We start from the raw sequence: 144,179 nt of genomic DNA, 5'->3' as shown, positions 1-144,179 counted from the left end.
AGAACCAGGCGTTAGACCTCAAGACTGTAGCTGATGACATTCTTATTGTAGGAGAAGCAGATGTCAAGGAAGAGGCCACCCAGGACCAGGTTACCAAGCTGCGGCACCTCCTAAAGAGGTGCTGGGAGCATCACATTAGGCTGAATACAGATGAGCTGACGCCAGCGCCGTAATTGGCTCGGGCACAGAAAGCCGAGGGGCACAGGGCAGCTGCTGGCTTTATGGCAACCAGAGACGCTGGCCAGCAGAGGGCTGAGGGCGAGCAGGCACACTCGTGCTTCACAGCCCTCCCTCCCCCGGCACCCACCTGGAGGAGATGCCGAGGGGGCTTCCGGTGGGAGACAGGATCATCGGCAGAGGATCTCATTCACCTGAGCAGCTGCTGGGTCTTCGGTGAGTGTTTGACCCTGTGATCCGCCCCACCCCAGCCACCACTCCTGCAAACTGGGCTAGGGGCAGCCCCATCCCCCACCCCCAGTGAAGCTATGGCAAGGGGCAGCAGGGAAGGAAGGAAGCCACATGTGATGGCAGTCCCCTCCCCCCCAGCACCCACCACCCCCTCTCAGAACCCACACACCCTCTCCGTCCCCCCAACTCTGTCCCAGAGCCTGTACCCAGCCCTCGGCCCTCCCTCCCAGAGCCTGCATCCCTCCACCCATCCTGCACTCCCACCCTGTGCCCCAGCCCAGAGCCTGCACCCAGCACCCAAACTCCATCCCAGAGCATGTACCCCTTCCCCCACACCCTCTCCTGCACCCAAACTCTGTCTCAGAGCCTGCACCCCTCACCCCCTCCTGCACCCAGAGGCCCTGCCCCACCCCAGAGCCTGCAACCAGCACCCAAACTCCATCCCAGAGCCTGCACCCCCACTTCTTCCCACACACCCTCTCCTGCCCCAAAACTCCCTCCTAGAGCCTGCACCCCAGACTCCATCCCAGAGCCCAATCTCTCAATCGTTCTACACCCCAATCCCCTGCCCCAACCCAGGGCCTGCACCCCAGATCTCCTCTCCCCAACCAAACTCCCTCGCAGAGCCTTAGGCAGGTGAGGGGGCAGAGTTCAGAGGGAGAGGAGGGTCTGAGTGTTCTGTGCACCACCAAAATTTCTACAAACCTGCTGCCCCTGATACTTGGAGGGGGGTGAGGAGGTGAGTGGTGAGTCGATGGATGGAGGTGGGCATCCATTTTCAGTATTTTAATTTTTGGTACTGCACTGATTGACTGCTGTGTACATTAATATAGTGATCTCCTGGGTCTTTGAATGAGGCTTTATACTTGTGGGGGGCGGTGAAGAGGCAAGCGGCGAGTCGGTGCCTGGAGTGGGGCAAATCTCCCAGATTCAAAATTGGGGACTGTGTCCGTTGGTCCTTTTTGCTGCTTTTCTCTGGGCTGGGGGTTGTCCCAATGCTGCAAAGGGGTGTTCCCAAAGGAAGGGGCTTGCTTCTAACCCCCGAGGCCAGCCCACTTGACAAGTTTGATTGTCCTTGGTCTGGCTCCCAGCCCCTCTCCAAAGGTTGCAGCTGTCTGGAGGTGCCTGTCTTCCATGCCTTCCTCATTCACACCTCATTCATTCAACGGGGCAATTGATTACAAAGTAGGGGAAAGATTTATTCTACTTCTAGCAAAAAGACATTTTTCTTTTACCTTAATTACACTACCTCAGGGGCTCGCTATAACATATCACCAAGGTTCAATACAAAGTCATATAAAAGTTATACAGAAATGCATAATGCAGAGATTTATCTACAAGTGCATTGATTGACTGCTGTGTGCAGTAATATAGTGACCCCTGGGTCTCTGAATGAGGCTTTATACTGGCGGGGGGGGCAAGTGGCGAGTCGGGGGCGAGCGGGTGGGCAAGTGGTGGTTGGGCAAAGAGGCGAGCAGTGAGCCAGCAGCAGGGCCGGCGCTACCATTTAGGCAGCCTAGGTAATTGCCTAGGGCGCTAGAATAATTGGTGGGCGCCGTTTTGCCAGAGGGAGCGGCAGGCGGCTCCAGTGGAGCTGCCGCAGTGGTGCCTGCGGAGGGTCCGCTGGTCCGCGGCTCCGATGGAGCTGCCGCAGTCGTGCCTGCGGACAGCCAGCTGCTCGCACGGCTCCGGTGGACCGCCCCGCAGGCACCACTGTGACAGCTCCACTGGAGCCGCGGAGCACCGGACCCTCCGCAGGCACCACTGCGGCAGCTCCACCGGAGCCATGGGACCAGCGCGCGGGGAGGCGAAATTGCCGTGCACCTAGGGCGCTCAAACCCCTAGCGCCGGTCCTGGCCAGCAGGGGTTCTAGGGGCTGGCATGAGGGTTTCTGGCAGGGGAGGGAGAAGGTGAAAGGAGGTGAGTGGTGGGTGGGGGACTGACTAGGAGGGACGCAGCAAGCCAGCAGGGGCCTGGTGGGGGTGAAGAGGGGTGTGATGGTGGGGCCGAGCGGGGACGGGGCAAGTCCTATTTTACTGCTGTGACCTGGTCACCTTATGAGTGCTGTTTCTCCCCTCCCCATCCCCAACCTTCCTTTTCGACCCACAGCTGTTTCGGTGGGGCAGCGCTGGGGAAGGAGGGTTTGTTTCCACTAGGGTTTGTTTCCATGAGGCGGGTGGTGCTGGAGGTTGTGGTGTTTCTGCGGGGCTGGGCAGTGCTGGGGGAGGTTTGGGGGTGCTGGGTGGTGCCTGGGTGGGGAGAGGGTGCAATTTTATATTCTTGTCTTGGGTGCAAAAATAGCTAGTTATGGCTCTGGCTGACGCTGAGCCCCCTACCTGGGACTTCTGTTGACTTCCGAGGGACTGCAGCTGAACCCGGAACACCAGAGAGCACTTAAGGAAATGCCCAGAGCAAAGGACTTACAGGGAGTCCAGTGATTTATAAGGGGGACAACTCTCTTTCCAGGTTCTGCACACATCTCTCAGAAGCCTATGAGCCCTTGCGGCAGTTAACGCACAATGGCGCAGGGTGGGAATGGTCAGAGACCCCAGGACAGGCATTGGAAAAACTAAAGCAAGTGCCAAGCAAGGCACGAGCCCACAGTTCTCCAACTCCATGGAGCAGCTAAAGTTCTAGTGGGCTGCCTCCGAAGGAGGCCCAGGGGCCACACTGATGCAAAGCCAGCCACACACATTTGCTAGCAGAGCCCTGCCAGACATGGGGGGAGGCATGTTCAGACAGATGAGGAGCTCCTGGCTGCTCTCTGTGGACTGGACCAATCCCATCAATTCCCCTCTGGGCACCAGGCAGACATGCAGTCTGAGCACAAGCCATTAGAAAGCATCATGGAGAAGCCAAGGCTGAGTTCACCCCTATGACTACAACACGTGGTATTTACATTGCAGTGCTGTGAGGTGAGGCTAAGGTACTGCCTAGGAAAGTCACTCCTGCTGGCAGATACACTGAGCCGGGCAGACAATCCAGAGTCCAGCATGGATGGCTCTGTGGGACAGGAGACAGTCTATCCACATGCTATATCACCTTCGCATCTCCCTGGAAGGCTCCAGGCAATCAAACCAAGCACCAAGCAGGATGTGAGCACAGGCAGGAAAACAATTCATACTCCAGGGCTAGCCAGGTCACAAGGAGCAGGTGCCCCAGGACGCTCCCCCTGCTCACAGCTAAGGGAATAGGTGTGTGCACAAGGTGGGATTTGTGCAAAGGGCCCTGAGCAGTGATCCCAGCAGATTTACAAGCTAGCATCCTGAGATGGACACACACTTCACACCTGGGGACAGGGACATGCCTAAGACGAGCCAGGGAGTGTATCTAATGGCCAGGCATGAACACTCTCTGAGGGGTGTACAAGGAACTGTGTGAGATGTGAATGACAACAGAAGGGGTCTCTACAGCCTCATGAAATCCCAACCCAACCCAGGGAACATGTCATAACACACCTGGTCACTTTTAATGACAGGAAGTTGGTCGATCTGGAGGACACTGAGGCAAGGCCTGTGATGAGGAAACTGAAGGTGCAAGGTCCAGCATCCCTGACTTGTGATGCTCAGACAATGGCCACAGCACACTGCAGCAGAATACAACTGATTCAGCCCCAAATAGGTTGAGCACAAGACTTCCCTTGGGGACCCACAAAGCAAAGGGAGGCAGAGTTGGCACTACAGACATTCAGGAGACTGATGGCAAAAGCCAAACAGATGGGAAGGGGTCCCTATCTGGCCATGATGGACCATTGTAATTCTCCTTCCCAGGGCCCAGATGAGAACCCAGCACAGGGACTGATGGGCCAGAGAACCAAAACTCTGCTTCCCATGAGGGGGTCGTCTGTGGCAACCCAGTGGTGGAAATACAGATACGACAGACAGGACACAGACACAGTTAAGAGAAAACCAAGCTAAGCAAGCAGCCCACCACAACAAAGGAGCCAAGGACCTGAAGCCACTATGTACAGGTGAGTAGACTTGGGTCCAAACATCAAATAGCCACACAAAGCAACGGCAAAGGGCAAGTGTCCCAGCTGCAGCAGGACATAAGCCATGTGAGGTCACTACAGAGTCACAAGAGCAGTGGAGATAAAAGCAGAGACAACTACAGAATAGCGAGACAGACGGGGCCAAGGTCAGTACCAGGAGGACTATAAAGAGCCTCAGCCATCATCTGGCCTGACATAGGAGATCAGAAAGAACGAGCAACACAGAGGACTAACAGAAGGAGGGCAGCACCTGGTTGGAGACAAGTTCCCACTAACAGTGATAACACATACAAGAAGTGAGAGACTGGTTCAAAGACCAGCACACTTGAAGGCATTTAGGCCTAACAGACATCAATAGGAGGCCACTAAAGGCCATGTCCCAAGGATGGGATATATGACTAGCAACCTCTGGCCCCAGCAAGTCAGCAAACATTGACACAAAGATACAACAACAGCCGGAAATATTAAAGAGAAAGCTGTAGCAATGTGCATGAAATCTGCAGGGAGCAGCACAGATTGCAGCAGGGAAGTGATTGAAGGAGGCCCCAGGAAGTCAGTCTATGTGCAAATGTCTGGAAGGCTCACTCCTGCTGCAGCCTTTCTGGAAATAATGCTCTTCATAAAGAGCTTGTGTAGTGTTAGAAACAGGGAGTCCTGGCCTGCTGTTAACATGGCTCACAGCATGTGAAATAGGTCGCTTGAACCTCCATTTTATTTGATCACGCTGGAAAAACCAAATCACTTGAATTATAAATAACTCAACTTCCATTCTTCAGTCTAATTGTATCAGGCAGATGTTACCAAATGAATCAGTCACTGGGTATAGAAAGTTGTCCTTTAAGAAAGATGGGGCCAAAGATTTGAATGCGTAAGAAGACAAGGAGTCCAAGGAAGTCTCCCTGGTGACTAAACACAGACTGCAGCTAAAAGTTGTGTTGTTCAGACATCGTTACTGGCATTAGCATGTGCTCAGAAAGCTGCGCTATGTATCAAAGCGAATGTATAGGTAACAAGATCAACCTTTTAGAAACTGGTGTGAAACAGGATTTTTGAAAATTTGAAGCCAAACTTCTGACCTTTGGAGTTAAATTTCTAGAAAGGCTGAAACCTGGCTTCTGTCTCTGTACTGATATTTATTTGCATTAAATACTCATCAAATATAGAAATGAGGATCAATTAATGAATGACCCAATCAGCAAAAAGGCCAAATTCATCAGCTACACTGTTCATAATGAATTACTGGACCAGTTCCAGCTTTGAGTAATTAAGAAACTGGATAGAACTGCCCTGTTAAGAGAAGAACAGATTGGTCTTCTGAACTTCCCATGTACTTATGAGTCTAACTGTTCAATGCCCCCCCATGACCAAATGCCCTGATTCGCACATACATATTTGTAGAACAGACCCAGTAACAGGCATTATGAAATGCCATCACAAATAAATGGCAGCATATGCCACATATCACAAGAACAAAAGTAATTTATGAAAATAAAACTAGCTACCAATTCAGTACCACTCCAGACTGAAATTCCCTTCATTTACCGGAGCTCATTCTCCTCTGTAAGCAAATCACAATTAGGCCCATGACCAAGACTTTAAAAAATTAGTCCCTAAAAGTTGGGCTTTGAGGGGCCAGATTTTATAAAGTGTTTAGGTGCCTAAAGATGCAGGTAGGGACCTACTAGGATTTTCAAAAGCACCTAACTCCTAAACTTGGTTGCAGCTGAGAGAGAACTGTGACAGGCCTGCTAGGGAGACAGGGAACATAGCGATGAGACAGAGCACAGAATGCGGCCATCATAGCCACGTCCATGCCTGGCTACAGCAGCCTGATGCCCTCAGCAAGTAGATTCAGGGCAGTTTTCGTGTGGTCTGAACAGACCTTCAGTCATCTTGGACTCTGTACAAAACTGGCATCAGGGAGGTGACGAGGATTTTACAGCTTGCAAATCAAACAAGGAAGTTTGCATGCCTTCCATCTGTGTCAGCATGACAGGACTGCCCCCAGGCTGGATGGGTTGCCAGCCGCTGACAATTACAGCACAGGGTTCCAAGCAAGATGAGGCAGTCAGGTAAAAATAGCATGTGGGTCAGGGAGAGGTTAGCACAACACTTGGGGATTATTCAGGTAGCTTTAAGGAAGGGTTTAAACACATAAGTGAGAGATCAAATGTGCCACTGAAACAATAAATGACTGGTGTAGGCTGTACATTACGGTAAACTGCCTACCCTGACTAGCCATCCTTGAGTGAACAAGGCAAACTGACCCACTTTGCAAAGGCAAATAGCTGCAAATGGGGCAGCAAAACAATAATATGCAAAGTCAACTTGCATCCCGCACAATCCGAGAGCAAACTGGGATTAAGTCCAAGTGCAGCGAGTCTGACGGTCTCAACAAAGTCACTATCACATCCCTGTGCCCTGCCCCTCACACCTACTCTGTTCCCCATGCACGCACATGCACACACACACACATACACAATTGAAGGCGCTGACAAAGATACTGAGGTTGGAATAGCAGGGCCTGCTGCAGCTCAGGACTGAGGTGTGTTTGGCAGAGTTGGGGAGAGACAGCAAGGACCAGAACAGCTGAAAATGTTATGGCTCTGTCTTGTGCCCCACAGTCAATGCACCATGTGCCCTGTAGCAAGCCCCAAGCAAAGGTGAACTGAGTGTGAACTAATGCATAGCTGTCGGCCTAAATTCTGCAGCAAAGTCTCTGGCTAATGTGGTGCACGGGTGCAGCAGACTAGGAATTCAGCTTTATTTAGATTTAAAGTGGCAGTTTCCAGTCTGGGATTGGGAAGAGCCCCTGTGGTGATTATCTGGCTGTTTCATCTCAAGCACCCAGCAGCCAACAATGCTGACATTTAAACTGTCTTCTGTATGTTTCAGAGTCAACACCACACTGAAATAGACAACTCCAAGAACTATTGTTTCAGGCTATCTGCAGAATCAGGCCGACAGCAATGCATTAGTTCACACTCAGTTCATCTTTTCAAGGTGTTCTTCACTTCCACAAGGGCTACAGACATAATTTTTTACAAGTGAAGCAGATTTAGCAGCACAATTCCATGGCAAATTCTCTGGCCTCAGAAATACAGGGTATTACTAACTATAGTTTGTTCTTCCCTTGAAATCAGGGCTGGCTCTACTATTTTTGCCACCCCAAGCAAAAAATGAAAAAAAAGGCAGCTTGGACCATCGCCTTAACTGCTGAAGCAAAAAAAAAAAAAAAAGCCACCCGGACTGTGCCACCCCGCGAATGGCTGGAATGCCGCCCCTTAGCATGTGCCGCCCCAGGCACGTGCTTCCTCCGCTGGTGCCTGGAGCTGGCCATGCTTGAAGTCATCCTGTTTGTGACATCATAGGCATTTCCAGAGGGAGCACTTATTGAGTTATGATGTCATAAACTCAAGGCCATAGACCAGACACTGATAACAGTTATACTGCACAAGTTAGTGGAATTACTCTTGGCTTCTGGTAGACCAGAGTCTGATTTCAGGAGTTGATGTAATCTGAAGAAAAATCTTATTTTGTGTGTCCCTTCTCATCAAGACTGAGAGAAGGGAGAGACAGAAAATAGAGGTTATATAAATAGCATTTCCATGAACCATTAGCTGGTCTTCTTACCTTCATTTCTCAGCCACCTTAATTTTTTACTTAATGAAGAATAATCCTTTAAGCGCCGAGTGTCATGGGGAAGGAATCGTCTGTAAACTCTATTAGATTAAAAACAACCTAAAACAGATGAGACCACAACTCTGTTTTTTCCTCCCTTCTAAGATTAAAAAAGAATGAGTATTTTTACACAAGTGTGCATAACTTAAAAAAACAAGAAAGAAAGAAACACAACACTAGAAGCCAGCACGGACTGAGGCCCACCTACAGCTGCCCCCAATTACAGGGGAAGGAAATCAGTCAGTCAGTCTGTCCTGGGAACACTTGTGTGCTGAACAACAAGCTGAGAATCAAGGGGTCAATGTAGCAAAAACCAGGAGTGAGGCTCCTGGTTGATCCTGAATCAGTTCTGTTAAGGGCTGGGATTTTAAGGGGTTCCAAGGCCCCACAGAAAATGAAGTGGTGTTGAGCCCCTAACTCCCTTGGCCTGCTTTGAAAATCCCAGCTCAGATGTATTATCAGTCCCAACCAGGTGCCCTGGCAGGAAGCTAAGGAGTGCTATACTGCTGGAAAGGCCAGTGTTTGGAACAGACAGAAAACAAAGGCCCTAGATCCCAATACACCAGCAGTCTCCAACTTTTTTGTGACCAGTAGCATATTCATGTTTTCAGAAGAATGTGGCAGGCGCCAACAATTTTACAAGGCTTATTTTGTATTTGTACATTAAATAATAAAAAAAAACCAGATTTAATATTACATAATATATGAATCCAGAGAGAAGAGAGAAGCCAGAGAAAAGCCACGAGGACAGAGAACACTGGTGCCCGCAGCCCTGGAGTACTCTGTCCCCAGCAGGTGCGGGGCCCCAGATTCTCTTCTCTTCTGGGCACTAGGTGGGCCTTGCACCTGCTGGGCATCGAGAACACCAGCGCCTGCAGCTCCAGAATTCTCTGTCCCCAGCAGGCGTGGGGCCGCGGCTTCTCTCCGGTTTAAGCCGTGGCCCCGCACCTGCCATGGACCGAGAACACCGGTGCCCGCAGCCTGCAGCTTCACAGTTCTCTGTCCCTGGCAGGCGTGGGGCCACAGTTTCTCTCCCCTGCTGGGAATTAGGCAGGCCCTGCACTTGCCAGGAACAGAGAACACCGCGCTCACAGCCCGAGTTCTCTGTCCCTGGCAAGTCCCCTGCTGGGCACTAGGCGGGAACACATAAATGCCCTGGCTGGTGCCATGGCTCCTGCGGGCACCATGTTGGGACCACTGCAATACACTTTTCACAAGAGCAGGGAAAAGGGGGACACTGGGGGCAGGATTGTCCCCTCTCTCCTGGGTAAATGCCTATCAAACGTACGTCTGCCTCACCTGTGTATGAGTATTGCTAACGTTGGTATTAGACTTTCACCAGTGTGTTTAGAGTCTAGAGGTTATGAAATGCTTGTACGTTGCTGCACGCGTTCATCTCACGTACAATATCTGTAACCCAGGCTATACGGTAACACTTAAGTGCTTGTTCTGTAACTGTAAAAATATTTGCTCAGAAACTGTAAATCCAGTCAGGAAAGAAACATCAGCAAGTGTGAAAGCCTGGTTTGCACCCGTGAGGAGGGGCTCCCTCCAGCTCATCAAGAAGGCCTATTGACAGCAAATGGGCCATTGTAAACCACCGAATAACAAGGACTTTGTTGATTGCTCCCAGCAGCCAATGAAGAGGAGGATGTGTAGAAAAACTTGTCCCATCAGTTTGAACTCTAGGGAGATGGGGATAAAAATCCCTGCCCAGAAGGAATTAGGGTCTTTTTATGCTGTTGGACTATAAGGGGCAAAGATTCCTAAACATATGCAAGAGATCCCCAGGATTACCCTAGGTTAGCCCTAAAAGACTTATAGAGCTGACATTTCAGCAGCTCTATCACCATCTAAAGCCTAACTGCAACTCATTTGTAAGTGTATGTTTATCTGCTTTAATTTTTGTAAATAACTCTCATTTCTTTTTCTTAGTTAATAAATCCTTAGTTAGTGCACTGTTGGATTGGCTACAAGTGTTATTTTTGGTTTGTGACCTGGGGTAAGTGACTGGTCCTTTGGGACTGGGAGTAACCTAAATATTTTGTGATCTTTGGTGTAAAGCGACCAGCTATCAGGGTCAGGTTTGCCTGGGTGGCAAGATAGATCGGAATGTCCAGGGGGATGGTCTGTGACTCTATAGTAAGGCTGTTATCAAGCCTGAGGAGTTCACACTTGTTACTTGGTTGGTCAAATCTAAGTATAGAGCTCACAGCCAGCTTGGGGCTTGTGCCCTGCTTCTGCACAGTCTGCCCTGAGATTGGTGTTTTCACTCATGAGCCTCTCCAGCCAGCGTGACAGTGACAATAAAGTTTTGCAGCATTTCTAAGCGGGTGGAGTGGACGTGTGAGTGAAGATGGGGACACCAGCCCTACAGACCTGATCCAAAGCTCATTGAAGTTAATTAAAAGACTCTTATTGGTATTAATGGGATATATTAACCCTTTGGAGCAGACACAAGGCATTTAGACCCAAATCCTCAAAGGTACTTAGGCACTCAATGAGAGTTAGGAACCTAAATATTTTTGAGGTTCTGGGCCTTTGTCCTGAATTTCCCATTGTTGCTAGCACTGATTCAATGGTAGGAGTGCGCGTGTAGTTAGGGGTCCATGTGGTAGCTAGCGTATTAATCCCCATGTTGCCTGACCCTGCTCAGAGTAAGTCTGGAAAATACCTTGGTAATAATGCCAGCAGCTGCTTGGAGCCACACGTGCAGCAAAATTCCCACAACTTTAACAATGGTAGGAAATTTGGAGCAATATATCCAAGTGCTGACAAGGCTCCAGTGTCTGCGAGTGATGTATGTGCATGTTGGAATACCCCATGTATACACGTGTGAGTGCACGTATGTGCCTCCATATAGGTGCCTATATTCCTGTGTATGTGCAGGTATTATGTGTGTCTACGGGTGTCTGTGTGTGTTATGTGTTGGCACAGGCAAGTGATATAGGTGTATGTATATCTGCATATGTGAAAATATTTGCTGGTGTGTAATATATGTGTCTGTACATGTTTGTGTTTACACATGGGGGGAGGGAGCAGGAAGGTTTATTTGTCTAGATCTTTACACAGCATTTAGTGCCTCTTTCATCTAGCAGCTTAATTTTTATTAAATTTGCAACCAAATGCTGTTCACACATTGCAAACAATGTTCAGGAATGTCAGTGGTGTGGGACGAGCCTGTAAAACAAAGGAAATTCACCAGGAGGGGCAAAAATGCTGTTAACAAGAAATCAGAAAGTGTTTGTCATTGTCTCCGATGATGTCCATGCTCCATGGAGTTTCAGGGGGTGTGTGTCAAACCCTTTTTTTCCTGACAGAGATTCTTTGGGCAACATTTGCGTCTACATTTGAATATATCATTGGGATCTGCTGTTTACAGTTTAATCTTTGTTACGCTCTTATTATTTGCTCTTATTATTATTTATTATTTGTGCTGCACCTAAGGTGTGCCACTCCGAGCAGAATTACCCCGAGGAGCTTACAGTCTAGAGTTCAGACTTGACGAGACAAGAGCGAGTGAGAACAAACCTGAGGGGAACGGGGTGGGGTTGAACAGAGCGATTTGGAAAAGATTATGCAGGCTCCAGTCACATACACATCGTAGCAAACAAGCTGGGTTCTCTTGTACGGGGAAGGTGTAGATTAATATACTAATTAGTTCACTTCTTGCTCTGTCTCAGGATCTGCTTCTCTTCTCCCCCAACCTAGGCAACGATTGACATTTGATTATCAGAAATGCATAACCTTCCTTTCATTGTTGGTGCTTTTATTTTCAAGATCTTTCTTTGAAAGGCTTTGGCAAATAAAACTAAGCAAGGAGAGGAGAGATGGTGTTTTGCTCCAGGCACAGTCCTGAGAGTCAGAAGTTCTAGCTTCTACTTCCTGTATGAGTTAACTCTGAGCTCTCCTTACCCAACTGTATGGGGATCATGCCACTGACCCAGGTCACAGGTGTCATTAAGGTTTCTGAAGTACCTGAGACCTGCTACTGGAAAGTGCCAGAGAAGGAAAACATACTGGAGGAGGATAAACAAAAGGCTAAAATCTGCCTTGCCCTCACAGGTAGCCCCCACGCTCAGTGACCCAAACACTGTCTTTGCAGACTGTTAACCTACTTCCTCCAGAGTGCTGGACAGGGGTTGTACCCAGCAGCATTCCATAATCCCAAGGAGGTGTGACCATCTGGATAAGGGGCGTGGCATCCCATAGCGGACCCTGGGTATCAAACATAGAATATCATTGGAAGGGACCTCAGGAGATCATCTAGTCCAACCCTCTGCTCAAAGCAGGACCAATCCCCAACTAAATCATCCCAGCCAGGACTTTGTCAAGCTGGGCCTTAAAAATCTCTAAGGAAGAAGATTCCACCATGTCCCTAGGGAACCCACAGTGCACATTGCTTCTTTCTGAAGTGGCACTAAAGTCTCTGCCATGGAGTCTAAGTCCTGCTGCTTGCACAGACTCAGGAGACCTCTTCTCAGGCTCAGTGTACCTCCTACCATGGCCAGCTAAAGGAGAAACACGAGTCCCTGCCCCCGAGGTCTGCGATGCTATGTGGAGGAGGAGCTGCTTCACAAATAATTTGTTTTTTAAACTGTATTTGGTTGTGTGTTTATCATTCCTAAATGTACTCAAGGATTCTGTCCCAGATTTGGGACTCAACCACAGGCAGTTTTTGTCTTATAAATCAAGCTTTGCAGGACACCTTTAAAGATCAGCCCTCCATTGCTCTATTTCCCTGCATCTATGTCTACACGTACGGCGGCATGGAGAATGGAATGCACGCCCTGCATGCTGCTGATCACGGACATCAATAGCAGTGTATACAATGAGGCACTCCTTAGGCTACTGGCATGCCCAGCACGCAAGCCCAGTAGGGTGTATTCTCTACACAGCTCTCGACTCACCCAACCATTGCCTCCACATCTACACTGGTATTTTTAGCAGTGCAATGTCCCACTGCCTCTCTGCTGTCAGAGCCTTTCCCTGCTGCCGCGGCACTGCCAGAGCCTTTCACTGTCACAGGGTACTACATACCTCAGTGAGTGGTGGCTCAGCCTGCTTTTCACTGCCGCATATGTACCCTATACACCACCCCAAGTGTAGCCAAGGGATAATTCTTCTATTGTGTCAGACTTGAATTATATATATTACATAATTCAGCTAAACATCCATATGTTTATATTCACAGACCTATAACAACACAGAATACATGGTTCCCAAGGCCAGAAGGGAGCAATGTGGCCATCTAGTCTGACGTCCTGCAAATTATATCCTAATATATAATCATTTGAACGTGAAGTCTCATTGTAATGCCTTTATTGTACCATCTTCACTACGCATACTGGGCAGACCGAAGAGGAAATTTGAAAGCAGGATTGGTTTGTGTTGTTACTTTTTTCCCCTCCCCCTGAATGCCAAAAGCCAATCCAAGTAGTCTGGAGATGATAATGACCTACATATGTAGCAACTTACTTCCCAAAGGACTCAGTGTTCTTTACAGTCTCATATGCAATGGAATCACTTCACTCACTAGTGAAATGCAGCCGTCTCTGCTATGAAAAGCCAAGTGTTTAACAGCACACAGCTAGACTATGCAAGAACTGAATAATTAAATCAACCACAATCTTATGCTGTAGCAGGTAAGAGCAGAGGCAGTATAGCCTGGAGGAATATGTACCCAATTGTGAGTTGAAAAAGTCTGACTTCTAATTCATGCTCTTCTACTGATTTGTAGTCTGATATTAGGTGATGCTCTTCACCTCTGTGCCTCACTTTCCCCATCTGTAAAATGGAAGTGATAATGCTTCCTTGGTGAAGGAAAGGCCTCCATATGAAGTCACCCTGGCTGTGTGAGCCTTTGGAAAGTGGGAGGTCCTGAAGTCTCAGATTAATCATGCCATAACAGATTTGTCTCCTTTTTCTCTCTATCTAAACAACATCCAGTACTTTGCCCAGCCATAGCAGTGGCTGAGAACGCTCACATCTGCTTAACTAGCCTGGAACGCAGGATATTATGGTACCTGTAGCCTCAACACTTATTCTGGCACCAGCTGCCACTGAATGTGATTCTCCTGGCTTCAGTGGAATCACTCCTGACTTACACTAGTGTATCTGAGAGCAGGACCAGATCCTGTAGACCTCATCATCTTACGAGTGGAGAAAATATCATATGAAGTAATGACATAGCCACTCTCCTCTGTGTGTGTGTGTGTGTGTGTGTGTGTGTGTGTGTGTGTGTGTGTGTGTGTGTGTGTGTGTGTGTGTAATTCTTTAAAAAGTTCTTTTTTCAATGGAATAAAATTAGATGAGACAAAAACTTGGGCACACAGGATTATCCACATGATAATTTCACTGCTGTCTTGACTATTGCATATGCTAGAGGCATCTTTCATACCAACCCTCAAGCAGCACAAGTGTTAGCTGTTATTTAACCCGGAATATGGAACATTGCAGTGAGCCTAATTCTGCTCTTACATATAAGTCTCATACTTCCATGGAGCTACTTCAAGTTTACACCAGTGTGACATCACACATAGCCCTGCGTGGTTTTCTAAATTGCGGAACTTAGATCCACTGAGGGGACGTGTAGGTGTGGGAAGAGGAAGGGGTGTGTGTGAGGAGAGCAAAGAGGACATTTCAATGTTATTTAGAAAGCCACGGGACCAGAATCTTCCCTGATGTAATTCTGCTAAAGCTGATTGTGTTGCACCAGGGATAAACTTGGCCCACAACGTTTAATCTTCATGGTAATTTCTATGACATGGCCTTAATGCCACCCACCCTCCATGCTGCTCTCAGGCCAATTCCTTCCGCCACCTGCAGGGTGACAAGTGGCCAAGGCCTGAATTTCAAAAACCTGGTTGCTCTATAACAGTGGTAGGCAACCTATGGCATGTGTGCCGAAGGCAGCACGTGAGCTGATTTTCAGTGGCACTCACACTGCCCAGGTCCTGGCCACCGGACTGGGGACTCTGATTTTAATTTAATTTTATATGAAGCTTCTTAAATATTTTTAAAACCTTATTTACTTTACATACAACAATAGTTTAGTTCTATATTATAGACTTACAGAAAGAGACCTTCTAAAAACAATAAAATGTATGACTGGCACACGAAACCTTAAATTAGAGTGAATAAATTAAGACTCTGCACATCACTTCTGAAAGGCTGCTGACCCCTGCTCTATAATTACCTAAGTTTGCTTTGAGTATTTGGTCCCCATTAGCCGTAATAGCAGTTAGGCTGGGGATTATTTTTTCCAAGGAACAGCGCTTACTTTGCTTTCTTCTGATTTTCTGCCTAGGCATAGGTGGTCTAGGCATTTCCAGTGAGCCACCACCACGGTTCTAGTGCCACCAGGAACAAATGCCATGAGGTCTCCGTTGCCTGGGAATTTGCAGTCATGTTGCAGTCAGCTCATGCCATTGTGTAGGAATCAAACACAGATGCCCTTGCAGGACACTCAGGGTATGACATTCCTACTGTGTGAGCTGAAGTAATAGGTCCAGCTATCAGGGACCATTTCTGGAAGGCGCTTGTGACCTTAGTTGTCAATGGAAGTCCAGGGTGCACAGTACCTCCTAGGAGTCTCTCAGCACTATGTAAGATCAGCCCTTAAAGGACCAGAACAAGTCCTGTACAGAACCATCTTTATTTTGCATTTCAGATCCATGGGGCTGAACCCTGTACGGTGCAAGGTGTTGTCACGTGCAAGCAGAATGCAAAGCTCACAGGTCCTGGCCTGATGAGAGCCCAGCAATGCAGCTGTCAACGAACAGGAGCCTAAGAGCGGGAGTAAGTCCTAAGGTGGGAGTGTGTAGGAAAGGAGTGATTGCCACTACTTGCTTCCATTGAAGTCAGTGGAAATTTTGCCAGTGACTTCAATGGAACCAAGCTATAGCACTATATAAATATTGCATATTAGTAAATTGCATTAAAAGAACATTATCCAAGTTGCAAAGTCAAACACTCAAAAGTTAGGAAATGCCTGAACTGAGGTTGGCCCCCTTGTGCCTGTGCATCATGACAAGTCTGTAATTACATGATCACATACTATTATTTCCACAGGGCTCCTCATTCATTAGTGCACAAACTGAATGGTTCTCCCACACTGAGCAGCTTGTCAATATTTTGTTGTTTTCTTATTCCTCAGTGTGTGGCCCCAGGCCTCATTTGTTGCACACTATTCCAACCCTCTTCTGAAGACAGCACTACGGCTTTCCTCATGGGTTCTTCTATGGTGCTCACCACTGCAATATCTGAACGCTTCACAAGTGTTAATGAATTTATTTGCACATCATCCCTGTGAGATGTGAGGGTCCTACTGTCCCCATTTTACAGATGGGAAACTGAGCCACAGAGAGATCAAGGTCAAAACTATCCACTAATTTTGGGTGCCCAATTTAAGACACCTAGGTCCTGATTTTTCAGAGTATCATTATATAGCATAGTGCCTGTGAGAGCTCAGCCCTTCTGCAAATCACATACCATGAGTCTTAAGTCAGGCACCCAGAAAATGAGGATCACACAGGCAGTGACCACCTGTGAAAAGTTTGGTTTAAGTGACTAGTTTGGCATCACTTAAGAACTCTGTGGCAGAGGCAGGGATAGAACCTAAATTCCCCAGGACACATACTTACCTGCCTTAATCATAAGACTGTTCTCTGTCTTTTTGCAAGCCTTTGCCTCATTCACTACACCAGGACCAGTGCAAGAATACTTTAAGCCCTAGGCCCTACGTTGGCTGAAGACAGGGGGTGTGGGGCTGGCTGTGGGCAGGACAGGAGGTGTGGGGTTGGCTGGAGACAGGGGGTGTTGGGCTGGCTGCAGGCAGGGCAGGGGGTGTGGGGTTGGCTGGAGACAGGGCAGGGGGTGCAGCAGGGGCTGGCTGGAGACAGGGATGTGGGGCTGGCTGCAGGCAGGGCAGGGAGTGTGAGGTTGACTGGAGACACGGCAGCGGGGTGCAGCAGGAGCTGGCTGGAGACAGGGATGTGGGGCTGGCTGCAGGCAGGGCAGGGGGTGTGGGGTTGGCTGGAAACAGGCGGTGTGGGGCTGCCTGCAGGCAGCGCAGGGGGTGTGGGGTTAGCTGGAGACAGGGCAGGGGGTGTGGGGTTGGCTGGAGACAGGGGGTGTGGGGCTGGCTGTGGGCAGGGCAGGGGGGTGCAGCAGGGGCTGGCTGGAGACAGGGATGTGGAGCTGGCTGCGGACAGGACAGGGGGTGTGCGGTTGGCTGGAGACAGGGGATGCAGGGCTGGCTGCGGGCAGGGCAGGGGGTGTGGGGCTGGCTGTGGGCAGGACAGGGGTGCAGCAGGGGCTGGCTGTGAGCAGGGCAGGAGGTGTGGGGTTGGCTGGAGACGGGGGTGCGGGGCTGGCTGTAAGCAGGACAGGGAGTGTGGGTTGGCTGGAGACAAAGGGTGTGGGGCTGGCTGTGAGCAGGACAGGGGGCGTGGGTTGGCTGGAAACAAAGGGTGTGGGGCTGGCTGCGGGCAAGGCATGGGGTGTGGGGTTGGCTGGAGACAGGGCAGGGGGTGTGAGGTTGGCTGGAGACAAGGGATGCAGGGCTGGCTGCGGGCAGGGCAGGGGATGTGGGGCTGGCTGTGGGCAGGACGGGTGCAGCAGGGGCTGGCTGTGAGCAGGACAGGGGATGTGGGGCTGGCTAGAAACAGGGGATGCAGGGCTGGCTGCGGGCAGGGCAGGGGATGTGGGGCTGGCTGTGGGCAGGACAGGGGGTGCAGCAGGGGCTGGCTGCAGGCAGGGTGGCAGGTACCAGGGTCGTCCCTAGATATTCTGGGGCCCTACGCAATGGTGCCCCCGGCCTTTGTGGGGGGAGGGTCCTCGGGGGGGCAAGGGTGCCCCCAGGCTTCCGTGGGGGGGCAGGCCTCTGGGGGGGCAGGGCTGGCTTGGGGGGCTGGGGGGGGAACCACCACCAGCGCTCCCTGGTGGTGCGGCTGGAGCCGGGTCTCTGCACTTCCCCTCCCTGGTGAGTGCAGGCCCAGCCCTGCTGCAGAGCTCAGGGGAGGGGGCAGGGGCCCTGGGGCAGAGCCAGAGCAACAGGGAGCAGCGCAGTGCCCACGGCGGCCGAAGGAGGAATGACATCACTTCCCGGCCTGCGGGACAGAGCTGATCAAAGTTGCAGTGCCCCCTCGCACAGCGGCAGGAAGACGGTTACACTTTTAGCCAGTGCTGGGTGAGCATCCCAGACATTTTGAGCACCGCTTTTTGGTGTCCTCAAATCTTGGCACCCTAGGCGGCCGCCTAGTTTGCCTAATGGTTGCACCGGCCCTGCACTACACGCCGTCCAACTCCTGCAACAAACAAGGCAGACGTCCTACGGGCAATAGTCTCTTTCCCTGTGCAACACTGCTTCTTGTCCCCTCTTGCTTGTAATTGGGAGCCTCGCTAAGAAGTTTCCCTCCTCAACCTTTGCCTTGATTAAATCTTGCCAGAAAACAAGACCATGAAGCAGCTTGATGGGATCTCCAGGTCTGTTCCTCCCTTTTGCTAATTCAGAAAATGCTGGTGTGCAGGGTCCCTGAGTTCTGCTCCCAGCTCTGTCCTTGACTTGCTCTGTAGCTGTCACTTTATGTTTCTGGATCTCAGTTTCCCCACTTATAAAGGGAGATGAGAATATTTACCCACCTCACCAGGGGAAGTGCCTTGTGAAAATTGGTCATTAACATATAAGAAAGATTAACAAACTAAAAACTAATATATACAGAAATACAATATTATATGTATATCCAAGGGAGTTATTTAGATGTTGTCCAACCAGCTATGCAAAATTTTTAAATAGTTTTTACTAAGCAATTAGGGCTGTGAATGCAAATAAAAGTTAGAATTAAAGTAAAAATGTACTAGTTGACTAAATAAGGCAAGGTCGTACACTCAGCTCAATATTATTTCTCTGTGCCAGGCAATAACTTTTGAAAACTGCATCCAATTAATTAAAAAATGTCATGGAATGTTGTACTGATTTTTGGTGAAAATCAAAAAACAAGACCCATTTTCAGCTAAAATCAAGCCCACAGAGTGCCCATTTGGTGCAGCAGCAGAAGAAACTCTGGCACCCTCTCCTGCTGCCTACACACACTAGAGGACTGCATGCTTCATTGCTCATGTAGACCTTGCTCTTTAGATTTGTCAATTTTTTTTTAAGTGCAAATGGAGGCTCTGTCTTTCCCTGCCATGCCCCTTGAAATATTTTTCTTCTCACAAGATTGAGAAGGAAGGTGTGGACAACTTGTGCTGTCTTTGAGGAGGTAGAACATTAGGGAGAAGGAAAGAAGGAATGAAGCGTTCTCTCTCCTTTCCCTCTGGCTGTCCCTGAGCAGAGGTATTGTTATGCTGCAAACTGTTAATGGATGCCATCAACAGATGGTAGCAACTTTGTCCTCCATTTTCCTGCCATTCAGTGTTCAAATTATCCCCCAAAATAAAAAGTTTCTGGCCATTGACATCTAGAACATTCTCGGAAATTTTGGAATTGATCAGATGTGGCATTCAAAAGTTATTGCTAAGTATCAGAGGGTAGCCGTGTTAGTCTGGATCTGTCAAAGCAGCAAAGAGTCCTGTGGCACCTTATAGACTAACAGACGTTTTGGAGTATGAGCTTTCGTGGGTGAATACCCACTTCCTCAGATGCATGTAATGGAAATATCCAGGGGCAGGTAAATATATGTGTGCTAGCAAGCAAGCTAGAGATAACGAGGTCAGTTCAATCAGGGGGGATGAGGCCCTGTTCTAGCAGTTGAGGTGTGAAAACCAAGAGAGGAGAAACTGGTTCTGTAATTGGCAAGCCATTCACAGTCTTTGTTCAATCCTGAGCTGATGGTGTCAAATTTGCAGATGAACTGAAGCTCAGCAGTTTCTCTTTGAAGTCTGGTCCTGAAGTTTTTTTGCTGCAGGATGGCCACCTTAAGGTCTGCTATAGTGTGGCCAGGGAGGTTGAAGTGCTCTCCTACAGGTTTTTGTATATTGCCATTCCTAATGTCTGATTTGTGTCCATTTATCCTTTTCCGTAGAGACTGTCCAGTTTGGCCGATGTACATAGCAGAGGGGCATTGCTGGCATATGATGGCATATATTACATTGGTGGATGTGCAGGTGAATGAACCAGTGATGGTGTGGCTGATCTGGTTAGGTCCTGTGATGGTGTCGCTGGTGTAGATATGTGGGCAGAGTTGGCATCGAGGTTTGTTGCATGGATTGGTTCCTGAGCTAGAGTTATTATGGTGTGGTGTGCAGTTACTGGTGAGAATATGTTTCAGGTTGGCAGGTTGTCTGTGGGCAAGGATTGGCCTGCCACCCAAGGCCTGTGAAAGTGTGGGATCATTGTCCAGGATGGGTTGTAGATCCTTGATGATGCGTTGGAGGGGCTTTAGCTGGGGGCTGTATGTGATGGCCAGTGGAGTCCTGTTGGTTTCTCTCTTGGGTTTGTCTTGCAGTAGGAGGCTTCTGGGTACACGTCTGGCTCTGTTCATCAAGTTGAATGTAAGGCCTCACATGGGAGAGATTAATAAAAATGCCATCAAGTTGAATGTAAGGCCTCACATGGGAGAGATTAATAAAGCTTGGACTTTTCAGCTTGGAAAAGAGACAACTAAGTCAGGGGAATATTATAGAGGTCTATCAAATCCATGACTGGTGTGGAGAAAGTAAATAAGGAAGTGTTATTTACTCCTCATAACACAAGAACTAGGGGTCACCAAATGAAATTAATAGGCAGCAGGTTTAAAACAAACAAAAGGAAGTATTTCTTCACGTAACACACAGTGAACCTGTAGAACTGTTTGCCACAGGATGTTGTGTATAACCGGTTTTTAAAAAGAACTAGATAAGTTCAGGTCCATCAATGGCTATTAGCCAGGATGAGCAGGGATGGTGTCTCTAGCCTCTGTTTGCCATAACTGAGAATGAGTGACAGGGGATGGATCACTCGATGATTATCTGTTCTATTCATTCCCTCTGAAGCACCTGGATTTGGCCACTGTCAGAAGACAAGATACTAGGCTGGATGGACCAGTGGTCTGATCCAGTATGGCCATTCTTATGCTCTTATTGCTACCGTCATGTTTCTAATGCTTTTTGAGCTCCTCAGATAAATGACAAGAAAAAGGATGTAACTCTGGTTAAGATTTTTAACCAGACTCAAATCAGTCTGGAGCGCTAAGATGAAGGGAGAAAATGTGCTGGCTTGTGATTTACTCACTGCTTTCCTTTGACTTCAAGGGCAGGGCTTCTGGCCACTGCCTGGCAAGAAGGAGCCAGCAAACAGAGCTGAAAATGGGAGTTTGAGTGGGAGTTCAGCTGGAGGAGAAGGGAAAAGACTCCTTAGTGGTAATGAGTGAGTTTGTGCGTTTTTCAGTGCGTTGTACCTATAAAAGCAGCCAGCCAGCAGGACAAGAGCCAGCAAACAGAGCTGAAAACAGGGGAGTTTGAGTGGGAGTTTTTCAGGGGAGTTGGTGGGGGCTGATGTGTATTGTTCTGGTTTTGTTTTAAGGTTTGGCTTTGGGTTTTTTTTTCTCCTTGGCAGACATTTAGGTGGGAGGCTGTGACAGTGCTAGAGGCAGCAGTGGCAGTGACCCAAGGAAGGGAAGAGACAATGAAGCTGATCGGATGTGGATGCTGTGGGATGTACATTACCCTGGAGCACACACCTGAAAAGACCTTTATTTGTATGAGGTGCCACCTGATAGAGCTGTTAGAAGATCCAAGGTTTGGATGCAGGTGGAAACTATGGTTGAGGTTTGAAGGGGATTTTAGCATATGGATGGGGAGAAGGAGAGAGGAGGCTGAAGGGAGAAGTGAAGTCTCGCAGATACAAGCTGGACTGGAGAACTCTGAGGGGAGGCTGCTGGGTGAGGAAAGTGGACAGTGGAAGCATGTGACTATGAGAACCAGACAGAGGACAAGACCGGCTAGGGAAGGGGAAATAAAGCTCAGGAACAGGTTTGCTGAGTTGGATAATGAAGAAGGGGCACAACAGGCAGTAACTGAAGGTGGGAGGGCCAGGAAGACAAGAAGAGCAGCTAGTCCAAAAGAAAAGGGGAAGAGTCAATCAAGACAATCAGAGTTCCCTCCATTTGCTACCAGCTTTAGAAAACCTACCAGTGGAGAGCAGCTCCATTGTACGCCTGCAGAGGGCAGTGGTGCCCACAGGCACAAGACCATCAATCACTGCGACACCGTTAATATTTATGACTATACACATGTGTTTCTGTGGCACCAGTTCCTGTAGTATCCAGGTTCTCGGGTGCCACCTGTTTCCTAGTGCACATGCCCAGCCTCTGAGCAGAGCCTCAGGGGCTCTCAGACATTATTCAGTCCAAGTCTTGGGCACGGAGAATACTCTTCAGATAGTCCCACCCACAGAAGTATGAGCTCAATGGGGTTTAGACCCAAGTTCTTCAACCTCATTTCACTCCAGGCCTTCCTTTGTAGCAGCTCCACTACCACCAACACAACAGGTTCCCCAACACCTTCTCAAATGCTGCTTTCTCCTTCTCCCTCACGAAAACAAGCCAACCCTTTCCCATTTCCCTAACCCTCCCACAACTGCACTCCAACCTGGCCCCTATCTCCACAACAGATCCTATCCTGCTGCTGCCCTCCAGACTCCCCAGCTACTGTCAGCCACAATCCCTTGCTAATTCTGTCCATCAACCTTGTGTTCCCAGGCAGTTTACCTCCCCTGCTGGTTCTTGGATGGCTCAGTGGTGGAGGCACGTGTTGCACCAGGAGCAAGTGCTAGCGAGCAGTTAGAATGTCCACCATCAGGAAGCACTAGACAAGAGTTCTGCCCCACCTCCATCCCTTCCCAGAACCTGGATTGGTATCACCTCTGTTGTCCCTGCTGCAGAAGAGCCACTTCCCAGGCGTAAGGGGTCACTCATGAGCAACAGCTATATCCTCTTCCATTAAGGGGCAGTGTTGCACATCAACACAATCTCCACTGAGAGATCTTGGTAATGGCTGGGCAGCATGATGGAGGGTGGAGCAGAGGGAATGTGATAAGGATGAACTGAGTGGTGTTCTGTAGAAATGACTAGAGAATGCAATCTTCTTCTTCGAGATGAGCATCTCTGTGGGTGCTCCACTCTAGGTGTCGGTGCGCCCCTGCGCCCTTGATCGGAGATTTCTGCAGCAGTACTCGTACCGGCCACGCATGCCCAGAGCCTGGCCCCAGCTCTGAGTATGCCTCTAGTGAGCATGCGCGGCCGGTTCCCTCAGTTCCTTCTCTACCGTCCCCGGCTTGAGACGGAGCTCAGCAGACTCCTTAAAGAATTTCTTTCCTCATTTTAAAATAACTTGTAGTTAGACAATTTCTTGTTAGTTAGTTGTTAGTTAGTGTTACCTATCTTCTTTTCTACTGTTAAAAAATAATAATAAAATTTGTTCTCTCAGCCGCTTCAGATATGCCTGGTTCCACAGGCTTGAAGCGCTGCTCCTCCTGTAAGGACGCTATCCCTCTCTCCGATGGATATTCACAGTGCATAAAATGTTTAGGGGAGAGCCATATTCCCTAAAAATGTGCTCACTGCACTAAACTAAGCTCCAGAGCGAGAAAGGACAGGGAGCTAAAACTTAAACTTATTTTACTTCAGAAATCCCTAGGGTCCGCCTCAGACCCTGGCGCGGAGTCTGCCTCTGCACACCGACACAGCTCTCCCACTTCTAAAAAGCAGAAGAAAGCAGCAAAACGAGGACACCTTCTGTCAAATTCAAAAGAAGCCCTTAGACACAAACCTTCTCCGGTCAGATCCACAGTCTCCTTACCGGTGCTCCCTCGCCGGAGCACTTTTGACAAGCTGGGCTCCTCCAGCACCGGGTTAAACCCGCATGTGCTTTCGGCGGCAGCGCGAGGCTCTGGTGCCAAGCAACAGGCTTTCAGTTGCCTGCCTCGATTATGGCACCTATCGGCACCGCGATGAACGTGGTGCCGACAAATCAGGCCCCCCTGAGGCACCGCAGCCTGCTATTAATAGCACAGCACCAACTATGGCACCAGCATTAACAGCGCTACTTGGCACAGAGCCAAGACTAAGAACTCCGGTGCAAGCCCGGGTTCCCTCACAGCAATTCTATCAGCCTTCACCTTCAGCTGCCTCAGTGCTGCTGTTTACCCAGTCAAGTGACCTCCTAGTGTCACCTATGCTGCAATCATCCTTCCTTAAAGACTGCTTCTCCCTTACGAATGATTCAGGGTCTGAACAGCCTTCCTCCAGTGAGGAGGAGTCTGAACAACAGGGTGATGTTTCAATACAATCGGAATTCCATCCTCGGAGTCCTGTCACCCGCGGGCACAGGAAAATTGTCTCAGACTACCCTCGAGACCCTGCCTCCTGGTATGTTAACCCCTGGATGGCACCACCTATGCCTTTTCCACCACCATGGCAGTATTGGGCCCCATGGGCACCTTTCCCTCGGCAGCACACCCCTATTCCAATCCGACGAGACGCGAATGTCCAAATCATATGGCTCACTTGGCGGCACCCTCCCAGTCTCAGGATCAATTAACTCCTGCTCCTGACCCAGTACTAACTGAAGTACCAACTGAAGCAATGCCTGAAGAAGCTTTACTTCCCTCCCCTCTACCACCCTCAGACGATTTTTCGAAATTCCAGGATCTCTTTAAAAGGGTTGCCAGCGAGCTTAGAATCAATCTAGAGGAAGTATCAGACCAACAACATGAGTTAACGGACATCCTGCAACCCTCTTCTTCATCCAGACTGGCATTACCAATTAATGCAGCCCTTCTGGAACCTGCTGAGTCCATCTGGCAGGCTCCAGCCACAAGCCAGTCTACCTGCAAACAAGCGGATCGTAAATACTTCATTCCCTCTAAGGGCTCTGAATTCCATTTTTCACATCCTGTGCCAAACTCACTGGTAGTGGTCGCAGCCAATCAAAGGAACAAACAACAGTATTTCCGCCATACCCCAGCCAACAAGGAAGGCAAACACTTAGACCTGCTGAGTCGCAAAGTGTATTCCTCTTCAACCTTACAATTTCGAATTGCCAATTATACCGCAATTCTGGCAAAGTACGACCATAGAAACTATAACAAGTTCATGGACTTTATTGAACACATTCCAGACTACAAGAAACAACAGTTTACAGCTTTAGTTTCCGAGGGCCAAATCATATTACGCACGGCTCTTCAAGCTGCTCTGGATTCAGCCAATACTGCAGCAAGATCCACTGCTACAGCGGTGGTCATGCTCCTGAGGTTCATGGCTCTCCTCTTCCCTCTTTCCTCTCGAGGTTCAGAGCACCATAGAGGATCTCCCTTTTGATGGTGATAAACTCTTTCCTTCCACCACTAATGAGGTGCTCCACTCAATGAAGAACTCAAGGGCAACTCTTCGATCCTTAGGCATCCAAACCCCTACAACCAGAAGGCGACAGTACAGATATCAACCTTATCACCGTCCATGCTACCCCCCATATACTCAGCATTTCCCAAGATCTCAGGATCAACAACAACAACACCAACACCAGAGATCCAGATACCAGCGGCGTCGCCTCAATTCTTCCGGGATGCCCCAACTTCCTCCAACTAATAAGCAGATTTGAACCTTTGGTGGAGGGTCTCATAAGCATCGTCCCAACTTCAGCGTTTGCACTGCCTACAACTATCTTTGGACACCGCCTACAGCCATTTTTGCACCAATGGCAGAATATTACCACTGACAAGTGGGTTCTAGAGGTCATCACAACTGGGTATTCTATCCCTTTTCTCTCCTTACCTCCCACCCACCCACCCACCCTCCCTGTCCCTCTTCAGGGACACCTCTCATGAGCCACATCTCCAGCAAGAAGTACAACATCTCCTTCACCTGGGTGCTATCGAATTTGTGCCAGAATGCCACAAGGGGAAAGGGTTCTACTCCCCTTATTTCTTAACAGAAAAGAAAACTAGAGGATGGCGACCGATCCTCGACCTCAGGAGGCTCAACAAATTTGTCAAAAAGCAAAAGTTTAAGATGGTTACTCTCACCACCATAATTCCAGCCCTGGAGCAGGGCGATATGTTTTCAGCCCTTGATCTACAAGACGCCTAATTTCACGTCACTATCCACCTGGCCCACAGACGTTTTCTTCATTTCACCCTCAGCTCAATGCATTTCCAATACAGAGTTCTACCATTCGGCCTTTCCACTGCCCCTCGAGTTTTCTCCAAGCTCCTAGCGGTAGTCACTGCCTACCTCAGGAAAAAAGGAGTCATAATATTCCCTTACCTTGATGATTGCCTCCTGAAGGCCTCCACATTCGACGAGGCCCTCCGTTTCACACAAATCACCATTGAGTGCTTCCAATCTCTGGGCCTGCAAATAAACGAAAGCAAATCCACATTAAGTCCTACCCAGCACCTGGAGTTTATAGGAGCGAGCCTCGACTCCACAACCGGACTGGCATCTCTCCCTCCCGACTGATTCGAAACCATAAAACTGCTGGCTACAAGACTTTACAACAGCCCCCGGGTCACTGCCCGAGACTGCCTCCAACTACTAGGGCACATGTCCTCGTGCACTTTCGTGGTCCAGAATGCACGTCTCTACATGAGGTGCTTCCAAGCTTGGCTGGCCATGGTTTACAAACCAAACGTACACTCACTAAACAAACAACTGGCCATACCCTTCCGAGTCAAAGACTCTCTCATATGGTGGACTGTTCCCTACAACCTCTGCTCTGGAGTCCCCTTCCTCCAGACCCCCCCAACTCTGATGATGGCGACCGACGCATCCCTCACGGGCTGGAGGGCCCACACCTCTCACCAAACAGTCCATGGGCTATGGTCTCATTCCGAGACCTCCCTGCACATAAACATTCTAGAACTCCGAGCTATACGGAATGCCTGCCGCTGCTTCCTTCCACTAATCAAGAATCAGCATGTACGCATAATGACAGACAACATTGCCTGCATGTTCTATGTAAACAGACAAGGAGGGGCCTATTCCCACTCTCTTTGCTCAGAGGCCATAAAACTCTGGAATTGGTGCCTTGCGAACCACATCCGCATATCAGCTGCTTATCTCCCAGGGGTAATGAACACCACTGCCAACGAGTTAAGCAGACGTTTCCCTTCAGAGCAAGAATGGGAGATAGACGAGGGAATCATTTACAACATATTTCGAACTTGGGGTCACCCAACCATAGATCTCTTCGCAACCGCGAAAAACACGAATGCCTCAATTTTTGCTCCAGGGCAGGACTGGGCAAACACTCCCTCGGAGATGCATTCATGATCTCATGGCACCAGGACTTAGCTTATGCATTCCCCCCAATACCATTGCTCAACAGGGTCCTCATAAAGATACAAACGGATCTTGCCAGGGTGATCTTGATCACACCTTCATAGCCGAGACAACCATGATTCCCTTTCCTCACCAGAATGTCAATTCGACGACCAATCTCCCTGCCTCTCATCCCGAACCCCTTATCACAGCAACATGGCTGGCTTCTTCACCCCAATCTCTCCATGCTTCATCTCAAAGCCTGGTACCTGCATGGTTCTCCCAACGAGAACTAGACTGCTCCAACCAAGTTCAGAGGGTACTTCTACACAGCAGAACACAATCCACCCATACCACCCATCTCCGAAAGTGGAAACGATTCACAACACGGTGCTCAACTAAACAACTTTCTCCTACCTCGGCACCTCTTCCCTGCATACTCGACTATCTATTGGACATTAAGCAATCCGGCCTTTCCTTCAGCTCCATCAGAGTCCACTTAGCTGCCATCACAACCTTTCATGGTACAGTTGACAATACCTTGGTCTTCGCTCATCCCATCACCAAGCGTTTCCTGAAGGGACTCCAAACCCTATATCCAGACATTAAGCCACCTACCCCTCCATGGGATCTTCACCTAATATTGTCCTGTTTAACTCATCAACCCTTTGAGCCCTTAGCCACCTGCTCCCTCTTGCACATCTCGATGAAAAGACCCTTTTTGGTGGCCATTACCTCCGCCAGACGGGCAGGCGAGATAGCAGCCCTTATGGCAGATCCACCATATACGCTCTTCTTCAAGGACAAAGTTACTCTACGCCTACACTCAAAATTCCTTCCAAAAGTTCACGCTTCATTTCACATCAATGAACCAATACATCTACCAACTTTCTTTCCGAAACCACATGCAAACTCCTTCGAAGCCACAATGCACACACTTGATGTGCGCAGGGCCTTATCCTTCTATTTGGACAGAACCAAACCCTTCAGAAACTCTCCTACACTCTTTGTCTCCATCATGGACGCTCCAAAGGCATGGCTATCTCTACCCAGAGACTTTCGAACTGGATCTCCGATTGCATACGACTCTGCTATCAGATAAAAAACGTTACACCTCCAGCATTGATCAGAACACATTCCACTAGATCTGTATCTACCTCTGTAGCCTTCTTACGTAAAGTACCATTGTCTGACATTTGTAGAGCAGCCACTTGCTCCTCTGAGCACACATTTGTCAAACACTATGCCCTTACTCAGGGCCCTCTCTCTGACACTCGATTAGGCAAGGCAGTATTATCTACTGCATTCCTGCCAGACCCGAAGTCCCTACCTCCTTGAGATACACTGCTTTGAAGTAACCTAGAGTGGAGCACCAACAAGGACATCTCTCGAAGAAGAAGAGGAGGTTACTCACCTTTGCAGTAACTGACGTTCTTCGAGATGAGTGTCCCTGTGGGTGCTCCACTACCCACCCTCCTCCCCTCTACTTCAGAGTTGGGGTAGCCTCCGTTGTAGAGAAGGAACTGAGGGAACCGGCCGCGCATGCTCACTAGAGGTATACTCAGAGCGGGGGCCAGGCTCTGAGCATGCATGGCCTCTACAAGTACTGCTGCAGAAATCTCCGATCAAAGGCAGCAGGGCGCACCGACACCTAGAGTGGAGCACCCACAGGGACACTCATCTCGAAGAACGTCAGTTACTGCACAAGGTGAGTAACCTCCTCTTCTCTGCGGGTTGCTTGAAGTCTGGAGCAGGGATATAATTCTGTACGACACTGTATAGAACAGTTCCGAAATTAGTATATAAAATAACCCCCTGTCTTTAAATTCTTCAGGCCTTTTCCAGAAAGGAGCTCCTGAAGGACTCTGCTTGCTACTCTTTGGGTAGCATTTCCCCTGCAGGACTAGATTTACCTCTGCTAAGGTTTAACCTGAGCGGACGCTAGGGTCACACCGACTTTCAGACGAGCTCAGTTAACAGTTAGGCTCCTAATAAGGGGTCAGAGTGTCAAAAGACCTCAGCATGTTTTGTGCTCAGAACTTAAGAAAATCTGACAGTGAGAACTGCTGGGTGCTGAGCAAACTGAACAAAAGGCACTAAATGTGTTTGAGAATCCAGCCCCCTGCAAATTCAAAATGAGACAGGAAGCAGCATCCCATCTGGCTACACCTTTGGGGTCCCAGTCCCAATAGCAAGTCTTCTAGCTTCTAGTACCTGCTCCATTTAGCAGCACTTTGGGGAGAAAACATATTTCCCACTATAGAAATGGGCAGAGGTCAAGAAGATGTCACTCCAGGGCAAAGTGAAGAGGGTCCCAAGCAGCAGCATTCTGGCTCAGTGGTTAGGGTTTTACCTGTTGCAGTGGTTATGGTATCTTTGCCCCATATAAAGGAGCAGGTGGTAAAAATGATATGGCACACATTAGAATAGCTGGTGAGATCTGACACTGTGACAGCCAGAAGAGTATAAAGTGATCTAGCGCCTTCCATCCCAAATGATCCCAAAGCACTTTACAAGCATGAGTCACGTCCCCCACCACTGAAAGGCAGCCAGCTCTGGAGTGGAACATGGCAGCTATGTAAAAATCCACAACAGGGGTTAATATCCTACTATTAGAGAAACTGACATGCCATTCAGAATGGCCACATGCAGTGAGAGCACCTCCAGCACCACACTGCAACAATATCATAGAATATCAGGGTTGCAAGGGACCTCAGGAGGTCATTTAGTCCAATCACCTGCTCAAAGCAGGACCAGTCCCCAACTAAATCATCCCAGCCAGGGCTTTGTCAAGTCTGACCTTAAAAACCTCCAAGGATGGAGATTTGATTCCTTGAGGACTTGCTCCATGATTTTTCCAGGCAATGAGGTGAGGCTGACTGGCCTGTAGTTCCCCAGATCCTCCTCCTTCCCTTTTTTAAAGATGGGCACTACATTAGTCTTTTTCCAGTCATCCGGGACCTTCCACGATTGCCATGAGTTTTCAAAGATAATGGCCAATGGCTCTGCAATCACATCCGCCAACAACTTTAGCACCCTTGGATGCAGGACATCCGGCCCCATGGACTTGCACTCGTCCAGCTTTTCTAAATAGTCCCAAACCACTTCTTTCTCCACAGACAGCTGGTCACCTCCTTCCCATGCTGCGCTGCCCAGTCCAGCAGTCTGGGAGCTGACCTTGTTCATGAAGACAGGGGCAAAAAAAATCATTGAGTTCATTAGCTTTTTCCACATCCTCTGTCACTAGGTATTCCAGTCAGAAGAAAGTCTTGTCCACTTCATCCCCTTAGTCTGGTGGTCTATAGCATGAGTTCCTTTTGTGTGTACACCATACCATGACTCCTACAGTACTTCTTTTCCCCTCATGTTATTCTCCCAGAGGATCCTACCTATCAGTTCCCAGTTCAGTCTGCTTTTGAGTTCATTAGCTTTTTCCACATCCTCTGTCACTAGGTTGCCTCCCTCACTCAGTAAGGGGCCCACACTTTATTTGACCACCTTCTTGTTGCTAACATACCTGAATAAACCCTTCTTGCATGCCTGAGCAATATTTTTATATTCCTCCCTCGTCATTTGTCCAATCTTCCACTTATAAGTTTCTTTTTCATGTTTAAGATCAGCAAGGGCTTCAAGGTTAAGCCAAGCTGGTCACCTGCCATATTTACTATTCTTTCCACACATCAGGATGGTTTGTTCCTGCAACCTCAAACGAAAGACCAAGTGAGGAATACATCCAGGTCTTTATTTTAAAGGTCAGGCCAGAATAGGGGGCCCGAGGGTTGCCACTGTCTAGGTTTTCCCAGGTTCATCCCGTTCTTGAGGTAGTTGTCCTGGGATATGTAGTGCACTCGGCCAGCTGTCCAGTTTTATTGGCTCAGGATCCTCCCAGATGTCCCAGTTGTTTTGCACCTCAGAAGTGACAACCCTAATGGCCCATCGCAAAGAAGGGAAATCCCAAATTCAAACACTGAGACAGAAGAGCATAGCTGAAGTGCAAGAAGTTTTTATTGGCTCTGCCTTGGGGTGATAAAGAGAAGGACCCATGCATTCAGAGAGCTCTTTGTACCATTTGAACTGAGCACTCTTTTCAGCACTGGTGAACTGACCTTCATTTAACCTTGATCTTCTTTTCATCTTTTTCTGGGCAGGTCAGTGCTGCAAACACTCCAAAGCTAGAACTGCCACTGGGCATTGGACACATGAGGGCGACACTCATCCCTTATTGAGGCAGTGCAGCCTGACAGAGAGAGCACCAGGCCACACCAGGACTTTGGGAAAATCACTTTCCTTTTCTGCCTTAGTTTCCTAGTTGTAAATACTAAGCCACCTTTGTAAAGTGATGCAAGGTCTATGGAAGTTAAGCGGTAGGAAGTGCTCACATGGTTTAGAGTCTTGGGGAATAGCCACAGAGACATGCGGAGTTGGACCCTTCCCATGGAGGTTTCTGCTATGTGGCACTAGCATACAAAGGGGGCTGGCACCACTTTGAGGAAAGAAGTGTCCAGCCATTGCTCTCTTGCCACAAACTTGCTGTCTCTGAAGCTGGGGATGGAAGCCAGCCATTAGCAGCTCCCCCTGCCCAGAGCAGAGTCTGGATAGGGGTCATCCTTGGAGTATTCGGTGTGTTGCCATATTGCACGTCTCATGATGACAAACCACAGGATGAAGAAACAGAGCAATGCCAGACCTTGCCAAGGCACTGAGAGGCAGTGTGGTCCAATGGCTAGCAGTCAAGAGACCTGAGGTCTGTTCCCAGCTCTGTCACTGGCCCGTTGGGAGACCAAAGTGAAATTACTTCCCTGCTGAATGCCTCAGTTCCCCAGCTGTCTGATGGGGTAGCAGTCCTGACCCATGTCTGTAAGGTGCATTGATATCTACGGCTGGGCAATGCTATGGAAGAGCTTGGTGTTATTATCAATATTACTGTGTCTATTCCCATCTAGCGGTGATGAGCCAGATACCCCCAAGCAATGTCTCAGTGTAGCTGTAAGGGAGTGAACTCACCCCGTGTGGCGCCTCCTGCTGGTTGTCTCCAGGAATTAGCTCTTCTCCAGCCATCAGAGCGCCCTCTGCAGGCCAGTGTCCCACTTTCACAGGACCCTGTGTCCCTCCCAGGACCCCGGGTGCCCCTTTAACTGGGTGCTGCCACCTGGAAGTACCCCCACAGTCTGGGTCTCCTCCTCCCAGGGGAATCCCCACCCACTATCCCCACTTCACCTCAGTCTTGGCTACTGCACAGTCTCCATCTAGCCCCTGTTCACCGGGGCACTCTGCAGTATCAGCCACTCATCACAGGCAAAGGGGTTTGGACCTGGCTACCCGTGGGCTGCCTCTGCAACCCGGTACCTAATAGGCCTTACCGGGCCTGCAGCCTGGGGCTCTTAGGCTGGAGCTCCTTGGCTCCCTTGGCCTTTCCCCAGCCCTGCTCCACTCCAGATACCTGGTTAAGCTCCCTGAAGCCAGGCCCTTCTCTCCCTGAACGTGGAGCGAGACTGTCTGCTTGAGCTCCTGGCTCACGCCTTTATAGGGCCAGCTGGGCCCTGACTGGGGTGTGGCCCCAGCTGAGCCTGCTTCCCACTCAGCCTGGGCTGCTCTCCCTGCCCTCCAGCCCTCTCCCAGGGCTGGTTTTAGTCCTGTCAGGGCTGGAGCGGGTAACCACCCCGCTACAGAGGCCCTTTAGAAATACCCACTAGGCCCTGCAGGCCAGCACTGACCCTGGCCCATCCAGCGGTGGGCAGCAACATGCAGCATGCACGGCTGGTCATGTAACTTATTTGCCTTTATTTTTTAAGAGGCCCTGAAGGCACTGGTGCTAATGGAAAACGGAGGGAGTGGGAGGGCAGGGAGGGGCAGACAGATGGCCCGCTCTCCAGCAGGGAGGCATTTCTTTGCCTACTATGAGATCATTCTAGGAAAAACAATGTCAACCAAACGGAAACAACCTCAGATTTTGCTAATTCAATTGAGTTTATTTTCATTCGATTCCTCTGTTTTTTCCTTCTATAAATCTCCCTCTCTCTTCCCCTCACACTCAAACACACACATTCTCCCTCACGCTCTGACCTACGGGCCCCATCTCTCAGCACTCCACACCCCAGTACTGCACATTCCGTTTCGGGCACAATTTCTACGTGACGCCACCCATCAGTGCACCTCTGCCCATAAGTAGGGGATGGGACCCACCCCCCTCGTGTGGCACTAGAGTTGGGGCTCCAGCCTGAGCCCGAACGTCTACACTGAAATTATAGAGCCTGAGTCAGCTGCCTCGGGCCGGCCGTGGGGGGTGTATTGCAGTACAGGGTCTGTCCATTAGCTGGGAATTGCCAGCGTTCATCGTGCTCTGGCCACTCCTCCGCCTCACCCTGCCTGCCCCTACCACACCCTCTGCATAGGAGTGAGCTATGCTGGCTCTGTACCTGCTGCGAGTGGTCCCCAGCAGGGGGGGTCTGGCCCATCTCTGACTGGCACAAAGGGGGCAAAACTAAAACCTACATAACCATGTACAGCGGACAATAGATTTCCCAGAACCCCCAAGGTTATAGCAAAGCCCATCTCACAGCATATGGAACAGACCAATGGGTCCATTTCGCCCACCATATTAAATGCTTTGGGATTCTTCTGCATGGAAGGTGCTTTATAAATATATATCCACTTCCTCTGCCAGTTTAAAGTGTGTCCCACATCAGTCAGGACTGTGCAGATACATTACTTGTTTTATCCCAAAGGCTATTTATATTTTTGAGGTACTAAAGATTAACAACAAAAATGGCAAAACAAACACTTGACACTTATAATATTCAGAAGCTATAAATATTGCTGGGAAAAAACCCTCTGTTGAACAAACAAAAGGAATTGTTATACTCATAAATTATTGTCTTTCCCTTATATATATCTACAGTCTGTGACGACGTGCTGAAAAGTGCATTGTGTGTCCCAGGGTGCAATTATAGACCTTGTTTTGATAGTTTTCCAAAACACCAAAGTGATTTAGAAGCAACGTGTTGGGTTCCTAAATCACTTAGGTGTTTTGAAAATCCTACCAGTGGACCTTTGTTAAAGGTTATTCTATTCCTTATTATTATTCCACCAACCTCTTCAGATGTTAAACCATGTTTACTGATTTTTGCCAGATGTTTATGGGGTTAGTTGATAAAAATCTTTCTACTAAAGGCTTTTACTCTGGCATCATCCCACCAGGTCTCTGTGATGCCAACTATGTCATAGATGTGTTTATTTACTAGCATTTTGGGTTCTTCCTGCTTATTTCCCATACTTCTTGCATTAGTATCCAGCAGAGGTGGGCAAACTAGGGCCCGCAGGGCCCTTCTGCCTGGCCCCTGAGCTCCTGACCTGAGAGGCTAGCCCCCGGCCCCTCCCCCGATATCCCCCCACTCCCACAGACTCAGTTCACTGAGCCACTGGTGCAGTGCTCTTGGCTGTGGGGCTTTTCAGAGCTGCAGCCTGACCCAGTGCTTGGTGCTGCATGGTGGCATGGCTGGCTCCAGCCAGGTGTTGCGACTGCCTGTCCTGCTGCTCTGGACGGGCACGGCTGTAGAGCCGCCAGCCACTGGTGCTCCAGGCAGCGCGCTGAGGGTGCAGGGAGAGGGGGGGTTGGATAACGGGCAGGGGAGTTTGCGGTGGTGGTTGGGGGTGGGGAGGTGGATAGGGGTCAATGTGGTCAGAGTGAGGGGAACAGGGGTATTGAATGGGGGCAGGGGTCCCGGGGGAGCAGTCGGGAAGGAGAGGGGGGGTTCGATGGGGCAGCTGGGGGCAGTCAGGGGCAGGGGTTCCGGGGGCAGTCAGGGAGAAGGGGTGGTTGGATGGGGCAGGGGTCCCAGGATGGGCAGTCAGGAATGAGAGGAGGGGTTGGATGGGGCAGTGGGGGGCAAACGGGTTGAGGGTCCGGGGGTAGTCTGGGAACAGAGAGGGGCGGATGGGATAGGAGTCCCGGGGAGGCTGTCAGGGGGCCAGAAGCAGGGAGGATCAGATAGGAGGTGGGGGCTGGGCCATGCCTTGCTGTTTGCAGAGACATAGCCTCCCCTAACCAGCCATCCGTACAATTTCGGTAACCCAGTGTGGCCCTCAGGCCAAAAAGTTTGCCCGCACCTGGTATACAGACTGGCATACAGACATCTAAGATACTGATTTGATCCCCCCATTTCTCTCTTGTCTCTCCCTTGTCCCTGCTATAACAGCCTATGCTCCCCCCAAATTCCAAACCTTCTCCCAGGTCTCCATGTTCTTCACTTATTTGTGGGCTTTGGTCACCTGCCCCTTTCGAACCTAGTTTAAAGCCCTCCTCACTAGGTTAGCCAGTCTGGATCCAAATATGCTGTTCCCCTTCCTCACTAGGTGGGCCACATCTCTGCTTAGCAGTCCTTCCTCCTGGAACAGCATCCCATGGTCGAGAAAGCCAAAGCCCTCCTAGTGACACCATCTTCACAGCCAGGCATTCACCCCCAGGATGCATCTGTCTCTGCCTGGGCCCCTACCCTTGACCGGAAGGATCGAAAAGAACACCACCTGCGCTCTGAACTCTTTCACCTGTACTCCCAGAGCCCTGTAGTCTCTTCTGATCTTTTCAGTGTTCCTGAAATATACTAAAACTGCGGATGGTCTAAGTCAACAGCTCACCTCCATTCCTGGGCCTTTGCTCCTTTTAACAATTAAACTCAACCCTACCCCCTTTCCGCACACACAAGTTGGTCACTACAGCAGTTCCAGATTCTGATTGAGGTCAGAAGGGCCCAGCACAAGAAGCTGTTTGGAAATACCACAAGAACCAGCTACAACAGGAAATAGAAGAGCCAGAAGTCTTATTTTAAAGGCCTGTTTGCCTGAGACATCCAGCCCAATTTTGTGACATCCAGGTTCAAGTCATTCAAGACATCTTCAGCACCCAAACCTAATTGGCTGCCATTGTTTGAGGTTTGGCCCAATAGTAACTGCAAGACATTTGGGAAATGTCAGGAATGCTTTAATTTCTGGCAATAATACTTTGAAGGTTGAAAAAATGAGACCAGAACCATGCTTCCTTCCAGCAGGCTTTTCTCAGGTGATCTAAGGTTAAACAAAGCCAGAGATTTCAGGTTTTAGCACCTCACTACTTTCAGCTATCAGTATTAGCAATGCACTCAAACGGCACCATTTTGGATCAGGATCCAGATCCCAAACCCTCCAATGTTTGGAAGTTTCTGGACTTTGAGTTTCAGTTCAACCCATTACAGATAAAGGCCAGGATTTTCAGCACCTGCAGTTGAGGCCAGAGATCAGACTGATTTTCAGAAGAACTCGGTGCCTGGAAGTCTCTGTGAATATGATCACTGATTTGGTTATCTAAATAGGGGTTGGATACTTTTAATAATCTGATCTATAGGGTCTGGGCCCAAAGAATGTAGCCAAGTCTAGTTCTGGACTCAAATCTGCATCTGGATTTATTTCCAAATGTCCCCAAAGTTCAACCATGTTTGGACTCATTGTGCAGTCAACAATTCCTTTCTGGGGGATTTAGATAGATCTTGTATGATGATACTAGGCAGCAGAGGTTGTGCTAATTAGTCTGGGAACCAGCGCTCCAGAGAAAACCACAGAGTCCGGCTATGCCCAGCTGTCTCAGTGAAGACTTCCTTTTATTCCTAGATTATAAGGCCAGAAGGACCACAGGGATCATCTGGTTTAACCTCCTGTATAACACAGGCCATAGGACTGCCCTGAATTCCTGTTTGAACTAGAGCAGATCTTTGAAACAAAACATCCAATCTCGATTTTAAAATTGCCAGTGATGGGGAATCTGCTGCTACCCTTGGTTCATTGTCCCAGTGGTTAATTACCCTCACTACTGAAAACTGGCATTTTATTTTCAGTTTGAATTTATTTGGCTCCAGCTTCCAGCCACTGGATTGTGTTATACCTCTGTCTGCTTGAATTGAGGAGCCTAATATCAAATTTTTGATCCCTATGTAATACTTATCCACTGTTACCCCTTAGCCTGCCCTTTGTTATTCATTACAGCCTTGTCTTCCCCCTTCTCTGCCGTGAGTGGCCTCAGCAGCCTGTGGTTTGGTGATTTGGTTGCTTGTGAATACTTTCCTGACTCTGCCTGTGAGGAATTAGACATTTCCTGCTCTGTGTAATTAAGGTAAAATCCCTCCCAGGTGACTTTGTTCCCATGGATCAGAGGCACTTTACGCACGTACAAAACAGAAGGTAGTTTTGTGGGTGTGAGTTACAAGCACCCCACTGATCAATGTGACTGGAAAACACTAAAGAAGGGGGCGATAATCGACCACAAGCAGCTGGGAGGTTGGTGATGTGCATTAGCCTGCTCTGTCAGAACTGATTTTCATGAGCAGTGGCAACTTTTGATGTGGTTATTTGACTAGGCTCCCATTCCTCAAACTACATAAAACCAAGACCATGAATCCTCCTTATCCAGAGATTATATAGCAATTACCAGCTGGTTTGCTGGGAGAAGTGGGACAGAGGGATTTAAAGCCAGAGGTCCTGCTCTAAGGAATGGCTAATCTCTGCTTCTGCCAAGGGAACATTTTACCTTTGACTCCCCCCTTTGCCCACATGCTTGCTGAGTACAGTCAAAGAGCACATTGATGTGGGATGCGAAAGCCACCCACCACATACAGGAATTCATAATGATTCCCCTTTAACATCCACCTATCAGTACAAAGATCCAATGAAGTCGCTCAATAGGGGAAAGTAATCTCCCTCTCCAAGCCGACTCTTGTATGTGTCACATTTCTTACTCAGTGCTAAAGCATCCTCGTTGAATTGTCCGATCTGTTTCAAAGCGTTTCACCCCCTCTCGGGTCTTATTTATCATGAGGGGCCCCAGAATAAATTAGATTCTCCCTTTGAGGTAAAGGACAAGATTGACACAAGATACAGAGCAGCAATTCCTCCTCTGCATACTCTGCACAGCGGTGCCTCTGCCTCTCATTCCCTCAATTTTCTAATCCCCTCCGTTTATTAACATCAGTTGAGTGAGCTGTACAATCCCAGAGAACGCTGTTCGTGCTTAAGAAACTTCATTGCGAGTTAACATCCAGCATCTCAGGTGCAGTCTGTTTGCAGATTATTATATAACATACAAAGGTTTGGAGACTTTTCCTACTGCAATTTTGTTGTCTTAGGGTATGTCTGCACTGCATCTGGCAGCACGCTTCCGTGCTCGGGTAGACAGAGACATGCCAGCACTTCTCAAGCTAGCATGCTAAAAATAGCTATGTAGACATGGTAGCCTATGTGGCAGGTTGGGCTAACTGCCCAAGTATGTACCCAGGGATCCAGGGGGTTATTGGCTTGACTAGTTGCCAAAATACACCCCCAATGCTATCCCCAGCGTGCTGCTATATTTAGTGCAAAGCTCAGGCAAAGCGTGCATGTGTCTCCTAGCCGAGATGGGAAGCATGCTCCCGGCTGCAGTGTAGACATACCATTAGAGGTATTTACACAAAGCGTCCTCCAGGATAGGACCCTGCTGTCTCAGAGACCCTCTCCATGCACCATCATGATAGCTGAGATTAGCTGGGGCACTCTTGCTAAGAGTATCCTGCTTTAAGTTAAGATTTTAAAAAGCAACTTGTGATTCTTGATGCTCCCATTTTTGGGTACCAACTAGAGACACTTTTTAAGGGGAACTGATTTTCAGAGGCGAGTGCTCAGCACTTCTTGGGATCAGGCCCCTTTAAGGTATCTCATGTTAGGTGCCAAAAATCACTCCGCATTTGTGTAAATCTTGGCCTTAAATTCTAGCAGGCTGGAGCAGGACATTTTCAGTGTTGGCAATGGCGCTGGCTGACCTAGTCTAGTAGCCCATGGAGCAGAGAGACAATTCTGTCTGTACCGGAATTGAACAACTCAGGACACAGGCTGGGGCCTGTCCGGTCCCTCGGGCTCTTACCCCAGGGTGGCTGGGGTGCAGCAGTTGAGTTTATGAAGCATTGTTGGTCAATGGGCACCAACGCTGTGGTCTAAAGGGCTTCACGAGGCTGGGAACAAAACTCAAGAGCTTGGTGTGACCATCCCTGGACATGTAGCTCTTCCGCACACACCACAGGCTACGTGCTGAGACTCTGAACTGATGGAAATACACATCTGAAACGATCAAGGCCCCTTCAGGTCTTGGTGACTGGTTCAAGTCTGCCCCCCAGCTCCGTAGTGAATGCAAGAAAGTGGTTAGCAGTTCAGTGGCCTAAACAGAACACGCTGGGAGTCTCAGTCCACATCCTAAGAGGGAGATGACCCCACCCTCGCAATTGGCTCCAAATAGACCCATCACCTGTCTCTACAGAAAGGTCATTTAAAGGTGCCAGATCCTCAGCGGGTGTCAAACTGCAAAGCTCAGTTGAAGTCAATAGAGCTAGGCCAGCACAACCCAGCTGGGAATCTAGCCCCTAGGTGTGTGCAATGGCCTTTCCTCTTCCCATGAGCAGGAAACAGTGGCTGGACAGCATATGGGAAGCTTGGCACTCAACACAGCATGGTAGGCACCCATATTAGTGGCCACATTTTGCAAAGTCCTGAGAGCCCAGCACCCACTACTGCCTGAACATGGCCTGAGCAGGCTAAACATTTGCACTCATCTCTGGAAATCATGGCCAACATCCACTTGATTGAGTGGCTAGGGAGACAGGCTGGTCCAACAGTACCCCACCTTGTGAGTTATTTGTGAAATTCTTAGCGAACACTCACAAGTCAGAGCTGCAGAGCCAGGTAAGTAGTGTGTTGTAATATATTTAGCAAATGACACTATAAAATGGAGCCAGTGGGCAGATGGGAATGCCCCTGTATTTGGCAACACATTCCAGTGGCTAGGGGATGAGAGTAGAACTCCTAGAATATCAGGGTTGGAAGGGACCTCAGAAAGTCATCTAGGCCAACCACCTACTCAAATCAGAACTGATCCCCAGACAGATTTTTACCCCAATTCCCTAAATGGCACCCTCAAGAACTGAACTTACAACCCTGGGTTTAGCAAGCCAATGCTCAAACCACTGAGCTATCCCTCCTCCCCAGATGACCTTGGTGCTGAGAGATGGAGAATGAACCATATGGAATCAGCAAATTGCCTAAACAGTGTCCCCTTTGCCTGGGGTCCAGCAGTTGCTAACAAGGTGTAGCATGTGGGGCACACACTATGTATTTGGGCATCATTAATCCTCTGAAACCCATGCCACAGGGATCCTGCAAATGGCAGCTACAGCATTCCTGGCCAGCCTGCCCCCTCCCCCAGCCAGCCCAGCAGGAAAAAGCAACTGGTGAACCAAAGCTTGGAGGAAGCAAGCTCCCCTCATTAGAGCCAGCCTGACACAGAGGATGGGGCTTTCCCCTCTGATGTCCATCTGTGCATCAATAACTCAGGAGAGGCTGCCAGGTGGATTTCATGCTGTTCTGGTGAAGTCAATGCATGGGGAAAGACTGTAGGAAGCAAAGATCAGATCCTCAGCCCTGCTACAGTGTCCTGTGCTCCACTCCAGCAGTGGAAAGGGGCTGAGGATGCCCCCAGCACAGGCAGAAAGTCACCACAAGGAGTGAGGAAGGGTAAGAGGCAGCTCTTGACGCACAGCAGCAATCCCAGGCTGATGGAATGGTACCCAGGGTCCCCCACCAGACTGAGTCTCTGGCCAGTATACCATCACGATCAGAGGAAGAAGTCACCTTTGCCTGCTTCCTTCAGCACATTCAGTCTAGCTGGGGATCCAACCCCTCTCACCACAATCGCCCTAACTCAGTCACCTGTCGCATGCAGCCATTCACTGACACTCTGAAACCTGAAGCCAGAGGCAGCCAAGGAGTTTGTAGCCAGGTTCCAGGCCCAGGCTGACACCAAGAGCCAGAGCCCACATTAGGTTTCAGGGTCCAAGTCAGGAGGCAAAGTCCAAATCAAGCCAAGGTCAAAGCCAGGAATTCAAGCTCAAGGGGCAGGAACAGTCATGACATTGTTGCCTGGACACTTCATGGAACACCCCTTGGGTTTATACAATAGAGCCAATCAGAAGCAGGAGGCTGCTGTCTGTCAAACCTCTGAGGCAGAACTTCCCATGTGTGTCCACAGCTGATCATGGGAAGTGAAGCACAAAGTGGGTGCAGCTGGTGCTGGGTGCTAGTCTGGTAGCTTTGGGTTCTAGACCCATGGGGATCTTTTGTTTTCTCCAAAGCTGCAGTAGGACTCTGGAGGTGGCACTGATGTTCCTCTTGCTTTCATACAGGGCAATCAGAAGTCACTCTGGTCACATACAAGGGGTGAGAGGGAGATCAGACTGACAGGTGCGCCTCTGCCTGCTGTGTACTCTGCTTCACCTTTTCCCCCCATGTAATGTGGGTGTCAAAGACCCTGACGCCAGCCTGACATGGTGCAGAGCAGTGGAGAACCTGGGCTGCAAATCCCCTTCGCTCTTATGGCAATCCCCTCCTCATTCCTTTTAGTCCATGCGCCTCTCCCTTGCAAGAGCCAGTTATTTCACAGCCACCTAGCTGCAGCACAGGCAGGCAGACAGGAATCCTGCACTAGGGTTCTGGTAGGTAAATAAAGGCCAAATATATTTTCTCCCTGATGGACTACTGGCTTTGCCATAGCGAAGTGAGCATTGCAGCCACCTCCTCAGCGGAGCAATGCTGATTTACACCGGCTGAGGATCTGACCCCAAATGTTCTTTGGGAGCCCAAGGACCATGCTAATTAATTCACTTCAGACCTCTGTTGTTTGCCTTTAAGGCATCATCACTGTCTGAAGATTGGGGTTCCAGATCAGAGTCACTACTGGCTCGCCAGTCAAGGCCAGACCCTCAGTGGTATAAATAGGCTGCACTGACTTCCCTGAAGTTGTTCTGGATTCCCCCTGAGGTAACTGAGACCTGTTGCTTTACTCTAAGTTGCTCAGAGTGTATCTGTGTATTCAAGAGAGCATCAGGAAGAAGCATATTCCTCTGTGTGGGGCCGTGAAAAGTTCCCCCTTATGCACAAACATGCTATTTGCACAGACAGACTCTCCCCCTCCTTCACACAAAGAGAAACAGGTGCCTAAGTGACCACAAAAAGCTGATCAAAAAGAGGCAGGAATGTGGTCACTCTGAGCCATGAGTTGGATTTAGGGGCCATAGGAGGGAGTATATTTCCCCAGCCTTTGCCCAGCTCAACTAGCAAAATCAGGAAAGGCTTTTATTGAATGTAGTCCTGGAACCACGATACCACACCCACCTTTGTGACAAAAACTCAGTGGCGCTCAGCAGGACTCACCCTGCAGGGCAGGAAAGGCCCTCGAGGGGTAGGACCGATCTGAGAGCTCCAGGTCTGTGTATGACTTTCATCTCTACAGTGTAGCTTTAAAATCCCTGCCTTATGAGTCTATTGAGGGTGCTGTCAAAGAAAAGGGAGTTCAAGTTGCTGTCAGACAGAAAAACTGCTCAGGGATTAAGGCTCTGAAAAAGAGGCACGTACTTGTTCATTCTGGCTTTTTGATGGCAAGAAATTTATCTTGAGCTGAAAGCAGAGAAGGGTTTGAGTGACAGGAGCAAATCGGTTTTGTTGCCTGAGCTGTTTGTTCTTTGGTATTGTGTTACTTCTAGAACATGCCCAGCTGCTGTCTGGTACGTGCACCAGGCCTAACCCCATGCCAGCAAAATTCTACCCTAAAGCAAAAGCACTGGCGGAGAACTGAAAGCACAATACGGAATGGCTTGAACATGAGCCTTTCTAAAGGAATAGTTTGAGCACTCGTATGTTACACGTGCCTATTCAGTGCTGGTGGTGCCATGTCCTGCCTTGCTCCTTGTGGTCCAAAACAGAAGCACTGGAAAAGGTCCCAGGAATGTCAGTCCGCTGGAGCTTTAATAGCTAAAATTGGCTTCACAGGTTGGAAAATAAAAGTCTCACCCCACTTCAGAAATGCTCATGAGGGTCCCATACAACATATACCAATCAGCTAGTCTGGATAATCCCACACTCTGTGCTATTAAGGAATGAACTTCCCAGACCACTGATCATTATTTCTGAAAAATTATGAAAAACTTCAGACTACGGGAAATCAGATTAGAGCCTGTAGTGAGGAGGCATGGCCTGCCTTGGAGATTGACAGGGATGGACAGTCACCCAGTCCTACACAAAGCAATCCTGTTTGGTGCTGCACTGACTCCAGTGAGAGGTCAGGGTGCTCAGCACCACAAAGGACGAGTTCGGCCCCTTGTGGAGTACATGCCCAGATATCTGATCATCAAAAGCAAGGGGGGGAATAAATTATAAAAAACAAATGTGGAGTCTAGTGGAGTGGGGAGCGACAAGTGGAGAAAGAGGAGGGAACTGAACTGCACATTAAAGGAACACACATCAATGTTAGCTAGAAATCCAGCTGATGTCCACAAATGGGTTTAGAGGAGTAACACACAAGGTCATCAGTAAGGAACAGCCCTTCTCCATGCAAGTAAGGGGAGACTGTGACTTCCCCTGGTGTTATCTGGACCAGTGATCTGCTAAGTCACTCCAGTCCTCGACTCTCGGAGTCAGCTTTACCTTGCTCTGCTGTGAGAACCCCCACTCCCAGGCTGTTCACACACAGCCTCTCGTATGTAAATTGCTCTGAATTATGTGATTGAGCATTTTGGCCAGCCGCTACTTGGATTGTGCAGCCAAATGACACTAGCCAATATCTCCGGTCCCAGACGCAACCTTAGGAACCTCCATCTTACAGTGTCCAGTTATGCCTGATGGATGCTGCAAGCTTATATGCGTTCGTCAATTTAATAAATAAATTGATGTGCACCGGGCTTGTTATCCCAAGGGGAGTCTCTCACATGCTTCAAACCAAACATACTGCTTCAGGTAGAATAAACAAACACATTTATTAACTACAAAAGATAGATTTTAAGTGATTGTAAGTCAAAGCACAAGAAGTCAGATTTGGTCAAATGAAATAAAAAGAAAACACCCTTACAAACTTCGATGCTTCCCACCACAGGCTGGCTGGTTGGTTGCCCTGGAGCCAGGTTCTTCCCTTTGATCAGTGCTTCAGTTGCTTGGTGGTGATGACTGTAGACGGAGGTGGAAGAGAGACGAAGAGCCTGGCAAACGTCTCTCTCTTTTATCATGTTCTTTCTTCCCTCTTGGCTTTGCCCCCCCCCCTTTAGAGTCAGGTGAGCATTACCTCATTGCAGTCTCAAACTGACCAAAGGAAGGGGGATGACTCACTCAAGAGTCCAACAGATCCTATGTTGCTGCCTAGGCCAGCGTCCTTTGTTCCTGTGACTCTGGGCTGGGTTTGTCCCATACATGCCCCGATGAGTTTTACCTGGGCTTGTTTTAAGCCATGGGGACGCATTTTCAACTCATAACTATATACATTAAATTACAACCTATAACATTACTATAACAACAATGCTCAGTGTGTCATGAGCCTTCCAAAGACACCCAACATGACGAACTTTGCATTGGGTACCACACAATCATATTATAAGGATGAACATGGGGGTTCAGGAGGTTCCCCTGAGGTACAGAGTATCACAGAGACCTAGAGCTGACTGAAATTTTTCTGTCAGAACATAATTTTGATGTCAAATGGCTTTAATTAAACAACAAAAATTTGTGGAAAAATTTACTTTTTAACTAAATTTTCCAAACCTGAAAACAATAATAAAATAAGAAAATATTTTACCAAAATCCTGAAATTTTACTGAAAACATTTTTTTACATATAACAGTTTTCAAAAACTGATTTTTTTCAGATTTTGTTTTCAGTTTTTCATCAGAAAAATGAACAACTGAAATTTTGACAAAAATAATACTTTTTAAAAAAAAATTCCCATAAACAATAATTGCCATTTTTGTACCAGCTCTAATGACCTCACAGCTGAAATATTGTATTCAGTTCAGGGCACAGTGTTGCCATAAAGATATTTGACTGAGCTAAGATAAGAGCAACAGAAATGATGAGGAGAAGTGGAATGATTATTTCATGAGGAAAAATTCCAATTGCTAAATATGTTTAGTTTGGCTAAGTGACAGCTCCAGGGTGGGGATTTAATAACCGTATAGCTGAAGAGTGTTAATCCCCAGGTAGAACAAGGAGTTAGGATTGAATGTAGAAAGGACACTAAAAACAACTCTTTCGGGAAGTGAGTTCTGTTAGTGGAGTTATGTCCTGAGAAAGGTGGGACACGCTCTATTGTTTGGCTTTAGAGCTAGGCTGGATAAATGAATGAAAATTGAACTGTGGGGAAGAACTCTGGAGTGGCCAGTGATTTAGATGATCAGCTAGTTTTCTCCATCCCTAACATCCTTGAGTCTGGGTAACAGCTCAGGTCTGTTAATTGGGAATTGTCTACAGTTCCTTGTAAAGCCAACTGGTTCTGAGGGACAGGCCTTAGAGACAGAGACAGTCCTGGTTTTCTAGGACACAGGATCATGTTAGCCATGTGGGCTGGAGCCCACAGCATCTCCTAGCTGGGGGCTTTTACTGGGCCCTGCTTCCTTGTGGAAGGAGGGGCTCAGCAACCTGGGCTTCCAGGAGCAATGAGACTGGGAAAGGAAAACAGTTGAGCCCTCTCCTGCTCTCACCCACTGTGGATCCAGGATTCTGGGGACACACGGCTGTTCATTACTCCTTATTTTCTATTTGTCATTTGTTATTTTCTGTTTGTCTTCTGCTAAGTTTCTGTCACCCAGTCAGGGAGCAGAAACAATACTGTGTGACTGAGGTAACCAATCGCGCACCACTGAATAGCAAAATAATCAAACTCAGTGGTTTGTGAACACCCCATAAGCTGAATTTGCTTGTCATAGTCTATCCAGCGAACACTGATACACAACAGATACATGCAAAAGAAACAGAATTGGAGCACAGAGACAAACATTGGGCTCACTGGGAATTTGCAAGGACTTCTAGCAACTAATTTCCTTTTGGCCCCTGGAGAAGAATGTAGGCCATGGTTCGAGTGCTGGAAATGAACAAAGATTCCAGAATTGCCATACAAGATGAGAGCATCAGACCTCCTAGCCCTTGCACTGCGAGGCAGTAAGTCTCAACTCTTTTTGTGACCTGCTTCCTTGCTCTTGGTAGCATAAATTAAGAGGGATAGTGGTAGGCAGAGAATAAATTGTCTGAGGATGTTTGGTCTTAGCTAGAGCTGATTGAAAACTTTTCGATTAAACTTTTTTTCCATCAAAACAGTTTCTTAGGGCCAGGGTGGAATTTGTGGGGGACAGGTGCATGTGAAAGAGAGAGAAATACCTACTCTAGAATTTTGGGGAGGGGGCAGGAAGGAAGTGGGAAAAAGAGACCCACACTGGACTAGCCAATAGCCTGGTGGACAGAGCCACCAAGTCAATCGAGTTACAGGAGATCTAGGCTCATGTATTTTCTAGGAATCATGCAGATTAGGGCCTTGAATCTGGAGTGATTTTAGTCTAGGTGAGTGTCCTAACCACTTGGCTATTGGCTATCCTAGGCTCTTGCTTTCTGCCAGAAAAAGTCAAAGGGCCCCGGTTTCACTCTGCCTCAGATCAAAAACAGATTCTGAAACCTTGATATTTTTTGTGAGACAGAATTGTTATTTTCTAGCCAGAGTCTTAACCTCTAGCACTTCACCATGCTAATCAGGCACTTAGCTCCATACCCCTCTCTGAAGCCTCATCTTAGTAGAATCAGGGTCCCCTCTCTCCCCATCCCACTCAGGACTGTCTACATCATAGAATCATAGAATATCAGGATTGGAAGGGACCTCAGGAGGTCATCTAATCCAACCCCCTGCTCAAAGCAGGACCAATTTCCAACTAAATCATCCCAGCCAGGGCTTTGTCAAGCCTGACCTTAAAAACCTCTAAGGAAGGAGATTCCACCATCTCCCTAGGTAACCCAGTCCAGTGTTTCACCACCTTCCTAGTGAAAAGGCTTTTCCTAATATCCAACCTAAACCTCCCACACTGCAACTTGAGACCATTACTCCTTGTTCTGTCATCTGCTACCGCTGAGAACAGTCTAGATCCATCCTCTTTGGAACCCCCTTTCAGGTAGTTGAAAGCAGCTATTAAATCCCCCCTCATTCTTCTCTTCTGCAGACTAAACAATCCAGTTCCGTCAGCCTCTCCTCATAAGTCATGTGGTCCAGCCCCATAACCGTTTCTGTTGCTCTCTGCTGGACTTTTTCCAATTTTTCCACATCCTTCTTGTAGTGTGAGGCCCAAAACTGGACACAGTACTCCAGATGAGACCTCATCAATGTTGAATAGAGGGGAATTATCATGTCCTTCAATCTGAGCAAATTAAAAAACACAATAAAAGAACTAAAAAGGAGCCACCGTGGCTTAACAACCATGTAAAAGAAGCAGTGGGAGATAAAAAGGCATCTTTTTAAAAGTGGAAGTCAAATCCTAGTGAGGTAAATAGAAAGGCGCATAAACACTGCCAAATTAAATGTAAGCATGTAATAAGAAAAGCCAAAAAGGAGTTTGAAGAACAGCTAGCCAAAAACTCAGAAGATAATAACATTTTAAGTACATCAGAAGCAGGAAGCCTGCTAAACAACCAGTGGAGCCCCTGGACGATTGAGATACAAAAGGAGCACTTAAAGACAATAAAGTCATTGTGGAGAAACTAAATGAATTCTTTGCTTCAGTCTTCACGGCTGAGGATGTTAGGTAGATTCCCATACCTGAGCCGGCTTTTGTAGATGACAAATCTGAGGAACTGTCACAGATTGAGGTGTCACTAGAGGAGGCTCTGGAATTAACTGATAAATTTAACAGTAATAAGTCACCAGGACCAGATGGCATTCACCCAAGAGTTCTGAAAGAAATCAAAAGTGAAAAATGCGGAACTACTAACTATGGTTTGCAATATGTCCTTTAAATCGGATTCTGTACCCAATGACTGGAAGATAGCTAATGTAACCCCAATATTTAAAAAGGGCTCTAGAGGTGATCTCGGCAATTACAGACTGGAAAGTCTAACGACAGTATCGGGCAAATTAGTTGAAACAATCGTAAAGAATAAAATTGTCAGACACATAGAAGAACATAATTTAGTGGGCAAAAGTCAACATGGTTTCTGTAAAGGGAAATCATGTCTTACTAATCTATTAGAGTTCTTTGAAGGAGTCAACAAACATGTGGACAAGGGGGATCCAGTAGACATGGTGTACTTAGATTTCCAGAAAGCCTTTGACAAGGTCCCTCACCAAAAGCTCTTAGGTAAATTAAGTTGTCATGGGGCAAGAGGGAAGATCCTTTCATGGATTGAGAACTAGTTAAAAGACAGGGAACAAAGGGAAGGAATAAATGGTAAATTTTCAGAATGGAGAGGGGTAACTAGTGGTGTTCCCCAAGGGTCAGTCCTAGGACCAGTCCTATTCAACTTATTCATAAATGATCTGGAGAAAGGGGTAAACAGTGAGGTGGCAAAGTTTGCAGATGATACTAAACTGCTCAAGATAGTTAAGACCAAAGCAGACTGTGAAGAACTTCAAAAAGATCTCACAAAACTAAGTGATTGGGCAACAAAATGGCAAATAAAATGTAATGTGGATAAATGTAAAGTAATTCACATTGGAAAAAATAACCCCAACTATACATACAATATGATGGGGGCCAATTTAGCTACAACTAATCAGGAAAGAGAGTCATAGTGGACAGTTCTCTGAAGATGTCCATGCAGTGTGCAGCAGCAGTTAAAAAAGCAAACAGGATGTTAGGAATCATTAAAAAGGGGATAGAGAATATGACGGAGAATATCTTATTGCCCTTACATAAATCCATGGTACTCTCACATCTTGAATACAGTGTATAGACGTGGTCTCCTCATCTCAAAAAAGATATACTAGCATTAGAAAAGGTTCAGAGAAGGGCAACTAAAATGATTAGGAGTTTGGAACGGGTCCCATATGAGGAGAGATTAAAGAAGCTAGGACTTTTCAGCTTGGAAAAGAGGAGACTAAGGGGGGATATGATAGAGATATATAAAATCACGAGTGATGTGATGAAAGTTAATAAGGAAAAGTTATTTATTAGTTCCCATAATATAAGAACGAGGGGCCACCAAATGAAATTAATGGGCAGCAGGTTTAAAACAAATAAAAGGAAGTTCTTCTTCACACAGCGCACAGTCAACTTGTGGAACTCCTTAACTGAGGAGGTTGTGAAGACTAGGACTATAACAAGGTTTAAAAGAGAACTGGATAAATACATGGAGGTTAAGTCCATTAATGGTTATTAGCCAGGATGGGTAGGGAATGGTGTCTCTAGCCTCTGTTTGTCAGAGGGTGGAGATGGATGGCAGGAGAGAGATCATTTGATCATTACCTGTTAGGTTCACTCCCTCTGGGGCACCTGGCATTGGCCACTGTCGTTAAACATGATACTGAGCTGGACTGACTTTTGGTCTGAGCCAGTATGGCCGTTCTTATGTTCTTACGTTCACTGTGCTAGGCACTGTGTAAACACAGAGCAAAATGATGGCCCCTGCTCCAACAATCCTACAATCTAAGTAACTTGTAGTCTTCCTGAGTCTGCAGTCATCCTGAAACAATAACTCCAAAAGGCAGGTGGACTGCCCTATTGATCTCAACTCTGTAATGTGCTGCCACTCCAAGGAGCAGCAGGACCAGGACAAAGGAGCAAACCCATACTAACCTCCCATAAAAGGTTAAGAACATAAAATCAGCCATACTAGGCTAGACCAATGGTCCATCTAGCCCAGTATCCTGTCTTCTGACAGTGGCCAATGCTAGATGCTTCAGAGAGAATGAACAGAACAGTCAATCATCAAGTGATACAACCCTGTTGTTCACTCCCAGCTTCTGGCAAACAGATGCTAGCAACACTCAGAGTATGGACTTACATCCCTGACCATACTGGCTAATAGCCACTGATGGACCTCCATTAACTTATCTAGTTCTTTTTTGAAACCTATTATAGTTTTGGCCTTCAAAAATCCCAAATCTTTTCCAAGGTGAAAAGTCCCAGTCTCTTTAATCTTCATACAGAAGCCATTCCATACCTCTAAGCATTTTTGTTGCCCTGCTCTGTACCTTTCCAATTCCAATATATCTTTCCTGAGACGGGGTGACCAGAGCTGCATGCAGTTTTCAAGGTGTGGACATACTGTGGATTTATATAGATTTATATAGAGGCAATATATTTTCTGTCTTATCATCTCTATCTCTTTCCTATTAGTTTCTAACAGTCTGTTAGTGTTTTTGACTGACGCTGCACTTTGAGCGGATGTTTACAGAGAACTATCCACAGTAACTCCTAGGTCTTTTTCTTCAGTGGTAACGGCTACTTCAGACCCCAACATTTTGTAGGTATAGTTGGGATTATGTTTTCCAGTGTGTATTCCTTTCCATTTATCAACATTGAAACTTGCTTCAGACATCAGAGCCCAGATTCCTTCATTTGGCCATGAGGCCATCTTCTCCCAGTGGATTCCTCCTTTTTGTTTCTCTTCTTCCCATCTGTCCCAGCAGAGTGAAGCTCCTTGGAAAGGGACAGATCTCTGGTGGCTGGAATCTAAAAAAACAAAAATCAAAACCATGTTGCAATCAGCAGCAAAACACTGTATTGTGTCAAACCTGGAAATGATACATTGCCAAAGAAATGGGAGAGAGATGAATAAAGTCAGATGCTGTCATGCAATCACTGACTATGATCCGCCGATTCCCAGGCCCCTCCCAGGTGATCATGCAGCAGGACAGGCCATTAGGCCCAGCGGGAGAGACTCACCACAGCGGCACTAAAGCAGGGACCTAATGAAGTGGAACGCAGAGGCCTCAGCAGGATTTCATTAAGCAAATGAGCCTTGGAACATCAAATCTTGTGGAGCGAGGCAGAGAAGCAGGGCAGGTAACTTGCATGGCCTCGTTAGTGCCCGTCCTCCAGCTGCAGCTTGCCAACTGCTCAGGCTTTCCTGTAAGCCTCCCAGTGGGAACCAGCAGGGCTGGATTTGTGCACCCACAGGCCCTGCACGGGTGAGCATCTCCTACCCATGGGCTGGACCCATTAGAGACACGCCTCCAAAAGGGCTCAGTATACCAGGTGCACGTTGGGTGCTGAGCTCTTGAGTACCTGGCCCCAAGGCCCACTGAAAATGTTGCCCTTGGTCTTTGGAGACCTCAGCGTTCCCAGTGCCCTAAAACATTTCCTTAGCGCACAGCTGGTTCTCCTTGGCTCTCTGTGCAGCTCCCTGCCAGCTCACTTCCCCCTCCCCCTTGTTGGCTGGCATGCGGCTGCCACTGTGACCAAAGGCAGCAGGCACAGCTTCTGTGGCTCTCTTCACCCCCCCATGGATCTCCTTGCCCACTCCCTGCCCCCACCAGGCCCCCTGACCCCTGCAGCTGTCACCCAGCTTCTCCTTCAGGAGACCCCAGCTACCACAGATGCCGTTCCCCCTTCACCTGAGTGTTACTAATTAATGCAGGAGTGACAGGATTCTGGGTGGGGGAGCAGGAAACCCCTATGGGGCGTTTCTCCCTGGGCTGGCTCCTGGTGTTGCTGGGGGCACCACTGATACAGATAAAGGTGCTGTTCTATTTCTGACTATGGTATTCAACATCCCACATCCCCACAAACACCCCACATCCCCACCCCCAGCCACTGCCAGGCTGGGGCTTAGATAGAGACAGGCGAGGAGGCATCCAGGATGCTCTTCCCAGCCCTATGATACTCCACGTAGCACCTGCCACTCCTGTCATGTCTGTATCAAAATCCCTGCTCACCCCAGACCTCTGGCTGCACGAGAGAGTCCAGGGCCCAGGGCTTCAGGTTCCCCACTCCTGCTTCCCCAGGGGCAGGCTCTGTCCTTCGGGCCTTAGGAGGCCTGCTGAGGTGCAGGGTTGCCCCCTTGGCTGTTCTCCCTGCCCCATACTGCCACCCTCGTCCCCACTCCTAGACTTTGCTAAGTTCTGTGGGTAAGCAGCCAGTGAAGAAGGGACTTGCCCCATTTTACACCATGTCAGTCCCTCCTGTGAGTTCCCTGCCTCCCCCCATGACAAGCCAATGACAGTCACATGCAGCCAACACCCACCATGTATATGCCACCCACAACAGCCCCCCTCCCTGAGACCTGTCCTGCACATCAGACAGGAGGCCGCAGCACCCAACGTTGCTCTGGGAGTTTGAGGCCTGGTTAGAGGTTGTGGCTCTGCATCCTCAGCCCAACCCAAACCACTGGGGCTGGAGCCAGGCTGTGTCCAGCCTGGGCCCTCCCTGTGGCTTGCTAGCGACTGCTCTGTTTTCTGCCACCCCACCGCCCCCATGCTAGTGGGAGCTGCTGCACCCAAGGGGGAGTCCCACCCAGAGGAGGGCTGGTGCTGTTGGCAGAACTGTTCTATTTCAGTGTTTCCACCCGAGAAGCTAGTGTTATGCTGCAGACAGGACTCTGTCGCAGCCCCACTCAGGGACGGTTCTCGGGATGGATGAGCAGGGACAGGCAGTCGCCCCGGGGGGCCAGCATCTCGGGGGCACTGATGTCCCACTTGGCTTTTTATTTTCTCAGCTGCTGTGGGGGAGGCATCAAAAACATTTTCTACCGCAGCTAGCAAAATGTCTACGGCTGCTCTTGGTCCCTGGTGGGAAGGCCCTGGGAATGTGACGTATGAATGTGTCCCTAGGCTTCTGGGGCCATTTCCCTGACCTGGCCAGCATACGCATTTATGGAGGCTGCACCAGCCAGCTGTGGGCTTCCAATGTAGCAGGGACCTCACATGCAATGCACCACCTAACATTCAGACAGGTGGACCTTACGACCCCTAGAAGAGCCACGTATCTTCTCTTTCGGGAGCTGCAATGAATGTCCCCAGCATAGCTACAACCTGGGCCTGACTCTCCTTTCACCTCTACTGGTGTAAATCTGGTACCAGGGGAGCCAGGCCGGTGTGAGTGAGTGCAGAGTCAAGCCCCCAGGAGCTGGCTGTCCTTTGGAATGCACTGTGCATGGCTGGAGGCGAGTCCCCCACAGTGCCTGGAGTTCTGCTGCACTTCACTGACCAGAGATTTGCTGGAGCAGCACAGCAGATGAGCAAGGGAGTCCTTCCTGGGAAACAGGGTGTACAAGCATTCTGCCATTCTTTCCAGTACACCGCATTCCCTGTGCACCGCTTACGGGAAGAGAGAAGGCCAATTTCCCCGTCCCTCCCACACCCCACCACCCCCAGCATTCTTTCACTTCCATAAGGGCAGCAGTAATGCTCCCTGCTGTAGGTGTCATCAGCCTGAAATATTTGGAACAATAGACTGAGGTCTTTAAAACACCAAAGGACACAAAAGAATTCATAGCATGTATATTAAGTGGCACCTCACGGGGCACCGTAAAGCCATGGTTCAAAGGAGACAGGCCCTGCTCCAGGGTGCTCACACCCTGCATAGCAAACAGGACACAACAGGAGGACAAACTTGGGAAATGGAGCCATGTGAGAGGCTGAGGTAACAAAATGTCCAGAAGTGAGCAGAGAAGCAGAAGCCACAGCTCCTCGTTTGCCTGGTGGTCTATTCACTGAATGGAGCCTTGTTTTGGGACCACAGCCACCTTTTTCGGAAATATCAGATGTCTATTGATCTCTTCGAACAGAAGAGCTGTTTTAACCCTGGCATATAAGTCCATTGGTCTCAGTGCTGAGTCTTCAGAACCATCAGACCACATTGTTTGTACAGCACCTAGCACAATGGTATCCTGGTCTATGACTTGGGCTTCTAGGCACTGCTGTAACACAAGTAATTATCACATACACTGCAGCATGTTTCATCCAAAGATCTCCAGTGCTTCCGAGACACCCTGGGTAGTGGGTAAACTGAGGCACAGTTTCAAATGTGGGTGTCAAAAGTTAGGATCCTTACTCTACATTTGGGCACATGCTTCTCTCTCCTTTCTGGCAGCAGTGCCATTGCCAGTAGCTTCAGCAGAACTTTGGCTTGTCAAAGGCAGAGGCGGCATCGCATCATTAGCCAGATAATTTGCAGCAGCACACTGGTTCTCAGGTGCCAGTGAGGGGGCTCAGAAGTATAACTCCTCCCTGCCACCACTCTGCCCAGCACCTGAGATGTCCTTAGCCATGATGGCTGCAGTTTCACCCTTCTGAGGGAGTCTGTGCATTAGCAACCTCTCTGTTTACTATCCATGAGAAATGCATTGGCCTGATGTTCTTTTCATCTGCACCATATTAACACCAGTGTAATGCGCTTCGAGATTCTCCTTATTTATATTAGTGCAGAGCTAACACTTTTCTCCCCAACAAGAAAGGTTGTCTGACAAAATAAGAGACTCTAACTGATATCCTGTCTCTGACAAGGACTTTGATAGGTTTTGGTTAAGTCTGATATGTATAACCAAGCAATTTGAATTGCAAAGTGTCACGTTCTGATTCCTTTTCTCTTGTGTATCCCGATCAATACATTTCCAACACTGGCAGGAATTGTCTTGTATGTTTTCCACAGGACTAAACAGACCAAGGTCTGTAGTCAAAACCCCAAGGCTGATTAATGTTGTACAGTGGCAGGGTCATGTTAATGCTTATGGCTCTCTGGACCCATTTATTCCGTCAGAATTAACACAATGGAGGAGAGTCAGGTTCCAGAAGTCCTTATGATGGTCTAAGCAGTGTTACAGCAGAATGCAAATTGAGTTACATTTTCTATCACATTATACAGACCCAATTATCATTATATTGGTGCACCTCGCAAATTTTGATGTATTTATTGTCACACCCATGGGAGGCCAGGCAGTACTCTTCTCCCCATAACACAGATGGCAAATGGAGACACAGAGACACTAAGTGACTTGCCCGTCGTTACAGGAGACGTTTTTTGCAAAGCGTGGACTCAAAGCTAGGTTTCCCAAGTCCCAGGCTAGTGCTTTAAACGGAGGGCCATCCTTCCACTCTGCAAAGTTCATTGCTCTCATGCCCTACTGTGGTACATTGATGGCACATTAGCAAGACAGTGACTGCTAGCAGTGCACTCTGAGGTGACAGCTTTCATTGGAAACCCTGGGTCAGAGGGAACTAGGCTGATTTTTATTAGCTGAGGATCTGGTCTTTACTTTCAAAGATCACTCATTCTGACCTTAGGAACTATGGACTAAATTCACCCCTGTCCTAATGCCAGTGCAGTCAGTGTCTGCAACAAGGCCTGTCTACAGACGGATGAACATCCTAGGTTGAGCACAATGTCTGGAATTTTCCTTAAATGGCCAAGCATCAGTTAAAGGCCCTATTGATCCTTCACTCTTCATTGAGATTAGAGGGCACGATGACCTCTGAATACATGAGAGATTGTAATTACCTGGGAAATCTCCAGAGAATGGTTAGCCCTGGGGAATGAATCTCCTGTATCTCACATGAACACATTCGATCCTCAGCTTTCAATGGGTTTGTAACCCACCCGCCCACAGTATCTATACTTTCTGCTTAGCCACCCCAGTGCAGCTTCTATCACACCCCTGCAGTTAGATGAGTAGAAAGACCCAACAAACTAATCAGAGTCTGCAATGTCGCTTCCTACCACTTGTACATTTTTCAGGAGCTGCCTGCAATGTAGTGAGTCCTAGGGCTACGAGAGCTCTTATGTCTGACATGGATTTTGGATTACACAACAATCCACGTTAGGAAATACATTCAGCACGTAACATTCACCTGAAAACCTATTTGCATAAGACCCTATCCCACAGTGTCTTGAAAGGGCAACACTAGAACAAGGAGCTAACACTTGCACTTCTACAAAGGTGCCATCAATTTTCCCAGAGGCTGGGAGGGGTTGTGTGCAGCTAACAGAAGGCCCCGTCCCAAATGAGCACTGCTGTGGCTGAATGGAGAATGGGCAAACAATTTGGAATAAAATCAGGCCTGAATTTTCACCCAAAATTCTACAGAAAATTCAATCAGTATATTTTCCCTGCAGACTAACTCTTGGGACACTCTCCTATACCCTGTTCATGAACAACCCACTGAAAACAAGGGAATGGCCCAAGAGCTGCGTGAGGCTGGATCAGGTCTCCTCCTTCTAATCTCTTATCACCCACAAGAAGCAAGCTTATCCTTAGCAACTCCCAGGGCTTGTCTGCAGGGAACTAACGCAGCCTTTTTCAGTTGAATTCATTCATTTCAAGTATGGAACATAAATCATAGAATCATAGAATATCAGGATTGGAAGGAACCTCAGGAGGTCATCTAGTCCAACCCTCTGCTCAAAGCAGGACTAATCCCAACTAAATCATCCCAGCCAGGGCTTTGTCAAGCCTGACCTTAAAAACCTCTAAGGAAGGAGATTCCACCATCTCCCTAGGGAACCCATTCCAGTGCTTCATCACCCTCTGCTCCTAGTGAATTTTTTTTCTTAATATTCAACCTAAACCTCCCCCACTGCAACTTGAGACCATTACTCCTTGTTCTGTCATCTGCTACCACTAAAGACTTTATGAAGCTAATAAAATGGAAAACGACACTTTTACTCTGCAGAGAGTGTTATCCCAGCATAACTATGGCAGCAAAAATTCACAGCTTGTCTTAGGCCGGAAGAACTCCCCATGGAGACAAGGCCTGAGAGACACACAGATCTCTTGAGGAGTTCTCCTCCAAGCGAGGACTGCAAGGGGGCTGGTCTCCTCGGGATCAGGGGAGGCCAGGGGTGCAATCACTTCAGTGGATAGGAGTGAATTGGAAGTTGGATTTTAATACCAAATCATTTCAAGCTGAGCTTGTTTGGCCAGAATATTCAGAGGGGCTCAGCACCTGCGGCTGGTGCCAGCTTCTGAAGAGAGCTCCACACACAGGATGCATCAAAGACTGTGAGGAACTCCGGTACTACGGCAGTGGAAGCCAGGTAAGAACCTGAGGGTCTGTCCACTCAGTGTTTGGGAGCCCGCGACAGTGAGACTCCCAGCCTTGGGCGACAGATGTGGGCTAGCAGGGCTCGTGCTGGCCCTCTGAAAATAATTGTGCAGACAGTGCTTTGTGGTTATAGGCTTCAGCTCAGGCTTTGAGTCTAGGGAGGAGGGTGGGCTTCAGAGCCCGAGGTCCAGCCTGAGCCACAGCTTCAAAGTGCTGTCTGCACAACTTCTTTTTGAGGGTGTTATTGGTCCAGTGCTCAGTTGGGTGAGTTTAGATTTACTAGGGCAAAGGCTGCCCGAGGAGCAATGTCGCTCACAGCTCCAGCACCTTGGAAATGTTCACTGAGCACATTATTTGCTCTTCATCCTTGCAATGGGTCATTATCTCAAGGTGAGCCAGCCTAACAGCACCCTCATTAATGTTGATGCAAAACTACAATGAACCGACAGGCAGATAAGGATGGAAGAAAATACTTTCCCATTCCAATAGGCTTTGATGTGCCAAACTTAAACTCACTTAACTGCAGCCCTGGCAAGATGGGACAGGCTGATGTAGGGGCAGGTGCAGCCAACTGAAACAGTTTGATTATTAAAGCAAGGAATGGATAAACTGGAGTCAGGAAAGCAGGTGCCATGTAATCTTCTTTTGCACAGCTCTGCCAATGCACTTCCATCCCATTTTGGAGCCATCTCACCACTGTTCCAGACCCTGGGCCCTCCAGCTGGCTCTGGTGATGCACCTCACTCATGACCTGCAGCTCCTCTTTGAGCTTCTAGTTCTGAGCCCTCCACACAACTCAGCAATGCTCCTCAAACCAGACAATCACCTTCAACCACTAGCATTTCAGGCCTAGACCCTCCATGCAGGTCTGCCAGTACTCCTCACACCTGATCTTCAGCTCCCCTACTACCAGTCCAGTCCTGGGCCTCACCTAAGCACAGGCTGCCATTTGTGCCTTATGTTGGGGTAGTCAATAACCTAGTCCCAGATTTGGACCTTAGCGTCCAAAATATGGGGGTTAGCATGAAAACCTCCAAGCTTAGTTACCAGCATGGACCTGGTAAAGCTGCCACCACACAAAAAATTAGAGTGTTTTGGGGCACTCTGGTCCCCCCAAACCTTCCCTGGGGACCCCAAGACCCAAATCCCTTGAGTCTCACAACAAAGGGAAATAAACCTTTTCCCTTCCCCCCTCCAGATGTTCCTGGAGAGCTACACAGAAGCAAACTCCGTGAATCTAAACAGAGGGACTCCACCCTCCCCGTTCCCAGCCTTGGAAAACAGAAGTACCGAGAGTTAATCTCTCTTCCCCCCTCACCCAGAGGGAATGCAAAGTCAGGCTAGTAAATCTCACACACACAGATTTCCCCCTGACTTCTTCCTCCCACCAATTCCCTGGTGAGTACAGACTCAATTCCCTGGAATTCCCCACTAAAGAAAAACTCCAACGGGTCTTAAAAAGAAAGCTTTATATAAAAAGAAAGAAAAATACATAAAAATGGTCTCTCTGTATTAAGGCGACACATACAGGGTCATTTGCTTAAAAGAATATTGAATAAACAGCCTTATTCAAAAAGAATACAATTCAAAGCACTCTAGCAACTATACCTATGTAAATACAAAAGAAAATATAGAAATCACTATCTGATCTTTGTACTCACAACTTGGAAACAGAAGATTAGAAAGCAGGAAATAGAAATCACTCCTCATAGCTGAGAGAGCATACAGGCAGACAGAAGACCCAAGAACAAAGGACTCACACACAAAGTTCACTCCACCCAGATTTGAAAAAGTCTTGTTTCCTGATTGGTCCTCTGGTCAGGTGGTTCAGATTACTTCTTTCCAGGTGAAAGAGACGTTAACCCTTAGCTATCTGTTTATGACACGCCCCCCAAATTGCAGACAGTGGGGAAGCTCACTGGCGGCGATTTTCTTCTAGAACTTTAAAATAAACAGATTAATACAACACATGCACCTTTACATATACCACTAAGTATATAACTAACAGACTTATACATTTTAAGAACACTTTTTAACTACTGGATTCTGGGAAACTCTCACGGGAGAGTGCATCAGCTACTTTGTTAGAAGCTCCTGAGATGTGCTGAATATCAAAATCAAAATCTTGGAGAGCTAAACTCCAACGAAGAAGTTTTTTGTTGTTCCCCTTGGCAGTATGAAGCCACTTTAGCGCAGCATGGTCAGTTTGTAGCTGGAACCGCCGTCCCTAAACATATGGGCGTAGCTTTTCCAGGGCGTACACAATGGCATAGCATTCCTTTTCACTGACTGACCAGTGACTTTCCCTCTCAGACAGTTTCTTGCTGAGAAACACGACAGGATGGAAGTTGTGATCCGTTGCTTCCTGCATGAGAACTGCTCCTAAACCACGCTCAGATGCATCCGTGGTTACTAGGAATGGCTTGTCAAAATCCGGGGCCCTGAGTACAGGGTCAGACATGAGCGTCGCCTTAAGCTGGGTAAAGGCCTTTTGATACTCATCAGTCCACTTAACTGCATTTGGCTGGGTCTTTTTGGTCAGGTCGGTCAGTGGGGCAGCGATTTGGCTGTAGTGTGGTACAAATCGCCTGTAGTATCCGGCCAAGCCTAAGAAGGATTGGACCTGTTTCTTTGACCTTGGGACAGGCCACTTTTGGATAGCATCCACCTTGGCCTGTAGGGGGTTTATGGTTCCTCGACCCACCTGGTGCCCCAGGTAAGTCACTCGGTTTTGGCCTATTTGACACTTTTTGGCCTTAACAGTTAGTCCAGCCTGCCTGATGCGCTCAAAGACCTTTTTCAGGTGTAGTAGGTGTTCGGGCCAGGAGTCTGAAAAAATGGCCACATCATCGAGGTAGGCAACTGCATATTCTCCCAGTCCTGCTAGTAGACCATCTACCAGCCTCTGGAAGGTGGCGGGTGCATTTTGAAGCCCAAAAGGAAGGACATTGAATTCATACACCCCCGCATGGGTGACGAATGCTGACCTTTTCTTGGCAGGTTCATCTAGCGGTACTTGCCAGTACCCCTTGATTAAGTCTATTGTAGAGATGAACTGGGCACGTCCCAACTTTTTTAATAGCTCATCGGTGCGGGGCATTGGATAGTTGTCCGGATGAGTTACCGCATTTAGCTTAAGGTAGTCCACGCAAAAGCGTATTTCCCTATCTGGTTTGGGTACCAGAACCACTGGAGATGCCCATGCACTGGTAGATGAGCGGATTATACCCATCTGTAGCATGTTCTGGATCTCCTGTTCTATAGCAGCTTGGGCATGAGGAGACACCCGGTAGGGTGGGGTTCTAATGGGGTGAGCATTACCTGTGTCAATGGAGTGGTATGCCCGTTCAGTCCGTCCTGGGGTGGCTGAGAACAATGGGGCGAAGCTAGTGCACAGCTCCTTGATTTGTCGCCGCTGCAGACGTTCCAGGGTGGTTGAGAGGTTCACCTCTTCCACGCCACCATCTTTTTTCCCGTCGTAGTAGACACCATCAGGCCACTCAGCATCATCTCCCTGGACTGTAAACTGACAAACCTGTAAGTCTCTGGAATAGAAAGGCTTGAGAGAATTAACATGGTACACTCTGGGCTTTAGTGAGGAATTGGGAAATGCTATGAGGTAGTTCACAGTTCCCAGGCGTTCTTGGACCGTGAATGGCCCTTCCCATTGCTGCTTCACCAACTGTAATGGCCCCTTAACCTCGTGGCCATACACAAGTTCAAACGGTAAAAACCCTAAACTGGGATGTGGTACAGCCCTGTAGGCAAACAGCAACTGCTGCAACACTAGGTCCCAATTATTGGAGAATTTGTTGACGAATTTATGTATCATGGCCCCCAAAGTTCCATTAAACCTTTCCACCAAGCCATTGGTTTGATGGTGGTACGGGGTGGCAACCAAGTGGTTCACCCCATGAGTTTCCCACAGTTTTTGCATCGTCCCTGCCAGGAAATTAGATCCTGAATCAGTAAGGATGTCAGAGGGCCAACCTACCCTGGCAAAAATGTCTGTTAGGGCCAGGCACACAGTGTTAGCCCTGGTGTTGCCTAGAGCTACTGCTTCCGGCCATCGGGTAGCAAAGTCCATGAAAGTCAGTACGTACTGCTTTCCTCTGGGCTTCTTTTTCAGGAAAGGACCCAGAATATCCACAGCTACTCGCTGAAATGGGACCTCAATTATGGGAAGTGGCTGGAGAGGGGCCTTGACCTGGTCTTGGGGTTTTCCCACTCTTTGGCATACCTCACAAGACCGGACATACTTGGCAACGTCCTTGCCCATCCCCTCCCAGTGGAAGGACTTCCCCAACCGGTCCTTGGTTCTCTTCACCCCAGCATGGCCACTGGGATGATCATGGGCTAAGCTTAAGTGCTTCCCCCCGGTACTTAGCTGGAACCACCAACTGTTTTTGTGGCTGCCATTCTTCCCGGTGTCCACCAGAAAGAATCTCCTTGTATAAAAGTCCTTGGTCTATAACAAACCGGGATCGATTAGAATAGCTAAGAGGCGGTGGGGTGCTCCGTGCCGCCGCCCAAGCTTTCTGAAGGCTGTCATCTGCTTCCTGCTCAGTCTGGAACTGTACCCTTGAGGCTGGGGTCACCAGTTCTTCCTCAGACTGTGGACTTGGGCTTGGTCCCTCTGGAAGCGATGTAGGTGATGGGGTTGTTTCCGTTGCTGGTGAACCACTCTCCGCTGGTGCACCTGAGGGTATTTCAGGCTCGGGCTGAGCCTTTTGGGTATGGCCATCTGTTGCTTCTGCCAGTTCTGGCTCGCTGGCGCCCTCTGGCGTTGAGTTTGAAGATGTGGTTGCACCTGCTGGTGCTGGTTGCTGTTCCAGTTCCAGGCCTGGGACTGGAGGTGCTATGGCTGTTTCAGTGGTTGGCATGGAATCCGGGTCCACTACCTCTGTCTGGGTTTCTGGTAACACAGACGGGGCATCTGTGGATGGCTCAGGAATAGGAATGGGTCTGGAAGCTTGCCTGGTTTGGCTATGTGTAACCATTTCCACTCTCTTGGCCCTCTTCACCTGATTGGCCAAGTCTTCCCTCAGTAGCATGGGGATAGGATAATTGTCATAGACTGCAAAAGTCCACATTCCTGACCAGCCTTTGTACTGGACAGGCAGTTCAGCTGTAGGCAAGTCTACAGCTTGTGACATGAAGGGGTAAATTGTCACTTTGGCCTTTGGGTTGATGAATTTGGGGTCTACGAAGGCTTGGTGGATAGCTGACACTTGTGCCCCCGTGTCTCTCCACGCAGTAACCTTCTTTCCGCCCACTCTCAAATTTTCCCTTCACTCCAAGGGTATTTGAGAGGCACCTGGGCCTGGGGATCTTGTGGGTGATGGTAGTGTAATGAATTGCACTCGGATGGCGTTCTTTGGACAGTTGGCCTTGATATGTCTCAGTTCATTACACTTAAAGCATCTTCCATCTGATGGGTCACTGGGCCGAGGTGAGTTACTAGAGACTGGTGAGGTGGAAGAATAGGGTGTCTGTGGCTTTACTTGGGTTGTATGTGGGGTCTTTGGCTGTCCTCGGTTGTAGGGTTTATGGTCGGTGTGCCCCCTGGGGTATTCGTTCCCCTTGACCGTAGCTTTCTTGCTTTCTGCCACTTCCATCCATTTGGCTCCAATCTCCCCCGCCTCAGCAAGATTTTTGTGTTTTCCATCTTGTATGTACCGTGTTATGTCCTCAGGGACACCATCCAAGAACTGCTCCATTTGTATGAGGAGGTGCAGTTCTTCCAAGGTTTTAACATTGTGTCCTGATATCCAGGCCTCATAATTTTTCCCAACGTAGTAGGCGTGTTTGGGAAATGACACATCTGGTTTTTACTTTTGGGTTCTGAAACGCCGATGGGCATGATCCGGGGTTATCCCCATTCTGTATCTGGCCTTGGTTTGAAAAAGTTTATAGTCGTTCATGTTCTCCTTAGGCATTTCAGCTGCCACCTCTGCTAAAGGTCCACCGAGCTGTGGCCTCAATTCTACCATGTACTGGTCTTCAGGGATGCTGTACCCAAGACAGGCTCTTTCAAAATTTTCCAAGAAGGCCTCGGTGTCATCACCTGCCTTGTAGGTGGGAAATTTCCTGTGCTGTGGAACAATCATTGGCGCAGGGTTGTTAGGGTTGGCTGTGTTTTGCTTAGCCTTTTCTAATTTCATGGCCTGTCGGTGGGTTTCCCTTTGGAGTTCCAGCTGTTTTTGGTGGTCTGCATCTTTGGCTGCTTGCTCTCTTTTGTAAGCTGCCTCTCTGTCTTCTTGTTCTCTTCTGTGTGCCACCTCTTCTTCTTCTAGTTTTCTTTTGTGGGCTGCCTCTTTGGCTGCTTGTTCTCTTTTGTAGGCTGCCAGTTTGATGCTTTCTTCCTTTTCTTTCAGCTCCACCTCTTTTTGTCTTTTTTCCAGTTGTCGCCTGTGTTCAGCTTCTTTGATTTGTTCTTCGGCCTCCATTTTTGTATTGGAAGGCATGGTTCCTGTTTTCTTGTGTTGGGGTGCCCTCCGGTGTTTATTGTCTGAACTGCAGGCTCTGTTGCCTCCTGGGGTCTGCCTAGCAACAGTGCCTTTTTCCCTTTCTTTCTCTAGCTAATGTTTTCAATGTAAAGTAAACCAGAAAAACCACTTTATTTGCATGTATATAGTGCTGGTATTTGACTCCTAATGGGAGGGCTATTGTCTGACAAAAGACCCGTAACAGCTCCTTAATGGTTTCTTGCTTAATATGCAAGCCACAACTGCCAGAGAGAGCAGAAAAAAAATTCTCTCTGGTTCCCTTTTAAAACCAAACTGTTTCTCTCTGCTAAAAAGCCCTTAGCAGAGAAAAGAAAAAATATAATATTCCTACTGGCTTCTGGATTCTATCCCACCTCTGCCACCATGTCAATAACCTAGTCCCAGATTTGGACCTTAGCGTCCAAAATATGGGGGTTAGCATGAAAACCTCCAAGCTTAGTTACCAGCATGGACCTGGTAAAGCTGCCACCACCCAAAAAATTAGAGTGTTTTGGGGCACTCTGGTCCCCCCAAACCTTCCCTGGGGACCCCAAGACCCAAATCCCTTGAGTCTCACAACAAAGGGAAATAAACCTTTTCCCTTCTCCCCTCCAGGTGTTCCTGGAGAGATACACAGAAGCAAACTCCGTGAATCTAAATAGAGGGACTCCACCCTCCCCGTTCCCAGCCTTGGAAAACAGAAGTTCTGAGAGTTAATCTCTCTTCCCCCCTCACCCAGAGGGAATGCAAAGTCAGGCTAGTAAATCTCACACACACAGATTTCCCCCTGACCTCTTCCTCCCACCAATTCCCTGGTGAGTACAGACTCAATTCCCTGGAATTCCCCACTAAAGAAAAACTCCAACAGGTCTTAAAAAGAAAGCTTTATATAAAAAGAAAGAAAAATACATAAAAATGGTCTCTCTGTATTAAGGTGACACATACAGGGTCATTTGCTTAAAAGAATATTGAATAAACAGCCTTATTCAAAAAGAATACAATTCAAAGCACTCCAGCAACTATACCTATGTAAATACAAAAGAAAATATAGAAATCACTATCTGATCTTTGTACTCACAACTTGGAAACAGAAGATTAGAAAGCAGGAAATAGAAATCACACCTCATAGCCGAGAGAGCATACAGGCAGACAGAAGACCCAAGAACAAATGACTCACACACAAAGTTCCCTTCACCCAGATTTGAAAAAGTCTTGTTTCCTGATTGGTCCTCTGGTCAGGTGGTTCAGATTACTTCTTTCCAGGTGAAAGAGACGTTAACCCTTAGCTATCTGTTTATGACAGGGGTTGCTTTTCATTAGGCTGACACCCCAAAGGTCGCTTTCCCTAGTGATCCTCTGCTGTATGTGGGAAGTAATAGTCAAGAAGAAACTGGCAAACAAGAAGGAAGCCCATTCACAATCCCATTGTCCATTGCCTCCCCATTGCAAATGCAGCTATGGCTGACATGTCATAGTGGTATTAGGAAATCATTGAATATACCCGTAGTTTCCCTTCATGCAATTTAGGGACTCAAAACAAGGAGGTGGACCGAGCATCATGTAACCAACCAGCTCTTCGCAGACCGTCCGCAAGGACTTACTGGACAACACTTTGAAAACAGGTACATTAACAGCACTGGGTGAGTCTTCTAGAAGTTCTACCCCTTTATCTGCAAGATGATCATTTCCTGAAATGGAGACAAAGGCAATGTAGCCAACACCCCCGATATCACAGAATTGCAAATATATCTGACCTGTTGGCAGGCTCTGAGTTATTCCTCCTATCGTCTGCCTCCATAAAGAGAACTATTTTAAAATTTCATTGTGGAGAGGATATAAACAAATGGACTGAGAGAGAAGAAACATGCAACAAGTGGGGAAGGATTTCAGTGAGACAACTCGAGCAGCCTGCGACTCTGTCTGAGGGGTTTATCCTGCACTCACTGTAGTGTCTGAGCACCTTCCATGTGGAATCAATAGCAATAGCAAAGTCCCTAGTGAATTCCATGGAGTCACTGACACTTCTACTTTCTGGGGTTGTGACCCAGGGACCTCTTGGTTCCAAATGGCAGAGGGCACGGGGTGCATAAGGGTTACAGGGGTCCATTGGCTCTGCTAGCTACATCCTACTTCACTAAAGAATGTCATGTAAGGTCACCAACGAAAGCTCCTTTCACACTGATCAGCATAATTATTGAACACGTGTGTACATCATACATCACTGAACATATATGTACATATAATATGTAAGGAGTTATGTGTATATACTGAGAATTTTGATCTTAAGGTATGTAAGATAGGGCACCAGAAGATGATCAACAGATTCTGTTCGGACAAGGGTACAAAGTCTCCCTGGGTGACCACTGTCTATTGTGTGTCTTACAATGGAAGTCTATTTCTTACAGAATCACCAACTAATCAAGATAGCAAAGTCAAGAAGAAATTACAAAATCTACAGAAATGAACACACAGCAGGACGGTGTCCAGTTTATGACTAAGATCAAAGAATTAGACTGGCATATCAGGAGAATGCAATATATCAGGAAACACATTCTATTTTTCACCTAGGAAGTGAGCTGACAGTGGGCTCGCTTCATGAATGGAAGATAACAGCCAAGCCTGGCTGTAAGACACTGGAAGAGTTTGGGGTGAGCTTTTGCTCTAGAATGTGTGTTGTGATTCCATTTGATATGTAACCCTTTGTTTGCAATATTTTGCTGGCTGTCATTTGAATCCCTGCTCTTTGTTAAATAAACTTCCGCTTGTTTTCACTATAAACAAATCTTAGTGCTGTGTGTTAAGCTGAGCTGTGGACTAAGGAGTGACTGGGAAGCTGCAGTCAACTGTTTCTTGGGAGCAGAGGGTCTGGTAATTCTATCAGTGTTCAGTGGATAAGAGGCTAGACACTGCAGTGGGATGCTTGGAGGGTTCAGAGGTTGAACCATGCTATTGCGAACCTGCCTGTGTAGGCTGAGAGGTGTGTGTGACTTGTGGCTGGGGGCATCAGAGAGCTGATCCCTGGCAGGCATAGACAAGGCATCATCATGCTAAGGGCAGGTTGTAGCAAGGTGCCACACATGACTGGGAAGCTTCACAGGGGTCAGAACTCTGCTCAGGGGGGTTGATTTGTTTGTTACAATTTCTGGAAGATTTTTGGGTGGGTGGGTGCGCGTGCAGTTGGAGGTTTCAAGGTTGTATGTATCATTCTTGCTATGAGTTATACCAAAGGGCCCATCTGTGGCTGTATTCGAGCAACTCGCTAAATCTTGCTAGGTAGTTCAGTTTTGAAGTGGTTGTTTGTAGTGGATCAGTAATTCGCTACCAGCGAGCAATGGGCCTTTTGTCTTAGACAGAATAAGAACTAACAGAACTCAAAGACAAAAAAGTTGAGTTAATTGCTATTTATTTTTTTTATAGACAAAAGAGAACCAAAACCTGGAACTCGAACACACTGAGCTTTAGGGCAGTTTTGATTTGAATCCAGATCCAGGCCCACATCAAGCACGTCTTGGGTCCAGCTGAGACCCCACAAGACATGTGCTGTTGCCCCGCATGGACCCCGGAAGTAGCCCATCCAGCCCATTTGTAAATCCTTCACAGCCAGAGGTTTCCTCTCTGCAGCTCCTTCCTACACTTCTGTCTCAACTCACCATCTCATTGACAGTCGCAGTTTGCAGTATCAACAGCTCTCATGAGCCTATCTCATGTCTCACCATATTTGTTCCTTTTCTTAAAGCACTGGCAGCTGGATTCATACTATATGGGGAGATTCTCAGCTTTCTGGAAAAAAAAGTTCATTGCTGGCCCTTTTGGTCATGCAGAAAACATAACCCAGGTGTGACCTAAAGTCCCAGAAAATACCTGGCAAATACAAAGAACCCAACATGCATTTTTGAAGACTCTCATGAGTTTTAAATGCCTGGGACTGGGAATACTAAACGTAACACTCTTGTTCCCTTTCGTGCCCATGTCACGGAGTGTGGGGGAGTCCAGCCCTGCACCCTTCTTCCTGGGATCCACAGTGACTCTCGGCCAGCCAGTAAAACAGAAGGTTTATTGGACAACAGGAACACAGATTACAGCAGAGCTTGCAGGCACAGTCAGGACCCCTCCACCGAGTCCTTCTGGGCTTTCAGGGTGCTTGGATCCTAGCTAGGATACCCTGAATTCCGCCCATCCAGCCCCAAGCCCAAACTCAAACTGCTTCCCTCTTGCCACTCCCTTCCTTTGTCCCCTTCCCGGGCAAAGGTGTTGACCTTTCCCCTCCCTTACCTAGCTCAGGTTACAGGCCCTGGCATCGTCCATCCCCTAAAGTCCTCCCCTGCTCTCCCACTCCCCACACAGACAATCCCTACTGCATCACAGCCCATACCACTCAAATTACTGCAGAGGGAAGGAGAAACTAGAGCCTTGTCTACACACAGACATTGGACTGGTTTAGCCTAAACTATTTCGTTAAACAAGGGAAAAGCTCAGTGGGGATACTCTTAGTTCAATGAGAATGGCTTATTTCAGTTTAGCTTAAATCTGGCCCTAATCAATTTTATATATACACCAATTTTATAGCAATGTAAGTATCTACACAGCCTTTTGCATCAGTCTTAAATTACATTTTCAATTACACCAGTGCAAATTTACATGCAGACAAGTGCTAACTCCACAGGCACCAACTTCCTCCAGGCCCTGGGGGTGCTCAACCCCACGGTCTGCCCCACCTCCTTTCCCCAAGGCCCCACCTCACCCTGCCTATTCCCACTCTACCTCTTCCCCACCTCTTCCTGCCAGTTCTGCCCCCTCCTCTGAGCGTGCCCCGTCCCCACTCCCTCCCACTTCTCCCGCAGCACCTCCTGCTCACTGCGAAACAGCTGATCGCAGTGGATGGAAGGCACTGGGAGGGAGGGTGAGGATTTGATCAGTGGGGCCGCTGGTGGATAGGCAGTGCTGGGAGGGAGGGGAGGAGCTGGCTGCCGGAGGGTGCTAAGCACCCACTGATTTTTTTCTGTGGGTGCTCCAGCCTATGGAGGCTGAGGCTCCAGCCTATGCTCAACACCTGTAGCTAACTCTGAAAAAGGAGGCATCATCTACTGATGTGGGAGGAGACTTTGGTTTCTTGGGCATTGTCTACATGAGAAGGTTGCATTGGTTTACCTTTAATCCATTTTTAACTGCTTTTGTTAAACCAGTTCAAAATATGTGTGGATAATCTCAATGGAGATGAGCAAAATTTGGCATTTTCATCCTGCAATAAATTATGATATTTCAACATTTGTTTTAGACCCAAAAAGTTGGGACAAGAAGTTGAAATGTTAAATTTTTTTGATCAAAACTAAACATTTTGACATTCAAGGTTGTGCGTGTCATTCTGACTGTGAGTTATATTAAAGGGATAGTTTATAGCTTCATTTGAGCGCATTTAATTTTGGTTTATTGAACTGCTCCAAAACACTTTGTTTCCATTTAGTTCAACATTAAACTGTATTTTCCCATTACGGCACATGGCCTCATATGAGATGTAGTTTGGAAGCCTGATGCCCCCATTCTCCCCCATTGGCCAGGCTGGCTGGCCAGACTATGTCTCCCATGATGCACCCAGAGCTGTGTGAATCCCATGATGTACTGTGCAAAGCTTGGTCAAAGGGGAATCTGCATTGCATTATGGATATATATCCAGATCTAATCCCTCCAAGCCTGTGAGGAAAGGTGAAAAAACTGGGCATGTTTCGTCATGAGAAAAGAAGACTGAGGGGGAACCGATAACCGTCTTCAAATATGTTAAGGACTGTTACAAAGAGCACTGTGATCAATTGCTCTTCATGTCCAATGAAGGTAGAACAAACAGTAATGAGTTTAATCTGCTGCAAAGGAGATTTAGGTTTGATATTATGGGAAATAGTCTAACTCTAAGCATAATTAAGCTCTGGAATAGGCTTCTGTGATGCGGTGTGTGAGCCCTTCACTGGCCAAGAGAATATTAAGGAACAACTATGGGCTCAGGAGGCTCTGCCCCTTAGCACAAGCCGAGCATGCTTGGAATGGAGGCAGGGTTTAAAAGTCAGCTAGGCAGCTCAGTCTAGGTCTGACCAACCAGGGAGGAGGACGTACCCAGGGAGCTCCTGGGCAGGGTTGGAGTGGAGCCTGCCTCGGGCTGGCAAGCAGGGGAGACTCAGCACCCAGTGGAGGGATGATGGCTGAGAACCCTGAAGCCGGCATTGCCCGGATCTGGGTGGTGGCTAGATGGGATGTGGACTGGAGCAGGAAGCAACCCAGGGAAGCTAAACACCCTACAGAGCCAGGTGAACAGTTGAGTCAGCCCACAGGGCCCTGGGTTGAAATCTGGTGGAGTAGGTGGACCCGGGTTCCGCTACTCCTGCTCAAGCAGTGCCCACTAGGCCGGACTGCCACCACCTTGAACTGTACCCACTAGGCAAGAGGCCCCTGCAACAGCTCCCGATCACAACTTCCAAGATATGTTGTTGAATCCCTATCACTGGTGGTTTTTAAGAACAGTTAGGCAAACACCTGTCAGGGATAGTTTAGGTTTACTTAGTCCTGGCCCAGTGCAAAGGACTGGAGTAGATGGCCTCCTAAGGTCCCTTCCACCCCTCCAGGTGCTAGCTCCAGGATCAATTCTCTGCTCTGCCATAGACTTCTTCTATGACCTTGTGTGAATCTGTAAAATGGGAAAAATACTTCCCTGCCTCCAAGCCTAATTTATTAACATTTTTGGAGTGTTTGGGTACTCTCAGGAAGGACTTGCTAGAAATAGGCAGTATTCCTTTGTTACAAATATTTGGGATGGAAGACACTCCCCAGAATGAAGCCAGATTTCCCTGACTGAGATCAGCTCTTCCAGCAGCTACTCCCAGTCCTTCTGAAACCAGGAACTCCTGGAGAGCTCTGTCCTGAATAGACCTGAGCAAAGCCACTCACCAATAACACTTGTAAAAGCCCCAAAAAAGGTTGGAATTGAGAGCTTTAAAATATATAGAATGGAACTGGTGGAATTTCAAAGTCACTGGGCTGCTTCTGAGGCTAGGGAGCTGACTGGCACTAATCATCTGAAAAGACGCTTTGGATGTTTGCCCTCGCCTCGCCACCTACCACACCCTCTGGGGAAACCAGACTTTTGAAACATTAAATCACACTTGTTTATTCTTGGCTGGATTTTTTTAAATTAACCATTAACTGAAGCTTATTATTCTAATGGATTTCGAGGCAAAGCCTCAGCCCAGCGGCAGCACTTGATGGGAAGAAATCCTCCCCTGGCAGCTGTGAAGCAGATGCAGCACTTCTGAGCCTAGTACCCCCCACAGACATGAAGCGCCCCATGTGTGGTGGTGGAGGTCACACATAAGGTCAGAGCCTCCAGTTACCACCTGCAGGGACCAGGCTCTGAGCTTTCTGCTGAACGGGGGACACAACAGGCAGTGTCTGCCAAAGGCCACGCCTGTCAAATTCTTCTGCAGAACAAACAATGCACCCCTTCCCGGTGGCCCCCCCCCCCCATGGAACCCATTCTCTGCCCAGGGCCAAGCACATGGTAAGATTCAAAACAAACAGTCCCTCCCCAGGGGCCAAGGCTGTCCCCAGAAAGTTCTCCCTGCGTCCAGGAGAGACTACCAGCACCTCCACTATTGAAAGAGGCTATGTACAGCCCACCTTCCTGGTATGCCTTATGATGGAGGCCTATAAATCCCATCAGCCCTTGGGGTCCACATTTCCCAGGAGTCCTTCTGGTTGAGAGAAGGAGACAGAAAGTGAACACCCATGTGTGTCTGGCCTTACGTCTCCCCAGAGCAGCAGGTTCCTGTATTGTCCTGGTCTGTCTTTAACACACAGTCCCTGGAACATGACCCTGGAGTCCTCTCAGCGCCCCCCTTCTGGCCCAGCAGCACCACACCTGCTGCCAGTGGATGATTTGGCCCTTAGCCATTAACTGGCTGGAGCTGGCACTTCCCAGCTGCCCCCAGCATGCTGCACTCCTTGTTTGTGTGCAGGGTGTGGTGAGGATCACCGAGGCACAGCTGTCATCAAGGGAAGTGGCTGCAGACTGGTCAGAGGCATCTATATTTAGCTCCAAGCAGGTTTGGAATGAGGCAGGAGGTCTCCCCCGGCTCTCCCTTTCCCTGTGTGCTTGTGTGGCAGTGGTGCCCACAAAGCTTGACCTCATTTTATTGCTCCATTTAATCCTCCTCAGCCTTGCTCACTGACAGTGCATTGTAATGAGGAACATCGGGATGGATTTTAAACAGCTGCTCATTAAACATGTGTCTGCATCCTGCTGAGGCTCCATAAGTTGAGCTGCTTGCTTTGCTCTGAATGCTATACCTGGAGCTGGACTGCTGTGCTGCAGACTGATCATGAGTCCCCATTCTTGCCCTTCTTTAAATTGCCATTCTTGCTGGCAAGTTAAAGAAGTATGGGCTGGATGAATGGACTGTAAGGTGGATAGAAAGCTGGCTAGATCGTCGGGATCAATGGCTCCATGTCTAGTTGGCAGCCAGTATCAAGCCGAGTGCCCCAAGGTTCAGTCCTGGGGCCAGTTTTGTTCAATGTCTATTTTAATGATCTGGAGGATGGCGTGGACTGCTCCCTCAGCAAATTTGCAGATGACACTAAACTGGGAGGAGTGGTAGAAATGCTGGAGGGTAGGGATAGGATACAGAGGGACCTAGACAAATCAGAGAATTGGGTCAAAAGAAATCTGATGAGGTTCAACAAGGACAAGTGCAGAGTCCTGCACTTAGGACGGAAGAATCCCATGTACTGCTACAGACTAGGGATCGAATCGCTAGGCAGCAGTTCTGCATAAAAGGATCTAGGGGTTACAGTGGATGAGAAGCTGAATATGAGTTGACAGTGTGCCCTTGTTGCCAAGAAGGCTAACAGCATTTTGGGCTATATAAGTAGGGGCATTGCCAGCAGATTGAGAGACATGATCATTCCCCTCTATTCGGCAAAAAGGATGTGGAAAACTTGGAAAGAGTCCAGCGGAGGGCAAAAAACATGATTAGGGGGCTGGAGCACATGACTTATGAGGAGAGGCTGAGGGAACTGGGATTGTTTAGTCTGCAGAGGAGAAGAATGAGGGGGGATTTGATAGCTGCTTTCAACTACCTGAAAGGGGGTTCCAAAGAGGATGGATCTAGACTGTTCTCAGTGGTAGCAGATGACAGAACAAGGAGCAATGGTCTCAAGTTGCAGTGGGGGAGGTTTAGGTTGGATATTAGGAAACACTATTTCACTAGGAGGGTAGTGAAGCACTGGACTGGGTTCCCTTGGGAGGTGGTGGAATCTCCATCCTTAGAGGTTCTTAAGGTCAGGCTTGACAAAGCCCTGGCTGGGATGATAACTGGGAATTGGTCCTGCTTTGAGCAGGCGGTTGGACTAGATGACCTCCTGTGGTCCCTTCCAATCCTGATATTCTATGATTCTATGATAGTCCAATATCCCACCTCTGGCACTGACTAGTACTTCAGGCTCCAGCAGAAGATGTAGCTCTTTAAGATGCCATGCCAAGGAAGACCATCATATTCCCAGAACGGAAGATTAAATCCCACCATTCAGATACCATTTGTTTTCTTAGCTTCCCTGTCTGCAAATACTGTTATTAGGCAGTGCCAATAATGTTTTCTAGCTCTTTTAAATAAGCTACAATAGTCAACTTGACGATCTGCTGTGCACGTAAGTTCTGCACCTTGACTCCCCGCTGCATGGGGCTACATTTCTTTTTATTTTAACTAAAGCTGCAGCCCTGTAATTTAAACGCATATCTTTGTTTTCTCAAGTTGTCACTGAGTGACTTGTCCTTCCTCTCAGTACACCCACCCCTTCTACCTGCTAAGCCTGTTGTACTATTTTATCTTTAATGGTAAGGTTTTTAATTGTTGCCCATCATGGTACCATCTGAGCTCCTTCCACACCAAATCAATAGTGATAGCAAAGCCCCTGGGCGATTTGATAATCTCTGCATGATCTGTGGTGTTATTACTCTGCCATTTTGTCTGATCTACGATTGTAAACTCTTCAGGCAGAAACCTGTTCATTAATCTGTCTGCAAAGCATCTGGCATATCTTGGGGGCTGTATGAATGTATACAGGTATAAATGTGTACAAAGGGAGAGAGTCCAGAGGAGAGGAACAAAAATGATAAGAGGTTTGGAAAACATGACCTGTGAGGAAAGATTGAAAGAACAGGACATGTCCAGTAGAGAGAAGAGAAGAGAAGACTGAAGGGGAATAATGCAACAGGCTCACAATCTGTTAAGGGCTGTTATTAAGGGGTCGGTGATCAAATTGTTCTCCATGTCCCGCAAGAGTAGGACAACAAGTAATCAGCTTAGTTTATTTGGTTCTAAATTAAACTTTTCAAATGTTGATTTAAATAATAATTTTTCTGAAAAAATCCATATTCTCAAGCATCAAAACAATTTATAAATTTGGGTCAATTCCAGTAAATAGTATCAGCCAGAAGAAAAAATTCTTTTTCAGTTATCCAAACTATTTACTGAATTTGGTCCAAATTTACAAATTGTTTTGCTGCCTCCCAATAATGGCAAATTTACTAGTCACCAAAGCCCAGCTTGACTCCTATCTTCTCACAGTTGTGTCAGCAGTAGAGAAAGTCCAGGAACCCCATGGGGTCTTGATGTCCTGAAGTAAAGCATGCTCGGTACCGAATTTTGTACTGCAGAGACAAGGGGATTTAGGACCATTTCGTCATCAGTACCTCTGCTGAAGCCATGGCATCACAGCACTGTAAAAGGAATGTAGGCAGTGGAAAATAGGAGCAATACACTGTGGGAGGAAGATGAGAAGAATGGTGTGTGACCATTAGAACTTGGAATCAAACTCAGACTTCCTGCACTTTATTATTCCTCTACTGGCAGCAAATAGCTATGACCCTTATTAGCAAAGTGCATGTCGCAGCACCCTCTACTGCCTGGCCCACTTTGACAGCTACCAGTTGCTCCCTTAGCTAAAGTGGCAGATGTCTGTGCGTAAACTCTAAGGGTTCTATCCTTCTGATGACCCAAGAAAGGGTCAGTCTAGTTCCCAGATGACTGAATTTGTTTTTTCAGTTTGTTTTCAAAAAAACTTAAGAAATTACATACCAGAAATTTACACTAAAAGTACATTCAGGTTACAAATTCAAACACTCAAAATTTAGGAAATCCCAGAATTAAGGCTGTTTGTACAACTTCAATTTATCTTCCTGGTACAAAAGCATTATGATTGGAGCAGGTTGGAATAGTTTTCATTGGAAAATTCAGCTCCCATGCAATAGAAATTTTTCACAACATTGTATCAATTTTGACAGAATTTTATTTAGAAAAAATTGGAAATTATTTCCATTTTTTGTTTTGAAACTTACTTTATTTTATATAGATAGATATAAAATTAAAGATTTAAAAGGGATTGTAATCAAAATGAAACATTTGAGTGACCCAACATTAAATTTCTTTGGCATTTTTTTTTCAGAAAATTTTGGTTTTTCAATCCAATGTGGGATTAATTTTTTGTCAATCATGACACTATTTATACAATGGAAAATCCATTTCTTGACCAGCTGTAGTTATAAGATCATCTTTAATTACATAATCACATACAAATTTTTTTCCACAGGACCCTCCTGGCATAAAGTTCTTTTAACATAATTTTTTGCACATCCTTAGTTCTCTTAGCTGGCTGAGTTCTGTTCTCTCAGGATTATTTCCAGCTGATATCCCTCTTCCAAAAATCATCTTTCCATGCACATATCACATGGTTTGAGCAGAAGGAGGCTGTGCTTGGAAGAGGGGGTTGGCACGGTAGATTGTATTAACTCACGCACCTTTGGTGCTGTAGCCAAGTGTTAAATAAAATGATAACAAAGCAGTTTCACAGAGGGCTTCTTCAGTTCCTTTGTATGCTGCACTCTCCCCTGGCTCCAGAAATCTGTGTTATGCTTTCGTCTACAAGCCAGGTAGCGTGATCTCCGCTAGTTGGCACCCTGCAGGGTGCTTCCTCTCTTTGGGGCTCCTCCAACCTGCCTTGTTGGTAAGATGCAAAGCAGTTTCTCTGGACAGTGCTCAGGTTTGCCTGCTTTGTTTTGTACACTGGGACCTGAAGAGGAAGCAGCTCTCTCATTCCCCGCATGCAATGGGGCTGGACTGCAGACTGTGTCCCAGGCATGAGAGCTCCTGCCTTGTCTCATCCTACCTCTTCATCGCTTTAGCCCTGCACGTACAGATGAACTCGAGTCATTGACTGACCCTCCAATTCCTCAGTCCTTGCAAATAAACCTTCTATTGCTTCTCAGGACACACACACCACTCTGGACTCTGCTTCTGCCAACAGCACTCTAACTAAGCTGTTTCTTTGCAGAATTTCTCTCTATATCCTGTGGCATGCAATAAATGATTACAGTTAATTTACAGCTTTTCCAAACCACCGTCTGAAAAAGACACCCAGTAAAACCAACCGTACTGGAGATCTGAACAATGCAAATACTTGAGGAGACTTGATTGGACACAGAGATTCTTTCAGGCCACTTATCATCACTGAGGGATTTTCTCCAGTAACTTTTTCTCTGCTAGAATCTTGAGGTCCCTCTTCATTTATTGCTCCATCAGCAGCTGGCTTCTCTACTTATCCTATAATGAAAGGCATGAGTGAGACTTTGGAGGGGTGCATGCCCCCATCAGCCCTATTCCATCTGTTGATTGCAGTAACAGGAACACACCAGACTTTTCATCTGACAGCATGATTCAAAAGAATTTATAATGCACCTTTTAACATCTATCTAGCTATATAATTAGGCTTGGCAGAATTCAGGTTTTTTTTAATAATTTCAATGGATATCAATGTTTATTTTACTCTATTTAAAATTTCCCAGTTGCAAAAAAGTAGGGGTTGCAGACAATAAAGGGGGGTCAGCCAATTATCTAATAATAGACTTTGAGATTTAAAAAGTTAAATCTTTCTAACTGTTAAAACACAGATTGTCAACATCACATGTCAAAATATACAAAGTAAAAATCCTCAATCAAATTCTAAGGAGTTCTCAAGCAGCATTGGTTTTTCTTTGCCTGGTTGTAAATTTCTGTTATTATAAATGGAAATATTGTTTTGTTGGTTAGTGTATGCACAGGAAAATAGACATTTACAGATAAAAATCTAGTCCTTCCCAGCCTAGCTCTAATACCTGAGCACTGTCATGAAAGTATTTTATCCTCTCAGCACTGCTGTGAGGCACAGAAGTACAATCCCCATTGCCAGAGGGAGAGCTAAGGCAAATCCATGGCTGAGCCAGAAACTGAATCCCAAGGTCTTGAGTCTAAGTCCAATGTTCTGTCCATTAATGTTCATCCAGCTGGAGAGGCCAAATTTCAGTCACCTTTAAAAGCTGCTGATGTGCGGGGTCTTGGGGACCATAAGAGAATCCGCAGGATCCCTACATTGCATTGCCGAGTGGGTGCAGGCTCTTGACTTTGATGGCAGAGAATTTGAACTGAATTACTGCAGGAAGCTATACGATATTCTAGGAAGACAGCTACCGGAGAGTCATTCCAGTGGATAATAAAATGTTTACATAGTAACTTTAAAGAAGCATGAGTCATTCACCCAGTGCTGAAATGCAGCCCCGTCTGTGTCAGAATGCAGCAGCTATTGCCAGTACACAGCAACACTATACAACTGATTAGGAGAGAAAGTGATGGAGCTAGTTCATCTTAAACTAATTGGAAGGATTAACAAAAACAGACGTGCAGCTAGGTTCCTTGATTTCAACTGTGCAAACTCTAAAAACTTAAGGGAATTAGTTAAGGAAGTGGATTGAAGAACTTAAAGATCTGAATGTGTAAAAGTTGTAGTAAGTACCTGTAAAAGCAGCAAAGAATCCTGTGGCACCTACCTGAAACCTACATCCCAAGTAAGGGGAAGTACCTGAAACCTGTATCCCAAGTAAGGGGAAACAATTTGTAGGGGAGGGTTGCAGAGCAAACAGGATGAACAAGCATCTCAAACGGGTTATTAAGGGAAAGCAGAAAGCCAACAAGGAATAGAAGAAGGGATGGATCAGCAGGGAGAGCGACCTCTTGGAGGCCAGTAAGTGTAGGGGAAAAGCCAAGCAGAGTTGGACCATGCAAAGTAAGTTAAAACCAATAGTAAAAGGTTCTGTGACTACATAAATAAAAAGAAAACAAGGAAAGAAGTGGGCACTAAGCACTGAGGACGGGGTGGAGATTAAAGACAGTCTAGGTATGGCCCAACACTAAATGAATTCTTTGCCTCAATTTTTAAAGGGTGATAAGGATCTTGTGGACAGGCAGGGTGGCTAATGGAAACTAGGCTGTGGAAGTAGAAATGACCACATCTGAGTTGAAAGCCAAACTCAAACGGCTTAAAAGGATCAAACCGAGGGTTCTGAATAATCTCCATTCAAGAATGAAACTGCAAGCCCAAGAGAAAGCATTTTTAATGAATCCATAAACTCAGGGATCATCCCCTATGACTGGAGAATCGCTAATATAGTCCGGTGTAACTGAATGCACCCTTATATTCACACCCTACACACCATTGTAATAATCTCCATCAAAATAGGCCTTGTGAGGTATCATTTGAAAACTAATAACTTGCTGGTCAATAATATCATGATGAAATGTGTGTAGCAACATTATATGTAAAGTTATGAATCTCAGCTGAATGAGATTGTTAGCACATGTTCAAACCCATGTAGCCCTGATTAGGTAGGACTGATTAAATAGGTCTTAAACAAAGGAATGTGTGTTTATCTTAGTTTACATATAAGTAGTAAACAAGGTCCTTAGACCAGCAAGAGGGAATCAAGGCAAATCTGCATTTTTAGCAAACAACAAACAGCATGAAACCTATTTCTCAGCAAGACCCCATATCTCCATCCTCACAGCTGGAAGGAACTTTTTCTAGGGGTAATCCTCAAGCAAATGCATTTGAAAGGATGACTGAATTAAAAAAGTGCAGTTCAAAACCACCCCAAGTTATCTCTCCCTATCCATCTCTCTCTCTCTTTCATCTAAGAAAACAAAAGAAACAGCTGGTGGATTTTGGGAGCAGATCCTGACCTGAAATTTGGTCAGCCATGTTTCTAGAAACCTGTGGTAAGAATTTCACCTTGAACCAAGTCTAGTTTGTTAAGTTTAGGTAGTGTTTTATCTTTATTTCTCTTCTCAAATGTTGTCTTTAAATTGAACTGTATAGGTAACTCCATTTATGGTAGAAAACTGTTGTATACTGATCCCTTTATAAGGTCAACAGACCTAGTATATCTCATCTGGATGGTCCAGGAGAGGGCTGGATAGTGCAGAACATGTGTGTTTTTTGGTGGGGCTGGAATCCAGGACTGGGAGCATGTTGGGGACATCCTGCAAGCAATAACCAAGGCTCCTGTAAGCCAGAGTGTGGCTCCCTTTGAGTAACAGGCTGCAGGGGTCAAGCTGTTGGACCAGAGCTGTGGCTGTACACGGACACTCAGGGTGTGACCTGCAGGCTGTTTGTGAGGAGCCCAGGTTGGGAGTTATAGCAGCAAAGCATTGTGAGGCACCCTAGGTTGCAGAGCAGGGGTGACACAGTCCCCCACTGGTTTGGATTTCACCTGGAATGTCATAGACTGTATTTAAGAAAGGGGAAAAAAGTGATTCAGGAAACTACAGGTCTGTTAGTTTAACCTCAAATGTAAGCAAGGTCTTAGAACAAATTTTGAAAGAGGGAGAGTAATTAAGACCATGGATCTAAACAGTAATTGGGATAAAATACAACACGGTTTTACAGTATTGCATCCAGTTTTGGGCCCCACACTACAGAAAGGATGTGGACAAATTGGAGAGACTCCAGCAGAGGGCAATGAAAATGATCAAGGGGCTGGGGCACATGGCTTACGAGGAGAGGCTGAGGGAACTGGGCTTGTTAAGTCTGCAGAAGAGAAGAGTGAGGGAGGATTTGATAGGAGCCTTCAACTACCTGAAAGGGAGTTCCAAAGAGGATGGAGCTCGGCTGTTCTCAATGGTGGCAGATGAGAGGAGTAATGGTCTCAAGTTGCAGTGGGGGAGGTTTAGGCTGGATATTAGGAAACACTGTTTCACTAGGAGGGTGGTGAAGCACTCGACTGGGTTCCCTAGGGAGATGGTGAAATCTCCATCCTTAGAGGTTTTTAAGGCCCAGATTGACAAAGCCTTGGCTGGGATGATTTAGTTGAGGGTTGGTCCTACTTTGAGCAGAGGGTTGGACTAGATGATCTCCTGAGGTCCCTTCCAACCCTGAGATTCCATGCTTCTATGAAAAGATAAATCATGCCAGAATAACCTTATCTCTTTCCTTGAGAAGATAAGAGATCTGCTAGACAAAGGAAATGCAGTAGATCTAATCTACCTGGATTTCAGTAAAGCATTTGATACAGTTCCACATGGGAAATTATTAGTTAAATTGGAGAAGATAATCAAAAGGTGGGTAAGGAACCGGTTAAAGGGAAGACTACAATGGGCAATGCTGAAAGGTGAACTCTCAGGCTTGAGGGAGGTTACCACAAGAAGAAGGGCAGGCAGAATGTAATCATCCAGGCTGGAATTTGGTCAGGACCACAAGCAATCACCATTTCTTTCCAGATCCTAGAGACAGCAGCTGCAACCCTCACTGCACTCCATACTGCAGTGGTTTATTATGCAGAGGGTGGGACTTGATGAATTCTCAAGGTCTCTTCTAGCACTACATTTTTATTATATATTGCCATGAATGACAAGGACAAAATTGTGTTACCCATGTGAACACGCCAGAACTCAGCATTATGCCCTGCAGTCCCACCCTTTTCCTTGACAGTTTCCCATTTACGCATTGACCAAATTCAAGCCTGTTCAGCTGGTAGGAGCTGACAGAAAACCAGTAACAGCTTCAGGGCAGCTCTTGGTGACAACTCTGATGATGCATTAAGTGGCTTTGGTCAGCATCATGGGATGGGCGTTTTCACATGCTCCAGAGGCTGCCTCATCCCAGCTCAGTTTAATGGACAGCTGTGAGAATCCCAGCACCAGCACAGGTCAGAACTGTCATGTTCTTAAAGCTTCTAAATTAAAGAGCTTTCTCTTCCTCCGAAGGCCTCGTGCAGTGCCTCTTCTTTCTCTCTGTGTCAGGTTATTTGCAGGTAAATTGCCTCTTGGGGATACAGACAGGCCAAAGCTCTACTTCCCATTAGACAGAATCTCCTGGGTCACAATTGCTTCTGAACAATTGTAGGTCTCCGCAGATAAAACCACCGTTGGCTGCCTGGGCCATATCTCAGCACCGCCTCCTCTCATTGGATCATACACAGTGGCAGGAAATTTCACCCATAAATTGCTATGCATGACAACCCGGTTACAATCTAGACTAATGAGCAGCTGTCCCACCTTTGCCCTGCAACCTTGGGGGCCTTACTATGCCTTGCTGAAGAAGGTCTGCTCACAACCAGCTTCCCAGTATGCAAGCCACACCCTGAGTATCTGTGTGTAACTGCAGCTGCCAGACATACTTGGGTCACACTCTGGCTGTCACTAGCCTTGGTTAGCTTCAGGGTGACCCCAATGCTCCCCCAATCTTTGATTTTCCTCCCAGAAAGGGAGGGGGGATATGCTTGCTCTTTATAAATATATGACAGGGATTAATATTAGAGAGGGAGAGGAATTATTTAAGCTTAGTACCAATGTAGATACAAGAACGAATGGGTATAAACTGGACACTAGGAAGTTTAGACTTAAAATTAGACGAAGGTTTTTAACCGTTAGAGGAGTGAAGTTCTGGACCAGCCTTCCAAGGGGAGTAGTGGGGGCAAAAGACATATCTGGCTTTAAGATTAAGCTTGATAAGTTTATGGAAGGGAGGGTATGACAGGAGAGCCTAATTTTGGCAATTGATCTTTGATTATCGCCTGATAAGTATGCCAAGTGGTTGGTGATGGGATGTTGGATGGGATGGGATGAGTTACTGCAGAGAATTCTCTTCTGAGTGCTGGCTGGTGAGTCTTGCCCACATGCTCAGGGTTTAGCTGATCGCCATATTTGGGGTTGGGAAGGAATTTTCCTCCGGGGCAGATTGGCAGAGGCCCTGGAGGTTTTTCGCCTTCCCCTGCAGCGTGGGGCATGGGTCACTTGCTGAAGGATTCTCTGCAGCTTGAGGTCTTCAAACCACAATCTGAAGACTTCAATAACTCAAGCATAGGTTAGGGGTTTGTTATAGAAGTGGATGGGTAGGGTTCTGTGGCCTTCTTTGTGCAGGGGATCGGACTAGATGATCACATTGGTCCCTTCTGACCCCAGAATCTATGAATCTATGAATCTATGCATCTAAATGTATGTCCTGTACTGCCCAGTCCTCTCATGGACAATACACGTTTATATGAAGTCTGTTGTTTCTTTAATAGAATAATATGCATGCAACTTGCCTCCCCAAATGGAGTTTCCCGAACACTTCAATTTAAACACACTGGATTAACTACAAAGAGAGAGATTTTAAGTGAGTATAAGAAACGAGGCATAAAAGTCAGAAACAGTTACAAGAAAAATAAAGATAAAACGCTTACTGGTGCCTAACTTAACACTATGTTCAATTCAAAGCAAAGTTGTTTCACCACAAGCTTTTAGCAGTACTACTGACCAAACTTCTTAACTCAGGATCTTTTCCCCTAGAATCCAATGAATGCCTTTGTTGTCACTTCAGGTGCGATGACGCGATGGGCAGGGAGAGATGTCGGGGTGCCTTGGGGTGTGTGTCCCTTCTTTTTATAGTTTCAGTCCCCCCCTTGAAAAACTTTTCCAGTTGGGTACCAGGAGACAAAGAGTCTATAAGGAAGGATGTTCTCTGCTACTTTTTCCTTGCCTGTTTGAGCTTTCATTGCTTTCCTTCCTGCTTAATGATTCTGTTTACTGCTTAAATGCAAATTAAGGAGAGCACACATTCTTTTGTTGGAAAAAGACCTGTTTGCCAGCCTCAGTTTGGAACATGTGTTAATAACACCATACAGTGGAATTTTATAAAGTCTCACACAATGTCAGCACACATATTTTACCAGGACAACAATGACCAGCAAATTATGAGTTTTCAAATGATGCCTTTCAAGGCACACTTTGTACAAAGATTATTACAATAGCACAGGGGTACTTTCTGTCACACTATGAAACCTCAAAGAGTAAAAAATGCTTTGATACATCCAGACAACAGGAGCCACTACTTGCAAATGTTCCAGCCCAAGAAGCTCACAGGTAGCAGAAAATATTATGGAGCAGATTCTTGGGTCTCAATGTAGGATCATGAGAGCAGAAGGTGGCTTTGAACAACTTTTGTGTTCCCTGCCCTGGGGCCATCCCAGCACTGATTAGTTCTCACAGCACAAGTTAGAGGTTTCTATCATGCACCAGCTGCTCGTGACCTCAGGAGGCCAAAGATCTGCTCTAGCAATTATTTCAGGTAAGTTCTCTGCCCTGTGTATTACAAGAGGCCAGACTAGATGATCACAATAGTCCTGTGCAGCTTCATGGGACCAGAACCCAAGTATGTAGAGCCTGAAGCAGTTGACAGCCCCACATCACCCCCACAAGGCCATGCAAGCCTGAAGCCAGCAGCACCCTGGAGATTAGGCACAGAAGGAAGTACTGCCCAGAAGGACTAGAGCAGCAGCACCTTGCAGCACTCTGGGCAGCCCCTGCTTACTATTTAATTTTAGAGTGTGGCCCAGGAAGTTATCTGGACACCTATGCAGACTTCTACCTCACCTTGCCATCTCCAGTCTGCGACCCCACAGCAGCCTGGTGACTGAATCAACAAATCAGCAACTAGGGATCAGCAGAGCACAGACACAGCCACTTCCTGTGCACTGGATGCTGTGGAGTGATGCATGGAGGCTGCCCTGTGCCACCTGCATGTATACGTAATACCTCATGGTGTGGTGCAAAGGTTTCATCAGCAAGAGCATGGGATTTGAAGAGGGATCTGTTACCTCACAAGTGAGTGCTGCAACCACTGGACTATTGAGTCATTCTTGATCTTTCCCTGGCTCAATTAATATTTAATTATTCAATTAAAGTGGAACAATTTCAACAGGGGAGATTGAGGGAGCCCCCACAGCAGAATATCTCATAGCCCAGTGGCACCTGAGCCATAGGAGAGCCCAGTTCAAATCCTGATCCTCAAGGGGACAAGAAGGAACCAGGGGCCTCCCACATCCCAGGAGAGTGCCCTTACCACTGGGCTGAAGGTTATAAGGGAGGTCCTCTGCCTTCTCCCTGTTATATTGTGCGCAGCTGGGTAGCCTCTGAGCACAAATAAGAGATTGGATCCCACAGGTTCCTGCCTTACCCTGGTCCATGGATCACACTGGGATTTGTCAAGAGTTAGGCATCCTTGCACCTAGAGGAAGGCTGCAGTGTGCATGCTCAGAGGCATGGATGGAACATCTGCTGCAAAACTGTAGGCACCAAGTGCACTGAGGCACCTGCAATGTTCAGTGTCCCACAATGGAGCCCAAACTGGGAGTTTTGGCACCTAAGTTGTGGATATGGGTCTTAGAGAGATTTTCAAAAAAGCCTAAGGTAGTTAGACACCTAACTCCCATGGATCTTTGACGGGCTGAGGCGCTTTTGAAAATTGTATCCATAATTCTCCAAAATAATAGTAGCTGCAGCTCAACTCCAGCAACTTGCAGTTCACAGATCTTTACAAATATTGACAAATAAGCTTCAGAAACACCCTGTGCTAAGGAATACACAGGCTTATTTCATCCACCTCTGAAATATAACCACCTCTGGGGAGAACAGCTGCATAAGAGTGCACAGCAATGCTCCAAAACAGTGATTAATATGAGAATCAAAAGGTGGGTAAGGAACCGGTTAAATGGAAATGCAATTGCTCATGTAGGAATCTGCAGGGCTGGTGCTTCCATTAGGTGACTCTAGGCGGTCGCCTAGGGCACCAGGATTCGGGGGGTGGCATTTTATGTGCTCCCCAAGGGGCGCAAGGGAGCTTCCAGTTCCACTCCCGTCGCGCCACCGAAGAAGGACCTTCTGCCGACGTGCCATGGAAAACAGCTGCAGGCAATTGAGCAGCTCAATGACTGCCGCTATCGTGTGCGGCATTTCGGCAGAGGGTCCTTCTTCGGCAGCACGATGGGAGTGGAACTGGAAGCTCTTGCGTGCCCCATGGGGCGCGCACAAAATGCCGCTCCCCGAATTCTGCCTAGGGCGCCAGAAACTCTGGCGCTGCTCCTGGGAATCTGCACCAATGCTACCCCACCCCTACTCTTGGGAAACATAGAGGAGATCTTTAATTAGCATCAGTGAACCATGGGTGGTTATGGGTTTTACATCTAATGTGAAAAAAGCTTAGGTGCTGCCTAAGCTTAATGCTCCTTAGTTTGCAAAATCTGAGGTGACCATAGCAAGAGACGCTTCAACACCTGTAGCCCGGCCACCACAGAGGCCCAGAGTCCTGTGCTGCACTCACAGCAGGGGAGGGGGCTTGTTTTACCCAGTGAATGGCAGATTTGGCTGTTGGGCTCAGACTTGAGTTTACTGAGTGCGTGCACCACTTCAGAGAGAGGGTGGGGAAAGAGAGCAAGAGTTCAAAGAGCAAAGCTGGCGAGGGAAAGGGGCAGAGTGGGAGAGAGACAAATCTGCATGGCTCCCTAGTCTGGGAGTGTGCAGTGAGCGGGAGCTCGTTAGCTAATAGGACAATGGGTAGCGTACCTGGGAAATACAAAGGGGGTCAGATTGTAGGAGAGAGAAGTTTGCACATGTGCACCCATTATGCAGACCCCAGCCTGAGAGGTCTGTGAACTCCGGAGCTTCATGAGGGTCATTCAGCAAGCCCAGGAGATAGCTGATTAATCTGTATTGTCTCTCACCATGCTGGACCCTGGTCAGGCCAGAATAGAATCTGCCCTGGATATTCTAGAGCCCCTTTCCTTCCAGAAAGGCTGGAGGCACATTGTACACTGTGACGGATATTCTCACTTCACCCATCACGGGAAGGCAAACGTCACTGGGGTGGAATGCGCTGCACTATTACGAGGACAGGTGACACAGGGTGTGAGAATTCTGCATCCCTGAAAGGGCAGGGCGAATGGAGGGAGGCAGTTTGGAATTCCCCTGAATTCCCCTGAACAGCTTCAAACAGCCACGCTTAATTCTTAAAACAACCTGAGCCTAAAATTTTTCCCCATCTGCATTCAACTGTGGTATTTCCTTCAAAGTTCACACCTACCAAGGCCCAGGATAGACAGGAGCAGTCTTGTCCCCAGGTGACCCCTGTTAAGCCTGTTGTTCTCCTAGATAGCAAAGCGAGAAATGTTTATTCCATTGAGAAGGGGACACCCTCAGCTTGCTAACGTGGCCTGCAGCACTGGCTTATCTCCGTCAAAGGACCCAAGAGTCCAGATTTTTGAGTAGTAATATTTTTATGCCCAGAAAAGTTCTGCTGGGACATTTTCAGCTGTTTCAAAGGCTCTGTCTCTAGGGGAATTAAGGCACCTGGCTTTGCATGGAAAGGGAGACAAAAGACAGAACTGATAATTAAAGATAATGACATGGAACACCTGATGATGTGGGTGCAGGGTACAGGTTTGACCGGCACACATTTCGCATGGGGCATGTAACTCACTCACGTCTTTGCCACTCATGACCAATGATGCTCCCATTTCATGCTCTTGCTGATGAAACCTTTGCACCACACCATGAGGTATTAAATATGTTAGTCTCTAAGGTGCCACAAGTCCTCCTGTGTTCCATTTGCCTTTGCAATTTTCATGCTGGTGCATTCCACTATCCCTCAGTCGATGCAAATGGATGTGCTTAGGGAGATAAAAATCATGGTCAACGATACACTTAGAAAAAGTGACCCTTAATGTACTTGCCATCTTCTCTGGGTGTGTCTACACAGCAAAGGAAAACTTGGGGCTGGTCAGTGCCAACTGACTCTGGCTCACAGGACTTTTGCTGCAGGGCTGTTTGATTGCTGTGTAAACTTCCGGGTTTGGGCTTTGCATTGTTGGGCATTGCTGGAGCCCAAGCTCTGGGACTCTCTGGGACCCTCCCAACACACAGAGTCCTACAACCCAGGCCCCAGCCCGAGCCCAGAAGTCTACACAGCAATGAAACAGCCCTGCAACAAAAGTCTCATGAGCCTGATTCAGCTGGCACAGGACAGCCACGGGTTTTTCTTTGCTGTGTAAACACCCCCCAAGAGATCCACATGCTACTGCCTTTTTGTGCTTTTTTGAACAGTTCCTGGAGTCCTGGTCCACAACTGGGGCACTACAATGATACAGATACAAAAGAAGAATCTTAGGATTTTATCCTGCTGCCCATCATTGTGGCATCTGTTCTGCATTTGTTCTCCCTAACACTAAGATGGGCTAAGAGGGGTTAAATGGCTTTAAGTCTCAGTCACCTGACTAGTATTTTAGCTGTAGACTAGTTAAGGATATTTGGCTATGGCAGCAAATATTTATAGTCATTAGGTTGTCAAGATGCCTTTATTATTCATATGAGGGGAAATGAGAACAATGCAAAGTGTATTTTTATGTTAAGAATACAAGCCATTGGCTCTGGGCCTTGGGAGCACTATTCATTTCCATGCATCCACCTCCTCTCAACACAAAAAAGGGTCTCCTGTAACTAACTGAAGCAGCAAGGGGTCCAGGGCAGGCCGCATGCAGCCAGTCCCCATGGCGCTGGATCGCAGGCTGCCTGGCTCGTTTCCCTTTCCCCTCCTCAAGGAAGGAATTTACAATCATTAACTATTAACTTTTGGGTTCAGCCAAGTCTAGAAGTGAGAAAAACAAGGGCAGTGCATGAAAGGAGCTGGCTCGTGTGCCTCCCGCCTGGTTTATTTTATTTTGGTAAATTTCCTCCTCTCTGAAGTGAATCTTCAGCTCAGGAGCAGAGGGGACTGACACTAGCCGAGAAATCTGCCTGCGATGAAATGAGTGGCGGTGATTGGGACCAGTTTCCAGTCTTGATGAACCTGGAGGTGGGTTCAGAGAATTTATTTCTCATATTGAAGAATTTCCCTGATTTCCCTGAGACACAAAAAATGGGTGAACACCTCCCACAATGAGTTCCCAAAGTATGTGTACTCCTGAGTGTCATTGAAATACTCAATAGGAGAGGTACCCGAGAGATACATTTAGACTGTAAACCAGGGGTCCCAGAACAGGAGGGGCCAACGGGCCATGAGCCTCCCCACTTCTGAAAGTTACAAACCCACAACTGCTAGACACACACTGGCCTGCCCAGAGCTGCGCTGCCAGCGTGTCCCTTCCACATTGCCCTCCTGCCCAGTGCTGGCCCTTATACCCAGCGGCCCCTGACCCAGAGACCTTCCCCACAGATCTCTATGCCCAGCACCCCCAGACCCACTATGCCCAGCACCCCGTGCCCAGAGACCCCTCCCACTGACCTCCCACAACTGCACAGCACCCTGCATGCCATACCCTGTGCCCAGCTCCCTCACCCACAGATCCCCTACTGCCCAGCACTCCCTTCACAGTCCCACCATCACAGCTGCACAGCGCCCACTATCACAGAATCACAGAATATCAGGGTTGGAAGGGACCTCAGGAGGTCATCTAGTCCCACCCCCTGCTCAAAGCAGGACCAATCCCCAGCTAAATCCTGAGGGAATTCTGCATCAAATTCTGTGCATAATATTTTCAAATTCTGCAATTTTTTTTACAATAAATAAATGTGGAAGCTCCACCATGGCGGTGGGGAGCACAGGCCACTGGCTGCATGGAAGTGGGAGATCACCCTGCAGTCTCCCCTGGTCCCCTGGTACAGGGACTTGGCCATGACACTGAACCTGACCCTGACATACCACAAGGGCCAGGCCTGCCACAGAAACACCTTGGGGTCCTGCCCCTTTTGTGCCAGGCACACCAGATGTGGGGAGGGAGGTGCAGCCTGGCAGCAGGATCTGAGTGCAGAGGGACTTAGTGTGGGGCGATCCAGAGGGGGGCAGGGGAGTTCTGTGTGTGGCAGTCTGGGTGCAGGCAGCTCAGTGGGGAACTGGAAACAGAGGGAGGTTCCAGATGCAGGGGCAATGAGTCTGCAGGGGGGACCAAGTGTAGGTGGTTGGAGCTCAGCAGAGGTGCAGGGAGTCTGGGTGCAGGGGAGGTGGGGTTCATTGGGGTGGGGGTCCAGATGTAGGTGGCTGGGGCTCAGTGGGGAGGGTGTCTGGGGAGGCTCATTGGGGTGGTACAGCTGCAGGAGAGGTGGGGCTTGTCAGGGTGAGGGTTTGATGGGCCTGCTTAATAGGGAAGCCCCAGATTCTGCCAAGGGGATCCGCATGCTGGGGCCCTGCTTTCCCTATCCTTTTCTCTTCTCCATCCCATGCCCCTTCTCCACTGCTCCATCTCCTCCCCATCCCACCCCCTTCCTCCCCTGCCTCTTCCCCCCTGCCTCCGCTTCCCCTATCTCCTTCTCCTCTTCATCTCACCCCCTTCCTGCCCCATACCTCTTCCCCTGCCCGCGTGTCGCCCATCCCCTTCCGGGGAGTGCTGGGGTGCAGTTCCCCCTGTCCCTCAGTCCCAAGGCTGGGAGCCAGGAGAGCAGAGTGGAGCAGGCTGGGGCCGGGTCACTCCACTTTCGGCCACCAGCCCGACCCTGCATTCATGGGGTGACAGGAAGTGGAGTGACCCGGCCCCAGCTCGCTCTGCTCTGCTGTCCTGGCTCCCAGATATGGGACTGGGTGGCAGGGGGGAACTGCCCCCCCAGCACTTACCGGCGGCACGGAGCAGGCTGGGGCTTGGCCTGACCCCGGCTGCAGTCCCCCGGGATGTTGCTCAGGGGAAGAGGTGGAGTGGGACGGGACTGGGCTGGGGCGGAGCAGGGCTGGGAAGAGGCGGGGCAGGGGTAGAGCAGGGGTAGGGGGCAGCTTTCCTGGCTGGCTCAGCCGGCCAGGGGGATCGGGCTGGCCGGGGCCCTTCTGACTCTGGGCCCTGTGGCATGGCACCACCTGCACCATTGTAAATCTGATACTGCTGCCAGATTCCCTTTTTGACTGGGCGTTCTGGTTGAAATACGGATGCCTGGCAACCCTCATGATGTACCCTATCCCCTGCCTGCAGAGCAGGATGTTACCCAGATCTCCTCCTAGGCCATTGTCACAATGGGGTGTGAACCCACTGCAGCATGTAGCAAACCACTTGGCTGTGTAAAGCTTCCATCCTTCAGACTGAGTTTGCTGGTCCCTCAGTCCATGTCAGCTCAAAGTAGTCTCATCCTGCCATTCACTGGGGTTCAGCTCTGTCTGTCTGACCAGGTCAGTGACAGTGTTGCCAACGCTCATGATAATTACTGTTTTCCTTAAAGGCCCAGCTCCTGGAATCACATGGATGTGTGATGATTTCAGCCTTCTTTCTTCAAGAAAAAGTTAATTTCTAGCCCTTGTGGCTAGAAATGTGACCCCCGCCCAAAGGCTCAAAAAACAGAAGGCAAATAAAAATCTATTATGCTTACATAATCTCCTGATTTTAAAGCCAATCTCATGATTTTTTGTGAGCCTGACTCATGATTTCTGAACATTTGGGGTTGGCAATGCTGCCAATATCTGTCTCTGCCTTAAGCTCAGATCTACAAAGGAGTTTAGGCAGCTAAGTTCAAGTTTTAGGCTCTACTGAGATCCACAAAACTCCAGCTCAGCTGCTGCCTAACCCTGTAGGTGCCTAAACTTGCTTGATGCCTAAATTTTTGCTTTAATGTTACCTTGGCACCTCAGTGTCTGCCTCTGGGCACACATGTTGCTGCCTCCCTCTAAGCATCTGGGAGACTATCTCCCTAAGCCCCAGAGTGATCTATGAACTGGGGGAAGAGAGGCAGAGGACTAGGAGTGCCTATGTCACCCATGGGGTCTGATCCAGTCCGTGTGCTCCTAGGCCGCCTACTGGATAGGATCCATTCAAAATCTGGCTGCCGGAGGAGGTGCTGGTGACTGGCTATTAGCCCAGGGGTTAGAATGCTCAGCTGGGATGTGGGACACCCATGTTCAATTCCCCCTTGCTTGGAGGGAGAAAGGATTTGAACAGGAGACTCCCTGCACTCGAGTGTGTGCGCTAACCACTGAGCCAGAGGACAGCCTGCTGTGGGCCCCCCTCCAGCTCTCCTGCAGAAGCTGTGCCCCTTTGGATCTAAATCATTAACTAGTCATTGGGGCAGAGCCTGGAAGTGAGACTAGCTCTATAGGCTGGTGGTTAGGACACTCACCTTGGAGGTGGGAGAGCCAGGGGCCAGTCTCCCTGCTCCTCCAACTCCAATTATTTCTCCACAGTGCAACAGCGGCTGAGTGCTCTAACCCCTGTGTTAAAAGTTATCAGGTGGGCATTGCCACCACCTCGTCCTCCCCTGGCCATTCAATGTGGAGCCAGGTGCCTGCTTCACTCATTCTCACAATGAGAGAGAGAGGTTTCCAGCTGTAGATCACTTGCCTCCTTGCACACCAAACGTAGGCACCTATCTCCATGAGAAGGGTGGAGCTCATCGAAATCTCTCATTGGCTAGCTTAGGCAGCTACATCTAGGTGCCTAACTGATGCTTGGAGGATTGCACTGCTGTCCCTGGGATTTTCTAGTCACATAAAGTTAGGTGTTGTAAAGCTGAGCATCATGATGCCAACTCCTTTGGTGTATCCAGACTTTAGCATCTTGGTTCTGTCAACACACATACGTTCTGGTGGGGTGCTGAGCCTCCTTTGCGTTCGGAGAGAATCACATTGAGGAGAGACACCTCAGAAAGGCTTTATGTTCAGAGAGCACCACGTAGAGCGGGCTGGCTTGAAACTGCCTGGAACTCATCCTTTGGGGCTTGATCTCCATCCCTGATTAGGGAGAATCTGGAGTAATTTCTAAGTCCTATCAGGATCCATTATGAAGCTGAGAGATCTAGAGGTAAGGTATATTATTTAAGGGTTATAAGGTACGATTATCTGCACCGAACAAGGGCATTTTATTATTTATATTATGGTAGAGCCTACAGACCGTGGCTAAGATTGGGGCCCCATCACACCTGTGCTGTCCATACACAATGAGAGTCAGCCCCTACCCCCCCGAAGAATTTACCATCTATCTAGACAGGCGTACACAGGAAGGTTCACTAGCCCCATTTTACAAATGGGGAAATAGAGACACCGAGGGATTAAGCAATTTGCCCAAGGTCACTCAAAGAGTCTGTGGCAGAACTGGTAAGTGAAGCCAGATCACCTAAGCTCCAGTGTAGGGCCTTAAATACAAGCCCACACTTCTCATTATCTGCACTTCCAGAGGGAAGGTTATTTGATCTGTCAGTATATATGGATCCTATTCTAATTTCCTGTCTTTATAAATATTCTCAGCCAGTGATTGTTGCTAAATAAAAAGCATTTAAACAGAAACCTTTGCAAAGGTTATGTGCTTGGCCTTCAATGCCGAATCGCCCAAGTGTTCTGAGTCCCCTGGACCATTGGGGAGTCCCCCCTGATGAGCGCCATAAATGACTGACTAAGGTCTCAAACTGCTTCAGGAGAAAAGCTCAGCTGGTAAAAGTCACAATCAGAAGAACCTGGCCTTTTGCACCCGTTTCATTGGCTCCTCTGCTGAACAAGAATGTAATGGTATCACCCCTCTAAGTCCATTATTTCCTTCTGATGACAACAGCCCTGCGGGATGTTTTCTGATGAGCTAATTAATTTCAGAAGTAAATGCCCAACCCTGAATTTTTCTGAGCAATTATCAGCTCGGAAACGTGCCAGAAATCAGAACATTTTTAGCCACGATGATGAGTAACAGCAAGTAGCTGCAGATTCCTCAGAGATGCTGCAATTTACCGGGAAATCTCCAGTGGTATCTGTCTCCAGATGCCTGCACCTGATAATCTTGCCCGGAGAGCAATCTAAACCTCCCCCGTTTATTTAAATGGGCACTGTTAGTCTTTGCAAGAATTTTGATAAGTGCTCTTGGGATTTTTCACTCTGTCAGGCATCAGGGATGCCATATGTAGAAATTATTACTCCAGTGAACACAGCCAATGCCACAATCCCAGTGAGACAGGGGTGCCAGAACCTGGGGGGCCAAGGGGATCATAGCCCCCACACTTTTAAAAGTGAGGGGGCCATGCCCGCCCACTCTTTACTATGAGCATAGTTTGGGAGGCAGGAGGGTGTGTTATCTCCCCAAAATGCAAGCCTCAGGTAGGTGCACCGTGGGGGTGCAGACACAGACAGGGGGCTGCTCTTGGGCACCCCAGCACCCTGCCCAAGGTAGGTGGAGGGTCCAGGGCTCCACACAGCAGCCCGGGCTCCCTGGCTGGCTCTGATCACTGACTGGCTCTGGCTTCCAGCCTGTCTGCGAGGGGGCTCAGGGGGAAGAGGACGAACAGGGACAAAGTCCTCATGGGCCCCTCACTTCTACCAAGGTTCCGGCGCTCCTGCAGTGAGACCCTGCCTTCCGGCAGGAACAACTGGTTAAAGGTAACAGATTACACAGAGAGGGAGCATAGCGAATGGTGTGCCAGGACTCCTGGGTTCTAGGCCCAGCTTTGCTTCTGTGTTCCCAACGGTAGGTAGTTGCCCCATCTGTACAATGAGGCTTTCCCTCGTTACAGTGGGAGTGTGAGACTCTCTTAGCCTATGTGTGTGAAGTGCTTTAAGATCCTCCAGTAAAAGGTGGGTAAAAGCATTAACCTTAGCCCTTCAGGCATACAACAAACCCCTGTGTCAGCACCGCACATTCACCCACTACAGAGCCACTTTGGGATTCCTTTACTTCACTCAGAAAAGACCAGGAGGCCCAGACCCTCAAAGGTATTTAGGCCCAAGCCACTTGGGATTCAGAGCATCTCCTGGGTACCATCATTGGCTTTTGGTGACATGTCTCATCCCTCTTTCCTGGGCTTACCTCTGTGACCCCAACCCTCCCAGGACCCCCCTATGCAGCCAGTTCTGTCTCTTAGCTTCCTTCTGGAGATGGTTCCTTAGCTGACACTGGACCACGGGCTGCTCCAGGCACCAGCACACCAAGCACATGCCTGGGGTGGCAAGCCACGGGGAGCGCTCTGCCGGTCACCATGAGGGTGGCAGGCAGGCTGCCTTCGGCGGCTTGCCTGCGGAGGGTCCGCTGGTCCCGCAGCTTCGGAGGACCTCCTGCAGGCTGACACCAAATCCGGCGACCTCCTGCAGGCAAGCTGCCAAAGGCAGCCTGCCTGCCGTGCTTGGGGCAGCAAAATGTCTAGAGCCACCTCTGCACTGGACCATGTACCTGGAACTCTCTGTTCACCTCCCTTTGCTTCAGTGAGCTCCTCTCCTCTTCCGAAATGCAGCTCATCACCCACCTCTGCTATGCTCAAGCTGTGGTCACCAGAAAGAAGAGGACCAGGAGGAATTTCGCACAAGCTAGACATTTCAAATCAATATCAGGTCCTCAGAGTGGAAACTATGGAAGGTATCTCTCAAGATCCGGAAAGGTCCTAGGGAATGGAAAGAGGTATGGGACACACCTCTGTATGGCAGCTTGGTCCAACCTATAAGAAAATCAGCCCTGCCTGCATAGAGTTCTCCAACCTTCCAAGGAAGCCAGAGGATCCTCATTGGGGATTCAGAACTCAGAAGGCTCAAAGAACATTCTGCAGGAGTCAGGCAGACACCAGAACAGGGCGCTGCCTTCCGCAAGCCAAGACACGAGACATCCAAGACTGGCCAGGCTTCTGAAACCAATGGGCAGAGATCCATTGGTGATGGCTCAGATCGGCAAATGACAAGGCTTTGGGGGTATCTTGCAGATAGTAGATGATTTCAGAGAACTCGGAAGCATGCTGAAGATGAAGAATGCCCAAGCAATCTTCTCTGAGATCTTCCTGCCACACAAGAAAAGGAAGACAGAAAGCAGATTCTGGAAGTGGCCTGCTGGGGTATCTCCCTTGGGGTTTAGAGAGCACGGCCCCTTTAAAACCTGGTTCTAAGGCAGGGGAAGGGCTGGTTGTTCAAGAGGAGTGGAGAGAGGGAGAGTGACGGGGTGTGTCTGTGGAGCTCCAGACAAGATGCCTGCAGTGAGCAGGCCCTCACCTAGTGAAGCAACGGAGAATCAGCCCAAAGCCTGGAAGGGACAGAGCAGCCAACCAGGGACACCCCAGGAAAGGAGCCAGGAGCAGCACTGTGCCAGGGAAGAATCCCCCAAGAAGGACAAACTGGAGCTGGACCCAGTATCACTGTCTCCCAGAGTTGCATGGGGCTATGAGTGTGGGGCTTATGACCTTGCATTGGGAATAAGGAGGGAGGCTGTAGCTGGCTAAGTGGGGAGGCTGTTGCTCTGTGTGGGCTTGCAGAAAGCAGCAAAAGAGGGCACTGGAGGGGTTGCAAGGGAACTTCACTGGTGCCAAAGATCACCAGGAGCCAGGGCCAGCTCCAGGCACCAGTATCCTAAGCAGGTGCTTGGGACGGCAGTCTGCAAGGGGCGGCAGTCCCTGTGTTTTTGCCCCAAGCAGCGCACCGAATTGCCGCCGGACGGCTGGGGCAGTCCGTGTGCCCTTAGGGCAGCAAGTGCATTTCCGCGGCCACGGCAATTCGGCAGCAACTTCTATGTTCATCTGTCTGCAGGGGCACAGCTTCTGTCTTCCGACTGAAGACAGAAGCAGCCTCTGAATTGCCACCACCGCAGAAATGGGCACACCTCCCTAATGGCACATGGACTGCCCCGGCCGTCCTGCAGCTATTCGGCACGCTGCTTGGGGCGGCAAAAACAGTAGAGCCGGCCCTGCCACGCACACCCAAGACTCACTGCTGGACTGGAAGTCTGCCCAGGATTCCTGGCCTCTGAGTGTAGACACAGTGCTCAGCATCTGCCCTTTTACACTGTGGTACCACTGGGCCTGGGGGGTCCTCATGTTGGATATAACCCTACTGTACTGCTTCCTCTATGTACTCCCCCATTGTTTTTCTCCATCCATCCCTTTGTAAATAAATATTTCCCTTTCCTACATCAGTTGTACTATCTCAGTGTGTGTGTGTTTACTCTAGGGCAGAAGGGAGTTTCCCTGCTGTATTCCTGTATTTGGTTTTCTTGGCCGGAGCCCTTGCGGAGTGGATGCCATCTTGGCCACAAAGGCGCTATAGTTACACTGGCTAGGAAAGGGGTGTGCGGTAGAAGGTTTTGGTTTTATGGAACATTGATCTGCCTTCTATGGGGAGAGGGGGCAGTATAGTTTGGATGGCCTCCACCTAGGGTGACCAGACAGCAAGTGAGAAAAATCAGGAAGGGGTGGGGAGTAATAGGAGCCTATATAAGAAAAAGAGCCAAAACTCAGGACCATCCCTATAAAATTGGGACATCTGATCACCCTACCTCCACCTTAGTGGAAGGGAGACAACCTTCTTGGGTACAGTCCGGCTAGAGTAATAGGACTAACAGCAAAAGGGGAGGGTAAAAAGAGGGGAGATGTGAGCACTCAGCACAAAATCAAGATGGTGAGAACAAAATTAATGAAGGAATCAAAGGACATGAAGAAAACAATGTCTTGAATCGCCGATATACCAATGCTAGGAGCCTGGGTAATGAACAAGAGGAATTTGAATTGCTCATTCATGAGCATAAATTCAATCTAGTTAGTATTACTAAAACCTGGTGGGATGATTCGCACAATTGAAATGTTAAAATCAATGGTTATCATCTATTTAAGAAGGATTGAGTGAGGAGGGGGAATAGCACTCTGTGATAAAAACAGCATTACCTGTTTCTGAGTCACTGACAACTCAGAAGAAAATGATCTTGAATGCTTATAGATGATGTCCTAACAGATAAAACGCAAGATGGGGTACTAGTTGGTGTGTGCTCCAAACTAAATCAAACTAGGGAACAGAATGACACACCTACAATGTGTAGGGAAAAAACATTGATCCTGGGGGACTTGAGTGACATATACAGGAAGTCTCATGGTGACAGTACTAAAACCTTGGAATTCCTGAACATTATAAATGACAATTTCCTAACTCAGAAAGTGTTGTAGCCAACATGGGGAAAATCTGTGTTAGACCTTATCCTAACAGATAAAGAAGAACTGATCACAGAATTAAAAATTAATGGTAGCTTAGGCACAAGTGAGCATGACTTGATCACATTTAAATGTGTGAGCAGAATGAAGTCCAGACCAGTATATATATCTGGTGCTTTAATGGGGCTAATTTCACAAAGCTGAAAACAATTATGAGCCAAATCCACTGGGAGGAAGAATTTAATCAGAAAAAAATGTGAATGATAATTGGAAATCATTTAAAAATACCTTACTAGATGCCAAAAAGCCAAATCCCACAATAGAGGAAGGCTGTTTGGTTAAAAAGCCTGCCTGGTTTAGAGGGAAAGTGAAGGCAGCTGTAATATATATAGATATAAACAAATGGAAGAAAGGGAAAGTTGACAGTAATGAATATAAGTCAGAAGTTAGGAACTGTAGAAAATTGATAAGGGAAGCCAAGTGACAAAGGCAGACATCTATGGCTAGCAGAGTTAAAGACAACAAAAAGTTTTTTTAAAATATACAAGGAACAAAAAGAGTCCTAACAATGGCATTGGTCCATTACTAGATGGAAATGGTAGAAATATCAATAATAAGGCAGAAGTGTTCAATAAATATTTCTATTCTGTATTTGGAAATAAAACAGATATAGGCTTATCATATGGTAATGATAACAATTTCCCTACTTTCACTACTTTCTGAAGAGTATGTTAAATAGAAGATACTAAAGTTAGACATTTTTAAATCAGCAGGTCCAGATATCTTACACCCGAAAGTTTTAAAAGAGGTGGCTGAGCAGCTCAATGGATCAATAAGGTTGATTTTCAATAAGTCTTGGACAACTGAAGAAGTTTCAGAAGACTGGAAGAAAGCTAATATGCCAATTTTTTAAAATGTCAGCCTGACATTGATCCCCGGGCAACAATATGGGACAGCTGATATGGGGCTCAATTTATAAAGAATTAATGGAGGGTAATGGAATTAAGGCCAATCAACATGGGTTTATGGGAAATAGATCCTGTCAAACTAACTTGAAGTCTTTTTTGTTGAGATTACATGTTTAGATGGTAAAGGTAATAGTCTGTAAGGCATTTGACTTGGTACCACAGGACATTTTGATTAAAAAATTAGAAGACTATAAAATTAACATGGTGCACATTAAATGGATTAAGAAGTGGCTAACAGCTAGATCTCAAAATGAAACTGTAATGGGGAATCATCATCAAGCCGGTGTGTTTCCAATGGGATCCAACAGGATTAGTTCTTGGCCTTCCGCTAGTTAACATTTTTATCAATAAACTGGAAGAAAACATACAATCATCGCCAGGGCCAGCGCTTCCATTTAGGCAACCTAGGTGGTCGTCTAGGGTGCCAGGATTTGGGAGGGCGGCAGGCTGCTCCGGTGGACTTCCCACAGGCTTGCCTGCGGAGGGTCCGGTGGTCGCGCAGCTCCGGAGGAGCCTCCGCAGTCACATCTGCGGCAGGTCCACAGGAGCCGCAGGACCAGCAGACCGTCTGTAGGAAAGCCTGCGGGAGGTCCACCGGAGCCGCAGGACTGGCCCTGCGCCTAGGGCGCCGGCCCTGCGCCTAGGGCGCCAAAAACCCTGGCACCACTCCTGATCATCGCTGATAAAGTTTGCAATGACACAAAAATTGGAGCAGTGGTAAATAATGAAAAGAACAGGTCGCTGCTTCAGAACAGTCTGGATCGCTTGGTAAACTGGGCGCAAACAAACAATATGCATTTTAATACAGCTAGATGTTAATGTAAACCTAGGAACAAAGAATGTAGGCTGTGCTTACAGAATCTGGAGTGCGAGTAGAGAGCTTATTTTACTTCTGTATTTGGCACTGGTGTGCCTGCTGCTTTAATACTGTGTCCACTTCCGGTGCCCAGAATTGAAGAAGGATGTTGATAAATTGGAGAGAGTTCAGAGAAGAGCCACGAGAACGACGAAAGGATTAGAAACCCTGCCTAATAGTGATAGACTCCAGGAGCTCAATCTATTTAGCTCAACACAGAGAAAGTTCAGAGGTGACATGGTCATAGTCTATAAGTACCTACATAGGGAACAAATATTCAGTGATGGGCTCTTCAACTGGGCAGAGAGACATATCACAATCCAATGGCTGGAAGATAAAACTAGGCAAATTCAGACTGGAAATAAGGTGCAGATTTTTGACAGTGAGAGTAATTAACCATTGAAACAATTTACCAAGGGTTGCGGTGGAGTCTCCATCACTGACAATTTTCAAATCCAGACTGGATGTTTTTCTAAAAGCTCTGCTCTATGAATGATTTTGGGGCAGTTTTCTAGCCTGTTTTATACAGGAGGTCAGACTAGATGATCACAATCATTCCATCTGGCCTTGGAATCTATGAATTTGTCCATAAATTCTAGAACTGAGGGTCTGGATTCAATTCCTAGCTCTGTCATATGCTTCCTATTCGACACTGGATAAGTCACCTGATCTGTCTGTGGCTCAGCTTCCCCTTCTATAAATGGGAATAACAATCTATACATCCTCTGTCTTATCCATTCAGATTGTAAATCCTTCTGGGTAGGGCTCTTCGCTCACCCTGTCCTGTACCTTTTAGGGCAGGGCCCATCTTTTCACTATGTATGTACAACTGCTAGCCCAATACCTTACTGTAATCATAATAAACACTGTTTGAGTGCCTGTGGACAGCAGGTACAGTGCTACAGCTGTGTCAAGGTTCCTTCCCCACTGTGAACTTTAGGGTACAGATGTGGAAACCTGCATGGACACTTCTAAGCTTAATTACTAGCTTAGATCTGGTACACTGCCGCTATTCAGAATTCCAGTGTCTGGAGCACTCTCTGTCCCCCCCAAAACTTTCCCCTCCCTGGGTTGCCTTGAGGGACTTCACCAATTTCCTGCTGAACACAGATCCAAATCCCTTGGACCTTAAAACAAGGAGAAATTAACTATCCCCCCTCCTTTCCCCCCACCAATCCCTGGTGAGTCCAGATCCAATCCCCTTGGATCTTAAATCAAGGAAAAAACAATCAGGTTCTTAAAAAGAAAGCTTTTAATTAAAGAAAGAAAAGTAAAAAATCATCTCTGTAAAATCAGGATGGAAAATACTTTACAGGGTAATGAGATTCATATAGCCCAGAGGAACCCACTCTAGTCTTAGGTTCAAAGTTACAGCAAACAGAGGTAAAATCCTCTCAGCAAAAAAGGAACATTTACAAGTTGAGAAAACAAAAATAAGACTAACACGCCTTGCCTGGCTGTTACTTACAAGTTTGAAACATGAGAGACTGATTCAGAAAGATTTGGAGAGCCTGGATTGATGTCTGGTCCCTCTTAGTCCCAAGAGCGAACAACCCCCAAAACAAAAAGCACAAACAAAGACTTCCCCCCACCAAGATTTGAAAGTATCTTGTCCCCCTATCGGTCCTCTGGTCAGGTGTCAGCCAGGTTTACTGAGCTTCTTAACCCTTTACAGGTAAAAGAGGTATTAACCCTTAACCATCTGCTTGTGACAGCCACGTGAAACCACTTATGAGCTGACTGACAGAGCTGCTCAAAACTTTTCCACTGATACTCTTTTGAGGGAAGGAAAATGAAACCAAATAGAAATTTTCACATCTGTTTTTTGTCAAGGATATTTTTTTTTTTTGGCAACTGGGATTTTTTTCTTTTTAAATAACCCCTCCCTCCCCAGAAAATTGGAGGAAATTTTTAATGAAAACTTCTGAGTTGGTAAGTTCCCTGGTTTATGGACCTGTCCATGCTGACTATTTGGGTTTAATTGCCCAGATGGGGACAGCTGACCCAGATCAGACCTAATCTCAGGATCTCACTATAATGCCCTGTGGAATGTGGCATCAGAGTTGGGTCTTTAAATGTTCCCAGGGACCACACAGGACAGCTTCTTCTGAATTCAAACCCCCTCCCTTCACTGCTGATGTAAGCAAGGGCAGCTGATTTGCAAGTGGATGGAACTGTGCCTATTTAATGATGTGTTGATTGTGCTCTCAGGCTGGTGTTGTCCAGAAGTTGCCTGTATGAACTGATCTTGGTCCAAATCTTAGGGAACAGGTGTGCAAATACTGCAAATGGCTGCAGAACCAGCTTAAGTGCTCCCTTTTGTTGGCAGCTGAGAGAGATCAAGGCCAGAATGGGTCATGGAGTGGGAACTTCTGTCTCTCCAGTAGATGTGGTCCCTGAAGGAAGATTGCCATGCTAGTGCTGTACTCCTCTCCAGGCCTGGCAAGGCAGCACCTCTTACAAGCACTACATGCATTTGTAACATAACAGTCAAGGGAGATGTGTGCATTGCACCCATCAGGGGAGGGACTGAGGCTTGTTAAACTGCTCAGAAGCTACTGCGTTCCTCTGTTCAAGTGTTGGTGTCTCAGATGTGAGCCATGATTGCCATATTGCCTATTTCCACTACCCATGTGCCTGAGTAGATAAGCCCTGGATGGGACTCAGATGACCTGAGTGCTACGCTCCCTGATCAACCACTAGCATTCTGTGTGATCTTGGGCTTGTCATCTCACTATGTGCCTCAGTTTCCCCATCTGTAAAACCAGGTTAATGATACTGACCTCCTACGTAGAGTGATTTGAGATCTAGTACTGAAAAGGGTTGTATAAGAAGTAGGTATTGCTATTGCCATCGGTGTGGGTGGGGAGGTGTGATCTGGTTGCATGGCACACCTACATTAGCTTCATTTGGCACAGGTATAAATGACATCACAATATGCAGCGTGTTGGAGAAACAGGCCTCCATCTCTTCCTGCCAAACTCCACTTTGCATTGTCTTCCACCAGCTGTTATGTTTGAAACTGCCCCACACCATTCCTCCCTGACAGCGGGACTTCCTTCTAACACCCAGTTTGTAGCACAGTTCCCAACAGTGAGCTCTTCACCTTGGCCTGTGCCTAGCGTCTGGTACCCCCTCTGCTGAACGTCTGAACAGCGATGGTGACACCTATAGGAGAAAAGGAGGGATTCAATGAAAGGGTAGGCAATTTGAATTTCTGGGGCTGGCCAGAAACTGCTAGTTTGGAGCCCATCACATCACTTTCTGAATGTAAAGTATTTATCAGCAGATTATTTTTGCTTCTCCAGACCTGGGCTACATGTATGAGAAAGGTAGAGTATTGTCGAGACTGGCCAGCTGGGCTATATCAAGCTGCATGAGGAGAAGGATCTTTGACTAAAGGACTCTCCATGGACTTATGACACCACAGAATGCACTGGGACTTGGTCAGACCTCAGTTCACCATATTTAAAATAGGGGTGATATTATCCTACCTAGCAGGGACAGCATAAAAACAAACTTGTTAACATTTGGGAGTTGCTGAATTATTATGGTGAGATTATGGTTTAAGGACAGAAGAACTGGTTGAAATGTTTTAAATGTTGACAAAAAAAATTGTTGAAATTTTGAATTTTGATGAAAAATGGAGTGAGAGCAAGGGGATGAGAACATTTTTAGTGAAATTTGTTTCATGTTTTGACCAACTATAGAGAGGGATGAAATGATTTCTGAAATTTAAAAATTTCAACTGAGCTATCCCTCCCCACCCCCACTGGGAAAACAATTTTGGGAAAAAATAGTATGAATTTTTGCTGTCTTTTTTTTAATATAATTTCTGCCAGATTCTGTGTGTATCAGGCATTTACAGCGTTATGGCAGTAGTAGCTCCTGTATGGAGAGCTGCAGGTGCACCAAGGCTCTGAGTTGACCTAGGCTCAGGTTCAAGAACATTTGCAAGAGAGACTTGAAAATGTTCAACCTCGACAAGGCAAGCTGGGAAGACACAGCTAGCCACAGGCCATATGGGAGGCTGCGCTGCACAAGCAAGTCGAAGAGGCTGAACAGAGATGGTTGAGAGAGAGGAAAGGGCAGCAGACCTGACTTGCTAGTGGTGCGCTGGCTTCATCCTCAGGCTCTGTGCCTTAAACCTGCATTAGCTGTGGCAAGGATGGTCACTCAAGAATTGGATTTTTTAGCCACCCATGATGCTGCAGCATGACAAACGTTAATGGCACCACCCGGGCTCTTACACCATCATCTTCCAAGACGGATGGCTGCCAGCTACTACTGCATGTGATACAATCTCCTATCACACCTCAGGCAGCACTGGGAGTTTGCATTAATTTGCCTCAGATTCAAAATCTGTAATTCACAAGTCACAAATTTTGCGGAGCAGCACTGGGGGGCGGGGGGATTCAGTTATCTGCCAATACAAACCCCTTCCACTTTCCAGGAGCAGTTGAGACAAAAGCTGAGCCTGCCTTGGTTTGTCCTTTCCCAGTCTCTCTGTGGCTTTGCTGCTGACTAGAATTGCTTGTGTGGGGCTCTGGGATTCAGAACATATGCAATAAATATTCTTTTACTGAGCATCAACAGTTCACTTGTGATAATGTCCCTGCCCTGAAGGTCTCACTGGTGGGGATGTTATCCCTTTACAAAGAAATTGTGTGCAAGCCACTAAGCTCTTCCAGTTTTTCCTGGGGACATTTACTCCTTAGAAGACCTTTGATGTTTACAAATTCCCATGTGCTAACCAATGTGCTGGGCCCTGCTTAGGGGGCAGGGCTTCTCTGCTTAGGGGTCCTATAAAGGCAGCCAGTCAGTCAGACAGCAGCATCGACAGCTGCAGCGGCACAGCAGCCAGCACACAGAGCTGTAAACAGGGGAGTTTCAGTGGGAGTTTACTGGGGGAGGTTGCAGGGGAGACGTAGACACCTAGGCAGAGGAACCGACAGGCTAGTGAAGGGAGTGGGTGGTGGTCTGCCAGTTTGCTGGTGCCTGTTGGGGGGTTTGTTTTGGTTTGTGTTTCTTGGATTAACAGGTTTTAGGTGAGAAGGCTATGACCGATAGAGAGGCAGCAGTGAAGGACACAATGAAAATGACTGGATGTGGAAGCTATGGCATGTACATGATCCTGGAGGGGGTACCTGAAAAGAGTTGCATCTGCATGAAGTGCCGCCTGATAGAGCTGATGGAAGAAAAGATCTGAGGACTGGAGATGCAGGTGGAAACTCTAGTCGAGTTTAGAAGGGGGTCTGAGCTGATGATGGAGCAAAGACATGAGGAGGCTGAAGGGATAAGCTCAGACTTGCAGACGGAAGCAGGAGCAAAGAATTCTGAGGGGAGACTGCTGGGTGAGGAAAGTGGATAGTGGAAGCATGTGACTAAGAACCAGGCAGAGGAAAAGACGGGCCACTGAAGGAGAAATAGAGCTCAGGAACAGGTTTGCGGAGTTGGAAAATGGAGAAGGGGCAAATCAGGTGGTCGCTGCAGGTGAGAGGGCAAGGAAGAAGAGAAGAGCAGCTAGTCCTACAGGAAAAGGGGAAGAGTCAATGGAGACAACATCAAATATGAGCCCCAGGAGGATACTGGATGGGTTGCAGAGGATTGCGAGGGTGAATAGGAATTGAGAGGACTTGCAGCCAGTGGGTGCAGGAGATAGACCGGAGAATCACACTGTCACCAGGAAAAGGCAGGTCTATGTGATTGGGGACTCCTTACTGAGAAGAATAGACAGGCCTGTAGCTAAAGCTGATCCGGAGAACAGAAGGGTGAGCTGTCTGCCAGGTGCTAAGATACTGGATGTGGACCTGTGGCTGAAAAGGATCCTAACGGGAGCGGGAAAGAATCTGTTGATTTTCCTTCATGTGGGAATGAATTATATGGCTAGATTCTCGCTGGAACATATCAAGGGAGACTATGCCAGACTGGGGAAGACACTTAAGGAAATCGAGGCTCAGGTGATCTTCAGTGGGATTTTGCCTGTTCCTAGAGAAGGGCAACAAAGGTATGACAAGATTATGGCGATCAACAGACGGCTCAGGCAGTGGTGCTATAAAGGAGGACTTTGTGATGTACGGCCGCTGGGAAGCGATCATGGACAGAGGACTATTCTCTCGAGATGGACTTCACCTGAGTAAGGAGGGAAATAAGCTTCTAGGATGGAGGCTGGCACAACTGATTAAGAAAGTTTTAAACTAGGAATTTGAAGGAGATGGTTGGAAGATGTCCAGGTAATCTCCACGCTGGAATTCAACATTGAGAAGGAAGAAAACAAAGTAAGAGAGGATACTGCCGTGGACAGAAGAATGGACATAAGGAGGAAGGGTAGTGTAGATACCAATCTAATGGGTGATACTGGTGGTAGAATGTCTGTGCCTAACCGGGTAAAGAATGCCAGTGAAGCCAAACGGCAAAATTTAAGATGTCTGTACACTAATGCGAGGAGCCTAGGTAACTAGAGCTACTGGTGCAGGAAGTGAAACTGGATATTATAGGGATAACAGAAACATAGTGGAATAGTAGTCATGACTGGAGTACAGATATTGAAGGCTATGTGCTGTTTAGGAAAGACAGAAATAAAGGCAAAGGTGGTGGAGTAGCATTGTATATCAATGATGAGGTTAACTGTAAAGAAATAAGAAGTGACGGAATGGATAAGACAGAGTCTGTCTGGGCAAAAATCACATTGGGGAAGAAAGCTACTAAAGCCTCCCCTGAGATAGTGCTTGGGATATGCTACAGACCACCGGGATCTGATTTGGATATGGATAGAGACCTCTTTAAGGTTTTTAATGAAGTAAACACTAATGGGAATTGTGTGATCATGGGAGACTTTAACTTCCCAGACATAGACTGGAAGACAAGTGCTAGTAACAATAATAGGGCTCAGAGTTTTCTGGATGTGATAGCTGATGAATTTCTTCACCAAGTAGTTGAAGAACCAACAAGAGGGGATGCCATTTTAGATTTGGTTTTGGTGAGTAGTGAGGACCTCATAGAAGAAATGGTTGTAGGGGACAACCTTGGTTCGAGTGATCATGAACTAATTCAGTTCAAACTAGATGGAAGGATAAGCAAAAAATAGATCTGGGACTAGGGTTTTTGACTTCAGAAGGGCTAACTTTAAAGAATTAAGAAAATTAGTTAGGGAAGTGGATTGGATTGAAGAACTCGTGTATCTGAAGGCGGAGGAGGCCTGGAATTACTTCAAGTCAAAGCTGCAGAAACTATTAGAAGCCTGCATCCCAAGAAAGGGGAAAAAAATCATAGGCAGGAGTTGTAGACCAAGTTGGATGAGCAAGCAACTCAGAGAGGTGATTATGAAAAAGCAGAAAGCCTACAAGGAGCGGAAGATGGGCGGGATTAGCAAGGAAAGCTACCTTATTGAGGTCAGAACATGTTGGGATGAAATGAGAAAGGCTAAAAGCCATGTAGAGTTGGACCTTGCAAAGGGAATTAAAAGTAATAGTAAAAGTTTCTATAGCCATATAAATAAGAAGAAAACAAAGAAAGAAGAAGTGGGACTGCTAAACACTGAAGATGGAATGGAGGTTAAGGATAATCTAGGCATGGCCCAATATCTAAACAAATACTTTGCCTCAGTCTTTAATAAGGCTAATGAGGAGCTTAGGGATAATGGTAGGATGACAAATGGGAATGAGGATATGGAGGTAGATATTACCACATCCGAGGTAGAAGCCAAACTCGAACAGCTTAATGGGACAAAATCAGAGGGCCCAGATAATCTTCATCCAAGAATATTTAAGGAACTGGCACATGAAATTGCAAGCCCATTAGCAAGAATTTTTAATGAATCAGTAAACTCAGGGGTTGTACCGTACAACTGGAGAATTGCTAACATAGTTCCTATTTTTAAGAAAGTGGAAAAAAGTAATCCTAGTAACTATAGGTCTGTTAGTTTGACATCTGTAGTATGTAAGGTCTTGGAACAAAATTTGAAGGAGAAAGTAGTTAAGGACATTGAGGTCAATGGTAATTGGGACAAAATGCAACATGGTTTTACAAAAGGTAGATCGTGCCAAACCAACCTGATCTCCTTCTTTGAGAAGGTAACAGATTTTCTAGACAAAGGAAATGCAGTGGATCTAATGTACCTCGATTTCAGTAAGGCATTTGACACAGTTCCACTTGGGGAATTATTAGTTAAATTGGAAAAGATGGGAATCAATATGAAAATTGAAAGGTGGATAAGGTACTGGTTAAAGGGGAGACTACAAAGGGTTGTACTGAAAGGTGAATTGTCAGGCTGGAGGGTGGTTACTAGTGGATTTCCTCAGGGATCGGTTTTGGGGCCAATCTTATTTAACCTTTTTATTACTGACCTTGGCATAAAAAGCAGGAATGTGCTAATAAAGTTTGTGGATGACACAAAGCTGGGAGGTATTGCTAACACAGAGAAGGACTGGGATATCATACAGGAAGATCTGGATGACCTTGTAAACTGGAGTAATAGTAATAGGATGAAATTTAATAGTGAAAATGCAAGGTCATGCATATAGGGATTAATAAAAAGAATTTTGGTTATAAATTGGGGACACATCAATTGGAAGTAACAGAGGAGGGGAAGGACCTCGGAGTATTGCTTGATCACAGGATGACTATGAGCCGCCAATGTGATATGGCCGTTAAAAAAGCTAATGCAGTCTTAGGATGCATCAGGCGAGGTATTTCTAGAAAAGATAAGGAGGTGTTAGTACCATTATACAAAGCACTAGTGAGACCTCATCTGGAATACTATGCGAGGTTCTGGTCTCCCGTGTTTAAGAAGGATGAATTCAAACTGGAACAGGTTCAGAGAAGGGCTACTAGGATGATCCGAGGAATGGAAAACCTGTCTTATGAAAGGAGACTGAAAGAGCTTGGCTTGTTTAGCCTAACCAAAGGAAGGCTGAGGGGGAATATGATGGCTCTTTATAAATATATCAGAGGGATTAATATTAACGAGGGAGTGGAATTATTTAAGCTTAGTGCCAATGTTGACACAAGAACAACTGGATGTAAACTGGACACGAGGAAGTTTAGACTTGAAATTAGACGAAGGTTTCTAACCGTTAGAGGAGCGAAGTTCTGGACCAGCCTTCAAAGGGGAGTAGTGGGGGCAAAAGACATATCTAGCTTCAAGACTAGGCTTGATAAGTTTATGGAGGGGATGCTATGATGGGATAGCCTAATTTTGGCAATTAGTCAAAGATCAATTGCCAAATTATCAGCAGGAAAGTATTCCCAGTGGTCTGGGATGGGATGTTGGATGGGATGGGATCTGCGTTACTACAGAGAATTCTTTCCTGGGTGCTGGCTGGTGAGTCTTGCCCACATGCTCAGGGTTTAACTGATCGCCATATTTGGGGTTGGGACGGAATTTTCCTCCAGGGCAGATTGGTAGAGGTTTTTCGCCTTCCTCTGCAGCATGGGGTATGGGTCACTTGCTGGAGGATTCTCTGCAGCTTGAGGTCTTCAAACCACAATTTGAGGACTTCAGTATCTCAGACATAGGTTAGGGGTTTGTTATAGAAGTGGATGAGTGAGATTCTGTGGCCTGCATTGTGCAGGAGGTCATACTAGGTGTTCCCTTCTGACCTTAAAGTCTATGAGTCTATGACAGCAGCCCTGGATGGTGCTGGGGTTTGGCCAGCGGCTTGACCAGCCAGCAATCTGAAGTTTGGGCCCACCAGCATCCAAGGCCACCCTGGGAGGCTCGGGCCAGCCTGGGGGTCAGGTCATCGGCTTGACTGGGTGCTGGAGCCAGCCAGATGGCTGGTGGCTCAGGGCAGCTGAGGCGGGTGCGCTGGCCAGCAGCTCGGGGTGGCTGAGGCGGACGGGCCAGAGCTCCTCCGACAGCAGGAGGAGCCATAGCACTCAGGGGAGGGCTGTGGGTGGAAGGCATGGGGTCGGCAGGTTAGCATCCCTCAAGTGGGGGTTCACCCACCGCCGATGCATGGCACATGGGAGCCTTAATGCAGAATCACAGAAAATTTGGGCTGAAAAGGACCTTGAGAGGTCATATAGACCAGCCCTCCCCCACATGGGAGGCAGGACCAAGTACACCTAGAACATCCCTGCCAGCTGTTTGTCTAACCTGTTCTAAAAACTTACTCTCTCGGTAACCTATTGCAGTACTTACTAACCTAAATCTGCCTTGCTACAGATTAAGCGGATTACTTCTTGTCCTGCTTTCAGTGGACATGGAGATCAACTGATCACCATCCTCTTTACAACAGTCTTTAACATATTTGAAAACTGTGGTGACCCTTTACTCTTCTTTTCACAGTACTACACATGCCCAGCTGTTTGAACCTTCCCTCAGAGGTTGCATTTTCCAAACCATTTGTCTTTATTTGTTGCTCTCTTCTTTCTCTCTCCAATTTGTCCACATCTTTCTTAAAGTTTGGCACCCAAAACTAGACACCGTACTCCAACTGAGTTCAAAGTAGAGCAGGACAATTACCTCTCATGTCTTACATACAACACTCCTGTTAATACACCCCTGCCTTGCACCGTTGGCTGATATTCAATTTGTGATCCACTATAACCCCCAGATCCTCTTCTGCAGTACCACCACCTAGCCAGTAGTCCCCATTTTACAGTTATTTTTTACCTTCCTAAATGTAGAACTTTTCACTTGTCTTTATTGAATTTCATCTTCTTGATTTCAAATCAATTCTCCAAATTATCAAGATCATTTTGAATTCTAATTTTGCCTTCCAAAGTGCTTGCGATCTCTCCCAGGCTGGTGATAGCCACACATTTTATAAACTTACTTTCTATTTCATTATCTAAGTCATTAATGAAAATATTAAATACTACCAGATATTGACTACTATCAATAAAGATAAATGCAAAGTGCTCCACTTAGGAAGGAACAATCAGTTTCACATATACAGAATGGGAAGAGACTGTCTAGGAAGGAGTATGGCAGAAAGAGATCTAGGGGTCATAGTGGACCACAAGCTTAATATGAGTGAACAGTGTGATACTGTTGCAAAAAAAGCAAACATGATTCTGGGATGCATTAACAGGTGTGTTGTAAACAAGACACGAGAAGTCATTCTTCCGCTCTACTCTGCGCTGGTTAGGACTCAACTGGAGTATTGTGTCCAGTTCTGGGCATCGCATTTCAAGAAAGATGTGGAGAAATTGGAGAGGGTCCAGAGAAGAGCAACAAGAATGATTAAAGGTCTTGAGAACATGACCTATGAAGGAAGGCTGAAGGAATTGGGTTTGTTTAGTTTGGAAAAGAGAAGACTGAGAGGGGACCTGATAGCAGTTTTCAGGTATCTAAAAGGGTGTCATCAGGAGGAGGGAGAAAACTTGTTCACCTTGGCCTCCAATGGTAGAACAAGAAGCAATGGGCTTAAACTGCAGCAAGGGAGATTTAGGTTGGACATTAGGAAAAAGTTCCTAACTGTCAGGGTGGTTAAACACTGGAATAGATTGCCTAGGGAAGTTGTGGAATCTCCATCTCTGGAGATATTTAAGAGTAGGTTAGATAAATGTCGTATCAGGGATGGTCTAGACAGTATTTGGTCCTGCCATGAGGGCAGGGGACTGGACTCGATGACCTCTCGAGGTCCCTTCCAGTCCTAGAGTCTATGAGTCTATGAGACGCAGGACAGACCTATTCAGGATCCCACTAGATATGTCCTTCCAGTCTGATAGTAAATAAATGATAACTACTCTTTGAGTACAGTTTTTCAACCAGTTGTTGCACCTACTTTATAGTAATTTCATCTAGACCACATTTTCCTAGTGTGTTTATGAGACACCCTAACTGGGTTGCTTTATTTGAGTTTAAAACCTCATGTGTTTGCACTGTAGTTTTTGAAATTCCCTTTCTTCAAGGTTACTTACATGCTGTTTAATAAGCTCTTATCTTGTAAGCTAAAATACAGTTGCAGGCCTTAACCCGGTGTGACTGTGTTTGGGGATTTCTTCAGCATTAAAGTATCCTAGGGACAGAACATTCAGGACCAACCCCAGAGATATAATGAGGTGATGAAAACTAAACTACAGTGCAAAACAGATTGAATCGCCTTGTGTTTTGTTCGTCTGGCTTCCCACATCCTGCAGCCCAGCTGGAGTCAAGCTGCCCTTCTTCATCCTTGCTCCACTCCTTTTGTGCATCAGGCAAACACAAGAGACACAGTTCAGTCTCCATCGCACACATGCAAGTATGTCAAAAGTCATAGCAGGGGAATTTACAAATCACACTTTCTACTCACCAGCCCAGCCTTGTAACTCCCTGAGTCTCTCCTCTGGCTAACCCTTCTCCACCACATCAGTCTGGCTCTCACCTTCAAGGCCTTTCACAGTTCAGCTTCCCCCTACTTATCCAGTCTCTTATCTCCCTGCACCATAACTCACCCCCTTCCCTTGCTTCCAGCCTCAGTTTCATTTCTCCCACAAGCATCCAATCGTCACAGCCAGAGCAAATTACCTCAGGTTGGTGGTCAAGTGGGTGGCCTGTTAGTGATGCAGCAGTATCTCTTCCCAATGCCTCTTATTTTAAATAATTTTTTTAAAATGTTGGCTGCACATTGTGCACTTGAGGCGAGATTTTCGACCGAGTTCAGAACCAGATTTTCAAGAGCTCAGCATCAACTGGGACCAGATTTTCAGACAAATCCCACAGCCCTATACAAACCACAGATCTGGTAGGTATCACTGTACCCAGAGCTGAATGCAACCCCTTCTGGGGTGGGAGAAAACAGCTATTTAACTCCATAGAACAACAGTGCACAAGAATGTAGAGCAGAAGGGGAAGAAGAACAAGGCATACAACTGAAACAGTAGGAGGGAATTTTGGTAGGTAGAATATCAGGCCAAATTTTCAAAGCACCCATGAGCAGGTTTGGATTTTCAAAAGGGCTTGGCTCAAATTTTAGGCACCTAAGTAAGCAAGATTCTCCAAAGTGTCTAGCACCAAGCAGTTCCCATCGTGACAGTGATGGTCACATTTTCAGCAGAGTTTATTTTGGTACCCATACAGGAGCTGGCTCATCTGAAAATTGTAACCCATGCATCCTTGTGGTGCTATTATCACCCTTGTCTTCCTCCCTCCCCTCCCACTATGACTCCTCTGTCTCTAATGTTCTGTTTGTACAGTGCCTAGCACAATGCAGCTCTGAAGCTGACCGGAGCCTCTGGGCACTAATACCACAAGTAATAAACACCTATGCTAGTAACCCAGCACAGCATGTGAAAACCAACGCTGGGAACCCACCATGCAGAAGAGGGTGCTGCGCTTTGAGTGTCCCTTTTGGTTGGGGAGTTTGTCATGCTGTCAGGAAGAGTGGGGAAAGCTTGACCTTGGTGGCGGTGCTGGTGAATGCCTGCTGAGATTGCTGGCCTCCCCTCCTGGGCAGCCAGCAGGCCAGAGCTTTGAAATCCACCCCCCACCATGTTCCCCAAAGCCATTCCTGAAAGTTCTGGAGTTATCAGAGAGCCGAGGGAGGGAGGCTGGAAACATGACCTTCTTTGTTTAGTCTCAGTCAATAAGCAGCAGGAAAACATCACCATCCTGTTTTCGAGGCGATAGCACGCAAATAAGAATGAAGGAAAAATACGGCGGCCTCCTGACAGGCTGTGATTAATTCTCATTGTATCTTGCATTGAACAGAGGCCAGGGTGCTGTTCAAATATGTAGCCCCTTTTCCCCAACCCCCCAGGCCTGCGAAAGGCTGGGCAGGCTGAGGCCGCTAGGGCAGGGACAGTGTGAGTGGCTGGTGCCGAGGGGGCATGGTCTGGAGAAGCAGAGCGTTTATAGCAGGATGCACTAGAGGAAAGTGCGTGTTGCCAGCCGGGTCCAGTGACCATAAGGCCAAGGGCACCTGCTGTGAGGTAAGATCTTTGGAGGAAGTGTTTTAGGCCGGGGGACAGTGGTGGAGGAGCACCTGTTGTTTTCCTCTTCGAATGCTTTGTCCTGTCAGTCCAGGAGAGTGTGATTCACCTGCCCTTGCCCTGTTGCTATCTCTTCCTAACCCCTCTGTGATACAGCCCCAGGAATAGCTTTTTCCCACCCTGTTGTTCTCAAGAAGAAATATCTCCCAAGCCACTAGGGAGACCCCAAGCTAGCTGTGTAAAGGGGAGACACACGCCCATCGGCACCACCCAGACTCAGCTGCTCACCAGACCTGTTTGTGAGTGTGCTAGGGCACACAGAGCCACAGTGCTAGAATCTCCCCCTGCCCCAGGTGCAAGCATCCCCCAAAAGGGTGGAGATGAGAAGGGAGCCCACCTCATCCACACTGGCTAGGAGAGCCCAACCCACACCCTCCTAAAGGGTGGCAAAGGCAGATTCACCCCAAGGTCTCCTGAGGCACAATAGCTCCTAGTGCCCCCTTGTGCCAGCACCACTCTTTATTGCCCCCAGTGTGGGCGTGTGGCCCATTCAGCACACAGGGGGCCACCTTTCTATTACTGCTCAGTCCTGAGGCAACAGGTTGGATTCAGGAGACCTCTGCTCTGTTCCTGGCTCTGCCACAGGCCTGCCAGGCAACCCTGGCTGAGCCCCCAGTATAAACAGGAACTTAGCCACCCTCGGGGGACCACAGAAAGGCAGGGGGAGAGAGGTGAAGGCCCGACCTTGCTCCTGACACTTTCAGTAAAACGTTGTCCCGTGGCTGGTAGGGCAACTGTGCCTCAGAGACTGCACGGTGCCCAGCCAGTGTCTCCCCCTGCCCATAGAGAACGGGCAGCAGCGCAGGAGCTCAGGCTGCTGCTGGCTAGTGGCGGGGGGCACTGCCTCTCCAGGGCTTCCCACACACTGCCTGGGGGGGCAGGCTGAGGAGCTGGCTCTGGGGAAGGAGGGTGCTGAGAAAAGCTGATCGTGAAGGTGCCCTGGGGAGGAAGCATGCTAAGGAGTCAGCTGTGGGGGTGCAGTGGGGGAGGGAGGAGATGAGGAGCTGGCTGTGGGGTGCCATTGGAGAGGGGGGATGAGGAGGAGCTGGCTGTGGGGTGCCATGGGGGAGAGAGGATGCTGAGGAGCTGGCTGTGGGGTGCCGTGGGAGAGGAGGGATGAGGAGGAGCTGGCTGTGGGGTGCCATGGGAGAGAGGGGATGAGGAGGAGCTGGCTGTGGGGGTGCAGTGGGGGAGGGAGGATGCTGAGGAGCTGGCTGTGGGGTGCCGTAGGAGAGGGAAGATGCTGAGGAGCTGGCTGTGGGGTGTCATGGGAGGGGGGGATGAGGAGGAGCTGGCTGTGGGGGTATCTTGGGGAAGGGGACCATGATGCCCTGGGGAACAGCATTGCCACTGCCAGATCTTTTTTACAGTGCAGCTGGTGCTGGCCCCACCGAGGAGCCTGAATTTTGCCATTGTCTCCTGGCAAAGAGCCCAGCCAGGAGGCGCAGAAAAGTGCAAACCCCACTGTAGCGAAGTTGAGACACCAGCACGGCACGTCCTGCTGGTCATCTCAGGAATTAGCTCTCCAGCATACAGAGCACCTCCTACTGGCCGGTGTCTTGAGTGTGGCTGCCCCCTCTATCACTCCTGGACCCCGGTGCCCTTTACCTCATGGGTCTTCCCTCCACAGTACCCATCTCTCAGGGGAACCCCCAACTCTCTAAACCCACCTTGCCTCAGTGGCTACTGCCAGTCATCATCTAGCCCCCTCTCACTGGGGCAAACTGCAGATTGTAAAGGCAACTTGTCATTGGCAAGGGAGGCAGACCAGCTGCCTCTGCCTAAGGTTGGGCTGCGCCTCTGCAACCCCAGTACCTGCTTTGGCCTTTAGCAAGGCTGCAGCCTGGGAATTTGCCAGGCTGGAGTGCCTCAGTTCCTCTTGCCTTTCCCCAGTCCTGCTCTACTCCCAGTACCCTGAGCTACTTGGCAGCTAGATTCTTCTCTCTCTCCACCACTAGAGAAAGACTTCTCAGCTGGGCCAGCTGGGCCCTAACTGAGCTGGCCACAGCTGTGGCTGCTTCCTCAATCAGCCCAGGTTGGCCGCTTTTAATCCCTGTTCTGCAGGAGTAGGGCAGTTGCCCCACTACACCCACCCAGTAATTCAATTTCATGGCTCAGGATCTGATCTGATCAGGCCCGTTCCCTGCCCCTTTGAGCCACCTGACTCCAGCCCCAAAACCCCACCCCAGTATCTATCCCAATCCATTCCCTCAACAGGGGACTTCTCCCCTCAAACCCATCAATCCCATCTGCACCCTCAGATCCTCAGCCCCAGAGCTTCACCTCCTAACCCCCATGGCCTCCATACCACCCTCTGATTCTAGTCCCACCTCCACCCCACAGAACAGAAAACCCCCATCCTGACACCCCCTCACACACACAACCCTCACCCCATTGCTCATCTCAGTCCCACATAGATAGAGATCATGGACCCAAGCCTGCAGACACAGCTCTAGTACCCCTTCTGCCTCCTTTAGCACATTCCAGCACTTGCCCCTTGCTTTCCCATGTCCATCCTCAGGACCCCCATCCCAGGGTCCTTCCCTAGCCCATTGCTCATTTCCATCACTAATCCCGCTACCCCACCCACCCCCAACTCCTTGTTTGCATGAGAAATATTTATTATTTATCTCAACTGCCTACTACATATGGAGCTGCAATGTTTCTATTCCTATCCTTCCTCTCCCATCTCTGGCTATAGCTGAGAGATTTTGCCTGTTAAGTCTTATACTGTGTAAAACTCTTTAAAAGTTTTGATGTCTCTAAGAAATTAAATACCTGCTTTCATTTTTGTTAAATACCCTGTAACTAGCAAGTGCAGCTCTGAAATAGAAAAACGATGCTGATGAGAAATTAATGTTAGGTGAGTTACATAACAATACTTTATTTGTTTCATTCATCAATGCACACAGCACCCCCACATTCATTGGAATGATCTTGGTACCTTCTCACATTTATTTCTGTGATTTACATTGGTGTGAGTGACAAGTAACAATAGCAATTGATAAAAATAGCAAGCAATGTTGTTTTTCCCAAGGTAAGTAACAGATGAATGATCAACAAGAAGTGAAGTAGTAAAGGTAATTATGAACAAAGCCATATGACAACATAGATTCTATTTTCTTTAAGACCTTCTTATTTCTTTAAGATGATAGATGGTTTTAAATATCCTCAACAACCTCTCAGTGAACGAGATAAGTCAATGCATTTGTAAATTCTCCAATAATTTTTAGTGGAAAATAGTTTTCTCACAATCTTGCTTGAACTTTAAGCAATGTTCAAAGGTATTTTCATATTTGTCCATTAAATTAGTTTATCTGCAGTTCATTGTATAGTACTTACTAGGAATTTTTGGTTAATGTAGACATGCAACATATTTGAGGACTTCAGTAACTCAGCCAGAGGTTAGGGGTCTATTATAGGAGTGGACGGGTGAGGTTCTGCGGCCTGCAATGTGCAGCAGGTCAGAGTAGGTAATCATGATGGTCCCTTCTGGCATTAAAGTCTATGAGTCTATATGGAATCTGGTCTATTGTCTTTGACAGGGTCACACTGGTTCTCTCATGGATTAATAGCCACTACTGTAATAAAATCCGACAATCTTGTTATTTCTGGATTCCCAAATGTTTATTTTACTTTTTTAGAGCATGTCTGGAGTGAAAAATAAAAAATCTACATCAAGAAGCAATGGAGTGCTAGTGCGTTGTTCCGAATGCAGACGTAGTTTTCAGAAAGACTATTTTAATGAAAATGTGAAAAGATGCCATGCTCATCTTGAAGAGCCTCAGAATTTTCAAATTCTAAAAGACGTGCCTCAGTTTGCCAATCTGTTTGCAGCAGCTAAAGCCATAGCAAGTAGGAAAAGACAGATGTAAGTGAAGTTTCTGAACGTATCAATACCAGTAAAGTCACGTCCGGCCCAGACCTACCGCATACGGAGGCCCCTTTGCCTGTAGAAATGCCAACTCCTCATGAAGTTTCTTCTGATCTTAAAAAGGAAGTAGATGCAACATTTGCGCAAACATATGAGTAAATCTGTCTATCCTTACATAGAGCCGAATTATTAATCTAAAGTATTCAAAATGCTTCCTGTCTGTAAAAACAAAGTAGACCAATAACTTACTTAATATTGAAAAAGTGCTGTTTCTAATACTGACACCCAATCTGAATCTAACGTAATGCTTTTAGTTCAGAATGACAACAATACCAAACTATTGGCTGATGATATTCTGCCAAGTGAAATTGACTAAAAATTATTACTTGAGGAATCCAATGAGGAGCCAATTTCCATCTTCACTCGGCTTGAATTCTTTTCTGATTAAACAGCTTGAAACCTTGTGAACATAGCTTCATTGCTGCAAAGGAAGCAAGCATTTTAGATCCTAGATCTGTATCTTACAAAATCTTAGATATAGCCAAAGAGACTAGTAACAAAGTGTCTATGTTGCTTGGAGGTATGAAGAAATTCACATCACAAATCACATCAACCAGTGACATTTCTGTTTCACTGATTTGTGAGTTCAGGAACATGATCCTGGCAGGTGGCCTAGAAATGTACCTGAGAAACTTAGGCCTGTGCCAATGCCAACTTCAAAACTACCCTCAAGACCCACAGATTTTGAAGAGGGGTACAATACATATTTGCATGTTTGTGAAGAGCTGGTTTGATGAGTATAGCTTAGAGAAAGATGCCACAATTTGCTTTGTGTGTTCAGTTTCCTGTCAGACCAGGAAGAACAAACACCAGTGATGCTTTTGTACCAGGATCCAGAGTATGAGACAGGATGAAAACTTGGGGAAAAGATGCTCCCTGGTTTTTGGTAAAACATTTTAACAGTGAATCGCACAAGGCAGTGCTCATGGTCTACCTAAAATTCATGAGTGTCAGTGCTTCTACTGAGACACTATTAAAATGCCAAGACAGCAGGGCCGGCTCCAGGCACCAGCATTCCAAGCTGGTGCTTGGGGCGGCATTCTGCAAGGGGCAGCAGTCCCCGTTGTTTTGCCCCCAAGCAGCGCACCGAATTGCAGCCGCGGAGGGAGGGGCAGTCCGTGTGCCCTTAGGGCGGCACGTGCGTTTCTGCGGTGGTGGAATTCCATAGCAGCTTCTATATTTAGCTGTCCGAGGTGGCTTCAGCTAAACATAGAAGCTGCCGCCGAATTGCCGCCCCCACGGAAACGCACCTGCCGCCCAAAGGGCACACGGACTGCTTGGGGAGGGGAAAACTGTAGAGCGGGTCATGCAAGACAGGAACCTGTCAATATCAAGAGAAGTTGAAGCTGAGAAAAAATGTAATATATCAATGTTCCTTGATGTAACAAAAGTTCTAGCTCATCAACACCTTGCTTTTGGGGGTTCCAATGTGAGACAAAGGGGACTTTTCATCAACGAGCCAAACTGATTTCCAAATAGAATCTCCATCTCAGGGCATGGCTGGAAAATCATTATGGACACTCTTATAAAGGAGAAATGTCAGAATGAATTCATCAAGATTCTTGCAGATGGTGCCAAGAACACAATCTGGGAAGACTTGAACAAATGCAAGTTCCTTGGCATTTTTGCTGACACGACACCTGATGTCAGCCATGCTGAACAGTTAGTTATGGGCATGAGATATGTCAACAGTAAAGGCGTTGCTAAAGAAAGAACAATAACTGTTGTTAAAGCAAAGTCAATGAAGTGTAAAAACTTAGCAGCCGAAATTGTGAAATACGTCTATGCCTTAAGACTGGATGTAAACTATATTGTCTTTCTATCATTAGAGGAGTGAAGTTCTGGAACAGCCTTCCAAGGGGAGTAGTGGAGGCAAAAGACATATCTGGCTTCAAGACTCAGCTTGATAAGTTTATGGAGGGGATGCTATGATGGGATAGCCTAATTTTGGCAATTAATCAAGGATCAATTGCCAAATTATCAGCAGATAAGTATTCCCAATGGTCTGGGATGGGATGTTAGATGGGATGGGATCTGAGTTACTACAGAGAATTCTTTCCTGGGTGCTGGCTGGTGAGTCTTGCCCACATGTTCAGGGTTTAACTGATCACCATATTTGGGGTCAGGAAGGAATTTTCCTCCAGGGCAGATTGGCAGAGGTTTTTCGCCTTCCTCTGCAGCATGGGGCACGGGTCACTTGCTGGAGGATTCTCTGCAGCTTGAGGTCTTCAAACAACAATTTCAGGACTTCAATAACTCAGACATAGGTTAGGGGTTTGTTATAGAAGTAGATGAGTGAGATTCTTTGGCCTGCATTGTGCAGGAGGTAAGACTAGATGATCATAATGTTCCCTTCTGACCTTAAAGTCTATGAGTCTATGTGATTTTGCCAGCACCATGTCTGGATGGTTTGAAGGAGTGCAAACTTCTATGAGCTCAATGCTAGGTTGGAAGATTCTGTATTTCCAATGCTTGGGACATTGAGAAAATAATATAGTAAAGCACACTTGCAAAGCTAATGCCATCATAAGAAATGTGTTTGGGACTTTTACAAGCATTTACAACTTTGTTACCAGTGGAACAAAGTGTTGTGTACTTTACAAACGTGCACTGGAAATGATAGAGGGGAAACTTGATGTTAAAAGGTTTTTGGAAACTTGCTGGTGTGCCAGGAAAGAATTGCTGCAGACTACCTGGAGCAATCAACCAGAAGTGGTGAACCCTCTCAATGATATTTCTCATGATTCTACAGCATGACTCAGAAATGAGAGCTGAAGCTGGAAGCCTCTATGCCTCCATTCACTGTTTCAGTTTCAGTTTTGTTCTGAGATTCATGAGACCTTGGCACAAAAAATCAAATGCTTTAATAATATCTTCACTGAGGACTTTGACATTGTTACAGCTAATTGACTAATGTACATCACATTACATCTGAACCAAATAACATGGAATGAGATATCTGCTACAGTAAAGACAGTACTGTTATTGATTATTTACAAGACGATGGCTCTGAGGAATATGATCCTGAGCAAGAGTTTGAAATAAGGCATTGAACGTGACAGGCCCTTGCTCGGTTTCGAGACCCTAGCAATGCACTCCATAGACAGCCATCATTTGAAGAGTTCTACAGATCTGAAGTCCAGAAAACACTTGCAGTTATGGTGCAGGAAATGTATCTGGCTTATAAGGAGATGAAATAAAAGATCCTGCTGGTTATCACATGCCTGAAAGACCTTGACACAACAAAATGCAAAAGCTTCACTCAGGTTTTTCCTTTTTGCAAAGTGCAACCTGAACAGTTGGGAATAGAACTGACTTTGTTCAAAGCTGATGTCGAAAAGAATTTTGGAACAAGTTTATATGTTGGTTTTGATGTACTAATCAGACAGACATCTGGGATCAAAAAGGGGCTCCTGAACTTGTGGACTGTATTTAAAATGACAAAGACAATCTCTGTAACTTCTACAAAAGGAGAATGAATCTTTAGCAGGATGAAACTGGTCAAAATGGTGCTACTCTGGGGATGACTAGGTGGACTTCTTCCTTGTGAAATGAACATAGTCTACTCCCTGGACACTGAGAAAATTGCCAAAATGTGGAGTGCAATCGAATCATGGAAATTTTCCCTTGATTAACGGTTTATTAGTCAATACATTTCAAGTAATTATTACTTGTTTGTTTTGTCACTTCTTCATAGACTGCAGAATTGCTGTTTTAGGTAGCTCACAAAGCTGATACTATTCAGTAAAAGTTCAGGAAACTTTTTACACTCCACCCCCACTTCTTGAGACCCTGAGTGGTGCCCCTGGCCACCTTGGAAGGGGTGGGAGGCCAAATCCTTTACAGACATGTTAGAGTAATGCTACTTTGAGCTTTTCTATGCCTGTCATCTGAGCACCTCAATGCATTGTGCAATCTGAATTAAACCACAGACCTCAGCTGGGAGAGAAATATACTGATCTCCTATTGTACAGATGGAAAAACAGGCCCAGAGACTGGCTGTCCAGTGAGCCTCAAATAGGGGAATAGAAGCCGAGTCACAATACTCCCAGGGGAGCAGCTAGAGTGTGAGGGAGGGAGTGACTGCTGCTTGCTGGCTAGAAGGGGACATTGGGATTCTTGAGCTGTCTGCCACTGACTTGTTGTAGGACCTTGAGCAACTCACTTTCTGGCTTTGTGCCTCAGTTTCCCCATTTGTAAAATAATAAATAATTGTCTCATTGTTACCTAGTACTCCCTGCCTGTTTGGCGCACAGACCATATCTTTCTTCTCTGTGTAAGCAGCACCTAGTACAGTGGGGCCCTGATGTATGACTGAGGCCCATAGGTGCCCCTGCAATATGACTAATAAACAGTGTAATTTTGATCCATGGTGCATGGATGCTGAGAAGCTTCATTAATGTTTGACAAAATTGTTGAATTGTTTGTAATAAGTAGCTGGGATAGCTGCCAGAATGAGACCTGTGGAATCAAGGAACAGAATTTGTTCCAGTAATATCAGGGCTTGGCACATTTTGTATTGATAGAGATCTCTGTGGCCTGCAGCCTTCGGGAAAGCTTGGCAAATTGGTATTCAAATGTTAAAGGAAATTTTCAAAAGCACCTTAGCCCTTAGAAGCCTAAATCCTATTTTCAAAAGCACCAAAGTTACCTAGGAATCTAAGGGCCCAATTTTTAAAGGTATTTGGGTGTCACGGTCCCATTGAAATAGGGAGTGAGGTACCTAAATACCTTTAAAAATCTGTTCCTAAGTCTGAGTGACTTTCCATGGGGTATAGACAGTGACCACTCTTGTGCAGAATGGATTGTATTCTAGTATCACTGCAATGTGCTTCCTTGGCTGCGAGCCACCTTCCCCACCTTCTGAGTGATCTTCTCTTCCCTTTCCATTCAGGCAGGGAATGAGTGGTGTATATGAAAAGCTCTCAGAGCTGCTCCTTCGTACTGTTGGTAGGCTAATGGTTAGAGCAGAGGACTAGAAACCATGCCTGTGGGCTCCTGGTCTTTCCTAACATGATCCGGTGGCTGGAAGCTGAAATAAGTGAAGTTCAAAATGGAAAAAAAAGACACATTTTGAACAGTGATGGCAATTAACACTGGGACAACTGACCGGGGTATTAGTAATGGTGGATTCTCCATTTCTGGGAGGCTTGACATGAAGATGGGCTGTTGTTCTGAAATACACACTCTGGGTCAACCACCAGCTGTTGGGCCCAACGCAGAAATTATTGGGTGAAGTTCCATGGCCTGTCTTATAATGGCTCTTTCTGAACTTAAAATCTCTGAACACTCGTGCTTAGCAATCAGGATATAAATTAGTTGTTCATTGGTATGAGGAAGGAAAACTTCCCGGTCTTCTACCTGCTCCAAAACATACAACATTTCACAACTGGGTACGTGCAATATTCAGGATTTTCCCCTTCCTCTGAAGCCTCAGATACTGGCCGCTGACGGATGCTGGTCTAGACGGTTTGATGGTCGAATTCTGTACGGCAAATCCTATCATGCGCTCAGGTGAGCCTCTTCACTGGGTACAGATGTACATGCTGTTTGGTGAGGGAATAAATCGGATGCAACCTCATGAGAATCAGATAAATTGGTACCCAGATTCCCTCCTGGTTTGGGGTTTGGATCCAGCTGACATAGGTTTGCAAAACCAGAAGCCTCACCCCCCGGCCCCCACAAATTCTCCCCACCAGTTAAGGCTGCTTAAGCCAGACTAGCCCACTACATCCATCAACACACCGCACCCCAACACACACACACACACACACACACACACACACACACACACACACACACACACACAAAAGCAAAAAATGTCCAGTTGAGATTCTTCCCAACACATCACCTTTATGCTTCACTAACAGATTCTGCCTCTCTATAATCCCTTTATGCCTCCAACATACACAGAAACTCAACACAAACATCATCATCACATTGTAGCACGAAAGCTTCTCTCTGACCTCAGCAAAATGAAAACAAAGGTCTGCTGGGCTTCTGCATCCCAGTGAACTGAGGGATGTGTTGTTGTGTTTCCCATGGTGAAGAATGGGGTCAGAGTTCAGGGTTTGTATGACGGCTTTACGATATAACCCTCACAGCATCAGTCAAAGAACTGGAAATCACATTGTGATGCACAGCCTGAACTCTGATCTGTTGATTTGTTATTTCATTATATAGCACATTACAAAGGCTTTTATGTAACAGTTTACCTTTCAATAATGTTTGGGTACCGATTTGTTTGATACAGTGTATCAAGTCATGGTGTAAATAAACAGCAGATAAGTAATGATGCGTATGTGCAAACCTTTACATTCCTTCTCTGTCTGGCATATGACATGCAAAGATGCTAAGATTGTAATTTTAAGAAAGAATCATCATTACATTATTAAACACTGTAGCACTGGAAGGTCAGAGTTAAGGTGAGGTATTGCATTGTGCTTTCAGTCATTTGAGATGTACTTCTAAGGCACTGTTATTGTTGGAGGGAAAATTAGGGCATTTGATGTGGTGTGCTCCTGATGGCAGAGGGTAACGCTTGGAGAATGGCATTGGAGGACGGTAGCCATCACTCTCCTTGTTTCTTAAGGCAGCATGTAGCATACAGGCACAGCATGCCCAGCTAGCATGAGTATCAATAACAGTGTAGTTGGTGAGGCGCTGGTTAGGGGAGTACAGTACGGGCATGCCGGACCCTTAGGGCATATATCCTACACAACAATCCACTCACCCAAGCAGTGCCTCCCACGTCCTGCTGCGGCCCCCCACAAGAGCCTTTCACTGTCAAGTGTAGCAACGCACCACAGTGTGGCTGCAGCCTGCTTTTCACTGCGGCGTGTAGCTATGCATACACCACACAGGCTGCCACAAGGGTAGGCGTGGCCTTAGTGTTTCTGCATTCGTGACGAAATCCACTCCGGCAATCTTAACTCAAAGTTATCAAACTTCCCCACGTGGGAGTGTAAATAGAACTCTGCAGCTCTGGGGGAGAAAAACGGGAGCATTAGTCAGCACCACTCTGGGTGTGGGGGGAGCCATATGGAAGGAATCCAGACACCGTGTCCTCCAGAGAGGGTGGAAAATGCACTGTACAAAATATTTTCACAGAGCAGGAAAGTGCTGCATTCTTTGCATGACAATGGAGTTGTGTCAGCATCTGAGATCACAACCCTGACACAGTTCAGTGCTGGGGGCGGGCGGGGAGGGCATAGCAGGTGGCGGAGGAGGTGGGGCTGATTGTAGATCAGGGTCCGTGCTGCTAACTGTACAATGCTCTCCGGCGTTCCAAAGAAAACACAAGGTCTTTGTTTTATTTTTCTGGAAAGAAACTGTTCCTCATGGACAGCCCGGCCACGTAAAGACTGTGCCTGAGTCACATGCATGCAGCGTGAGCACGGTGGGCTTGTGTTCCCTGGCACAGATGGACACTTTGCCGGCAACAGCCTCTGAGGCACCTGGCAGAACTGCATTCAGTTGCTTTATGCCATGTGCTTCCCACAGCTCTGCCTGATGTGGAATTGTGCAGCATCTGATCCCAGTCGTTAGCACATCTCTGATATTAAGAAACAGCAAGGGACAGATTGCACCTAACCTTGCATCTGGGGAGGGGGATGTAAGGAGCCTTCCCTCCCCCCTCGGGATCCACATGGAAGATACAGGTACCACTTCAGACTGGGCACTCTTCTGATTGTCTTCTGCTATCACTCCTGGGGTGATAGCCACCCCAAGGGGTGATGGAATAGCAGGTGTAGCCCTGACGCCCTTTGCATCAGCCTGCCATGTTGGCTAGATATGCAGGAGACATCATGTTGCACTTTCTTAGGGGATGGTGGTCATGCTCTCCATGTGCGCAAGGAGGCACTGTGTTCCCAGAGCTCCTCCTGGAACAGTGCTTTCCTGTGCTGCCACCAAGGCAGGGTTGAGTCTGCAAGGCACAATCTGGCCCTAAACCTGGGCTCCTGTGACTTATAGTAAATAGGACGGATCTTTTATTGACATCCTGGCACTGACAGGAGACAGAATGCAAGTGAAGACGCCCATGGCCCTGTACAGAAACCTTCTATTTTTACTTTGGGGCAGAGGCTGCATCTCAGTCTATGTTTGGAAAGCCTAGCACAGAGGCTCTCAACCTTTCCAGACTGCTGGACCCTTTTCAGGAGGCTGATTGTCTGGCCTGCCCCCAAGTTTCACCTCACTTAAAAATGACTTGCTTACAAATTCGGACGTAAAAATACAAAGTGTTCCCAGACACAATGTGACTGAACAATTGCTGACTTTCTCATTTTTACCATAAAATTATAAAATAAATCAATTAGAATGTAAATATTGTACTTACTTGTTAATGTATAGTATATGGAACCGTATAAACAGGTCATTGTCTGCATGAATTTTTAGTTTGTACTGACTTTGCTGGTGCTTTTTATGTAGCCTGTTGTAAAAGTAGGCAAATCTCTAGATGAGTTGATGTACCGCCTGGAAGACTTCTGAGTAACCCTGGTTGAGAACCACTGGCCTAGCGCATCTTAGCAACTAGCATAATAATATGTTTCTGGTCCAAAGAGTTTGGCCAGGATTTTCAAAAATAATTAGCTCACCAAGTCCGTGTTTAGACACCTAAATATTAACTGTGATGGAGTTTGTTGGGTGGGTTGCACTTTTGAAAATCTGGTCTCTTCAATCTGTCTCAGGTTAGGTACCCCCAGAGCTGAAGCACCCAAAGTCACTAGTCACTTTTAGATGTTTTCCTAAAAGATCTGCCCTAGGAATTATTTGGAGGAAGTTCTCTGGCCTGTGATACAGGAGGCCAGGCTAGATGATCACAATGGTCCTGTGAAGGGTTGGATCACAGAAACCCCCTTGGAGCTGCCAACTGATGTGCCAAGACTACATCTGCCCCTGCCTTCCCTGCCAGCTTGGGACTCCAGCACCCTGTCTTGTTGAGCCAGACACGCCCATCTGCTCCAACACAGACCCAAGGTCTGAACCAGGTGCCCCAAAGCTTCAGACTTAACTGAAAGCAGCTCACAGAAGTGTTCCTGTCTTTAACACTCAGATGTCCAACTCCCAATGGGTCCAAATCCCAAATAAATCCATTTTACCCTGTATAAAGCTTATGCAGGGTAAATTCATAAATTGTTCACCCTCTATAACACTGAGAGAGAGAGATGCACAGCTGTTTCCCAACCACTCACCCACTCCAGGTATTAATACATACTCTGGGTTAATTAATAAGTAAAAAGTGATTTTATTAAATACAGAAAGTAGGATTTAAGTGGTTCCAAGTAGTAATAGACAGAACAAAGTGAATTACCAAGCAAAACAAAATAGAACACGCAACTCTATGTCCAATACAATAAGAAAACTGAATACAGATAAAAACCTTACCCTCAGAGGAATTCCAGTAAGCTTCCTTTCACAGACTAGTCTCCTTCTAGTCTGTATCCAGCAATCACTCACACCTCCCCCCCCCGTAGTTACTGTCCTTTGTTCCAGTTTCTTTCAGGTATCCTTGGGGGTGGAGAGGCTGCCTCTTTACATAAGAACAAAAGAATGGCCGCAATGGGTCAGACCAAAGGCCGATCTAGCCCAGTATCCTGTCTACCGACAGTGGCCAATGCCAGCTGAAGACAAAATGGAGGGGTCTCCCAGGGGTTTAAATAGACTTTCTCGGTGGATGGAGACCCCCTCCTCTCTCCTATGCAAAGTCCAGCTCCAAGATGGAGTTTTGGAGTCACATGGGCAAGTCATATGTCCATGCATGACTCAATTTTTACAGGCAGCAGCCATTGTTTACATGCTACCCTGAACATCCTCAGGTAGACTTCTTATGTGGATTGGAGCCTTTCAAGATTCATTGTCCTTTAAGTGTTTCTGGGCTGGGCACTTAATTTGCACATTCCTTTCTCAAGAAGCTGACCAAATGCTTTACTAAAGCTGCTTAGAAATCAAGCAAGTAGATGGCCAATATTCATAACTTTGAATACAACAATGACACATGCATACAAATAGGATGAATATATTCAGTAGATCATAACCTTTACATAGATATGTTACATGGCATATATAACATAAAACATATTCCAGTTACATCATATATACATTCATAAGCATATTCCCATGAAGCCTTATGGGGTGCAACATCGCACACAACGTCACAGGTCCCTTCTGGCCATGGAATCTGTGAAAATCGGAACACGGAAGCAACATCAAGGTTCAATGCAGACTGGAAAGGTGAAGGCTTTGAAGATGGGGTGGTCAGATGGATAAATGGGCGTAATTTTATAACATACACAGAGGAGATTTCTTTGGAATGTGTCTGCATGTAGCAGCTTTCACCCTAAAGCACATCACGGACCATGTAGACAGTCTCCCACCAGAATGTTCAGTGCTCTGCAGCTGAAGGAAAGGGGAATGTGGCTGAGGGTAGGTGACAAACAAATACTATGTAGGATCTTCAGTGTCCATGCAGAGCAGACAGAGCCTCACATTTTAAAGCCTCTGCTGTATGAGTAGCACAGTAACCTGCACGTACCTCAGTTTGTCTCCTCGGGAGAGATGAAAGACGGAGGGGGTACCACTGAAAGGTGAGCCTACGATTCAAAGGAGGCGATCTCTGGCATTGTTCAGATCTCTAAGCCACACCTGCCTGCCAAGAGGTGTGACTATGAGTACAGATCACAGAATCCCAGAGAACTGCACTATTGATGGTACAGCCACTCTGGGCTCTATGATCTTAAAGGGTCCTCCCACGATTATATGGCCTTGCTGATCTTAAACACAAAAAAATAAGCTTACAAGAAGTGGAAGATTGGACAAATGACCAGGGAGGAGTATAAAAATATTGCTCAGGCATGCAGGAGTGAAATCAGGAAGGCCAAATCACACTTGGAGTTGCAGCTACCAAGAGATGTTAAAAGTATCAAAAAGGGTTTCTTCAGGTATGTTAGCGACAAGAAGAAAGTCAAGGAAAGTTTGGGCCCCTTGCTGAATGAGGGAGGCAACCTAGTGACAGAGGATGTGGAAAAAGCTAATGTACTCAATGCTTTTTTTGCCTCTGTCTTCACAAACAGGGTCAGCTCCCAGACTGCTGCACTGGGCAGCACAGCATGGGGAGGAGGTGACCAGCCCTCTGTGGAGAAAGAAGTGGTTCGGGACTATTGAGAAAACCTGGATGAACACAAGTCCATGGGGCCAGATGCGCTGCATCCGAGGGTGCTAAAGGAGTTGGCGGATGTGATTGCAGAGCCATTGGCCATCATCTTTGAAAACTCAAGGCAATCGGGAGAGGTCCCGGATGACTGGGAAAAGGCTAATGTAGTGCCCGTCTTTAAAAAAGGGAAAAAGAAGAATCCAGGGAACTACAGGCTAGTCAGCCTCACCTCAGTCCCTGGAAAAATCATGGAGCAGGTCCTCAAGGAATCAATTCTGAAGCACTTTGAGGAGATGAAAGTGATCAGGAACAGTCAGCATGGATTTACCAAGGGCAAGTCATGCCTGACCTACCTAGTTGCCCTCTATGACAAGATAACTGGGTCTGTGGATGACGGGAAAGCAGTGGACGTGTTATTCCTTGACTTTAGCAAAGCTTTTGACTCAGTCTTCCACAGTATTCTTTCCATCAAGTTAAAGAAGTGTGGGCTGGATGAATGGACTGTAAGCTAGATAGAAAGCTGGCCAAATCATCGGGCTTAACAGGTAGTGATCAATGCCTCCATGTCTCGTTGGCAGCCGGTATCAAGCAGCGTGCCCCAAGGGTCGGACCTGGGGCCGGTTTTGTTCAATATCTTCATTAATGATCTGGAGGATGGCGTGGACTGCACCCTCAGCAAGTTTGCAGATGACACTAAACTGGGAGGAGTGGTAGATACACTGGAGGGTAGGGATAGGATACAGAGGGACCTAGACAAATTAGAGGATTGGGCCAAAAGAAATCTGATGAGGTTCAACAAGGACAAGAGCCGAGTCCTGTACTTAGAACAGAAGAATCCCATGCACAGCTACAGAATAGGGACTGAGTGGCTAGGCAGCAGTTCTGCAGAAAAGGACCTAACAGTTACAGTGAAAGAGAAGCTGGATATGAGTCAACAGTGGGCTCTTGTTGCCAAGAAGGCTAACAGCATTTGGGGCTGTATAAGTAGGAGCACTGCCAGCAGATCAAGGGACGTGATCATTCTCCTCTATTCAGCATTGGTGAGGCCTCATCTGGAGTACTGTGTCCAGCTTTGGGCCCCACACTACAAGAAGGATGTGGAAAAATTGGAAAGAGTCCAGCAGAGAGCAACAAAAACGATTAGGGGGCTGGAGCACAGGACCTATGAGGAGAGGCTGAGGGAACTGGGCTTGTTTAGTCTGCAGAAGAGAAGAATGAGGGGGGATTTGATAACTACTTTCAACTACCTGAAAGGGGGTTCCAAAGAAGATGGATCTAGACTGTTCTCAGTGGTGGCAGATGACAGAACAAGGAGTAATGGTCTCAAGTTGCAGTGGGGGAGGTTTAGGTTGGATATTAGGAAATATTTTTTCACTAGGAGGGTGGTGAAGCACTGGAATGGGTTCCCTAGGGAGGTATTGGAATCTCCTTCCTTAGATGTATTCAAGGTCAGGCTTGACAAAGCCCTGGCTAGGACGATTTAGTTGGGGATTGGTCCTGCTTTGAGCAGGGGGTTGGACTAGATGACCTCCTGAGGTCCCTTCCAACCCTGATATTCTATGATTCTAAGATTCTTTTATCCTTAGTGAACAGAAGAGAAGCTGCCAATGAACCCCCCAGATTAGACATTGGGAGGCGCTTCAGCATGAAATGTGCAGAGAAGACACTTAACAGGGAGCAAGACATCTTTATTAGAGTAAATAAATAAATAAGAATGTAAAGACACAAGACTTATGGAAAGTTAATGAAATCTGGGCAGGATCTCAAGAGCGCTTCTGCAGCAGAGCTGAGTGAAGCCCGGCTATTTGGGTTCTCAGCTTTGTGCCATTTTTTTCTCAGTTTCTCTTCATACGGGATTATTCCCCTTGATTTTCACCCTTGATTTCAGGTTCAAACAAACCCCAGACCTCACAGCAAAACTCAGCTGAAACCACAAGTTATTTACTCCTATTCACCTGACACTGAAATAGAAGTGCAAACAAATACAACAAGAAAACGAAGTGCTTGGCTTGAGGAGCTTATAGTCCAAAGATATGATCCTGCAAACACTTAACCATATGCTTATCTTTATGCACAAGTAATTCCATTGAGTTCAATGAAACTGGTTGTGTGTGTTAAGTGTGCAGAGGACTGGAAAACTCGCCAGGAAACGTCTCTTAACTAACACATAGTAACTAATGTGAGGTAAAATCCTAGTGAAGATGACGCAGAATGTTGTTTTCACCCGTTTTAGCATGTCAGGGTAAACAGTAGGGGGAAGCCCAGGGTTTACGCAGACCTGCTAACAGGTGTTAAAACCTCAGACTGCCTGATCTTCACTAGGATTTTACCTAGTGTTAGTTACTATGTGTTAGCTAACACAAGAAGATTCTATAGTGCCAACCCTAGATGCTCAAAAATCATGAGTCAAAGCCCAAAAAATCATTAAATTGGCTCCAAAATCATGCAAATGAAAAAAAGAGGAAAATTATAATTCTGTATCTGTCTTTTAACTGTTGAACTCCCCCTCCCCCATGAGTGTGGGACAGGACTGGCAGCTCTCCCAAATGTACACACTAGGCCCTTTCTGCAGGAGTTCTCTGGCTCCAAAATTCTAATTAATTTATTACCTCCACAATGGCCTGGCCTCCAGCCCAGCAACTAATGATGCACCTCCCTAGTCCCCCATCTGTTCTGCTCCCTCTACCCCCAGCTCTGCTCCTCCTGCAGGTCCATGGGCTCTCTGACACCATCCCCTCCCTGGCCTGTGGGGGGCTGCAGCAGACTCCTCTCTTCCCCTTCCAGGCTACGTAGTGCAGTGATGGGTAGAGGGAAGGAAGGGAGCAGAGATGCCCTGAGCTGCTGGGGTCTTTCTGCTCCTCCCTCCCCCCCAAAATCTCTCTTGGCTCCAGGGGGTGGGGCAGCCTCTGCCTGCCTCCTCCAGCAGCCTGGATTGGCTGTTCTTCCCCAGCAGGTGGGGAAGGGCGGACAGTCAGAGCGGAATTTTCCCCCAGGCAGGGCTGAAATTCCCAAGAGGGCTGGGGCATCTCCTGTACAAGCAGGACTGGCTCCCGCAGGGGCCAAAGCCTTTGCTGGTGTGAAACTCACTAGAGCTGCCAACGCTGCTCTTGTTCTGAGGGAAGACAGGCCCGAAGGGTGAAAGCAATGGTGCCTAAACCTTATGCAGGTCCTCTACAAAGGAGTGAATTTCATCCTAAAATACTAAACGCCTCCTTGCTCCACATTTCAAACTGCACCAGCTCTCCCACACGTGCCTGAACTCCAGCTGGAATCGGTTCATGTGTGGAACATGGAGCTTGCAAAATCCCTGTCACTTGCTCCTGCTTTAGCTTGGTCCTGGCTCCTCCTACCTATTCCCTTGCTACTCTTATCTCCTGCACACGTTTCTCCTATTGAAAGTTAGGGGTAGGGTTAGTTTTGTAGCGGGGTTTCCTGCTGCCATATGTGGGAGCCACTTCCCTCTCATTGCTATTTTAATATTTGAATTGGAAGTCAAGAGCGACACATGCATGAAGCTATTTGCAAAGAACTGGGGAAGAGGGGTGTGATCCAGCCATGGAAGGGTTCGTGTGGAATGACAGCATTTCCCACTCCGCCGTGCCTACAAGGGCAGCTTTGCAGTGCAGGGGTCGGCTGTGTTAGCACTAGTGCCGCACACCATTTCCTGGATGAAACTTTTTTTCACCAAAAACTGCAGATTCAGGTCAAATGAAACTGTGTGGGAATTGTTTTGAAAAAAGAATTGAAGTGTTTCAATTTTTCAACTCAAAACACCTTTTTGTTTAGAATTTTCCTAGAATTTTTTCAAGTAAAAAAATTCAAACAAAACATTGCATTTTGGGCTGACCAAAATGTGGGGGTTTTTTTGTTCAACCTAAAATGAATTTTTTCAAAAGCTTCCTAGTTCAGCCACTGACCACAGATATGGGTTACTCACAGCTCTAGTCCTCACTTGGTGGCCTACTGAAGAGCTGAGGGGAGGGAGCCTGGCAGAAGACCCCACAGATCCCTCTCCCCTGCTTGTCATTCATTTCAGCTCTTGTTAAATGCCGTTATTTTTCATCCCCTCCTCCACATCCCACTATTGATGCAAGCACAAGGAACAGTCTCCTGCTGTGGTAACTGTGGGGAACAGCACAGCTAGCAGTGAGCACCATGTCTGAAAAGTTCTAATGTTTCCTCCCACCAGGTGTTCCAAATGCCCCCTGGCACTGTACGGTGCAGACTTCCGAGGGGACTCCTCGCAGGAGTGAGCACTACACCTGTAGTAAAAGTGTCGGAAGGATCAGGAGTTACGACCAGATATAACATGATGAGGAAGGCAACAAATACTAGAGCCATGGGTAAGGTGAGCGTATACAAGAGTTTTAAGTACCTGCGTCTGCTTTACTCTTTAGTTCTGTTTCATTCAATTCTTTGCAGGACTCTGCTGGAAGCTTTGGAAGGACACATGGAATAGATAGAAAAGCTTTCTAGATGCATAGTGCAGCAGGTATTTTGGCCCAGGTATTGTGTTATATTGCCCTGATGAAAGACTTTGGGGCCATATTTTCTAATGATCCAAGTGAACTGCAATTTCATGCATGCACTCAGCCTGTCACACCCTCCATGGCACCTAGCATGGGTCTTTCTGCAATTGTATTATTTCTCAGGTGCAATTCAGGTGGTTTGATTTGAAAATTTGACCTTAAAAGATAACAGATCATTACAGTGATAAAGACTTTGTTTGTCATAGCTTGCACTCTCTGCCAAAGACAAATGCATGCTAGTGGGTTTGTGTGAGCATGTGCATATTGTTTGTATGCTTGCTTTTGCAACTAACATAGTTACATTCCTGTAAACAAACTCCAGCCTGTAGTAGAAATGAGGTTATCTTATCTACAATGTCAGTGTAATTATATGTATGCAAACAATTCTTTCTGAATTGCTTCTTAAACCTTCTACAGCTGTCAGGACTATTTTCCCACACTAGCACAATTAACTCACCAGTCATTTATTAATTTCCTACTCAGAACTTTTCTAAAGTACAAACTCCCTGAGCAGCCAGTGCAACTTTAATTCCTTAGCATTTCATTTTTTCTGTGCCTTGCAGAAACACATCTGCCATTTCTGACGCTGCCCACTGCGCCCAGCTGTGCCAGTCAGACTGCAGGCTTCCACTGCCCACTCAGTTCCTAGATAGCCAGTGAGAGATTGAAAAGAAACCAGAACGAGCTCAGCAGCATTTCCACTTCTCTCTGTGCATTGAGACCATCTTACAGAAGGACAATCAGGCTCACCACAGCTGGGGCTCTCTCTTCATCCCAGGGTGTTAGCCTGAGCCAGGCAGATGACCCCTCCAAAGACCCCGACCACTCTGCAGTGTGCAGAAATTGCTGCTTTTCTATCAGCCCTAATAATCCCCTCCTGGATGGAGGGGAACTAATTAGTGCAAGAACTCAGTGGTTTCAACGGAGCAGAGGGGTCTGAGTGTTCTCCCCACCAGCCCTCTGGCTGGGATACTGCATAGAGGTCGAGCCTGAATAGCTGGGGATCCACAGTTTCCTTCGCCAGACTCCCATCAAGCCACCCCATCCCCAGCCTTGTCAGCGCAGCAGCGACAATAGCCCTGCAGACTTTGGCCATCAGCCATGAGAGAGGGTAAGCTGTGGAACATGCAGAAGGAGTTAATGCTGCTTCCCCAAGGGAACAGAACCTTTATGAAGCTTTTCCTAGAGACTGGCCACCCTTCACTCTTTGCTGCAGGGACTTTTCCAGGGGTCTATATAAGACGGGCAACATCCTAACCCCCTTCCCATCCTACATGCTCCTCTCCAGAAGTTTCTGTGTAATGCTGAGGGGTTTACAGCTTGCAGACGGTGTTCAGAATGGGCTAGGCCATATAGCTGCACATAAACCAACCTACTCTGTCCTAGCATCAAAATATTTACCCTGACTCCCCTGTCCTCCTCTAGAAAGCCCTTCCAGTCTGATGCAATGGACTCCAGGGAATGACTGGTCCCTAGTTATAATTCTTGTAATTGGGTAGGGTATACAAGAAGAGGATGCAAATTCCCTTGTCAAAGCCCAGATAAGATATCAGAATTTCCTGTTCAAATAATAAGTACCCTTTGGACACTGAAACAGCCCCACCTTCCCTCTGCTGTTTGTGCACCATAAGATACACTTTGTCATCTTGGGCATCCTTGCCATCCCTTTTCCCAACACTTTGTCCATGCGAAGACGACCCTCTGCTTCATGGTAGGGTCTCCTCAGGAGCTCGGCCCTGGGAGCTAACAAAGCAGCAGGCCCCATCCCAGCCTTCTGAACTGTAGCTTTCTTTCCTACGGCTGCGGAGAGTGTCTGTCAGGGTGATTCTTCAGCTGTCCCCGTACACAGCTCTTCTGGAGCTCAGCGCTCTCTCACCAGCACAGAAAAAGCCAGAACTGGGACAAAGAACTTAGCTTACAGTGCTCCCTGCAAAGAGTTTTCACAGCCCTGGAAAATTCCTGTATTTTTAAGGTCTGACCTAAATGAAACGTATCCAAACCACAGTGTGCAGGCACAGCATGTACACACCAATGTCAATGCCAGGGACCTAAGCTTAGTCAGCTATTGTTAGTGTTGGGTTTTCACACATTTATACACTGGTCTTAAAATGCTAGAAGGCACTACCTTAGACACTTGTGAATCAGGTGTCTATCAAATTTTTCTTGCAGTCTGTGGCCTGGTCTACACATTTACACCGAATTTAGCTGCGTTAAACCGAATTAACCCTGCACCCGTCCACACAACGAAGCCCTTTATATCAATATAAATGGTTCTTAATACCGGTATCTGTAATCCTCCCCGACAAGGGGAGTAGCGCTGAAATCAGTATTGCCATGTTGGATTAGGGTTAGTGTGGTCGCAATTTGACGGTATTGGCCTCCAGGAGCTATCCCACAGTGCACCATTGTGACCACTCTGGACAGCAATCTGAACTCGGATGCACTGGCCAGGTAGACAGGAAAAGCCCCGCGAACTTTTGAATTTCATTTCCTGTTTGGCCAGCATGGAGCTCCGATCAGCACAGGTGACCATGCAGTCCCAGAATCCAAAAAGAGCTCCAGCATGGACCTTATGGGAGACACTGGGTCTGATCGCTGGTGAGGAGACAAATCTGTTCTATCAGAGCTCCGTTCCAAAAGACGAAATGACAAAGCATTTGAAAAAATCTCCAAGGCTATGATAGACAGAGGCCACAGCAGGGACTCAACACAGTGCTGTGTGACAAGCATAACGGAAAGCCAAAGAATCAAATGGATGCTCATGGAGTGAGGGAGCGGGGACTGAGGACTCCAGCTATCCCACAGTTCCCACAGTCTCCAAAAATCATTTGCATTCTTGGCTGAGCTCCCAATGCCTGAAGGGTCAAAAACATTGTTGTGGGTGGTTAAGGGTATATGTCGTCAATTTCCCCCCCATGAAAGAAAAAGGAAAAAAATCATTTCTCCCCTTTTTTCAATGTCACCATATGCCTACTGGATGCTGCTGGTAGATGGCATGCTGCAGCGCTAAACAGCAGCATCCTCTCCCCTCCCCGATGGCAAATGCTGCAATAGGACTGGTAACCGTCATCATCATCCTGTGAGTGCTCCTGGCTGGCCTTGGTGAGGTCGGCTGGGGGCACCTGGGCAAAAATGGGAATGACTCCCGGTCATTCCCTTCTTTAAGCTTTGTCTCCTGGAGATTCAGTCCTGCCTGGAATATCAGAGCAGCTGGAGGCTGCCTCCCCCTCATTTTATCCCAATAAAAAGTCAGTGTTTCTTATTCCTGCATTCTTTATTACTTTATCACACAAATGATAGATAACTGCCACAGTAGCCCAAGAGGGGTGGGGCAGGAGGGAAGCAATGGGTGGGGTTGTTGCAGGGGCACCCCTAAAATGGCATGCAGCTCATCATTTCTGTGGGATGTCTGGGGCTCTGACCTGGATCGGCTGTCCTGTTGGGTTCTTTAGTAAGCTTGTTCCGTATTCTAGGCAGGACTGACTCTACTTTTAGACAAAAAGTAAAGAAAGGAATGACTGGGAGTCATTCCCATTTTTGTCCATGCACCCCAGGCCGACCTCAGAGAGGCCAGCCAGGAGCACCCATGACAGCAGCAGACGGTACAATAGGACTGGTAACCGTCATTACCAATTTCCAAAGCAGCAGATGGTGCAATAGGGCTGGTAACCGTCTCTGCTACCTTGCAAAGGCAAATGAATGCTGCTATGTAGCATTGCAGTACCGCGTCTGTCAGCAGCATCCAGTACACATACGGTGACAGTGACAAAAGGCTAAATGGGCTCCATGGTTGCCGTGCTATGGCATCTGCCAGGGCAATCCAGGGAAAAAGGGCGCGAAATGATTGTCTGCCGTTTCTTTCACAGAGGGAGGATTGACTGATGACATTTACCCAGAATCACCTGCGACACTGTTTTTGCCCCATCATACATTGGGATCTCGACCCAGAATTCCAGTGGACGAGGGAGACTGCGGGAACTATGGGATAGCTATAGGATAGCTACCCACAGTGCAATGCTCCGGAAATCAACGCTAGCCTCGGTACATGGACACACATCGCCGAATTAATGTGCTTAGTGTGGCCGCGTGCACTCGACTTTATATAATCTGTTTCCAAATACCGGTTTCTGTAAAATCAGAATAATCCCGTAGTGTAGACATACCCTGTGTTCCATGCTCTTCTGTTAGGAAAGGGGAAGGAAGAGTGCAGCAATGCATGTGTGAACAAAGGAACATGTAAGAACACAAGACTTTTGAGAGCCAAAGAAGCCAGAGGACATCACCGCAGCATGATTTCCTCCCTTCCTTCTGAGCAGGGTTCCACACGCAACACGCTGCCCATTTAGTTGGGTGCATAAACAGGAGCTGAAATAGCCCTAGAGGTCACAAGGCCTGTCTTTGCTCAGCCTGAGTCCTGGACCTTCTACCTTCTTGTACAATCTGTGGTGCTGGGTAACCAGGCTTCGCAGAATTCAATTGTTATTGATCTATAATGGTGACGGATAATATTGATGTTCATTTTTCAACATTTTTTCAATTTTTATCTTTTACATTTTCACAGGTGTGTAAAATAATGCGCAGAGAAGGCAACAATTATTTAATAACAGTCGATGCTGGGATTCAAAACGTTAAAGCTTCATATCTGTTAAAATACAAGTTGTCAACATCACGTCACAATAGACAGAATAAATATCCTTATATCAAACTCTAATTCTCAAACAGCATTTGCCTTAATTGCCTATCAGTAAATTTCAATTATTAACAATCAACTAAATATTTCTTCATCGGTTTTTGTGTCTACAGTGAAATAGACATTTACTGGTACAAATCTAATCCTCCCATGCCTGTCTATAAGGAAATATTGCTGAGCCCTTCTGTGAACTTTCCAGAAAGCAGATGAATATCTTGTCAAAATATACAGTGATACAATGTGTGGTTTTGTTTTTTGTTGGTTTTTGGGGGTGTGGGGCACATTTTTCACAATGATTATTCTAACTCTATCTTCCCTGTAGAAAGCTATTTTGAGGACAACACAAAGGATGTTTATATCTTTCCTGGTATAAAGACATAAAGGCTTCCCTTTCCATCCAGAATCTCTTACTAGCAGTCACTGTTCCTAGATTCCCAGAGGATACTTCCCACCTGAATTTATTATTTATATTACCATAGTGTGCAGGAGCCCTAGTCATGGACCAGAACCCCAGTGTGATGGGCGCTGCACAAACACAGAAAACAAAGTCCCTGCACAGAACAGCTTGCACTCGAAATAGACCAGACAGAGGGGATGGGGATGGAGATGGAGATGGGGGAGGGGGTAGAACACACAAGCGGAGTGAGCAATGGGATGGCAGTAAGCGGCATGGTAGTGCCACAGTTGCCCCCCAAATGGACTAACAAAATTATATGAGCGAGAGAGAAAGAGAGAGCACATATGCAAGGGGTTAGAAGCCAGGAGTCCTGGGTTCTGGTTCTGCTTCTGTCACGAAATCATTTTGTGTTCTGGAAAAAGGCACTTACACACTCTGAGCCTCAGGTTACTCACCTGTAAAATGGGTATCATGGCTCCCACAGAGAGGCATTTGTTACCCATTGTCTATAGAGTGGGTTAAGATCACTAGATGAAAGGTGCAATGGAACTGAAATGTATTGTTACTTCTTATCCTACTGGACAATATAACCATGCTCTAAGGAAACCCAAGAACTGATCACATTAGAGGTTTCAAGTAACAGAAAAGACCTTCAGACAAGCAATATGAACTGACCTGAAGTAACAGGGAGCTCTCACAAAGATTGGTGGACAAGGGCAGATCAGTTCTACAGAATGATCTGGATTGCTGGGTAAGGTGTGCTCACTTGAATAACATGCATTGTAATACAGCCAAATGCAAGGTCATACAGCAAAGAACAAAGTACGCAGGTCATACTTACAAGATAGGAGACTGTATTAGGGTGACCAGACAGCAAATGTGAAAAATCGGGACAGTGGGTGGGAGCTTATAGGAACCTATATAAGAAAAAGACCCAAAAATCGGGACTGTCCCTATAAAATCAGGACAGCTGGTCATCCTAGCCTGTATCCAGGAAAGCAATGACTCTGAAAAGGACTTGGAGGTCACAGAAGATATCCAATTGACCATGAACTCCTAGTGCAATGTGGTGGCTACGGGAGTAAACATGAGACTTGGATGTATAAGCAGGGAAAGTTCAAATAAGAGGATGAAGTTAGTAGCACCTCTGAATACGCCAACAGGGAAACCATTACCTGATACTGCGTCCAGTTCTGGTGTCCCCACCTCCAAAAGGATATTGAAAACTTAAGAAGTGTTCAGAGAAGAGATACAAGAATGAGGAGGACTGAAAAGCCTGCCTTACAGTGAGAGGCTAAAGAAGTTCAAACTGCTTAGTTTATCAAAGAGAAAGTTATGAGATGACCTGATCATGGTCCACCCTCACATGGGGCGAAGATTTCTGACTGTAGGAGGACACATTAATCTAGTAGCAGACAATAGCATAATGGAATCCAGTGACCGGATATGGAATATGAATCTAGACAAATTCAGATTAGAAATAAGGGACAAATATTCAAGTGAGGATAATTAACCATTGCAACAACTCACCTAGGGATGTGGTGGATTCTTCATCATTTGGAGTCTTTATATCAAGATTGGACATTTCGTTCTAAAAGAACAGCTCTAGCTCAGACAGAAGTTATGGGCTTGACGCGGAATTATTTTAATAACAGTACAGAATAGGGACTGTATTTTTTGCTTCTATGACTGTGTCTCTGGAATACCTTTCCTCCTTCCCGGCCAGTGCACAGAGCCTGGAGACCTCCCTCGCTGCCAGGGCTGGCTCCAGGCACCAGCGCCGCAAGCTGGTGCTTGGGGCAGCCCATGGAAGGGGGCGGCACGTCCAGCTCTTCATCAGAAATTCGGCAGCAGGCCCCTCAGTCCCTCTCGGAGGGAAGGACCTGCTGCCGAATTGCCACCGAAGAATGAAGTGGCAGCGGTTGCGGCTTTTTTTTTCCCCCTGCCGCTTGGGGTGGCAAAAACCTTGGAGCCGGCCTTGTTCTCTGCTAAGTTTCTTGGCACTTTTAAAATTCCTCAATGGGCTTTTAACCTCTGTGTGAGGGACCTCAATAATTTCCAATTTCTAATTATTAGTCTGTAATGATGGTGTTTATTGTAATGCCACACATAGTGTGGGAAAACAGGTGAGAGCATGGTATCCAGGAGCACATAATGGATGTGTTACAGCTGTGAAATCTGACTGTATATATCTCATCAAGTGTTGCTTTCCTTATCAGATAAGGAGAAGCTTAGTTTACGCCCTGGTATGTCAGCACAAGTGCAGTCAATAGTTAAGCTCATTGTGATACGCTGTCCCTCTAGCACAAAAAAGCCTTATGAATAGACACCTTCACATTTTCTGTATTCCCCTTTATGGTTTCTCTCTGTCACAGGTATTGAAGGTGTATGGGGCTGATGCAAAGCCCTTGAAGCCAACAGAAAGACTAGCCATGACAAAACAGGGCTTTGGATCAGGCCCTTAGTGAGAAGCAGCTCAATGTCACGATCATCCTAGAGGGGACACATGGCTTACCCTCTGTCCCGATGCTGCACACAAAGCTGATAGCAACATCATCTCTAGCGGTAATAACGGCTAGTATCAGATGCAGACACACAGATGGAAATGTGATGCTGGATTGTTCTACACGGTGATGTATAACTGAACATTGGCAAAAAGCTTCCTACCAAGTGATATCTAATAGAATGTGGATTAGCCTCCCAAGGGAAATGGAGAAGAGCCGTCATTTGAGGACTTTTATACTGGACTGGTAAAGGGGCTGAAGAATAGATTACTATGTATATTACTTTGAGTTCAGGGGCCCCAGTGTGATGCAGTAGGGACTGTCTGTGTGGGGAGTGGGAGAGCAGGGGAGGACTTTAGGGGATGGACGATGCCAGGGCCTGTAACCTGAGCTAGGTAAGGGAGGGGAAAGGTCAACACCTTTGCCCGGGAAGGGGAACAAAGGAAGGGAGTGGCAGGAGGGAAGCAGTTTGAGTTTGGGCTTGGGGCTGTGTGGGCGGAATTCAGGGTATCCTAGCTAGGATCCAAGCACCCTGAAAGCCCAGAAGGACTCGGTGGAGGGGTCCTGACTGTGCCTGCAAGCTCTGCTGTAACCTGTGTTCCTGTTGTCCAATAAACCTTCTGTTTTACTGGCTGGCTAAGAGTCACTGTGGGTCCCAGGAAGAGGGGTGCAGGGCTGGACTCCCCCACACTCCGTGACAACTGGTGGCAGCGGCGGGAGATACTGCACCCCGTGGACGGCGCTTCCTGCAGTAAATGACTGGGGAACAGTAAAACGAAGGGGTGGTTAACCCCTGGGAGTGTGTGCCCAGTGAGAAGGACTTTGCAGTAACAGGGTCCCCCAGGGGATTGCAGCGAGCGGTCCCAGGGGCGGAGGAGTCTGCAGCTCGACCCTGGCAGAGAGGTGGTGACCTCAAGGACTGGTGCACTAGGGGTCCCCCTGGAAACCGTGGGGAGCAGCGAGCACCCCGGCCTGTGAGTGCCCAGCAGGAAGATGTATGCCAAGCGGCGCAAGTGTGACCTGGTGGAGCTGTGCAAGCAGAGGGGGCTACACCCAGGGAGGCTCAGCAAGGACCAGCTGATTGCCCAGCTGGAGCAGGGAGACCGCATGAATGAACGGAGCCCTGTCTCTGAGGGAAGCAGCCGAGCAGATGCAGCGCAGGCACCAGTGTCTGTCTCCGCTGGGAGTGGTCAGCCGGCGGACGAGGGCTTCCCGAGACCTCCCCTTCCTAGGCGTAGGGGAAGGGCGGGGAGGAGCCCAGTGTACACCGAGGGCACCGTGACACCCCCGGCCAGCAGGGGAGCCTCCCGGCGAAGCTCACCCCCCAGCAGGGGATCCTCCCGGCAACGCTCAGCATCCGTGGAGCGGACGCGGCTGGAATATGAAAGGGAGAAGCTCGAGTTAAAGAGGCAAAAGCTGGAGGAGAAGGCGAAACAGCGTGAACATGAGGAGAACCAGCGTAAAATGAGGAGAACCAGCGTAAACATGAGCGGGAGGAGAAGGAGAAACAGCGTAAACATGAGGAGAACCAGCACCAGCGTGAGTGGGAGGAGAAGGAGAAACAGCGTAAACATGAGCTGGACCTGGCCCGGCTGAGGAGCAGTGAGGCCCCGGCTGCGGTGAGTGAGGGGGGACCCAAGTCTACAAAGAGCTTTGATAAGCACTTGCTGCCCCGGCGTAAGGAGGGGGAGGACATAGATACCTTCCTGACGGCCTTTGAGAATGCCTGCGAGCTGCACAGGGTTGACCCTGCAGACAGGATCGCAGTTCTCACCCCCTTACTGGACTCCACAGCCGTGGAGGTGTACAGCCGACTGAAAGGGGCGGAGGCAGGGGACTACGAACTGTTCAAACAGGCCCTGCTCCGCGAGTTTGGGCTGACTCCTGAGATGTACCGGAAAAAGTTCCGGAGCCAGCGTAAAACCCGTGAGGTCACATACCTACAACTGGTCAACCGGGCGCAGGGGTATGCCCGCAAGTGGACAGCTGGGGCCCAAACTAAAGAGGACCTGCTTGACCTATTCATACTGGAGCACCTGTACGAGCAGTGCCCGTCGGACCTGAGGCTGTGGTTGATGGACCAGAAGCCGGAGAACCCGCAGCACGCAGGCCAGCTGGCCGACCAATTTGTGGACAGTCGGGCAGGGGATGGCAGGGAGGAGTCTCGAAGGAGCAGGCCTGCCTCAACGCAGAGAGAGAGTCATCATGGGACCTCCCAAAGGGGTCCTATGGAGAACCCCCCCAAAAGGGGAACATCCAGCGGCAGGTCCCTCCGACACACTCAAGGGGACCCACGAGACATGGGCTGCTATCGCTGTGGCCAACGACTTCACATACGGGCCCAGTGCCCCAAGCTCAGGGACAGACCAAGCAGACCCAACCCGCAGAGGGTGGACTGGGTAAAAACCCAATCGGAGGAGGGGCTACATTCCCAGGAAAGGGGGGCTGGCAACATACCACCTGTGGATGCTCCAGGCTCCGGGTTTTTGGTTTACTGGGTGGGCGCGGGGCTGCCCCTCCGGAAAGAGTGCATTGTTTCCCTGGAGGTAGATGGGAGGAAGGTCACTGGGTACTGGGACACGGGCGCAGAGGTGACGCTGGCCCGGCCTGAGGAGGTGGCCTCAGATCGGATGGTGCCCGACACCTACCTGACCCTGATGGGCGTGGGCGGGACCCCATTCAAGGTTCCTGTGGCAAGGGTACACCTGAAATGGGGGGCCAAGGAGGGCCCCAAGGATGTGGGGGTACACCGATATTTGCCCACTGACGTGTTAATGGGAGGGACCTCGAGGACTGGCCTAGTAACACTCAGAGTGCCCTGGTCGTGACTCGTAGTCAGAGTCGGCAAAGGGCACTGCACCCCGACAACGGAGAAGGTACTCCACCCGAGGTGCAGGACCCTAACCCAGGGAGCAGGGAACGCCCAGGGGCACGGTTCAGAGAGGCTGCAGCCTCAGACCCAGCCAGCAAGAGAGAGCCGGTCCCCATCCCTGTCCCAGCTGCTGAGTTCCAGGCCGAGTTGCAGAAAGATCCCTCCTTGTGGAAGCTCAGGGACCGGGCTGACCTTAGTGCGGTACAGACCATGAGGAGAGGTTGCAAGGAGAGGTTCCTGTGGGAGAAGGGGTTCCTGTACCGAGAATGGGCTCCCCCAGGGGAAGTAGAGTCATGGGGGATCAGGAGGCAGCTGGTGATTCCCCAGAAGTTTCATCACAAGCTGCTGTACCTGGCCCATGACATCCCTCTCGCAGGGCACCAGGGAATCCGGCGCACCAGGCAGAGGCTGCTATAGAACTTTTACTGGCCTGGGGTCTTTACCCATGTCCGACAGTACTGCCAATCCTGTGACCCCTGCCAGAGGGTGGGGAAGGCCCGGGACAAGGGGAAAGCGGCTTTGAGGCCTTTACCCATCATAGAAGAACCTTTCCAGAAGGTGGCCATGGACATAGTGGGACCCCTCAGCAAGATGACCCAGTCAGGGAAGAAATACATCCTGGTGGTGGTGGATTTTGCCACTCGCAACCCCGAGGCGGTGGCCTTGTCCTCTATCAAAGCAGACACAGTGCCAGATGCACTGCTGACAATTTTCAGCCGGGTGGGGTTCCCCAAGGAGGTCTTAACGGACCAGGGGTCTAACTTCATGTCGGCCCTGCTCCGGTCCTTATGGCAGAAATGTTAGGTCCAGCACAACTGGGCCTCAGCGTATCACTCCCAGTCCAACGGGCTGGTAGAAAGGTTCAACGGGACGCTGAAGATGATGCTAAAAACATTTATGAACCAGCACCCACAGGATTGGGACAAGTACTTACCTCACCTGCTGTTCGCGTACAGGGAGATGCCCCAGGAATCTACCGGGTTTTCACCTTTCGAACTGTTGTATGGAAGGCGGGTAAGGGGGCCCCTAGACCTGATGAGGGACGAATGGGAGGGGAAGGCCTCTCCCGAGGGAGAGTCAGTGGTGGAGTATGTCCTGACCTTCCGGGAAAGACTGGCCGAGCTCATGGGCCTGGCCAGGGAGAATCTGGCCCGAGCCCAGAGGAGGCAGAAGGTCTGGTATGACCGCACAGCACGGGCCCGTGCCTTCGCCACCGGAGATCAGGTGATGGTTCTCATCCCCGTGAGGAGAAACAAACTCCAGGCCGCCTGGGAAGGGCCCTTCAAGGTTATCAAGCAACTGAATGAGGTAAACTATGTGGTGGAGCTGTCAAACCGGGCGCATCACCGTCGGGTGTACCATGTGAACATGATGAAACCATACTATGACAGGGGGAATGTGGTGTTGGCCGTGTGTGGACATTGGGAGGGGCAGGGAGATGACCCCTTAGTAGATCTATTCCCTGGGACAAAAGCTGGTTCCCCCCTGGAGGCGATTCCCCTCTCTGATCAGCTGACCCCGGGCCAGCACGCTGAGATCAGGGGGGTGCTGCATCTATACCGACAGCTGTTTTCCAACCAGCCTGGACGCACTAATTTGACTGTCCACCGGGTGGAGACCGGGTCACATCCCCCTATAAGATGCTCCCCTTTTCGGGTCACTGGTAAAACTGCCCAGGATCTTGAAAGAGAGGTCAGGAACATGCTGGCTTTGGGGGTGATCCAGCCGTCTTCCAGCCCTTGGGCC

The sequence above is a fragment of the Gopherus evgoodei genome, chromosome 20, assembly GCF_007399415.2.
Source record: "Gopherus evgoodei ecotype Sinaloan lineage chromosome 20, rGopEvg1_v1.p, whole genome shotgun sequence".
In the NCBI taxonomy this organism is placed as follows: domain Eukaryota; kingdom Metazoa; phylum Chordata; order Testudines; family Testudinidae; genus Gopherus; species Gopherus evgoodei.
The sequence above is the reverse complement of the archived record's forward strand: the minus strand, read 5'-3'. Positions refer to the sequence as shown.